The sequence below is a fragment of the Perca fluviatilis genome, chromosome 3 (assembly GCF_010015445.1).
Source record: "Perca fluviatilis chromosome 3, GENO_Pfluv_1.0, whole genome shotgun sequence".
NCBI classification, from domain to species: Eukaryota; Metazoa; Chordata; class Actinopteri; order Perciformes; family Percidae; genus Perca; species Perca fluviatilis.
The window spans coordinates 9,127,275-9,260,836 of record NC_053114.1 but is presented as its reverse complement, the minus strand read 5'-3'; the positions used below and the strand labels follow the sequence as shown (position 1 = coordinate 9,260,836).

Sequence of the window (133,562 nt, the reverse complement as noted above, 5' to 3'; positions counted from 1 at the left end):
TAAAACGCATGGATGCAAGAAATAGAACCAACGCCTATTTTTCACATGACACAAGGTGTTGGAAGTGTTTCCAGGCAAAATAGAATAAGATGTTTATATGTCGTTTAGACACAAATACATTTAATAAATGACATGTTGATATTTGAAAGTCTCTAGGTTTCGATATAAATGCAGATATAAATGTAATTAAAAATAAATAAATACTGCCGTCAATACTGCAGACGTCAAATCAAGTCAGTATATATTTATGTTTAACATCGTATTTCATTTTATCAATGGGAAACATACATGTGTACAGACAAGGCTAGCAGCAGGAGCGCCGCGTCAGTGTGTAACCGAGACAATAAAATAATAAAATGTTGGATTAAAACTCACCCTGCTTCAGCCTTTAGTTTTCATCCTCCTGGTCTGGTTCTGTCGGCTTAAAATGGAGTCTGAACTGACTGAACTCCTGTTGTTGTACCTGGATTACCTTTGTTGCTCCTCCCCTCCCCATTTACAGGAAATCAGCTGAGTAAAAAAAACATCTGCAGCAATAACACTGTTAACCACCTTTGCTCTTTTTCACCTCTTCAATCACACACTTTACCCCCTTTTTCCATACAGCATATCAGTAGAAAACTGGACTTTAAAATGTAGTCATTCTTTTTTAGTGCTGCCTTTTATATTCAATCTAATGTTCAAATGGTTCAATAAAAGAATGTTGGAAATTATTTCCTTTCATTTGTTTTAAATTCAACAAGCAGTTTGTTGTATTTTAGCAGAATACTGAAAGCAGCAGAAATGCCGAACTGAGTACAATTCAATATATGTTCATTTATGTTAAGTAATATCGTGTGTTACTTCCTTTTTTGTTAATCTTGCCTGTGACTCTTGTACAAACTTGTTTCCTTTAAATGTTGTCAGCTCACAGCAGAGGCATTGTTATGATCTTGAAACATTGGGGGCTCAGCCCAGGCCAGAAAGTCATCCAGAGGGGATCCTGGGTTTGCCCCCACGGGGAGAATTTTTTTTTATTTCTGGTGCAGAACAAAAGTTATAGTACGTATTTCAGTCCTCAAAACGCCTGCTGATTGGATGCAGACCGTTTGGTGTGTGTTTATTTTGTATTATTGAATTATATTAAATATTAGAGGCTATTTGGAATTTATTCATTAATAAAAGTCACCACCAATGATAATAATTACAAATTGGAAAGCTAACCATCAATTCCTAATATATCAACAACTTATGTATATGACCCCGATACACAGTATTGTGGTCCGTGTACTTTTTCGTTCATTCGATTTTCATTTCATAAACAGGTATTAAAAAACAAAAAAACGAATGGTTATTTGATTTTCGTTTTAAAACACGACATTTGAAATTGAAATACAATGCGTTTTTTCTTTTTCATTGTCGAAATGGGATGGGAGAAATTAAAAATATGCTGTGATTTTCATTTTCTATTTTATATAACAAAAATAAAATCACTCGAAAACAGAAACGAAAAAAGGCTTGTTTTTTCATATTCAGAGACCGGATGTTGTCATTTCCAAGGCAACAGGCAGCCAGCCCTAACCTACCAGTGTTCGCCCAGGCCAAAATTACTTTGGAAACCTAGCTATACTCTTGATAATCCTTGGGGGAATTTTATTTCATAATGTCACATGTATTTATTACCCTCTCTCCCTGCCTCCCTGTCTCTACCCGCCGCAGGCAACCAGCCGGAAGTCGAACCAAGCCGGAAGCAAATAGACTTTCAGTTCACGCGGCGCGTTACCGTTGCACGCACGATTACCGCCAACCAGCAACGTTCTGTTGCTGCCGTTACTTGCTGATCTGGCAGAGAGTCACCGGGGTTCCGGATCAGATCATGGGGATCAGACCTCCGGTGCTGGGTCTAATATTCTAATATTAGCTGCTGCTGCAGCTAGCTAGCAGGTAGCCACCAGCCCTGTGACCTCGGTCCTTGCGGTTCGCTCCCGGGACTGACTCTGCAGAGCTGGCGTTACCCGCTCTATGATCAATGAGCAATGATCAAGGATTACCAAATTTCTATCTCATATTGCTCCTCATAACCACTGAAAAACAAAAAAATCTAACCCAAAGTACAATTATTATGGACGTTAGCTGACATTAAGGGTTTCTGCTTCATTAAGGGAAATTGTAAAGAAAAAGCTTAACGTGGTTAACCATTAAGCTTTTTCACGTTAAGCGATTTTTTGACTTTTTTTGACTTTGGGTTAGATTTTTTGATCACTGTTTATAAACAGTGATCAAAAAATCTAACCCAAAGTCGTTATGGACGTTATCTGACTGATAACTGACTGATATTTGATTGATCATTGTTTAGGTACATTAAAGTTAAGCTTTTTCACGTTAAGCGTTTTAGAATGTCCCCCGCTGCTGCTGAGGGAATCTGTAGCCTAACTTCCGTTTTGCCTGCCCCCTGCAAAAAATACATATGGCTATGAAATAGATCATGAAATACAGGCTTTAGTCATAATAGTTCAATAGCCTAAATACATGTATGTTTTACTATGTATTTCGAGGGACTTTTATTTATTCCATCTATTTATATGCACGTTATATTTAAAGGAAGTTTGGTTATCTCACAGACTCAGACTAAAAGCAGCAGCAAGCCTGCCTGACATCAGTGCATCATAGCATATCACTATCTGCAAATAAAATAAAATATGAATAAATCACGCAGTAGCGGCAGATTCCCAGCTCAGCTAGAGCGGAATGCGTGCACTGCAAGACGGACCAGAGTCAGTCAGCACTGGGGGGGAACCAGCGGGGACCGAGGTCACAGGGCTGGTGGCTAGCTGCTAGCTAGCTGCAGCAGCAGCTAATATTAGAATAGACCCAGCACCGGAGGTCTGATCCACATGATCTGATCCAACCGCCCGGTGACTCTCTGCCAGATCAGCAACAGAACGTTTGGGATTGTTAACGGTGGCGTAACGGTAACGTTACAGCCGTGAACTGAAAGTCTGTTTCCTCAGCTGGTTCGACTCTCTTGGGGCGGGTTGCGCGGCAGGTAGAGACAGAGAGTCAGAGGGAGGCAGGAGAGGAGGGGAATAAATAAATGTGGCATTATGAAATAAAATCCCCCCCCAAGCATTATCAAGAGCACAGGTTTCCAAAGTAATTTTAGCCTGGGCTGAAAGCAACACTGGTAGGCTAGGCTGGCGCTGTTGCCTTGGAAATGACAACATCCGGTCTCTGAATATGAAAAAACAAACCTTTTTTCATTCCTATTTCCGAGTGATTTTATTTTTGTTATATGAAATAGAAAATGAAAATCACAGCATATTTTTAATTTCTCCCATCCCCTTTTGACCATGAAAAGGAAAAAAATGCCTTGTATTTCGATTTCAATTGTTGTATTTTAAAACGAAAATCAAATAACCATTCGTTTTTTGTTTTTTAAGTCTGATTATGAAATGAAAATCGAATGAACGAAAAAGTACACGGACCTATTGTTCTATGTAAAGTTTGTATTGGGATTTTTATAGTGCGTTTCCTGTTCTGCCGGAAGTTAGCAAAGACGCTAAGCCCATCATTAACAGTAAATTGACCGCCGAAAAGGAAGCTACAAAGACGTAACAGGAAAGTAGGGTTAGTAAGACCATTAGTCCTGGCTTTTCTTTTCGACTGGACTGCTACAACTTACCTGGCTGGGGTTGATTGCATCAATGTATTAGACTGATTTGGCTATGATTTCTCCGAAAACTACACCCTTCACAGCTTTCTTAGATACGGTTGCTAGGTGATAGCAACAAATACAACATGCTGGTCAAACCCCGAACGTAGCTGCCTGTTCTATTCGCCGAGAAAATAAACAGGACAAAGTTACAGTTCTACCATGAGTTCTAAAAAAAAAAATGTAAGAACTGCGAGTGCTTGGAAAATACATGTTTTCATAATTTTCATGTTCGGATATTCAGGGATTTTTTTTTTTCTATTATTCTTTTTTTTGTAAACAAAAAGAGAGAGAGAGAGAGAGATCCAGTGCTAGATCTGGTGTAGGTACCAGATGTGCTCGGGTGGTCAGAACTGGTCGGGGTACTGCGCCATACTGTCATACAGTATGGCAACTGTCATACAGTATGGCAACACCACTCATTCAAACTACATTGCGTCTGATTACAGATGTAGGTATCAGATGGGCTCAGGGTCTCTATTTACATTTGCTTTGGCAATATAAACTTCTCTACCCCATGCTAATAAAGCCCTTATCTTTATTTATGGTGTGCATAAATATCTTGCTGCAGTCTGGGACTATTATTTATTAGAACAAATATCAATCTAAAAATACATCTTCCCTAAAAGACATGGATGCAACATAACGGTGGGCAACACACACACACACACACACACACACACACGTTAGATTGATTTGATAGGCAGCTGACATTAGCATCGTAACATTAATTCACACTGTGACTTACTTTTAACCGTGTAGTTCTTTGACGCTTTTCTAATCGTGGCCTTTCGGTTTGTTGTCAGGCTGTGGTAAGTACCATTTTAATACATAGTGCTCTAATTATTTGTAAAAGTTCTCCATAGTTCTTCTTCTTGGTTATATTTGACCCAATCCGAAGATCCACAAAAACTACGCCTGCCGTAAACTCGACGTACAGTCATTCACAAACACAACGTACAGCCTTTTACAATCTGCTACATCATCAACGTACAGCCAATCATGTAGTGTGCCATCACCGACAGGTGTAAGACCGCAAGCAGTTCTGACCACCCAAGCAGGTACCTACACCGGCTCAATAAGACAGGAAGCTGAACGCAGCAGTGGCACACGAACAATCGCGTGAGGCAGATAGCTGCGGTAGTGCCGAATATTGTCATACTCAAATCTCTGTTTCTTTTACTATTCGAATATATATTCAAATTTAGAATATTCACTGACAGCGCTAATGTCGTTATCATGTTGTAGTGAATATAAAATAGAATACTATTGTATAACATAGCAAATTACATGTCTTTATCTGACGAATTCATGTGACGCTTCAGAGAAAAGGAGGAGGCAATTTAAGGGCTTTGGGACGTAACCCTAGTCTCCTTGGGTCATCTGGCCTTTGTGTTCTTCTTCTTGGGAGTCCCGTCGATGACCTTGACCGCTTCCAGACAATACGTTTCTGCAGTTCAGGGATGTACTAGCTGTAGTCTTTGGCTGTCTTCACTGTGTAACTCCATGTTTTAGTTATTGAATTGTCTTTTGTTCCTGTGACAATAGGGAATATGGCATTTCATGTTTATATATATAAATGATAAATAAGTAATAATGTAATATTAGTAGTTGTTTCACAAATGCATACCTGGAATGTGTCCTCTGTTGTAGCCTTTTTACAGCAGTACCAGAAATGGTTTCCACTATGTTTCATCCACTGAAGGATTTCAGGTTCAGGTTGTTTGATGGATCCAGGGTTTAAATGGGTTAAAAAGTATAAATACAGCCATTTTTTTGAAAGATTTGAAGTAGCCAGATATACTTTATTGTATCTTATTATCTGACTGTGTAATAATAATGCAATGTTTTATAAACAGCAATAAAGCATGCAATTTGTTGGCCAGTGTTTTTTCTGTGTGCCTTAGATGTGTGCTTACTGCCTAACGTCATGATTTGTAAAGTGTAATTCTACTAAACTCTGGGTCGGGCATCTTTGTGTTCATTCATCCTGGATAACAGTAGAAGACAGTAGAATTTATGTGACAGAATCTTATTTATGTGTATTATTTATTTATCAGTCTTATTTATTAAATGACATACCCCTTGGGGCACTACATAAGTGTATACATACCGAATAGCACACAGCAGTTTTGGGACCTTTAGTCAAAATCGACATCGACCCTCCAATTCCATTTGGAAAAAAGGCATGACCCTTCCCCAACTATTTATCGATACCTTCTGCAGTGGTTTGCGCTTGGGAAAGATAAACAGATTACCATTGTTTTTTTACAGCAATGACATACATGATTTAACCTATGCATTCTAATCTGATGCATCACACTCCTCTGTTATGGTGTGGTGGCCATTTCAGTAGCTTTACTCACTAACATTGTTGTGGAAACACAATAAGCATGGAAACTAAATGCACACTTCCTGAATTACAGCATTACTTCAAATACTAAGTTACTCCTCTAGTAAACTAATATTCACATGAAATAAAACAATAAAACATTGAGACCATTCAGCAAAGTACTCTGGGTAACATTCAACACACAAACTGGTTGCTATGGACTCGTCACTAGGCTTCCTCCACTTCGCCGTTTAAATAAAGTGGAATAAACGTAAGTCCAAATCTACACATCCACAATCAATTAGTAAGCTGACATCAAATGTGGCATTAGGAAACCTTTATTGCAACCTTGGCAGATAAGATGTCCAGACTAGCAACATTCATTTTCGTTTTTTACGTCCTGCTGCTCGCATTGTCAGCCAGGAAATATTTTTTTTTACTAAAGCAGTATATGAAATCAGATGTATTACCTACCACCATTTAGTTGTTTTGTGTTACAGTATTTAGCTAAGATATTTATAAAATATATCATGCCAGACGTAATTATTCTACTAATTTTTTAAACAATGCAATTATCCGTTTCAGCCACCAGGGGGACAGTGCTCCCCGTGCCCCACAGCCAAACTCATAGGTCAGACCCATCTGGTAGCGAAAGAGGGCTGAGACTAAGTGCTACATAAAAAATGTTGGATGACCCTCCCCTCAACAAAGAATAAAAAGACATGACCCTCCCCTATTTTCCTCCAGTGGTCCATTCCATAAATACCGAACGGTCCCTAACTGAAAATTATCCTGGTAATCGGTGGGGTTCTCTGCTTCTTCAGTAGCCTATATACTTAGGCCCCCCTGTTTGCGCAGGCTCTAAGTTAATGGCTGCTGTTAGCTGCTTTTGTTCCTCTTCCAAGTGGAGCCTTTCCCTTATTGGTTTTTAGAAGCCGCTGGCTTTGGCGAAAGATGCGTAGGCTTTCGGCCCAGCCTGATGTCAATGGGGAGCTCATTCCACCATTTAGGAGCCAGCACAGCAAACAGTCGGAACTACATTACATTATTGTACTTGTCCATATTGGCATTTTTTAATGGCAGGGATCGCCATGCTTCCCAGCATTGCATGTTAGTGGGCTTGCAACTAGCAGTTATAAGTGTCTCTTCAAAGACTATGTTGACATGCACACCAATATTCCACTATTATTCAGAATATGACAATTTTCCGAATTGAATAAGGGCCATGTAAACAGCTTATTCCGTTTGGATTTTCTGCAAAAGGCCTTTTTCCAAATTTAACATTTTCCAATTAAGACGTGATATGCCGGTATTCAGGTTTTACAGTGCGTATAGCGCATTCAGAACATGAGTCATAATCAGGGTTTTTACTGCAGATTTGCATTTTACACAAACAAATGTATGCTCAAAAGAAAAGCCCCAGTGTTCCCTCCTTATCAAGAATACCACCCAGTTCCTCAGAACCTCCACATGCACGCTCCTGTTGTGAACAATTCCACTTATAATCAAGTGCCACGGCAAAAAAGTGAATACTATGGAGGCCCGGAAGGATCACTGATAGAAAAAAATATATAAAAAATTATATTGAGGCCGCGAAATGCTATTGTGTATAAACTTAAAACAAAAAGTAAGGAAATTTGTGTTTGGTACATTATTTCTCTGTGGTAACAATGCTTTTTGGCAATAAATCTTATACCGTTGGAAAGCCTGTTTAGTTCCCTTTCAAATGGTGCCCCATTTGTAAGGAACATACATTTGTGGGATGAGAAACAGAGCTGAGTATGTGGGTTGCGCCCATGAAAAATTTGCCAAATCTTCTCTGCCAATGCCAAACAGGTTATTCTGCCATTGACTCGTTCTCTGTGCTCAAAACATACAATTACTCGCTCAGGAATGAGGCACATATATAACCAGGGACGTCGTTAGGCCCATTTTAGGGGGGCTGAAGCTACCCCAAAATGTTCCTAACAACAATAACAATTTGATTTATCCTCATTGATATTTAGACGCAACAAATAATATATATAGCTACAAAAAAAAGCCGAAAAGTCGGAAGTTAGACAGAAGTACAGAGAGTCATTGTGCTATCAAGATGATGCACCGCACCGTCTCGTTGCATTGGTGTGAACTGGCAGCTTTCAGAGCGTTGCAGACCGGCGCGTTGCAAGTAACTGGGGGATTCATCTCGTCTCGTCGCTACTCTTTGGTCTGAACTCGCTATGCACCCTCCCCCCCACACATACACACACCGATACACACGTTAATGGTGAAAGGAAGATTGATTACACCTAGTGTGATACAGAGTGAAATTGTAAGTTGTTTTTAATGACCTGCTTACCTTTAGCTACGTTTTCTTGAGGTAAAGGAAAGGGGGTATTTTGGTTTGCTATGGAAAACTATAGTCTAGCTAGAGTGAACGAGCGAAATACAAGAAATGGTTAACTTAGCAAGCTAATCACAACTCTTTATTCATTGCCAATAATATAGCCTATCTCTATAGTAGGCATATTCTAAAACAATATCAATCCCCATAGAATGTTGTTGTCACTGAAAACTAAAGTCATAGGGTCCCTGTTAATGCTATTGTATCGTTGTATCCTTCAATTCATTGAACAGATGAGATGGATATTGGAAGATATTTCAGCAGAGAGAAAGAGAAGCAGGAGATTGGCAGAGCAGTTGATTCTGAGGGAGCCAGCGTGATTGAGGTCAGTAGTGGGCTATAGGTCTAAGGATTGTTTTGTAACGATAAGCATTTGTTGGCAGGCCTAAGCACTATGCATAGCCTAAACTAAATTATTTAATTATATTTATTATATATGCTAGCTATATTCTAACCAATTTAACTTTCTGCATTCATTGGCTGTGATAAATTAAATAAATATGTAGATGTTGCCTAAATGTAGGCTAGGCTAAAGATGAGCACATGCCCACAGATATACATAAAATGAAAGTAATCCTACATATAGTATATACAGTAATTATTACTCCAAATCTTTTATTCCTTCTGCCATTAGGTTATTGTATTTAGACAGTAGCCACTTTAAATAGGATCCGTATTAATATCTTACATGATAAAGTATGCAGTGATGCCTATTTTTTTCTTTTTCTTGTAATGCTATTTGTCATATTTGTTTAACTTACCAACTTATTAGCTGTCTGGCCTCTGTTTGTCTGTTTTTGGACATTTTGGATGTTTCATGTGACCAATTTGCATTTCGAAGTCATGAAATTAGCATCAGGGTTTTGTTTAATCTTAAAGGATAAGACAGAAGGAACAGAGTAGAAATGGAAGAGGAAGAGGATATGTCACTTTTGACTTGTTAACATATTGGTTTCTTGACTGGTTGTTGACATAAGTGTAGCTCTAATACAGTAACGAAAGATGTGAGTGCAAAGATTTTGCAAACGCAAGTTACAAATACCCTGGGGCTAAGCCCCCCCCTGTCTTTCAATCCTAGTGACGTCCCTGTATATAATGCCATACCTTCTCACACAGCTTCTGTGCACGGCACTTTCTCAGCAAGCAGGGACGGCTGCAGGGTGCGCCAATTTGCCAATTCCCCACACAGTGAAATGATAGATAATAGAAAACCGCTTCACGGCGCAGAGATTCTTTTTAAAGTGCTCGTGCCGCCCCCATGTATCATGAAAAAATGCCGCCCCTAAAACTCAATCATTTTAGAATAAATAGCTGTATTCTTTAGATGTTTTACAAAGCTCTCTGCAGAGTGTCTTAGCATTTGGCCTTATTTGTGCCATTGGTAACATGTATATATAGGACCAGAAGAAACTGTAACGAATAGTCAAAACAGCCAGTAAGATCATTGGAGTTGATCAGGTATCTGTAGCTCAATTGTACAATGACTTTAGTTTAAAAAAGAATTTCTTAAGAAGCAACAGGTCAAGTGGCAGACTACTTCAAAGGAAAATTAGGAATACAAGGTACAGCAAGTCTTTTGTGCCTACAGCAATTAGACTGCACAACAATAGACTTAAAAACTCTCAGGCATTTTAAACTATGAGCATACTGTATATATCAGCACTCAACTGTTTTATTTATTCATGCATGCTTGTCATGTTTCTTCAATGTTCTTACTGCTTTGTCTGTCTTGTCCTTGTTTTTCTTTCTTTTAATGTTTTGTATTTATTTTTTAATGATATGCAGTAGGCTGTATAACAGTGGAGTGTGTAATGGTGACCACATGAATTTCCTACAAGTTTACCTTGACCTTGACTTATAATGAATACATGAATGGTTAAAAAAAAGCAAGTAAACAGTGTATTAAGTAAACAGACTGAAAGGTTGAATACACAGTATTGCACAGAGGAGTTATTGATATTGCACAGTTAGGTGTACATTGATGTTGCACATACAGTACGTGAGTTGTCAGTTATGGTGTGTTTGGTCAACTTGTGTTGCAGTGTTGATTATAAATTCTGCAGCAGGAAGAACTTGTGGTATCTCTAGACCAAGAATAAGAGACATTGGGTCCATCTGTAATTTTAGCCCAAGTATCTTTTCAATTTCCTTTCAAGACATTAGACCAGTATCTCTGCAGTTTATGGCATGACCAAAGGCAATGGGTGAGAGAACCAATCTCTGTATCTCTGACACATTGGTGACAAAGTAGGGTTAATGTCGGTTATGTCTGGGGGGTGCTGTTTTCTGTCAGATCGTTTATAGATTTCGACGTTTCTGACCGCACTTCGAGTTAGCTTTTTTTCACAGGAGAGAGAGAAAGAAGAGAGACATTCAGCTGTCACACAAAACTCCTCGGCATTTCAGTGATTGTCTTTCATTTTTTTTTTCCCTCTTAGTGTTTTAAAACTTTCTTGTGGCAGCAATAAAGGCAGTGATGTTTCTTGTACGGGACTCTCACATCGTCTCAAACCATAGCTTAAAACACACCGACAAGTCTGATTTCCGGTTACATGATTTGTTTACCGCAGCGTGACGTGGGGTAGCGTTTCTCCAAAGAGTGTTGAGTCGGTTTTTTTTTAGTGTCCCCCCTGCGGCAACCCCCGCATGGCCCCCATTCAAAATGAATGAAAGGACCTGGGTTTATGCCAGACCGTCGGTCAGCCGACAGGCTATCTTCAACGTGGCCTTAGGGGGCTAACTGTGATCGCTCTCAGACAAGAGGTTCCTAAGTCTGTAATACTATAATCTACTGTGCTGTTGCCAAGAGGAGAGCTGTGTGTGTAGTTAGTCTCACTTTGCCAGACCCTCTGTCAGTACCCGATCCGTTCCACCGGCACGATCCGTTCTGCGCATGTGCAAGATGGCACGTATGCCATGACGTATGCGCAGATTATAATACTGTTTTACGACCTGCCCAATCTGTTCCACGCTAGCCTCCACCGGGATAGCTAACAGCTAATTCAGCTAACCTCTAGCCGACAGCCTTCAGTCTAAAATAACGCATGCGCAGAACGGATCGTGCAGGCAGAACGGACAGCTAGATTCAGTCAAAAATAACGTTAAGTCAAACATAATGGGAAAAGCAGGCTACAGCTAAATTAAGACTTTACAGTAATAACAATAAAGACAAGTATTGAGTGATTGTATTTTAAATAAGCACAAGTAGAACTGACGTAACAGCTGTTATATATGTTAACGTTTATTTTCAAGTTTTATTTTGAGGGTCTTTTAAAGTTTACATGCTGTCCAAGCTAGCGGTTAGCCAAATTAGCTGTTAGCTAAACTAACCTTAGCTTAACTGTGGAGGCTAACGGCAGACCGCTACAATCAGCTAGCGGTTAGCCAAATTAACCGTTAGCTAAACTAACGTTAGCTTCCCGGTGGAGGCTAACGGCAGACCGCTATAATCACCTAGCGGTCCGCCGAATTAGCTATTCGCTAAACTAACGTTAGCTGGAGGCTAGCGTGGGAATAGATTGGGTAGTGTCGTAAATCCTCGTACCACAGCGCATGCGTGAACATCTTGCGCATGCGCAGAATGGATTGTGCAGGTGGAACGGATCGGGTACTGACACCCTCCTCCAAAGCACGCTGGAGGAGAGTCTGGCTACTCCACATAGCATTCGGGATGGGAGGAAAATGTGCTCTGGTTTATTGCCATTTCTTTAAACCAATCAGAATCTTCTTGGGTGGTGCTAAGCATAGACATAATATAGAGTAGACGCCGCATCGAACGCTACTGCCTACTGGCGCTGACGAGCCGTGGGGCCGCCATCTTGGACCATTCACCCGCTCCACTCAGTATAATCTGTTTGGCAGGTGCAACGAGTTGTCAGCGCATTTAAATAATCATACCTCAATGAATACCGAACTGATTTTCACGCGTTTTTTTTTGCTGCAAAGATCTTACACGTAGCTATGATACAAGACACATGGTTCGGCGTATTTTAATATTCATAGTGAACATAACTAATATAATATTCTGATATATGATATAAGGTGACCAGACGTCCGAGATCAAAACGGGGAACATAATCCCCGAAAAGGAAGAAAGACAGGGACATTTCCAGTTTGACTATCTGACTGAAAAACCTAATGTTGTGTCTTCAAAAACAAAACGGGGACAGAGGTGTTTTTTTCTGTATTTAGCCAGGGACAGGCAACCAAAAACAGGGACTGTTCCCTGAAATTATATGTGATGTAGGATATGATAGGTAGCCTATTTTGCAAATCACACACTATAAATATGATAGAAAAGCAGAAACAGATACTGGCAGTAAAGTCAGATATTTTAATAAGTTTAAGAAACAATATTTGATTATATTAGAGTTCACACACACACACACACACACACACACGCGGGTTGCACGATATTGACAAAATGTGATATTGTGATAGCGATTATGAATATTGTGATATCGATATGAATTAAGATATTTGACAGTTTTTATTCAAACTGCACGAAACTCCCTTGAAAAGTCTGCAAACTTTTTAAAACACCGTTACAAAGTGCTTTACAGAACCCGGAAAAAGAAAAGTATGTGAAGAGTTGTGTATGTGACAGTTAACAAACAATACAGAGAAATAATGTACAGATAAACTTCACTATACACAATCTCGAAAACCCAGTGTGAGGCAAAGGAGAGCAAAATTTGGATTCCTGGAGACACACACACGCCATGAGGCTAGAGTTCATGAAACACAAACAGAGGTATTTACAGACCCGCCAACACTTACAGCAGTATTCCCATATAATGGATGTATAGTGTTTCCAGGCGGTTGTAAGCCATTGCCAGTGCTTTCAGTTTCAGTGTTAATGTTGTCAGACTGATGACAGATACGACTTATTACTATATGTGTAGAGTAAGGTTACGGTACAGATATAAAGCTTAGAATTAGATCTGGGATGACAGAATTTAAGTCTTGAATTGTCGTGAAACTTTATCTGTTCACACACACACACACACACACATATTTTAACCATTTATTTATGTACACATGAAGAAAAATGGTACAGGGACAAAAATAATACAGATGCAGTACAATACATACACAAAATCATGGACCAGTGACACACAGCAGGTCTTCACAATATCACTTAACAAGCACAATACTCAGTTCTTAAGGGTAAAGGTAAAAGTAGCACAATACTCAGTTCTTAAGGGTAAAGGTAAAAGTAGCACAATACTCAGTTCTTAAGGGTAGAAGTAGCAACGTCTCCGCCATATGTGGATATAGCACAGTACTTTGCAAACCATATAGACTTAGTTCACTGGACCAATAACTATATAGTGATGTAGTTCACTGGACCAATAACTATATAGTGATGTAGGCTACTGTACATACATGACAACAGGGAGAGGACACCTCAATGGTTTTTGACCTTATATTTTGCTGGGGGGAAATAACTGATGAATATACTCTGTTCCATTCATGTTTACAGTGTGCATGGAATTTATCACTTAATTATCTTCATAGTTTCTAGATTTTAGAGTCCAATTTCTTCAGTGTCTTTATTTTCTATGTCCATACGAGGGAGCAAGGCATATAGGCCTAATATGTAGAGAAGGAAACTCGTCTGCTATAAAAAATAAAAAATGCGAGGCAGATAATAGCGGACAGATTATATAGTCTAAAAATATATGAACTACTGCTCTTAACTGAAACCATTCAATGAGTCACTGCCATTTGCAAAAACAAACAGTTGTACACTTTGCATTAAAAGCGAGCAGTGGAAGTTAATATAACTAAGGAAATTTATATTTTAGCCCATGAGAGAGAGGGAGGAACAGAATGAAAGAGATATTTACGCATCATATTCTAGCGTTGTAGAACATTGATCTTCATGGTAAATTTCCTGAGTAATGGTGAAGACACATATAGCCGACGGCCGACCGTTGACAGAAAACCCCGTCGATATGATCAGTCGCGTCCCCGAGGTCCAAAAAACTGCCACAGAACAGACCAAAAAGACGAGAGGAGATGAGACGTAATACATCTCTATAACAGCAGGCAGCGCTAATCTGTAATGTTGCCCAAGAAATGAAAAACCGGCAGCTGATTGGACGAACGCGTCACATGGGTTTGTTTTCTCCGGAAATTCAGACCTGGTCATGGCGGCCGTTCAGAATCCGATCTCATATTGTACTAAAATAGTTCACTGAAACGTGTTTCTGGAAACATTTTAAGCGAGAAATAGGCCGTGCAGCAGCTGAATCTGTCTTCATTTCAGATCAACAAAGGTCAGTTTAAAAGATTTTCATCAGATTTTGAGAGCCTCTAGTCACCTCATTGCGCTCGTCATTTCCGGGTGAGTCCCGACTGCCCTGCCGCCGACCGAACATGTCAGGTCGGACAAAATGAACGCCGACAGCCCCACAGACGGACGACGACACGGGACACACCGAACAGATTTGAGTCACTGACCTCGCCAGACTGTCCCACGGCCGATAATCGGCCTGATGTGTCCCGGCCCTAACATTATCTTCTGCTTACTTTTAAGGCAAAGAGTACAACTGTTAATTTGTGTAAATGGTGAGTAGCCTAATCCTTGGATGGTATGATTATGATGGTTTCAGTTCAGAGCCGTGGTCAGTTAATGTATATGTTTCGGCTACTTACGCATTCAGTCGTTCCGTGATCGTCTGCCTCGCTTTCTCTCACTGTTTTATTACAGCGGCCGTGTTTCTTTTCTTTTTATACAAATATTGTGTTTCTTTTTATACAAACAGACAAAAAGAACGCACCATACATACAGAGTGAGCAGCAGCTTGTGGAAGTATGATGATGTGAAAGTATGAACAATGCGTATTCTCCATTTCGGCATCAGTAAATCTGTTATCGACCTCGTGGTCTTTTGAGGAAAGCCGTGGACGCACATCTATCTGAATTAGTTCAGCCTGGCTCGACCTAGTCGCTCCTCCTCAGCCTGACTTGGCCTTCGTGAAACGCACCAAGCCAGGATGCACAGATTAGACTAGGTCAAAGCCTTGCTTTATCAGTTATCCTGGATTTATATATTCTGCTTTTGTGAAACAGGCCCCTGGTGCAAGAAAGTACTATGGCGCTTTTCCATTACATGGTACCAACTCGCCTCGCCTCGACTCGCCTTTTTTGGTTTTCCATTACGAAAAAAAGTACCTGGTACCTGCTAACAGGTACTTTTTTTAGTACCTCCTCAGTCGAGGTTCCAAGCGAGCTGAGGCGAGCCGAGAAGGTGACGTGAAAGCCCTGCAGGCTGCTGATTGGTCGGAAAGAATCGTCACTGATCACTGCATTGCTAGCGACAGACGGCATTTTTAAATAGTTTAGCCAACGGTGTTTTTTTGCTGCCGGAGGCTCCACGCAGAGCTTTCTCCGTAGCATATATACAAGTGTCCTGATGGTTATACTTGTGCGCTGGTGTGTGTGTGTCGAGTCGCCGTGTGTGTGTGTGTGTGTGTGTAGCTGGTGAGCGAGGGAGAAGTGAGAGAGTGCCGGCGATTAGCTCCGCAGCGAGTAGTGACTCTAGAGTCATATAGTGAGAGAAACAAAGAGTCTCCCCAGTTCTTTCTGACCACGGTGGGAAATATGGAGCAGTAAAAGTTTACTATCTTGTTGATTTCATGTTGTTTACGGAGAAGGAGAACCAGGAAATGAGTCAGGGGAAATCATTGGGGGAAATGCAACGCTACCAAGCCACGCCCACGGCAGTCGCTATTACGACCAGCCACGCTGAGGCGTTACTAACATCTGCAATGGAAAAGGGACGCACAGTGCGCCGAGTCGAGGCGAGTAGAGTCGAGTCGAGCAGGTACCATGTAATAGAAAAACACCATTAGAGTTACTACTGCAGTGCTGGAACATGGACACGCACGCACGCACGCACGCACACATACACACACACACACACACACACACACACACACACACACACACACACACACACACAGCAGTAAATCCTTCTCTTCTCAAAGCCACTTCCCACTTCTTCCTCACATCTTTGTTCTTGGGAAACCTTCAAAATGAAACAAAGAAGATTTGGGAGAGTCTACACAGAAATATTTCAAAAGGAGGTGAAGCTTATTTTCTTCCTTCACATTTCTTAGAACATTTCTTCAACAAAACTCCTATTTTGATGCATATCTGTTGATAATGAACCAAAGTTGCTTAATTTGTGAATAAGCTTGTTTTGCAAACCAACAGATGTTCTGTTGCCTTTATTTTAAGTAAGTGGGGTGGGTATGAGACATGAGAGGTATCTTACTTTTGGCGGGGTGAATTACATGTGAATAATATACAGTGTTGGGCAAGCTGCTTGGAAATTGTAGTGAGCTAAGCTACCAGTTACTCTGCCATGAATAAAGCTTCACTACACAGAAGTTACCACCCAGTCACATGTAGCAAGCTAAGTAACCCAAACACAGCAGTAGGCTGGTTCACTACATAGGAAGCTACTTTAAGTTGTGCTAATTTCACATGACAAGAAAAGTGTAGCTTACGTGCAATACTTGATAAATAAAGGAGTTAAGGTACTGAAAAGTTACTTGATTCAGGAAATAGTGAAGCTACCACCAAAATACTAAGTTATAGCTAAGCTACAAGTAGGGACTGCCCAACATTGATAATACAGTCACGACGCTGAAGTTCAGCAGGGACACACAATTTACAGTGCCTTGCGAAAGTATTCGGCCCCCTTGAACGTTTCGACCTTTTGCCACATTTCAGGCCTCAAACATAAAGATTTAAAACTGTAATTTTTTGTGAAGAATCAACAACAAGTGGGTCCCAATTATGAAGTGGAACGAAATTCATTGGCTATTTCAAACTTTTTTAACAAATAAAAAACTGAAAAAGTGGGCGTGCAAAATTATTCAGCCCCTTTACTTTCAGTGCAGCAAACTCTCTCCAGAAGTTCAGTGAGGATCTCTGAATGATCCAATGTTGACCTAAATGACTAATGATGATAAATAGAATCCAGCTGTGTGTAATCAAGTCTCCGTATAAATGCACCTGCTCTGTGATAGTCTCAGAGGTCCGTGTAAAGCGCAGAGAGCATCATGAAGAACAAGGAACACACCAGGCAGGTCCGAGATACTGTTGTGGAGAAGTTTAAAGCCGGATTTGGATACATAAAGATTTCCCAAGCTTTAAACATCCCAAGGAGCACTGTGCAAGCGATAATATTGAAATGGAAGGATTATCAGACCACTACAAATCTACGAAGACCCGGCCGTCCCTCTAAACTTTCAGCTCATACAATGAGAAGACTGATCAGAGATGCAGCCAAGAGGCCCATGATCACTCTGGATGAACTGCAGAGATCTACAGCTGAGGCGGGAGACTCTGTCCATAGGACAACAATCAGTCGTATACTGCACAAATCTGGCCTTTATGGAAGAGTGGCAAGAAGAAAGCCATTTCTTAAAGATATCCATAAAAAGTGTTGTTTAAAGTTTGCCAAAAGCCACCTGGGAGACACACCAAACATGTGGAAGAAGGTGCTGTGGTCAGATGAAACCAAAATCAAACTTTTTGGCAACAATGCAAAACTTTATGTTTGGCGTAAAAGCAACACAGCTCATCACCCTGAACACACCATCCCCACTGTCAAACATGGTGGTGGCAGCATCATGGTTTGGGCCTGCTTTTCTTCAGCAGGGACAGGGAAGATGGTTAAAATTGATGGGAAGATGGATGGAGCCAAATACAGGACCATTCTGGAAGAAAACCTGATGGAGTCTGCAAAAGACCTGAGACTGGGACGGAGATTTGTCTTCCAGAAAGACAATGATCCAAAACATAAAGCAAAATCTACAATGGAATGGTTCACAAATAAACATATCCAGGTGTTGGAATGGCCAAGTCAAAGTCCAGACCTGAATCCAATCGAGAATCTGTGGAAAGAACTGAAAACTGCTGTTCACAAACGCTCTCCATCCAACCTCACTGAGCTCGAGCTGTTTTGCAAGGAGGAATGGGCAAAAATGTCAGTCTCCCGATGTGCAAAACTGATAGAGACATACCCCAAGCGACTTACAGCTGTAATCGCAGCAAAAGGTGGCGCTACAAAGTATTAACTTAAGGGGGCTGAATAATTTTGCACGCCCAATATTTCAGTTTTTTATTTGTTTAAAAGGTTTGAAATATCCAATAAATTCCGTTCCACTTCATGATTGTGTCCCACTTGTTGTTGATTCTTCACAAAAAATTACAGTTTTATATCTTTATGTTTGAGGCCTGAAATGTGGCAAAAGGTCGAAAAGTTCAAGGGGGCCGAATACTTTCGCAAGGCACTGTAGATTGCTGATCCTCCGCACACTTTTAGATTTGTGAAAGCTTTATTGTCTTTATGAGAACACAACAAAGGTAGATTACACCGTTTTTTTTTCATATGTAGACCAGGTCCAGATCCAAAACCACAATACCTAGACTTGTCAAATCTGGACTACATTATCCCAGAGAGTGTAAGGAGTCTTAAAAACACAGTTTCATGGATCTGGACCTGGTCCAGTGTGGTCTATGTTTGAAAAAAAAAACAGTAAAATCTACCTTTATTGCATTTTCACAAATAATAGACAGAAAATAGAATAAAGCTTTCACAAATCTGAAACTGTGTTTTTAAGACCCCTTAGACTCTCTGGGATAGTTCAGTCCAGATTTAACAAGTCTAGGTATTGTGGTTTTGGATCTAGACCTGATCAAATGTGGTCTATATGTGATAAAAACAGTAAAATCTGCCTTTATTGTATTTTCACAAATAGAATAAAGCTTTCACAAATCTGAAACTGTGTTTTTAAGACTCCTTAGACTCTCTGGGATAATATAGTCCAGATTTGACAAGTCTAGGTATTGTGGTTTTGGATCTAGACCTGATCAAATGTGGTCTATATGTGAAAAAAACTGTAAAATCTGCCTTTATTGTATTTTCACAAATAGAATAAAGCTTTCACAAATCTGAAACTGTGTTTTTAAGACTCCTTAGACTCTCTGGGATAATTTAGTCTAGATTTGACAAGTCTAGGTATTGTGGTTTTGGATCTGGACCTGGTCCAATGTGGTCTACATATGAAAAAAACAGTAAAATCTGCCTTTATTGCATTTTCACAAATAGAATAAAGCTTTCACAAATCTAAAAGTGTGTTTTAGACATAATTAATAATTTACCTTAATGACTAACACTCATTCAATACAGTAAGAGGTTAAAAAAACGGAGGATCAGCAATCTAAATTGTGTGTCCCTGCTGAATCGGACAGTTTTAAGTTCCCAACTACTTGCCAACTTCAGCGTCGTAATACAGTCTGTGCCACTTGTGTAAAATTCGCCAATGTTATACCAGTAATATTTATTTTATTTCTACAATAGCATTCTTGTGTCCGTTGTAATCTAAGTCAGTGTTATGGAATATGACTGATTAAGTCTCAGTTCATAGTCGGGTGAACACCGGCCGGTGCAGTAAACATAGCCTAGCTAGCTAGCTGGCTACGATTTCAGTACAGTAATATCAAAGATCCTTGCTCCTTCTCAACGCTCTGGTAATATTATATTCACAAAATACAAACAATAGTACAGTAATGTTAAATCTTACTTGTGAAAAGTAATCCCCCAAGCCCTGTTTTCGATGGTCCGCCGATTTGAGCAGGAATATGCTGCACAGTGCTCTGAAATCTTGTTGCTTCTGTTGCTACGCAACTAGGAGTATGACCGGTCCAAGATGGCGGCCGCATTTCTTGCGCCCAGCAGCCGATGCGGCGTCTACTCTACATTATGTCTATGGTGCTAAGCACCGGAGAAAAGCTGCGGTGCTTCTGCAAAATAGGCTCAGAAGGAACTTGTTTTGGTGGAACATGTGTACGTTTAAAAGTTGTTTTAGTCTTGCAACAGAAAACTCAGATTGGGCAGATAGTCTAGCTAGCTGTCTGGATTTACCCTGAAGAAAAAAGGTTAACCATAGTCCTCAGAGTTTTATTTCAGTTAGCCTAATAGCTGGTTTGATTTGCATTGAGAGATGATTTTATGGAAAGTACCCCATGCCAATCTCTAGGTATGGTGAAGGGTACGTGATGATGTGGTAGCTATTTTAATTCCAAAGGCCAAGGGAACTTTATCAGGATGCATAGTATCCTGGATCCATGAAATAACTGGCCTTTAAAAATAAAAATCTGCCTGCCTCTATGAGAATTTAACATAGGGGTGTACTTACTTATGACCCCTGTATTTTAAGGAAGAACATTTATTTATTTACGATACATTATTCATTCACAAAGAAAATTGGTGTCCTTAAAGACTGGATTTTTCCTCATTTTTTTGATTAAGGCATTAAGATCAATTTGCAAAAGAGGATTTTTTAGTCAACTTTAGCATGGGTGTCCTAATTTTTTCACGTTTCAGTTAAAATGAGACAAACTCCTAAATCTCTGTTTGGTAATAAAGATGTTGTTTTAGTGTCCGGGTGAAAATCGGCTCTACGTTTTTAAATAGATGGATATGGTTGTATTGACAGTTGATATCCAGGGTGGGGTGGTGGGCCAGATGGACGTTGGGCATCAGGATACAGTCTCTGGACATGCTGCTGTTGATCCTGTGGATGGTGTCAGGATGGATGTCTTTCCTTGGTAGCAGGGTTGATATGACCACTTTGCAGTTGGGGAAGGCAATTATTTCAGTGAAACAAATTATAAATCCTTTTTTAGGTTACAATGTATCTCTGATGTCACTCACTTGAGTCTTTGGCTCTATTCCTCCTCTTAGCTTGGTGTCAACTGGACAGTTAAGCTAACTGCCAGTTTGGGGAGGTAATTCCTCTTAACAATTGTTTCTTCTTCTAATAATTTCTTCTTCGAAGGCAGAGGCCGTTTTCGAAACTGCATACTTTATTTGCAGTGCGTACTGATTTGGCCAAAATGTAGCATTTAGTATGCAGTATGCAAACATAAGCAAAATCTGCAAGATGCCAAAAAATACTCGGCTGTCGCACTGATTCGGAGAAAATCTCCAGTATGCCTCGGCCCAGTCTATCTCGCCTACTGTATCCCACAATGAAAAGCGCCTGAACAATCACAATAACCAGGGCTTGCCGTTGTGGCAAACAACTAGAAACTTTTTACAATTTCCGTCTGCTATTTCATTACTAAATTCACTTCTGGGACTTTTTTTATGCGAGAACTGTGTAGAGCATATGGGCAGTTTTTAAATTGATGGCTAAGGAGACTTGCGGACAAGAGACATTTATTTCCACAATCGTTTGTTTAAATAACAACACACATATCCATTAGGAGATTAACGTGAACCTGTGGTTGTCCGCCTTTTCGGAGTTACGAAGCTCCATAATAGATTGCTGGCGCAACATTAACAAGTTCGCTGGCCGACTGTCACTCACTCACACACACCGGCCAATGTCCGTTTCCTTCAGCTTTCGCTGTTTTGGAATTTTAAACTGCGGTGGATTTATGACGACTATGGTTGACTGCTTCTCAGATCTTTGAAAGGTAAATTGAGACAGTTTGGTTTAGCGCCGCCCATGACGATTGTGGTTGGATAAAGAAATGGCAATAAACTTGAGCATGTTTTTCTCCCATCCCGGAATGGTGCGTGGACTAGCCAGACCTCACTCCGCTCCGCAACGTGTGGATGGTCTGGCAAAGCGAGACTAGTTTTAAACTCTTTTGATCGCGTAACTGAAAAAGTTTGCGCAAATGTTGTCGAGCAATGCTTTATATAACAGTCTCCCCTCATTGAATATCTTGCTTGTCTTGTGTCACCATGAGCTGTTACAAATAGTTTAAGGGGGGAGCTAAACCATGCAGCATCTTATAAAAGGAAAAAATTCAATAAGTTCTATTTTTTTCTTTTTATTGTTAATATAAAATCAAAGCAGTAAAAACGTAACACAACAAAACTACACAGTACAATATATACAATAAAAGAATAGCATTCTTATATGCTCTGGTCCTGCACTGAATGTTTAAACAGGCAGTTTTCCATCTTGTTCATTATATATGGCAGCCGATGTGGTAACAACTTCCGCGTGAGGGTTTCTATGTTTTTACAGTAATTGGTTATTACATCGTCTGTGGGTTGTGAGGCTATACTCTCCAGGGTCTTTGTGAGGGCGCGCATGAGGTTGGTTAAATCCTCACTCGCAGACATATCCACCATCCTCCTGCTTCTTTTCACCTGAGGCCCTGCAGTGCTCACTTGGCTGGAGTTGTTTTGGGAGTCCTCACCACAGGCCAGGGGTTTGCATCCAATTGCCGTAGCCTCGAAGAAGCTGGGTTCCTCCAGAGGGGTGGTCCCGGAATAACTGTCGCTGCCATCAGAGAATGAATCATAATCAGTCGTTGAAGGTTCCTTTGTTTAAAAAAAGAAAAAGCACAATGAGGGGAATTAAGTACCATGGATTCGTAAAACTGCACCAATCATTCATAACAAGAACAGGGGAATGTTATTGTTAGTTTAAACAACACCCTGACAGTTTTGGCCAGGGTGTGGTCAGGTGTGAAATGCCCAATCTTCCATCACCATGTAGACACATTTTGATTATAAGGCTATGGCTGTATTCAGATGTAAAAAGGCAGATTGTGGAAGACAGACAGGCAGAGGCAAGCTTCTTGCAAATCCAGATTTAAATTTGTGTCATGTAGTAGATGCTTTTACCCAAAACAACTTTCAAAAAGGGATTGAAAGAAGCAAGGAACAATGTTTTATTTTTACTCAGTGATAAATAAATGTAATTTACTTTGATGATATAATTCGATGTATAGGACAAAGCCACATACAATAATTTTTTTTTAAACAGCATATAAAACTTACAATTTACAACATGAACATTCCCCTCCCAACTGAACGAAAATTGAGAAGAGATGACATATTAACCACACTATTCAAGACAATACAATAAAATAACAACAAAATAGACAAACTGTAAACCACATGAACACACACACACACACATATTATATATATATATACACATATACACATATATATATATACACATACATACATACATACATACACACACACACACACACACATATATATATATATATATATATATAATATAGACACCACTAAGCACACTCCTGGATTGACGGCACACCTTCATTCTTCTGTCCTTTTAAAATAATCTGTCTAGCTATCATCAAACTATTCTGGACCCAGCTTCTGATATGCTTATCCATCCCGCTTAGGATTGATCCATGACAAAGCCACATTTTGAAGCATTGTGCCTGTGTTGAAATCATATGTCTACATCTACCTATATGCAGTGCCAACACATTTTCAGTGGTGATTTAACGTTACTCAGACATGTTACCTAAGTAAAAGTAGCAATTCCAAAATGGGTATATGACACATTAGTGTCCCAAATTCCCCATACAATGTCCTTAATTATGAACCTGCTAAACCACCCGTTTAACAGGTATTTGGATTATGGTTAGGGCAATCTGTCTCAAATAAGACCCTCATCATTTGGGACACTCAGTTTTTGGAAAATAATTTGGGACACTAAACTGCACGATTACCTCCTAAATGTGATACTGCATTCAGAATGTTTGCCTTAGTTAAAACTACAATTTAATATTAATGTAGAGGCAAAAATACCATAGGTCCCTCTTAGAATGTATTGTAGTATAACTGTAAAGTAGCAGTAACCTTATGCCTATACAAATCTGTAATTTGCACATAAACAAAACAAACCGATGTTGAAATATTAAACGTTAACTTATGTTATCTGCAGTTCCCTAGAGAACACGAACACTAACAAATGTGAAGGTTTTCGGCTAAAGAGCTCAATTACTACAAAGACTACCTTACCTGATATGGAGAGTTTTCGATCTCACCCCAGAGTTGTGTTTATATTGCTCGGTTGAAGTAGCGCTTCTCCGTGATGTCGTACAGAGGAAGCCTCTCCTGGATCATGGCGATCAGCCAGTCTTCTGCTACTTCAGTCCAGACGGACATGGTCCTGAAACTATGTTGTTATCGGATGGGATGATAATGAAAACAGAGAGAGGAGCAAGGCGTAAAGAGACAGGAGCCTGGAGGGATAGCTTCTTCTTTATTTAATGGCGGTCTACAAACCAACTTTTAGGTGTATGCCGCCACCTACTGTATCGGAGTATGCAAGAACATGACCCTGTTAAGTTCACGTTCTTATGGAGAGAGAAAAATAATAATTAAATGAAAAAGAAAAAAAAAATAAGAAAAAAAACCTACTAATATTGTATTTATTAATCTTCTTTCATGTAAAAAAAGACCTTTTAATCTCAGTTTGATTTTCTCCAATTTCTAAACTTCCCTTGATGCTCCATTCCCTTCTTATTTCCACATCAAACTTTTTACACCTAATTAACACATGTTCTACTGTTTCCCTACTTCTACATACTTCACAATTTTCTGAAGAACAGTGTAGCCTACTTTTTAACCCTGTGTGCCCTAACTTTAACTGAGTGACATTTTCTTTTCTTCTTTTTCCTTTATACATTATTCTCACCCTAACCTTTTGAATTTTGTAATACTTTCTTCTTCTAATTTTATGGCAGGTTGCAACCATTACTTATAAGGCGCATGCCGCCACCTACTCTACCGGAGTATGTAGAATGAGATTTTGTCCCTGGACTACTTTACATCATTAGATATATAAAGTAGTACTTAATTTAATAATCAGAACAAATCCAAACAGAACTCACTAAATTCTATTATATAATCCTATCTCCTTCAAATATTCCACAACCGCTTTCTGTCAGTGCGTTTACATGCACAGCAGTAACCGGGGTTAAGTGAATAACCGCGTTATGCTAGTTCTCCCATATACATGAGCGGGGAAGAATGGGAAGAATGACGGGAGTAACTCTACCTCCGGTAGAGGAGGTGGCGCTCTGCCAACGCACAACAAGCTTTTTCTTCCGGTTGACCTATGTCAAAATGACACAGACCGCTACTAAATTAGTCAAATGTAACTTAATGTTTCATTAACACACTCTTGTCACAGCGTAGGAAAGCACTGTGCTCTTGCCAGATGACAGACAACTTGTTCATTATATCTAGCTAACCAGTGTCAGATAGAATTGGCAAGATAGCTAACTTCGTTAGCATTAGCTAACTGACGATAGCCAGTTTAGCCATCTCCCAGTGTCTGTTGCTGCCTGGGCGCGGAGTAAAACAGATGGACCGAAGGCTCTTTGTAGTAGCTCTTAGTAGTTACCTGGATGTAACTCCAATTCTAAGAGTATGTGCGAAGCCCTCTAACGGGCTATTGGTTTACGTTCTCAAGGCTCGGCCTCGTCACAGGGTAGCATTTTATGACAAACGCACCTCATTCTGCCGATGAGGTCGCCTCAGACCGTGCCCCAAGCACAGAATGAGAAACAGAATTAGCCGTCATATCTCTAAGATATGACCGCACGAAAGTTGAAGTGGAAGTCCAGGAGGCAGCCAGGCAGATGTCCTCAACTGAAATGCCCCTGAGAAGCATCATTGAAGATGTAATGCCTCTCGTAAAATGTGCCCTCAAGCCTGCTGGGTGAGCATGATGCATTGCCTCATAGCTCCTTCGGATCGCGTCACAGATCCAATGAGCGAGACGTTGAGCAGACAAAGGAGCTCCCTAAGTCCGGCCGCCAGGGCAGACAAGCAATTGGTCAGACTTCCTGAAAGCTGCTGTGCGCTCAACATAACAGCACAGTGCACGCACAGGACATAAAGTATGAAGACGCTCCCCTTCTCTGTCCACGTTAGGAGGGGGAGAGAAAGCCCTCAACTGGATGATCCTGGACCTGAATGCTTAGGTAATGACATTCGGTCGGAAGGATGGGTTCGAACGCAGTTCCACCAAGCCCCTGTCATTGCTGACAGACATGCAAGAGGAGTGCACAGACAGGGCACAAAGTTCCCCTGCTCTCTTGGCTGAAGCCAAGCCCAAGAGGATAGCTGTCTTAATAGAGAGAGACTGATCCATAAGCTCAAAAGGTGGACCCGTCAAACCATCCAGTACTATTTGAAGGTCCCACTGTGGAACAGAGCGCCTAACAGAGGCTTCTGGCCGTGAAGCGGCCTAGCCCATCATGGCCAGCTGTAATTGCTGTTGCAAACACCCCCAAGGTGGATGCAGCACGACCGCTTTTGAACAAACTGCAGGAAATCCAGGATGCCCTGCAGAGGGCATGAGCTTGGGTCGAGTTCCCTGGCCTCGCACCAAACTGCAAACACCTGCCAACATGCTGTGTAGGCCCTAGAGGTGCTCTATTCAGAGCACGTGCGTGCATGCTGACTGCTGCTGCTGGCAATGGTGTGGCTGCTGCGGACGGAGATAAGAGCCCAGCTGCTCCCAGGTGGCTTCAAGTTTAGCCACGATCTCCCTTATGTTGGGACCGAACAGCGACTCCGTGGCAAGAGGGGTGTTCATCAGGAGGCGCTGTTCTTTCTCCTTCAGGGAGTAAAGACCGAGCAAGAGATACCTATGGCCCACCTGAGCACATTGACCGACCACAGTCGATGGCAAAGGCCTGTGACATGAGCAGAAGAGTAGCTGCCGTAGTCTGAACGTCAGTGATCTCGGCCGGTGACAGTTCATCCTCCTGTGGGTGAGCGAGTCCGGGGATCCCGACAGGATGGCCATGTTGCTCGCCAATGCAACTCCCTGGGCTGCGCCGGCGTAGCAGTGGTCACTTTGTCCCTCTCGGACGGAAGCGACGGCAGCCCTTCACCTGGCCTCAACGGTGGAGTACAACCAGTATGCCATCGCTGGTGGTCAATCAAAAATAGGTGGCATTCTGGGCAGCACCACGCAGGGGTGAGGCTTGTTCCATGGCTGGCCGCATGAAATAATGAAGAAATGGCTGGCCAATGAAATCCCTCATTGGATCCTTGGGTGGGGGTTGGGGGGGCAGAGATATCTGCATCCTCTTGGTGGCCAAGGGAAAAAGACCAGGAAGGTCATCGAGGGGGTAGCGGTGGTCCGACGGAACGATATCTTCCAGAAAGAGGGTGGTTGGGTCAACCTCCTTGTAACAACGCCTGTCCTCCTCATCGTAATCCGGCCAGGCCTTGGGCCGAGCCACCTTGTCCTCCTTCGCTAGCTCCGAGGGGACAGACGGTCCTGGCAAAATTGCTCCGTTGCAAAAGGAGCAGGCATCTGCCTCCAGTTGATGCTGCTGCCCGAGGCATAAAAAACAATCCTCATGGAGGTCAATCGACATCAGAGCAGAAGAGCAAGAAGCGCAATTCTTAGTCGAATCCATAAGTATGCGACACCCGATGGTGACATAAAATAATCGCAGATATAACTCAATGTGGCTGAGTAAAAAAGGGAGACGAGCAATGCATGTACTGAGGGGCCGGGTGCCTAAGGGTGCTACCCCCTGATTGGGCGGTGAGTGCAGAAATCTTTTTCAGGTTGCCGAAGCAGAGCCTCGAGAGGGTAAACCAATAGCGAAGCCCTTTAGAGGGCGGAGCACATACAAAATAGAACCACTAGTGAGTGGGAAAGGGCAGAGTGGGAAGGGGCAGTTGGTGCATGCACATACGCTAAACCCGATCACACTCCGGTTGATGCGTATACATGCAGGAATACCCCGGTTACTGAAGAAGTTCTCTAGGTCTGTTAAGCGGGTTATGAGAATTCCCAGAATACCCACAAGGTTCCATTCTCTTCCTGCTTTACCAATCTTTTGAGCTAATCTTGTACTCCCTTCCCTATACTTTCCACAGTGCGTGGGCATATGTTCCGCATTCTCTGTAATTTTACATTCAGAGCATTCATCTGATAAACTTTTCCATGACCAAAACAACGTTTTATTTAATCCCGTGTGGTCGAACTCTAGTCTAGTTAAAACTGTCTCCTCCCTTCTGTTTCCTCTAAACACACTCTGTGTATTACTGGTTTTCTGCACGCTATAATATTTTCTTCTACTGTTATCCCTGTCCCATCTGTCCTGCCATTTCTTCATTATTTCTTACTTGAGCATCGCCTTAGCTTCTCCTTTACCAATGAACTATGAAATCAGGAGGGAACTATAGCTTTTTCGTCTTCTTCTTCCTCTTTGTGGTTTATTGGTGGTTGGCAAACCAACTTATAGATGCATTATTGCCACCAACTGGACTGGAGTGTAAACGAGAAACAAATGCAGAAAAGAAAAATAAGAAAGAAAAAACTAGATTCTATTTACTAAATCAATTTCTCTTAGAAACTTAATAATGTTGTTATATGCCTTGTCTGCTGTTTTCCCAAAAGCCCTGACAGTGAAAAGTTGTTGTGGTTTGCCCTACGAAGTATCTCTCTGGGTATTCCTTGCAATGTATAGTATGTGTTCAACAGTTTCTGGCTGGTTACAACAGTGTTGTGACCAAGTCATCTTTACTCAAATCTCAAGAAAGTCTCAGGTCATTTGGTCCAAGTCTTAAACAAATCTTGAGTTTTTTGTCACGTCACAGGTTATGTCAAGCGAAGTCGAGTCCTTAGTAAAGGCAAGTCAAGTCCCAAATCAAGTCACTTCTGTTTTACACAGAAGACAAAGCACTCTTACCTGTAGTATCCAGTCTTTATTAAGAGAAAAGACAAGGTATTACTAGCCTATCTAATAAAAATGATTGGCTAGTTTGTATAACTAGTACAAAAAGTATGACAATGAATTTAATCTGTATTAAATTATTGCTATTCAGTGAAATAAATGGAATCAATGCAAAAACAAATGATTACTTTCCATCACTTTTAAAACAGTGAAATACTGACAGCCAGACTACAACATTAAACATTGATACATTATACAACTTGGTGCTTCTATATTTGTTTGACGTTATATATATATATATATATATATATATATATATATATATATATATATATATATATCCAAGTCATCAAGTCTCAAGTCCACATCTTACAGTGTGTACATTTTCCAGTATTTTATGTAATAAATAAGTGAGACCTGTATGACAAATTCTGAGACGAGTGATATTTTCTTCCCTACATTTGAAGCCCACCTTCCTCCCATCACCAACATGTCTGTGTATTATGATGCCTTCACGTTTCACTAATGCCCCAATACGCCATGTCGTTTGTACATGTGTCCTGATGGATGTTTTGACTTCAGCTTTGCTTAGTGAAACCTTTGTAATCTTGAGTGCTTGTTTGGCCAGAATATCCACCTGCTCATTTCCCTCCACACCAACATGAGCAGGAACCCAGATGAAACTTGTGAATATGCCCTTAATTTGCAATCTGTACATTATTTTTTGTTGATAATATCTGTTCTAAATGATCTATCTGATCTACTGCTGGATAGTGCTGAAAAACTGTCAGATTCAATAACAGTATTGTGTATTTCCTTCTCCTCTATCCAATGTAATGTCAATAACACTGCCAACAACTCTGTGGTGTATACTGATAAATGGTCCGATACCCTTTTTTTCATTGATGAATCACTCAACGGGATATATACTGCTGCACCTGCACACCCTTTGTCTGCCTTGAGCCATCTGTAAAAACGAAAACTGGGTCTGAGCAATGATTCTTAAAGTAATTCTGGACTATGAGCCATACTTGAAGATGTTCTGATTCTTTCCTTAATTCCTGATGTATATTGAGGTCTACACTTGACGTGGGGAGGAACCAGGGAGGAATGGAGGTGATTGAAAATGACTGGTGTAGTTGACCTAATCCAATGCTTGCTGCTTCAGCATCACCAATCCATCCAAAATTCATGAAATGTGACTCGTTGTGTTCCCAGCACGCTGTTAAAATGCTCTTTGCAGGATGAACATCACAATGCCCCTGAAGATTAACCCAGTATGCCAGCATTAACTTGACCCTAACAGCTAGTTGTGAGTTACTGTTCATATTAGTGTTTTACATTCAAAACACACGATCCACACAGTTATGGATTAAACCACCAAAAATTTTAAAATTAGCCGACAGCAGTGAAATAAAAAAGTTCTACATTAACCTGTTACATCATTAAAGCATGCTTACAAAACATGTTAATGCATCAATAATATATTCATATTTTTTTTAAATAATAATATAACACTGACAAGGGCCATTCTGCATAATGATTCATTTGCCCTATCAACATATTTGTTGACATTTTCAATTTACAACAATTGTGTCACCCAGCAGGAAAACTATCAAAAGATATGTAGATTATTGTCCAGCACTGAAATAAGTAATGTTATGATGAAAAAATATACTTAAAGCACCAAAAGTAAAAGTACTCATTATGCAAAATGGCCCATTTCAGAAAGAAATATATTATATTACTGGATTATAATCATTGATAGATTGCAGTTGTTAAAGGTGAAGCTCTTTTGAACATACTAACCATGATCTTACCTTATAATAATATATCATAGTGAATTTGTTGATAATAACTTTTACTAATAATCTGACTGGAAAAAGTACATTAAGTCCCTCTGAATTGTAGTGGAGTAAAAGTATAAAGTAAATTGGCCACACTTTAAACCGTGGCTTTGAAGAACATTATACCAAAAGGCTGGGGTATTCTTAAATGAACTCATGTTTGTGACTTTTGCTGGGCTGGTTTACACCGATGATGATGTTGAGTAATGAGCCAATCCGACCTGCGCAGCCGCGCTAGCAACGTACTACTCGTGGTAAAGACAGTGGTCTACAACTGCAGCTTTTGACATTTGGAAGAGTTCCGTGTAGTGGACTATAGAGGCTACACAGAGTGAAAATATCTTAACACACAAACAACTGTGTAACAACTGTGTGTAACACAATGTAGCATTACATTCAACACACCATGATACGTCTTTACCATGGTCTTTGGATTGCATTCATCACTGCAGCAGTCACAGTGTATAACATTAATTTATTCAAGCAACCCTAAAATCTCGCGGTGCTACCATTCAGACATCTTGCATTTCACTAAATCTGGTCTTGGAGAACATTTTCATTAAAAATACACTATATATACACCGCACAGAAACAGGCTGTTTTAGTCGTTTGAACGAGGATTAGTTTTTCTCCGGATGTGAGGCGGTTGGACCGAGCCTCGCGTGCTAATCCCGCGGAGTTTAGACGGTCTCTCACGGGGGCTCTTTAGCCGTATTGTGCGTCATCTCCATCGCTCGCTGCCGTTTTGTTATTTTTCTCCATTGAGGAAACATGGCAACTCCCGCCGCTGTCAACCCGTCCGGTAAGTCAGTATCCCAGTTTGTTGGTGGAGTCGAAACGGAATGTTTACTTATGTTATCTGGATATAGAAAAGGAAGCTGGCTTTTCGGAACACTGTTGCTGAAGGGGGCTGAAGCGCCTACAGGCCGCCGAAGCCTGGCTTCAGCATCCATCCCCCTTCCCCCACTGAACCGCCGTTCACAACACTGTTATTCTTCACAGCTTTGCCACCAATTTAGGTGTCAAAACGACAATTGGTTGTTGTGTATTTATATGCATTTATTCCCATACAGTATCGCATCTTTGCTCCTGTTTTTCTCCGTAAAGCTAGCCAAATGCATTCATTTTGCTTTCCTCATTCTGTGATACAAAAGGTTATTTTGCATATCGTTGCGCTACATCACTGCCCTTCATATGTTATGTTAGCCTACATCGGAGATATTTTAACATTTGTTGTCGTAAATAGGAGACAGGCTGACACTTTCTCTGTTGCTCGACTGTTGATTCATTATTACATTGAAAGGGTTTAGATGCCCTGGTAGGCTATGTAATGTTACCGCTTTCATGGACAGAGCGAAATGCTAAACCCAATATAAAAATCTGCTAATGCAATAACGTTATGGCATTTGGCTTGAGGTAGGCCTACGTACGAGAGACAACATTAACATTTCACGATTCCTTTAAAATCATTCTGCAATCCGGCATCTAGCCAGCAGACACCATGTACCGCGTATTTTAATAATATGTTAACTTTCAGAATCCGTGCCCCTGTTTTTGACTCAGTCCTTTCTCTCGGTGGGCAGCAGAGAATTGTGTGAACCGGTAACTTAGCCTAATAAAAGTTACAATTTTATTGAAATACGCGATCCTTGGTTGATCACACGTTTGCCGATTTATTGGAATTCGATGTTAATATATAACACATCTTAGTGTGAATGTCTGAGTGGTATGTTTGTTTCCGGATAAACAAAGAAGGTGTAAATTGATAAATGTTTAAATAGAGTCTGGCGTGATGTTCTCCCAGTTGCTGTGGTTTTACTAGTACAGGTAGGCTACAGCGAAAAGCACGGGTCTCAGTTAAATTTGAATATATGTATCCTAATAGATTTTTTTTATATGTTTCACCCCATATTAGACAGTAGTAGTACAATTAAAAAAAATACTGTAACATCTTGCTCTCATTACTTTGTTTCTAGTGAGCTTGATAATTACAAAGTGTTCAAATAAGGCAGATAATCACTTTAATATGGTCTGAGACAACTGCCATGGCAATACATTAACATAATTACAATTGAATGAAGTAGGCTAATTGTACAAATTGTACTGTAGCAATTACATGTTACTGTCTGTGTGGATATGCCTTGAAGTTATTATTATTCAGCATAATTAGAAAAGAAATGTGGTATAATGATTCCACATGGCATCTTTTGCTTTTAGCCTCCTCAAATAGGATTTAATAAGTATTCAAGTATAAGAAAATAACACAAAAGGATCTGTCCAAATCATGAAAGAGTGGCAATAAGTAATTAATCTTGTGTAAAGGACAGACTCTCTGAGCTTCTGAGACCTGCATATGAAAACATGTCAACCATACTCTACCTCACGCTCTGTGCCACTTCATTGGCAATGCAAATGAAAAGGGAATATAAATAAAGAATTGTCTGGTTATTAGCACCTTGGCTGCATACAGAGTGTTGAGAGGTGCTGTTAGAATGAACAATGAACAGATGAGAAAATAACCCTGTCAGATAAAAGAAGGGCACTGTGAAAAGACAAAGCAAAATTCCTCTTCTTTCTCTTGTTTAAAAAGATAGGGGACTGTCTGTCGTGGCAAATAAGAGTAATTTATCTTGTATGAAAGCAGCACAAACCCTCTAGGCCAGGGACAAACCTATTGCTTTAATTATTGTCCCCTGCATGTTGTGTTTGTTGTAATGTTATGATCCACTCAAATGTTTGAGGGAAGCGTGCAGTGAGAGCTACGTGCAGCTTCTCTATCCGCTGATGAGACCCAGTAAGAATAAGTCATGCTTAACTCTGCAGCTGTTGCTGCTGTAGCCAGAGGAGGGCAAAGTTAGCCTGCTGATCTGTGATCAGCCTTCTTGTGTCCCCTGGCGTGGCAGCACGGTCCGGTGTGTTGACCTCAGACCAGATGCCCAGGGATGTGGGAATGCTGTGTCACTGCAGGATTACCTCCAGCTGGCCGTCCGCCAGATCCAATTGGTGTAAGAGCATGTTAGACATAACAAGTGAATTTACCTAATGAGGGCTGTGTGTTTGGAGAGGACAACAGTGATTTCAGGACCATAAAATATACAGATCAAACTGCAGAATGTATAGAAAACTTTTTGTACTGCATGTACAAAATTTTCCATGAAAGGTCACTTTTCCGTGTTTTTTGTCATATCTACAATGTAATAATGTTGGATTTTTTCAGATATCTTTTCAAATAATGAGGTAAACGTATTTTAGACAAATCCCTGTGAGCTAAAACGTTAAGATTTCCAACTATTCTGAACACTCCGGTTTCAACAGTTTTTTCTAGTCTTACGCAACTCTAAGCCGGCTTTCTATGATTGGTCATCTGCTCCAAGTAGGAAGGACTGGAGTGTTTTTTTTAAGCCACTCCGCTGTTAACATTGTCCCATGTAACTACATGCTAACGGCAGTAAACAATGTCACCTTGGCTGCCAGTGTCGTTAAATTCTCCCCAATTCGGGTCACATTACTCCTGAAACATTTTCTGTTAGTAGTATTGGGTTTAAAATCCTTTATTTGCGACTTTTGACTGTAGAAATTGCTGCTATATTCTATAAGTGTCAACTGCTAACTAAAGTTGTTCCATGGCTAACGGCAGTAAACAATGTCATCTGGGCTGCCAATGTTGTTAAATTCTCCCAAATTCCAGGTTGCATTACTGCTGAAATATGTCCGATTGGGTAGTGTTTGGTCCAGAAACCTTTATCTGCGATTTCTGATGGTATGCAAGTATAATCCTGAAAATCCTATATAGTTGCCCTTTAATTGATTTGTCAATCAACAAAAAATGTATCCACAACTATTTGGATAATCATTCAGTTTTTCAAGTCATTTATCAGACAAAAGGCCTGACACGCAATGCTTTACTGAATATCTTTGAGTTGAGGACTGTTGATTGGGCAAAACAAGACATATAAACACGTGGGCATTTTTCACTATTTTCTGACATTTTACCCGACTTAACAATTGGAGAAATAATCAACAGATTTATCCCGAAGTTCACTGTGGCTTGAAGCACCAATTTTGTAAATTTCGTATTGTATTTCTTTTAGGCAAAGCTCTGGTACGTGCATTTTAGGAGTTTGGCTTATTTATCTAAATTACAAAAAGGATTTTGTATAACAAAGGCATTTACACTGAGGGATGTTTGGAATAAAAAAAAAGATTTGATACAGTACAGAAAGACAGGTATCCAGCAATTTCAAAAGAGTGGAGTGATTTCTTGCTACTTTATCTGCCAACATCTCTCTGTCTCTGTCCTGCCTCATATTGTGGTTGGATTAGCTTTCTACACTAACTATAGAAAGCACTGTGTTGTATTGAAGTGGTGTTTATGAAGTAGGTCCCTCTCGCCGGAGTGCTTTACCTTTCTGCCCATTTCACGTTAATGAGAAACACAGCGGTCTCTGGTGAGTGCTCTTTGCTGCATTATGTGTTTGCTGAATAACAGGACATGCTTGAACAAACTCAGAAAAGATGGTGAATATAATTGAATCGTTAAATTTGGTCCGTAATTAGAGCCGGTTGGTATTTTCCTTTTTTTTTCTTTAACAAAGTTCTGCTGATAGGGGGACTGTTCAGCCTGTAGTCTACATCGACGACGTTCCATTTCTGGGATTGTTCAGATGCTGCCGGAAATTCCGCCGGATGTCTGTTACCTTCCTCTTTCTTTGTGTTGGCGTTCTAAACTCCGGTGGATTTATGAGGACTATGGTTAACTGCTCCTCAGATCTCTGCAGGGTAAATCCAGGTAAAAAGTAAAGGTAAAAAGTAAAAAGTGTTTCACAATATCAGAACACAAGTGCAGAGCAGCAGCCTTGAAATTGGCATAGAAAATCCCCCGCCCGTTCTCCAAAGTTGACTCTGAGTTAACTTTTGCAGAGCAATAGTGGAAGAAAAAAGCTGCCTGTAAAACCCAGCGTTATAATGTTAGAGAGTACCATCGCTCTCTCACTCTCTCTCTCTCTCTCTCTCTCTCTCTCTCTCTCTCTCTCCCTCCCTCTCTCTCTCCCTCTCTTGGCTGAGACACACATGCGTCCACAGCGTGCAGTTCACTGTGGCTCTGTCTCATGCAGATCACTCTCTTTCTCTGTTAAAATGAGTCGGGAAGCAGACAGAAAAACCTAACTTTACTTTTAATGATATTAAACAAAGAGAAATGTTCTCCCTTCATCCTATATGGTCATACATCGATACTAGAGTAGCCTAGTTTCTTGTTTACTGCTGCAACGAATAAAATGCAGAGGAGAAAAGAGCATCCGTCTTCACAAAAACCATCTGTTAAGTGTTTGGTGGTAATTTATTTGTGCTTTAGAATAAGGCTTATTTTACTATTGTTTCACATTGATTACGTTCTCATTTCTCTCTGTGCACTGTAAAATGACAAATTCAAGTACAAAACATCAACGGTCTCAACTACCGCCAGAAAACGCGTGGTCTGTTCTCTGAGTGAAGAGACTATCTCTCCGACATACATGTGGAATAAGTAACAGTGTAATTGTCAGTTATACAGGAGAGAAGCCAGTCATTTGAGTTTGTTGTTAAACCTTTCAGTGCTCGTTTTTCATTTTGTGACTTTTGATTGAATAAAAAAGGACTATTTTCCAGTCGTATTTCCCAGAGGTGTTGAAATTAATCAAATAATTGATGCATTGAATTGTGGACATGGATGATGCTGCATCGATAATCGGCAGGCTCATAATCGATTATTTCGGTTTACAATTTAATGTGGCCTAACAACATTTCTGTTTACATATTCTGTTATGTTTTGCACATTCAGGAAGTGCCATGTGCTCAGTGCTGTAGTTTTATGTGTCCAATTTATTTAGTATTAGAGCACTGCAGAATGTTTTGTTTTTGAAGTTTGAAAAGCTATGAATTAAATATCCTACATGGCTTTAATAGAGGGGCGATCAGTGAAGATTCACACCTCTAGTATTTCCACAGCATTGTGGAGAAAGGGTGGCAATGCGAGACTATGCAGCTGGTAACTTTAATCTTCTTTTCAACTTTATTTGTTGACCTCATGCTTCTGGTTACTACTATCTAAATCCTGGGACCTGCAGTTTATTTATTGACCTCAGCAAATTTAAACCTGCCTGCTCCCCAAATCTAGTCCTTTAAAGCAGAGTGCTGCTCACAAACACTGTCCTGCTGTCACACATCAATGCAACTCATGGCTGTCATTAAAACTACAGATGTTCCTATAAAAAAAATGTCTTCCTGATACCAATACCGATGTCTGAACTTGTGTATCAGTCGATACCAGTGCATTAAAAATATATATTTGTTTAACAGCTGTATAGAGACAGAGCACTTCGTGCATACCCTAAAAGCCACACCCACTGGAGGGGAAAACAATCAATGCCACAATATGCAACTAATGGCTGAAACTGCCTGTAGGTAGCTAAAGATATCAGATTAAAGCATGTTAAAGGATTACCAAAGAGTACACGTTAGCTGTGGGTAAACGTACCCATTAAGCCCACCAAAATCTGAGTTCAGTTATTTTTTCTACATACTGACATAGTTTATTAACATAATCATTTCTTAAAATATAAGTAAATTTATTTATTTGTGTATTTTTTATCATATAAAATAAAGATATTTTATGAATAAAGTAAAAAGTCTGGCATGGGCTTAATTGGTACCGTGGCACCATTTAAGCCCACATGTGTTCCAAATAAGCCCACAACAAAAATGATTGACAAAATATAAGTAATTATTATTTTATAGTTAGTGAAAACACCAAATATTTATTCAATAATATGTCTTACATTAACAAGTATCTAAAAAAAACATTTCATGTTATGTTTGGCTTGCTTTAGCCAATTTGTCACTTGAACCAATAACGACCATCATCAAACCACAAACATGACTTGAAGAGCAGCTTGTGAAAAAAGATAAGACTACAATTATTATTCTGATAAGTTACATTCATAGGTTTTATTTATTTTTTTAATGTTCATAATATAACAATTTTAAAAGTAGTAAAAACCCTGACACTAAGTCATTAACCTTACATTAACATTTACGTTACATTATATTAAGTATTTAAAAAAAAGTTTGTTGGCATGCTTTTGCCAACTCATCATCACCTGCACTAATAACATTTTAACATCAGATATCAAACATGACTTGCAAAACAGCTCATAAAGTACAGCATTTTGATTTCTTGGTGGTTTGCCAGGTGAAAAGGGTCAGCACCCTGCAGGTTAGCCCGGCAAAGTATGAACCTCTGACATGCCTGATGATTTTAGGACAACTGCTGTAATTCTTCCTTTTTGATGTCATTTTTCTCACTGTAAACAAATGATTATGCAAATTAGGTTACATAACAATACTTCTGGCCAGTGTGTGATCTGTGATGTACTCTTGTTAATGACTTCAGTAAGGTAAAAGAACATCAGAGTCACAGGATTACAGTAAAAATGACAAAATTACAAATCTTTACATCGGAAATTCATATCAAACTCATAATTTCAGGAATTTCCTATTGAAACACATGAGATGGGCTTAAATGGAACATACTGGGCTTAAATGGTTCTACAGTGACTACCGGGGAAATAAAGATGATATGTTAACACCAAAATGAAATAAATTTATAAAGATATGCCTGGAGCCTAAATATGCTGTAAACTTCCCATCATAGTTGTCTCTCTGTTGCCAAACTTTCAGAATTATCAAGGTATTTTCATTCAAAGTCGGCTTGCACTACCTGCTTTTTAGCTCACTGTACCATTTAAGCCCACCTTGAAAAAAAGGCATTTGAAAAAAATATTTAGCCCACCCAAACCATTTATTTTGTCTTAATTTGTAGATTGATGTAAAATGAATAAGAAAACATTTAGTGTACATACTTAACATTTTTAATCCTTCGGCAGTGTATCTATCAGTATGGTTATATTTTGACCTTGTGATTAGCTCGCTACGCTAACTAGCAAAACCCATCTTTCCAAATGAAATCAAATAGTACAAATTGGCAAAAAACTACTTGATAATACACAACAATCAAATCATTAATCTCTCAATTTCCATAATATGAATGTACTTTAAACGCCAAATTAATTTTTGATGGCTTACCAATCCTTGAGACTGCATTGATGTAGGCTGGCATATCTCAGCATTGACAAATGTGATTGGTTCTCAACAAAAACTGATGTGTAAATAAGAACTTGTTAGATTAGATGAAATAATGAGTAGCGTAAGACAGCCACCTCTTTTTTTTTTTAAATTGACTTCAAAGTTGCAAGTGGGCTTAAATGGTGCCTGGGCTTAATGGGTACGTTTACCCTAAGTAAGCTAATGTTAGCTATGTGTTAGCAAGCTAAGGCACTTGCAAACATAATGCTGCATAGCTTTCTGATTTATCCACATTCCACTAACAACACAAGCTGCATACTCTCATTGTTTGACTATATTACAAATATAGTTAGCCTAATACTGACATATGACTTGGTAACACAATGTCTTCCCATTCCCACATGCTGATTCCTCATGTCTGTATCCACTTTTGTCTTCATAAAAGCAAAATTTTTCACCACACACCAGTTTTAGGCATTTTTTTGTTTGCTCTCAGATGGAATTCAAAGTGAGGCTCCTTCACGCAAACAAGTCAATGGAGAGCAAAGAGTTGTTTTCCCCTCCGGTGAGGGACTTAGATGCGCTCTGTCTCTGTGGATGTGATATAATTGCTATCATTGTATGGTCTGGCTCATCGAACAGACCCTGAGTCTGTGTGTGTGTGTGTGTGTGTATTCCCTTTTGGAGTATTAATTGTCCAGAATGGTAATTGCCCTGAGGCTGTTTGATAGACTCGGTGGTTTGGGAAAAGACATCTGTAGAAAGAAACAAAAGATGACATTGAAGAGAGAGAATAGAAACAACCTTGTCTGAGGGAGAGCAGTGATTGAAAAGGAGAAAGTATGCAACATTCCCCCTGGTCTCCCCACAGGCTCATTAATGCATTTGACCTCGGGGCTTTTTACATAAAACCAGACTTCTGATCGACTGTTGCTATGTGCCGTTAAGACACTGCACCAAAGAAACCTGGAAAACCTGGCATGCATTTAAAGGAATGCAGAGATTGTCAGCTTACCCAGTAATAGACAGCTGGGTAGGGCTGGGCACCGAACGTTGCTACTTTTATTGCACCGACCGAAATACTCCAATCCTATGAGTATCGAAAAATTATTTATCTTTCGGTGCAAAATTTTTGTTCCAAACGTGTATGTGAGAACGTAAGCGCAAGCTTATCTGTCCTTTCTGCATATAGACAGAGAGCTGAGCTCCGACCATAGACAGTATATAGTGGACCAACAGATCCCGTTGCTCTGGACGGGGATAGGGAAGTTTATTAGAAGCACTTTTCCGGTGAGCGCTGAGCGTTTCTGCGCAGCCTCCAACTGAGAGAGACAACGTGAGCAACCTGTCTGAAAGTTGTAAGTCTTCTGGTAGCTGTGCCAAGAGAAATCTCAATCATTCCGAATCTTGCAGAGACGGAGAGTGTAGGTATATGTAAGGAGATAACATGGGCACAGGCTAATTATTGCTAACTAAAATGCTAGTTAACATTAGTAACTAAACTTAAACAGATAACGTAAGTCGAAACTGCCTGCGAGCTTCTCCTGTACTATACGGTAATTCCTCTCCTATGCGACAGTAAGTCACGTGGTTATGACACAATCGTTAGCCTATTTTTACAAAAACGTCTGCCACGGAGCCATAACGTGAGGTACAAGGTAATGGAGCCTTTTATACATTGTCGTGTTTCTTTAGAAATAAACATTGGACAAATAGAGTCTTTAAACGCTTCAGATGTAAAGTTATTTGCTGTCAAGTGACGTCAAAATGAATGGCAGTCAATGGAATGCTAACGGGAGGTGATCACTTTGTAGCATCAAAATGGCGCCCGAGGAGGTTTGAGTTCTGAAGCGAAGCTTACCCCCTTGGCTCCGACACACACACACACACACACATGCAGAGGTGCGGACGGAGTAAACTCGAGCAAACTATGTCCGCTCTGCTGTTTTGTTGAAGTCACAGTGAGTCACAGCAACGCCGATAAAGTGGTTTCATGTGTGGTTACAGTTTTTCAAAACTTCACGCAGACAGCGTTTGCTGCGATATGATATTAATGGAGAGGCGAAAGCAGTCGCAGTGCTGTTGACGTTACACTTCCTCTGAGACAAGCAGGCACAACAGTGGTTTCTCTGCCCTGGTGACTGACTGACAGGCTGAGGTTGTAAGGCAAGGCAACTTTATTTCTACAGCACCTTTCAGCAACAAGGCAATTCAATTACATTCCTTTGCACTTAAGTTAGTTCTCCATTAGTTCAATGTTGACAACAGGGCAGTCACCAAGTTTATTGTTAAAGGTTTGTGTCATTATGCAGTTTGCACTAAAAAGTATTTGCTTGTTTACATTCCTTTGCATTTTAGTTAGTTCAATATTAGCCTGTACACAATGTCATTTGTTTATTCATTTATTATTTATAATATGTTCATGTTGTGGAAAAAAAGTTGATCTTTTTTTGTTAATTTTGGCCAAGTTCGGATTGATACCAATCCTGAGTATCTGACTGGCGCACCCCTATCCAAAAGCATAACCAGTTTTATCAATGTTACTCTGAGTGAGCAGTGTTACAAGAATTTTTTAATTTTAATACAACACTTTTTTATAACTGTTTGAATGATACCCAGCCCTACAGCTGGGAGACTGTTGGTTTTAGTGCTCCTTGCTATCACTTTAGCTACATTGTGCTGAGTGACAGTGACACTAGGAAGTGTTTCCCCCGGGTTGACTGCTTTAGCCTGGCGGGCCAGTGGGTTTTGTTCTCAGTATAACTCTAGGGTAACTATCGTTTTTTTTCAACCTGAACCCTATTTTTTTTATATTTTTTTGTGTCTAAGTGGCTGACGGGAACAACAATCTTTGACATTGGTCCAGTATTAAGCGAGATCGCTGCAGTTGGCAGCGGCGAAACAAGCTACAATGTAAGTTAATAGGGCAATTGTCCAGCTTGTATTTACCTTCACAAAAGTGCTTGTTTAGCCACTGACAGGCTCAGATTAATGTTGTGTCTGACAACATGATGGAAAGGATCAGAGATAGGTAATGTTGTCAGACATTTTGAATAATAATCTAAGCCTGTCAGTGGCAAAACGAGCATTTTTGTGAAGGTAAATACAAGCTGGACAATTGCCCTATTAACTTACATTGTAGCTTGTTTCCCTGCTGCCGACTGCAGCGATCTTGCCTAATACTGGACCAATGTCAAAGATTGTTGTTCCCATCAGTCACTTGGACAGAAAAACATAGGAAAATAGGGTTGAAAAAAACGGTAGTTAGCCTTTAAGTTAACCTTTCCAAGTGTAAAGTGGGACACTTAACACTACATTGTGTAATTATTACCTAGTAATGTTCCATTCAGGATAATGGCCCATCTGTTGTTGCTTGATGGGCTTGAGTTTACCATATTATGCTTTCAGCAGGTTTTGGAGTATGCAGTACCTTTGAGGTTATTCTGGAGAATGTTCTAGACAGTATTTGTCATTTTTATGGATGGTTGCAATAATAAGAAACATATGCATAAAGCAGGCATATTTGTCTCCACTCTCATTTTGATAGGAGCATTAACAACTTGAAAAATATCCTTTTTGCAACATCTAGAACAGATTAAAAAAAGTGTGATTAATTTGCGATTAATCACCAGTTAACTATAGACAATCATGCGATTAAATATTTTAATCGCTAAACTGCCGATCCTGTCTGTAACCGGTAGGCTACCGACAACGTTTTAACTGATTTCATAAAAAAATGATTTTTGTGGCCTGGCGGGGGTTCCCATTGGCCTGGCGGCCCGCCAGCTTGTATATTATAAGGGAAACTTTTTTGGTACTGACTGTAAGCACCAAGTGTCGGAAAGTCAAGAAAGGGTGTACCCTATTTCATCATTCATAATACCCAACGGTACCTTTTATCTGTACTTTTTCTCTATAATAACAGAACATTTAATAAGTTGTAAAAATAATTCCAAACCTATTTATTTAGAACATTTCGTTATTTATTTTAAACAATTTACACACCACTCCAAAAAAAACTCCCAACCACTGTATTGGCTTTTCCATGATTCACTGTGACTTGAACAAGCTGCAGAGGCGACGTAGTTTCGCCTCGTCGGCACCACACTGTCAGAGCTGAGATCCGCTCTCTGTCAACGTGCAGAGGGGACAGAGTAGCTTGCACTTACGTGCTCTCAAGTACTGAAATTGTGAAAACCGTGAATCAGTCCTCGGTAGTACCCACATAATTCGGTCGGTACTCGAAAAAGTACAGAGTTCGGTACCCAACTCTATTTTGCACACTTTCTTAGTAAAAGCTTTCCACCGGCCTTTCAGCACGCTATATTGATACTGATAGCTATTTCATTTGTATTTTTGTCTTCTTATTTTATTTAATTTTAATGTATCACTCAATCCTTTGCTTTTTTGACTCCTGAGCTGCTATAACAGCTTATTTCATATGAATGGTGAAGGCACAGCAAAAAGGGTTGCCGACATCGCCCAGGCCCCTGACGCAATGAGGACAGTATGCGCCGGCAGGCCACCAACTTAAAGCCGGCCATTGTGGAAACTGGGCAGGCCTAGACTTAAGTTAATTAACGGGAAACACTGGATTAGTCATGGAAAATGAGAACCGGGCTAGTTTTCCTTTTGTATGAAGCAGCAAAAAAGTTGTAGCATGACGTGTTTGAGTTCATTTACCTGACTTGCCATCGCAACGTCCTGCAATGTGACTATTGCGCTATGTCAAAGCTGAAACGATATATCGTGCAGCCCTAATGTATGTGTATTATGGCACAGGTGTAACACGTTGAATGGTAAAGTGCATGTAAAAGAGTCCCTATTCAGACTGGTAGCAGAAAGGCAGCAGTGTTTGCTGTGTTTCTGCCAGTCTGAATGACCGTCAGATGAAGTTGTTTTTTCATCAGATGATGCTAGTGTTACTCTCCCACTTCATGAATGAATGATGGAAGACTGTTCCTCGGAAGGCCCCGCACTGCAGTATCAGTGTATTTCTCTGGAAAAGACCTGGGGGGCGGGGAATACACACTGTATCAAATATTAACTATGTTACTTGGTGCACTGGGGCATGCAGAAGGGTTTGTTTGGCATATCTATTGCATCTGTCTAAATGAATGAGTGAGGGAATGGAGTGGAGAGACGGAGGGGGAAAAGCAAGGACAATAGAATGGATTAGTGTATGAGCAAGGAGCGAAATAATGCATTAAGAGAGAAAGAGAGGCAAATATGAGAGGAAGATGGAGGCTACAGTATAATTGCTCTCAGTATGACACACAGCACTGTGGCTTCACATAGAATGGAACAGCTAGTGTTGCACGGTATACCGATACTACAAAGGTATCGCTGTACCCTGTGGTTCCTGCTGTCTGGCGGTTACCTCCAGCACGGTAATCTCTGAGCGGCGAGCAGGATCTGTGGCACTCATTCACACGGGCGACAACCGCTTCATACCCTTACCACTGTGATCAAAACCGCTTACCCTCTGCCGCCTACTAGGGAGGCAACAATTATAGATTTTGTTGGTCTGATTATAGTCTGAAAAATAATAAGTTTCACGATTATCAGGATTATTATGCATTAATTAATTTCACTGCAAATGAATGACATTAAATAAACACAGGAACCAGGTGTTATTTATTGCTGCCTTTTGAAACAGAAATAACACATTCACAGTTTTGAATGTTTTGTAAATGATTATATGATCAACCTTTTTATTTAAATTCATCTGAAAAGATTAGAGACTAGAGGTGAATCAGTCACAACACAAACAAAGACCAAGTTGGCAACAACAAAGAAGTTGGTTTGCTAGCTGGTGTGCCTAAAAGTTGGAGGAGCTGCTAGATAAGATGCACCTGTCACAGGGAGATGCACAGCATGTTGCCAATGCGATGGAGAGATCTCTTTGCAGCCTTATGTCCCACAGGAGATGAAGAGGAGCAAGTAAGTAATATTAAGTAGTAACGTCAGTGACATGATCCAGCTGTTGCAGAGTTTTGACTCATACGAACGTAACGCTATCGTCAGCTCGCTCACTGTAAATGCAAACGTCAGATTCTGACTCGTTAACGTTAGCTGTTAATTGTAACGTTACCGTTAACATTAAACAGGCTAACGTTAGCTAACTGGTAACGTTAACAAGCTAAAAAACACTTAACAACCATGTTAACAAACAGTAAAGTCGCTAGCAAGCTTACCAACTTGGGTTGAATTCCTGAGGTCGGAGGCTGGCTCTGCTGTCTTTTCCTGGTGTTTGCTAACTTTATGCAACGTTAAAGCTATAGTGCGTAGTTTCTGCCGCCCCCATGAGGAATTCTAAGTAATGACAACAACACTGTCGGCGCGTCCACATAATACAGCCTTCCGTGAGTTGGAGTGTGGAGCTGATAGTCTTAATTAGCTTTGTAGCAACTCATTTGGCATTGGCTTGAATGTAACGGATGTTCTTTAATATCAAAAAGTTACGCACGTCAACGTCATCGAAATGATTGGAGGTGGCAAGTTACCGCGTGGTGGTGTAAAAGACCCTTAACCTATTCTACCACCGCACCAAATTCTTACCAAATACTTTGAAATCCACACTCTTCACAGTGGCATAACTTAACCGCACAGAAAATAAGTCACTTTAAAAACTGATTTGCCTGTTACTCCTGGTATTTCTTTCTCCCATAACAGTGGTGAAGAACAGCAGGAGCAATTGCCAGGAGTTGAGGTTTCATGAAAACAAAATTTTGTGCTGCCAAACTAATCAGAGCACACAATATATTAATGTTAGCAATATTTTTCTGTTGGCCTATATCCATTTTAGGGGCAAAACATAGTTATTAACATTAAAGGAAAGCTTTCATTGTATGTTTTTTTTTATATTGCATTGCAATAGTCTGTTTAAAGTGCTCATATACCAATCAACTAATACACACTTCTCCATGCTAATAGATGAAGGAGTGATGATACAGTGCTTTGAGGACCAGATGACATGCAGCAAATGATAGAACGCTCATTAAAACCATAAGAAACTTGGACTTGTGACCAAATACTTGAGTTTGACTTGGACTCTAGCTCACAGCCTTGAGACTTGACTTGGACAAAATGACTTGTGAGCATCTCTGGCTTGGGCATCCATCTGTGCCAGCAGAAGAAAAATACAAAAACAGTTACCTGCTGATCAAAATGTCGCTTCGTAGCCAAACAATGGTCAGAAATTCCACAGGGGACCTTTAAAATCTCACTGTGCACGATGATGTGAAAATGAAACCACAACGAAGACGATAGTGAAGTGAAATCATGATATGTCTAAACATAATTTTCTTTATTGATTGGCACTGGTGATGTTAAGTCTGCCTTTGTTAATTTTACAGCGCCTGTCAATATGGTTTATTGTGACCCATAATATGGGGACCCTTTTCTAATGTTTACTGAGTACAGCAGTATCAGCGAAGAATACATGTTGATAGAGCATAACTGCAATATTTGAAATGTCTTTTCATGTATTTCAGTATCTGTCTGTAGGGTTGTGTATTGTTCGCAATATTTGTTAAAGGCAAAATATGTGTCAAACCATTCAGAATTAAGTATTGTGGTGCTGCAGAGACGTCCCGGCCTACAAATCGTATCCTACAGACTAAAGAAAAAAACGTTTGTTCGGTACAGATCCTTGCAAAAATCCCACTTTTATCATTATTATTAGGGCCCGAGCGCCGACAGCGGCGAAGGCCCTATTGAAACTGAAGGAATTATTATTCTTCCTTCGTCCGGCAAATGAATCACCTTTTTGAGGGGCTTAACATACTCAAAAACTGACCACAATTGGCGGTCGCATCAATTCTTGTGAAAGTTTATGTTTTTTAAGGGTTTCGGGAATAGGCGCACAAAAATGGCTCGCTAGTGCCCCCTACAAAGTAAAAAAAAAAATGGAGCCCCTGCAGTACATGAATGTCAAGACGTACAAAAAGCGTCATTGGAGCCATACCCTAAACCCAACACGAAGTCCGCCATTTTGAATTGAAAGTTCGAAATTAGTGCTTTAACGAACTCCTCCTAGAGATTTCATCCGATCAACTTCAAATTTGGCCTCAACATCTTAAAGATGAAAAGTTATTAAAAGAAAAACTTTTCGTCAAACGGTGTGGGCAAGTGTTTAGCGATGAACGAGAAAGTGGCTGTAACTACAGTGTACATTGTCATATCTGCTTGAAATTTCCCACAATCAACAAGAGTCCAGGCCTGAGGACATCTACAGGTAGGGCTGCACGATTATGGCCAAAATGATAATCACGATTATTTTGATCAATATTGAGATCACGATTAATTATCACGATTATTTGTTGATTTTAGCCAAAACAAATTTTATTGTCACATAATTATATAATTATAACTGCTTTTACATCCATATTGTGCTACATTCCTACTAATACATCCATATTGTGCTGCATTCCTCCTTTATTGAAGGATACTTTGAAGGAGTATGCCATTTCAGCTGTTGTGCGACCGCTTTCCACACATGCAAGTTTGCCGTGAAAGATACAGGCAACGCAATTTTCTGTTCACGTTAACGGCGCATGTGGTGCCTGGTATCTACCAGACGGAATAGCTACGCAGATTTCTGTGGCTCATTACACTGCCACTTACATGTCTGCGTTACGCTCTGATGCTCCGAAACCCACGTTAGAGGCAACATAAACATCGCTGAATGTCACGCTAGTAAACACTAATAACACGTTACACAACAGGTAACGTTAGCCTACCGTTAGCCACAGTAGTAACTGGATTAAACACGGCTAAAATGCTGACTGCTAAACAGTGTAGTGTGTCTGTATTTCACTGTAGGATTCCAACAGTGGGACGTCCAACAGTCTGCTGCTAAAGCTATGAGCAAAAAGACACAAACTAGCACTGGTCACTGCTGTTGTCTGAAAAACAACACAGACGGGACAAAACGTTGCGTTTACTGGTAAACTGGTAAACATTGTGAGCGGCTTATGATGACCGACTCCTACCTGTTGTGGAATTTTCCTCACGTTACTCTGTCCTCTGTGACTGTCTACATCTAGAAACTAAGCTGCGCGGTGCAGGCAGGGAACAGCTCTGATTGGCTAATGGAGACATGTGATCAGACAGTGGTTTATGGAGCGCTAGATTGGCTTTGCAAAAACTGGTCTATGAAGGGAATGAAGCATTTTAAATATCGCTCGATCACACAAATTTGATCGTGGGAAGCCAAAATCGTGATCGTGATTAAAATTCGATTAATTGTGCAGCCCTATCTAGAGGCCAATACTGACTTTTGGTCATATTGCCCCCCGCTGGCAACAGGAAATCAGCCTTATATGACAAACATCATCCGATTTACATGAAACTTATAATGTGTTACCTTACCTCTAATAAACAATGAACTACTGCCCCAAGTGGCAGGAGGTTGAAATCAAATAAACACAAACACCAAAATGGCTCTTACACTAATAATTGGACAAATGGGAAAGCCTGTAAGTTAAATGGTAATCCCATCTATGTGACGGATACTTGTGCTAACCTTGTGCTGTTTTGCTGTTACTATTGTATCTTCCAGAGATGGGCAGTGAGTTGCCAGGGACAGTAGCCATGCCTGGGGCCGTTGGAGCCAGTCAGGTGAGGATGGGCGGGACTGTGCCAGGCCGCGGGGGCAAGAGGAGATCAGGAGGGTGAGTATCTTCACAGCTAAACTGCTGTGGAAATGAACCACTACAAATACTTCGGCAAGAGTTTAAAACGTTTTTATAGCAGGGTCTGAAATTAACAGCCAACAGTTCCCAGAAGCTGATGCATTTCTGCTTTGGTAAGGGGCGGCTGTGGCTAGGGCTGGGTATCGTTCAGAATCTTTCGATCCGATGCCAATTTCGATACCTCAGTTTTGATACCGATTCCTAACGATACTTTTTTCGATACCATATGTTTTAAAATCCATTTCAACATCAACAAAAATACATTAAACACAAAGCTTTTATTTTCCACCTTAATTGTGAATCAAAACAGTTATCAAAATTAAAAAAAATCTGGTAAAACTGCTCACTCAGACTAACGTCAGTCAGTCATCAGGGCAGAGAAACCACCGTTGTGGGTGCTTGTAAGAGGAAGTGTAACGTCAACAGCACAGCGACCGCTTTCACCTCGTCATTAATATCATATCACAGCAAACGCTGTCTGTGTGAAGTTTTAAAAAACTGTAACCACACTAGAAACCAACCGTGACTCTCTGTGACTTCAACAAAACTGCAGACAGTTTACTCCGTCCGCACCTCTCCGTGTGTGTGTGTGTGTGTGTGTGTGTGTGTGTGTGTGTGTGTGTGTGTGTGTGTGTGTGGTGTCGGTCGGAGCTCCGCTCTGTGTAATATGCAGTATGCAGAGAGGACAGATAAGCTTGCGCTTACGCGCTCAGACGCGATACGAATTTTTCGATACTCATAGGATTGGAGTATTTCGGTCGGTGCAATAAAAGTAGCAATGTTCGGTGCCCAGCCCTAGCTGTGGCTCAGGTGGTAGAGCGGTCGCCTACCAATAGGAAGGTTTGTGGTTCAATCCATGGCCCTGCAGTTCCATGTCAAAGTGTTCAGTGTCTTGCCCAAGGATCCCCAAATTGGTCCTGATGCTAGGGGGGGAGGGATAGGGCTGGGTGATATGGAGAAAATCAAATATCATGATGTTTTTTTCCAAATACCTCAATATTGATACCGCAACGATATTGTAGTGTTAACTATTGGTGCTTTCACAAAGTATTTACACAATGAGATTTTTTCTTTCTTTTTTTAAAGCTACATTGTGTAAGAATTACTCCCATCTAGCATTGAGATCATATATCGCAATCAATCTCTCTCTCGCCACGCAGTATTGCAGCTACGGTAGCCTTCACGCTTCAAAAAGCGAAGGTGTACAAAAGGCCGTCTATCAGCCGTCATTGTTGGAGTTCATGCGTTCTCTTAATACATCCATGGGTTCATGTCGGAGAGTAGCGCGGACACCACGATCGGGCACACGCTCCACCCGACGGAAAGGAGAGAGAAAGAAAAGGAGACTGCAGCGGTCCAGAGGATAATTAACTTGTTGGGATTTGGTGTGCCTCCAAAGCAGCTCCAATGTTCACTCTTTTTCAGAAAATGACATAACTTTACTGTATTGCAGGCAGCCTTTAAAACCAGGAAAAGACATAACTTATGCCATACTACGATATCCAAAATCTAAGTCGATATCTAGTCTCATATCACGATATCGATATAATATCGATATATTGCCCAGCTCTAGGGGGGAAGCGATGCGACCACTTGTGTCTTTCGGATGTTTCAAGTAGGATCTCAAAACTCTGTTATGAGTGGAACCCCATTTGACATGTGAATGGCATTTACAGGTTCTGCTTTAGTGTGGAAAGAGCAGGCTATGTACACAAGCTCAGTACCTTGAATATTCTAATCCTCAGGGGCCAAAGCAATGCATTTAACCCATGCACAGACATTATGGCTACATACACATGCATAAATAATACAAACTTGATCTAGGCAACATGCCAAGTAAACATGGCACAGGAAGACAACAGGGACTTGTTCTTGTCTATATCATTGTTGCTTTATTTATTAAGGTGTGTGTGTGTGTGTGTGTGTGTGTGTGTGTGTGTGTGTGTGTGTGTGTGTGTGTGTGTGTGTGTGCGTGCTTGTGTGCGTGCGTGCGTGTGTGGATGAGCCAGATTGTAGTTGAGGAATAGTATCCCAAGACAACAGCAGACACAATAATCCCCATCCTGTTGCTGACATGGTGCATAAAGCCGTCAGGTAGATCATGCATACAAACTGAGCCTTGACAGGCCGCTGCGAAGGCAGCAGAGTGGAGCGGCTCCTTTTATTCCCTATGAGGAGAGCGGTATGAGCCAAGTCCAATAAGACACCATAAGGCCAGCTAGAACAACAAAATAAGCTTTCTCAAGAAGCCATGCAGAGCAACAGGAAGCAGCAAGACATTAGTAAAGTTACACATCAACAGTATCCACATATATATAATACATAATATAATATAATATAATAGACATAACAGCTAAGAACAATGACCACATTCTGAACAGATTAAGATAAAGAATAGACAGGAATATTAGGTACACAAGTATATTAAAAAGTGTATATAAATAAATATAGTGTATACATCTGTATATTGCATATGTACGAATATCAATATTGGTAGATGGGCTAGACTAGAGACTAAATGCAGTTCACCACACCCATATAATAATAGAGTCAGTAGTCATTTAAATAGTTCAAATAACCACACAAGGATCTTTGATGTTTGGAAGTGATGGCCCGCTTGTTTGGTCTGCCAGTGTCCATGCATTCGATGCTGTCACTGTTTAGTTGTTTTAGCTGGAGCAGTGGTGATATTACTGCTGTAACATGGCTGATTATCAGTAGTTTGCAGATTATCTGTATCAGCGTCTTATTTGGTTGATAACCGATAAAGTTAATTTTTAAAAAGTGTGCTACTTTGGCTCGGCTACAGCTCTGTGTCTGTCCCTCTGCTTCGGTTTCACTCACCACGGAGTCTGACTTAATGTCCCGCCCACAACACTATCTGACTATCTTTTACTGGGCATTATGTTGAAAGTTTCTAATTTATTAAATAATTGCTTAAAGCATCTAAACAAAGGTTTGTGTCGGAGTTTGTAACATTCCAAAATCTTAATTTTGACTTAAAGATTTTCATTTTCACTGTAAATGCATATCGGTTCCAAATATCGGTAATCGGTTTCATTAACTGCTAATAATCGGTATCGGTATTGGCCTCGAAAAACTAGTATCGGCCGATCCTTAATCCCGTCAGTGAATTTCTCCATAAACCCCTCAACCTCTGCACAACAAGCGACTTCATAATAATAATCCAGCCTGATTGTTTCTCTGAGCAACTTTTTTCTATATTGATAGTGTCAGTTTGTTTAACAATGGGGACAATGTATGCAGAGGCACAAATACACCAATTCATGTTAAAGGGGCAGAAAGTGTGGATGGCTTGATGACACCTCAAACTGAATTCAAAGTTTTCTCTCAGTTCGACTCTGATTGCAGAAGTTGATGAAATACTTTTTTGGTTCAGGAGGAGTTTAGCATTTTTCACTGAAACTAAAACAATGGTGAAGAAGCAGGGCGTACGTCACAGCGCTCCATGTCACGCTGCTCTGCCTTTCATTCCCATCACCCTTTTCTGTTTCCATTATTTTGCAGTTAGGGTTTAGTACAAGACTACGTAGGTAATAGAGATGCACCGATTTCAATTTTCTAGGCCGATTCCGATTTCCAGTTTTTCATTGAGTTTGACCTGCCCATACCGATTTTAGCCGATTCCGATTTCATTTTTTCTAACCATTTTACAGCACACACAAATATTTATTTTCAATTTTTTCTTTAATAGAACATTTTACATTTTGCATAGAACATAGAACATGTTCGATCGCTATAAAATAGAACTATATGAATTACTCATGGTGTGGGAAATTCACACACATCTAAAGTGCAATGTTATGGAAGAACCATTTTCTTCTTTTCACATCCAATATCCAACTAAAAAAATTTGATCTATTTAGCAAACTAAACTTCTGTGATTGTTAGAGTGCGTGTCGGAGAATAGCGCGGACACGCGCTTCACACCGCGAGCGGGCATGCACGCCACCCGGCGGAAAAGGGAGAAAGGATAAAGAGACTTGAGTCGTGGAGGATAACTAGCCAGTTGAGACCGCGTGTGTGCGTCCTTGAGAACTGTAAGTTGTATAACTTATGTTGTCATTCATTGTTAGCTGGTGATTTTGTTGCTTGCGTTCTTCACCTGCTGGCTAGGTTGCACGTGGCTGTTGATTCAATATTATGGCGATTGTTGAATGCCCTTGCTCACGTTTGAATTTTATGTGCATTATTTACATGCTACAGTTTTTACACTGCATTAAGATAATGTAATTGATAGTGGGTTTATTGTTATTATTTGCTAGCCTATATATATAATTCCTATGCATTGTGTAGGGTAGCCTTTACAATGTTATTTATTTACAGCATTTGACCGGCATAAAATCGGCATATGTCAGACTGACTGGCTGGTCGCCGGTAACGGCTGATCACGTGAAAATCGGCCAATTCCGGTCACCAGCTGGTCAATCGGTGCATCTCTAGTGGGTAAGGGTTTGCAGTCTAGTTATACTGAGAAGCTCTTTATACAGGGTGGATAAGCTATCATCTGACACCCACAGCAAACGTTTGTCGCTTATGACTGCTTTCAAACTTTGTGTCAAAGTGATTTAATCCCAGTGTTTGGGCAATGACATGATCATAAGAGGAAAGCATCAGATGCTCTGGTTAATTTGTCAGCAGATATAACTGTATCACTTTGCAGCAGCAGAATCAAATGAGGAAGAACTTCAAACTCGCACACAGATACAGATACACAGGTCACAAACATGTAAGTGTGTCTGTGTGGCACGGAAAGGTGTGTCAGATGTTTGTTGGGTGACCATACAGATGTTTTTTTAATGTTATCTGTTGATCGTTGGAGCAGTGTGAGCAGACAATAACGTTTTTTCTTATCTTATTTTCAGCTTATGTCTGCTGTCTTCAGCTGTTTAAAGTGATTGTTGTGGATATACATATTAAATACCAGAAAACACAGGGAATTTAGTCATGACAGAGCGCGAGCTGCTCTACGTCTAACAGAAGTAGTAACTGTGTTTCCTGTGGTTGTTTCCCAGAATGGACTTTGACGACGAAGACGGAGAGGGACCTAGCAAATTTTCAAGGTGAGAACACCGAAGGCAGATAGCGCCGGTCCTGAAATGTTGTAGAACTATAGTTCACAACGACAACACAGGTCCTGTTTCAGGGTATCTGCGGGTATGATACATTAAAGTTGGTGGATGTCATTTTTTTTACTGCACTCAATTCAAAAAAGGTTTGTAGTACAAGTATGTATCAGTTTTCTTAGGTTTTTAAATTGATCTTAGCATGATTAATTAAAAATCTCTTAAAAGGTCTAAAATGTGCCTTTAAGAACCCTGCAGATACCCTGTGTTTGTAACATTGACTGCATTACTTCCCCCCCCCTTCCATCAAATATACAGTCTATGTTTTCCTTTTTTTTAAAGAGGGACTAAAGTCTTTCTCTGTCACTGCATCTCATGCGTCCTATCCCATTTAATTGACCTCAACTTGTTTTCCTTTTCTTTCTCATATTGTGTAGTGTGTACGTCTGTAGGATGGACAAGAAGTGCTTTATTTCAGTGGATCTGTTTCTGCTAAATTGAGTGGTGAGGAGGAGCTGCTCTCTGCTGAACACAGGAGTAACTGCACTCTTGATAAGGGACAGTAGCATCACGTGTAGGATTTATTTGGCCACAGGAAGGCTCCGTAGTCACACTGTGAAAGGGTTTGCCACTGTACATACACTTTGTACATACATGTACAGTGTTTTTCAATTAAAAAAATATGCAATTCGACATAATTTTAGACCATTATTATCACCATTGCTGCGTCTGAAACTTTGGAAAAGCTAGAGCAGATAATAAATAAATAACACTCAGAAAGCTTAAAGACAACGCTTGCTAAAGAAGTCCAACTACAGTCATTAGATCTGAGAAAAGTATTTTAGTTTTTCGCAGTCATTTCACATTCATTCAGCTTAGGTGCTGACAAAAACGGCTTGGGTGCTGCACCTAAGACATAATGGCAGGGAAAACCCTGCATGCATGTTTTTCCCCATAAAATAGATCATCCAATGCTGCCTCCCATAGCCAGGAGTTTTAGTTCACTCTGCTTCTCAGAATGTGACTTACAGTAATGCACAGAGACCAAACTGGTAAAGAAGGAAGAGTTGACCCAATCCAAAGTGTGTTTGAGGGAACGGGTTGTGCTGAATGTTTTAGGCTGTAACATCAGCAAAGTATGAAGACAGCTGAGAGGGACAAGTTCAGTTGCACACAACAGGACAGGACCGTCCAAACACTGACAATGTGACTGAGTGGAAACACCAGTCTGAAATCAACAGAAGGATATCAGAGATTAGTTTCTCTAGATTCTAACTTTGGTTCAGTAGAGTTCATTCTACAATAAGGGCCGTTTGCCTTTACTTAATCTACTCTTTTTAAGTAAGGAGTGACTCCGGCCTTTTTTTAACTAGTGTTTCTGTATTTTAATGGACATTTTAAAGGAAATTAGAGCCTGGGTCTACTTTCTATACTTTAGTAATGATTACTTTTACTATAAATTCCCCATCTCACAGCCTTCATCAGAAGATGGGGTTTGCTGATTTGTCTTGTATATTAACAGTTGTACATGTATGAAACAAGTACTTTTTAAAAGTTAACTAATTCAAATTAAAGTGGCTATATGTAACTTTCAGTTTGTGTTGATTAATTACGGTTACCTGTATCGTGAGCTAAAACAGGTATCACTGTCACTGTGTCACGAGCCAAAGCATTAAGAGTTTGTTGTAGCAACCAAAAAAATAATACCTTAGATTAATATTTCATGAAACACAAGGACGCTTTACACAAGTACAGGGGGACAAGGGAAAAGAAAATAGTAGGCCAACAACATAAAGACGGAGTAAAAGGAATAAAACGTCTGCGCTAAATGGAAGGGAGAAATAATTTAATGTTGGCTACTGACATACAACCACATTGCACAATCTAAAGTTATTTTATGAATGAAATAGACTTATTACATACCTGAGGGCCAATTTGACGACGTTTTTGAATCATTTACTATCCCGGTTATTGTCTCCAGCTGTTGAAAGCCCGACAGAGATTGACTCCGTTTTCGCCAATCGTCTTTCACTTTCCTTTTTAGCTTTTAGTTGCTCTTCATTTAATTTCCTTCTTTCCTGTGATGGCCCTGCCCCAGTATCAGCCATAACTACCACAGATAACTTCTCAAATAACATTAAAATACAATTAGGCCTAGTGTAAATTAAGAAATCTCCTGTTGCCTTTTACCTGGCTTTTCTGGTGTTACAAAGAAATCTGTGACCCTTCAGAATGCGTTACTGTAGCGCCATCTACCTGCCGCAAATCATTCTGTGACTACGCGGGAAAAGTCAAACCGGAGCAACGGCACTGATACAAACTGTGTAAAAATAGCATTCTTTTCACTGTTAGTCTCGTTTGCTGTTACAGCTCATTTAAGATCATTGTATGAAAAAAATTTCAGAAACACCAAAAAGTTACATATAGTCAATTTAAGTAAAATATTTAAAAAATATATAACTATATAAGTTGCTCAAATTTAATTTGTCAAATTTGGATCTCATTCTAAATTAAATCCTGGCACTTAGGTAGTCAGTTGCTTATGAGCATTGCCACATGGAATCTTGGGACGCAGAATTTTCGGCAGAATCTTTCACAGAATTTCCGCAGATTTTAACTGAATTAAAAAATATTTTATCAGATTATCAGACCTGAGTTTACCTTGAGTTTCTTGATTGTCTGACCCCCCGTATGGTACTGTCAGCATTTTGGGAGTTAATATAAGGCCACAACTCTGAAAATAAAACCCAGAATGTAAGAAAGACCTAGTTTTGTAATTGGCCTTTTCTCAGAATAGAGCAAAGTATTTATATAATATAGTTTTGTTCAGTTTTGCCCATGTTCTATTCATCCTTCTTTGAATCATCTACTCTGCATTGATATGTGACAATCATTGGATGTGAGGAATACAGATAATGAATCTGCTGCCTGATGCTTTCTACCTCTATATGTACAGTGTGTTACATGCTGCATCCTCTCCCCTCTGTAGGTATGATGATGATGATCAGATTCCTGGTGGGGGAAAGGAGAGATACGCCAGGTAGGCTGAGCCAGCTGAGGCCACAGAGGATTATCCATTCAGGGCTCAGCAAACTGTTTAACCTGCACACTATACACCCGTTCTGACTTGAAGAAACCAAATACTTACAACTGGGCCCATATTTATCAAGCCTCTGGGAATGACTCACAAAGAATTGACATAAGACTACAAAAAATCTTGCGTTTAAAAGTTAGTTACCAGGCATCTCAGTCGTAATTTAAGTGAAGTGTAGGACTATATCTTAAAGTGTCAGTGTTAGAGATGATTCACAACACTTTGTCACTTTGACACTTTGTTGGATGACAACGTAGTCATGGACCAATCACTGAATAGATTTCCTTATTTAAGAATATTCTCAGATACATTCACATTGAATGGTGAAATAATTCCTAAGAGAATTTTGCATTCAACACATATATTTGACAATAAATAATTTTCAAGAGAATACATTATGATATACACATTGAAAATAAAAGATAAACACATTTTCCACCATGTCTTAATTACAAATTTGAAACCAGTGTGCTGTTAACTGACCTGCCTATTTATAGCCTAGATTTCATATGTTGTGCCTTGCTGTCCAAAATTATAAAGTTTGCTCGTCGTCAAACATTTCAAAAACATTCTTCCTCTCCTGAAAGATTGGCGCATGTCTCTGTCATCATAAACCCCTACTGGCTACTGATGCTTAGCTTTTAGAAATTTGATAACTTGCTTTTATACTTAAGTTTAATAGTAGGAGTACATTTCATGAATTCTCAGCACTTCAGACTAAAATGGCACTTTGAGAAGCTTGATAAATACAGGCCCTGGTGCCAAAAGAGTCAGGATAGGGTAAAAATTCAAGTAGTAATAATAAAAAAAAGATACAGTATATAAAACAAATATACAGTATATATGTGTGTGTGTGTGTGTATATATATATATATATATATATATATATATATACACACACACACACACAAGTTAATACACAATTACCCTCATTTATCAACCTAACGTAGAAACCAGCGCAGATATAAGCACAGAAATCCTCTTACAACAGGCTTCACGTGTGATTCATGAAATGTTCGTATCACACCAATCAGAGCGTAAGAATGGTCGTACATTGATAAATGCAGCGGCTGGAAACGATCGTAATTTAAATATCATGCCCCAATATATTCTCGGTTTTGAGCCCCTGCAATTTACGACATGGCGAGACGTAATCCGGCTGAGAAGCGGCACTTTTCAGAGGTGGAGACTGAAACCCTGATATCTCAGGTTCATTTGCACTAACGTGTGTACTTTTTGGCAGCCTGAAAACTGGTCAACAGTGTTGCCGTAGTAAATCGGACTCCAGCTGAAGTTTATTTAATTTATACATGCTTGACATATGTATTCTATGGTCCTAATAGTATTATAGGCTTATATTGCAATCTCTTAGGCCTACATGTAGGTGTACTTATATTTAAATAAACACACAGTAGCGGTCCGGAGTTTATGCAGTGTCTTTTATTTTACTTTTTTTTTTTTTTTTATGAGTCAGAACGAGGCAACAGCTGAGAGAGAGCGCGTGTCCTCCGCCACCCGTGCTGGACCACCACCTCGACCCTGTCTCCTGACAGCACAGGGGCTGGAAAAACAAGCCGAAATAACTCGGTCAATGGCAGAAATAAATCATTCACTTGAAAGAGAAACAAAAACCTGAAGAATAAATAAAAATGTTGTGCATCGTCATGTTTCCTGTATGGAATAATATCCTGTCTCCTTCGTATAGCCCCGGTTGGGGCTGTGCTGGACACTGCTCTCTGGGCATCGGGGCATAGAGGTCTTCTAAAAGAGCCAGATCTGCCATTGCTGATAAGTGATCAACTGATGACTTCTCCTTCTCCTGTTAAACTGATTATATGCTGCACTGCAAGTCCACACGGACTCCAAAACTTGGGTACACGAGTTCAGACCAGACGTGAGATTTTTTCGCAGCCTACGCTCACGTTCAAATTGATAAATGCCGAGCTTTGCGTAGGAATCGGTGTACGCCCGTCCTACGCCTGTTATAGGTCGTACACACGTTTCATAAATGAGGGCCAATATGTTTGCATACATCCCAAATGTGCTGTTATTTACAGTAGATGCACAAACAGGAGCCAACACATTAAGCAGGACAAAAGTAAGAAACCATGAGAGGAAAAAAGGATTGTGTCATGTCAAGTTAGAAGCAAGAGCAGGTTGATTGTAGATAATTAAAGACAGATGCCTTAAAAAAAAAAAAGAAGGTGTAATCGATCTAAGTGAGGTGAGCAAGGTGTTCCAATCAGATGGCGCTTTAAATTTAAAGGCACGCCGTCCAATTTCTTTGGACATTCTGGGAACAAAGAAAAAGGGGTACTCAGTATGTCTCAGACTGTATGTTGATCTATATGGGACAAGATGTTGTTTTAAATAAGTAGGATAGTTAAAGAAAATTGATTTAAAAATAAACTGCAGCCAGTGAAAATTCCTTCTGGATTTAGGTGTTAACCAATTAAGTGACTCAACTATCCATATGAAAGTCCTTATCAGACCAGAATGTGTTGTTTTTGGTCAGTTTGTTTTATATCAGATGTCTGGCCAAAGAAGCCATTCCACTGTGGTGGGGGGAGGAGTTTACTCAGCAGGTGTGCAGTCAGTTGGGCTGGGTGATAGAAACACCGAGCGACACATTGGTTGAAAATGTACTAACAACAAATGACATCACAGAAATGAATCCATCCAAGAAAAACTAAACTAAAAACACCCACAGTGTCAAACACCAGAAAGTAGACAAATCCCTTTGGAACAAACAATGAAGCACTGAGCAACAAACTGCAACATTACTATCTGCTTTCTTAGCTTTGTTCCATATATCCTGGACATGCTTTTTCTCTTTTTAAATAGTAAAATACATGGTGAAACGGACGTTCAGAAATGAGGGATTCAAACTTAAAGCCTCAGTGCGTAACTTTTTGATATTAATGAATGTCCGTTACATTCAAGCCATTGGCACATGAGTTGCTACAAAGCTAATTAAGACTATAAGTTCCAACTCTCTCTGTATTTCTCAGTATGACTATGTTCAGAAGATTGTCTCTTACAGTGACTCTGCCGCGCAGAAACTCAAGTGAAGATAATTACCTCTTCTGAAGAGTCCATGTTTTTTTAACCCTCCTTGTCCTCCTCGGCTACTAGCATCTGTGTGGAGGAAGTGTGGGGGGGGTGCGCGTTTATGGAAGGCTGTATCATGTGGACGCACCGACAGTGTTGTTGTCATTACTTAGAATTCCTCATGGGGGAGACAGAAACTACGCACTATAGCTTTATTGAGCCATAATTGACCATCCCTGGCTGTGAGCAGTGATGTACAGATTTTCCGTTTGCCACACACTTCTTGATACTGTGTTGAATACCAGAGAAATATAAGCTCAAGGAAATCTTAAAGCTCAACAGAAATATTGACGTTATATCATCATTATATCATGATACCATATATATTGATATAAACTGATATAAAAACACTAAACCTGTTACATGCTGCCTGATGGAGATGCTCACACAACTAGTAGAGTGTCCAGACTTTCCAGAAGAGAATCCTGTTCCCTCGATTGTTCTACTAGAAGAGTAGAGAATAACATTTAAGAAGAAAACATACTTTTTAGGCTTTTCATTTATTTAGTTTTGGCAAGAGAATTGTCCAAAATATTTGATATTGGGAATCGAACCCGCGGCCGCTACGTTGAGGACTGAGCCTCTGTATATAGGCAAGCACGCTACCATGTGAGCGCCTTCCCGAGGCTATTTTGCAGAGGCCCCGTGGCTTTTCCCGGTGCGTAGCGCCACCCATGACGATTGTGATTGGTTTAACTCTCTGAGGTCTAAGGCCATTTTCACACATCTTCTTAAATTTACCATTTTAAGGTATTTGCATATAACTGATCCCCATGTTTTCATATCAAAATGTTCAGAACAAACTCGGCTTTCTGTTGAATGACGTCCACTTTTTTTTATAGATTTTTGGAGCTAAAACTGAAACTTTGATGTTGGCTTTTTGAAATTCCTCAAATCTCTTTTGAAAACAAACAATTATCCATACCGTGCCCTGGCCCGCCAGGTGGGACCGGCCAGGTGGGACTCTGGCATGGTAGGCATCACTGTGATCGCTAAACGTGCTCGGGTCAGGTTCTTAATTTACAGATGAACGGGAACTGTAGTCTGTGAGTCCCGCAATGTAAGGATATAATTGTATAATCTGTCCCTGAATGTTGTATTGCAGTGTGAGTGCAGGCCAGCGGGGGAGTGGGGAGGGGGGACAATCGTGGTCAGGCACAGTTCAAGAGCCTGAGTGTGGTTAGGGCTGCACGTTTCGGGGGGAAAAATGTAATTGCGATTCTTCTGCCAGATATTGCGATTATTTTTTAAAAGTTTAGCTAAAGTTCAATTTTCACTGTGTAACAGATAAAACATGTCAGGGAGCATTGTAACATGAGACGCCATCAAAACTGCTCTATATTCCTATGCAATGATGAAAACATTGATACAAATGCCCAGCAATTGCAAGTGTTTCTTTTAATAAGCATGGAACATTGAATCTGTGATATGTAACATTATACCAGCATTTATCTTATGAAATAATAGTAAATATAATAATCAAAAGCTGAATGAAAAATTTTAAACCAAATGTTACACCAAACATTCAACTAAATATTCACATTTGATTATTCGCGGTCTTCACGATTAGCTAATCGCATTCTTTCAAATCACGATTTAGATCGGAAAATGATTCATCGTTCAGCCCTAGTTGTGGTGAAGCACAGTGAAAAGTCTGGAGAGTTATTTTTTATTTTAAATCCGGATCAGATGCTTCAGCTGTTGTTCATTTGTTGGCTGGCTGGTGGTTCTCAGTGTGTGCTCTCCAAACGTCTGACTGCGCTCTCCTCTGTTTCAGAGAGAACCACAGTGAGATTGAGCGACGCCGGCGCAACAAAATGACCCAGTACATCACCGAGCTGTCGGACATGGTCCCTACCTGCAGCGCGCTGGCCCGGAAACCGGATAAACTGACCATCCTGCGTATGGCTGTCTCCCATATGAAATCCATGAGGGGCACCGGCAACACGTCCACCGATGGCGCCTACAAGCCCTCCTTTCTCACTGAACAGGTACTGTTCTGTCAGAGAGCCACAGATCTGTCATACGGGACAGATTCAGATCAAACATATTCACCTTCCTCACATTGTTTCTTGTTATATTTTATAACCACATTTAATTTCATTTAATTGAAGTGGTTTGGGCAGTGAACATGCTTTAATATCAAAGTAAGAATCAGAATCAGAAGACTTTATTGATCCCTTCAGGGAAATTGTAAAGTTGCAGTTGCTTAGTCAGATTTAAGGTTAAAAAAAAAGTAGAGTAAGAAAAATATATATATATATGTATAAAGTAACATAGCTTAAGTGCAAGAAATAGAAGATAGAATGAAGTAGTACTTCATAAAGTAAGATTATTTTAAAATGATTATGTTGTACAATGGATTGTACAAATGCTATTGGAGTCCAGTGTGAACATAGGTAGCTGCAGTGAACAAGTGGCTGGAACATGTCAGACTACAATGGTATCAAGTATTGCACTATTGTAACTAATACATTATTGCACATAATTGTCCAAAACAACATTATAGAGATGTGATATGGAAATAGTCCAGTTTTGACACTCCACAAGTAAAAAATCGGTTCTATAAATTCATCTTCACAAACTAATTGTGGAAATTCTCAGTTTGGACAGCCATCTGGTGAGCAAGATGAACATTTTCAGACAAGTCCAAAAACAACTGGGACTCCCTTCATGAATGCTTATCTAGGTTTTTGAAACCAAGATATAAAGTTAGTAATCTTCAAACCTGATCATAACGGGAATAACAGTGTGCATGTAGAAATATTCTGTGCATCAGAATAAGAGCTCACTCAACGTAGAAATTGTAATTGTTTGTAATCGTTACAAACCTCATTCAAAACTAGTGGATTAAACCTTTTCCCATCTTGCTCAATGTATGATGCAAATCTTCTCCCCGGCTACTTTCGTTTTTCAAAATACGTTTTCTCTTTTTGCACATTAGGTCCAAAATGTTCCTCTGTGAAGAAGCATTGTTTGTCATGTACAAGAGTATGTAACACTCAGGGGAACCAATGGGAGATGTCCTCCGCCTCCGCCGTTATTGCAGGATTGGTATATTCTGATAAAGCCATTGCTTCACAACAAAAGCACCATAGTAACAGGGCCACAAGCTCATAACAGGTCCATCCTTTTACAAAGGGTGAGCTGGATTCAGTGTCTTGCGTGTTGAAATTGGACTTTGCTTACCGTGGCCAAACATGCTCACTGTCTTTTTTAAGTGTGCATCCTGGAAATGTTCCAAGAAACTGGAAGAAATGTTAGGAAACCTTGAAAATGACTCCCTGGGCAGATCACTACCTACTAATCTGGAGAGTGGTTTGAGACACACCCTGAGACTGATGATTGTCATGATTATATACACGGACAATGGAAGGCTATAGCCAGTGTGTAACTGTCAAATGAAACACAGCTTGATTTGTCATTTAATAAGCTCAGTGGCTCCAACTCTGCTGTAACTTGCGCGTAACGCATGCGGAGCACACTACGCTTCCACTGTAATCAATGAAACTGGCTACACCGGGCACGAGAGCAGCGCGTAAGTGGTGCGTATGCACCGCAGATATCCGCTCTACAAGCCTAGAAGTAGGACAGTCTTGTATTTATATCTTTTACGTGAGGTGTGTGCGGCCCTTTTACACAGAAATGGATCAAGTGTCTATATTTCTTTTAAATGAAACTACAAATATACAGGAAAAACAACTTAATGACTGTCAGTGAGCGTATTGGCAGTTTGGTTTTGAGAGTTTCTGTTTCTTTCTGCTCCCTGTAGGAACTGAAGCATCTGATCCTGGAGGCGGCGGACGGCTTCCTGTTTGTGGTTGCTGCGGAGACGGGACGGGTGATCTACGTGTCGGACTCGGTGACGCCGGTGCTGAACCATCCCCAGTCGGAGTGGTTTGGCAGCACTCTTTATGAACAGGTCCACCCCGACGACGTGGACAAGCTGAGGGAACAGCTCAGTACTTCAGAAAACTCCATGACAGGTAGAGGCAGTACCGTCACTAAAAACTCTCTTCCAGCTGAAAGTTTTCCTTTTTTTTCCTGCTTTTGCTGATAAATAGTCGGCTTGTTAGCTAACGTAAGATCAGCGAATTGTGTTGTTAGCCTACAATGTTAGTTCAATGTGAAGGATTTTGGCAAGGCTATCTTGATATCAAATGCCTGCACTTCTCTCTGATGTCACCTTTTTCAGCCCTTCTGAGTTTGCAGGTATGTAGTTAGATTGTGTATTTGAATCAATGAGGTAATGATTAACTGCTGACTGGGAGGAGTGAAGTGGCTTTCCAGACCCTGGTCCGTCCGCAGCTGCTCCCTGGCTAGGTGCGCTGCTTCCTTGGCTGGGGCTCCACTCTGGTGCTGCCGGCTCCTTCCCTTGTCACTTGATGGAAACTTCACCGTTGTCACTCGGTTGACAGTTAATCTAGTATACATTGAAAAACATCGAGAAAACTTAATATACTAACTCAGGAAACGCTGGATTAACTCTACACGTGTCCTCCACTCTGTTTCCCTTCTGCTTTAAGCCTTATGACACATGCAGGCCACACCCACCCCAATCAGCCGTCAATGAACAATCAGAGTTGAATTATGACGTGACACTATGTTAACTTGATTAACCATGCTGCAGTGCCAGTAATCCTTTTTTCATCGTCATTCGTCAGAATGACCGACCGTAGTTTCAACTTGTCATAGCAGGAAAGGCAAAACAAATTTCAATGTGATGGCTCAGTTCCATGAAGTGTCCCATTAAGCCATGCCAGTGAGCCAGCAAGCACAATACCAGGTGTTGATTGTATGGGAAATGGTATTACTCTGACTTTGCTGTAAATCTACAACGGCAACGGATTTCACAAGTTCACCTGGAACTCCCAAACCACAAGTATGTCAGTTTCTCACTGCCATTGTTTTCACATAGAGCTTAGTGTTAGCTACGATTGCTGACATCAGCTAACGGTAGCGCTTGTTGCAGCGGACCTCTACATAACTTCAGTCAAGTTAAATTTAAAGCTATAGTGCATAGTTTTCTGTCTCCCCCATGAGGAATTCTAAGTAATGACAACATCCACGCAGTTGCTTGTAGCCAAGGACGACATGGAAGATTAAAAAAAATACATGATGGACTTAGGGCTGGGCGATATGGCTGAAAACAGTGTGAGCGATAATTATTGATATTGTTTATAACCTATTTAAAATAAGGACCAGGAGAAAAATATGTATATTATATAGGCTATATTAAATTTAAACAAATGGTAACCTGGCTTCTCGACAGCGCTCAGCATGTCTGCCTCCGTTATTTCTTTGTACCGTTTAGTAAGGCACTCATGCAGAGTACCTCTCCATGGTGGTCTGCTGCTTGTGCGGTGTTGCAGCTGCAGATGTTGGTCGTTGCTGGCGAATACGGCTGTGCTCCAAAGTGTGAGCGCGGCTAAGGTGGTAAAACAAGTTTGTGGTATTACCAGTGTTGGTGGGGACGACGGTCTTGCATAATTTGCTGACGACATTGGTCTGACTACGGTCAGACTTATAAAATCCTAAAAACTGCCATACTGACTTTTCCTGTTTTATCAACAATTTCCTCGCTCGCTGCGGCACTCACTTTCCACTTATCACTCCACGCCGCCGGTTCTGTTATTGAAGAATCCAACACAAGACAGCGATATGGCGCAACCAAACTTGATACTGTTACAGGATTGGCTGTTAGAGTGTCACTCCCAACGTTGCTAGGTTACCATGTTTTCATGCAACCAAACTTGCTTCGCAACCTCTGGTTTCTTCCGTTTCTTCCGTTTCTTCCGATGAAGAAAAACAAGTTATCGAACGTTTTATCGAACGCATTTTCTATTGATATTGATTACGCGTCTATTGCGAGACATATCATTATCGTTTTATCGCCCAGCCCTAGATGGACTTTTCAGAAGAGGTAATTATCTTTACTCGAGCATCTATGCGCGAAAGTCGCTGGGCGACTCCATTTAGTAAACATAGCCATACTGAGAAATACAGAGAGAGTTGTGTGGAGCCGATAGGCTCAATTAGCTTTGTGTCAACTCATCTTGCAATGGCTTGAATCTAACGGATGCCAAATAATATAAAATAGTGGCGCACTATAGCAGACAGTTCTATATATATATTTTTTTTTATATCAAATAATGGCAAAAAGAAACAGACTTAACATGCTTGCTGTCTGGTAGTTCCAGGTGAACTCATGGAAGACGTAGCGTATGCTAGCTGTGTGGCCAGGCTTCAGAGCGGGCTGTGGGTCCAGAAGACATTTCCAGACGTTTCCTTCAGATTACATGTACATCATGCTCTCCTTGTCCCCTCTGCTCAAGCCCCCCAGAAATTAAATCAAAAAAATGAAAAGAAAAGTTTGAAAAACACTGAATGCACTGAAAAAAGTGTGACATGAAGAAAAAAAATAAAAACAGAAGGCAAAAGAAAGAATTAAAACAATGTTAAAATCATAAATAAAGCTACCAGGACAGCGCTCCAATTTGATAGTTCATCATAGAGGTTTCGGGCAGCGGCAGAGTGTACTCGGGCAATTAGAAACGATACTCCACACACAGGTGGGTTTAATTACACAGCCAATGGCCTGAATCTGATTGACAGTAACTCCAGATCAGGTGAGCAGGAAAGGGATAGCATTTTAACATTCCTACTTTTAATATTCCTCTGTTCTGTCACATTATGTGTGTGTGTTATACAGTAAGACACTGAGGGTGAGAGTGACATTTAAAATGTAAAGCTGTCCAGCATGCTCAAAGTGCTCACTAGAGGGCAACATTGTCTTGTTAAATCTCTTCCTCTGCGTGATACTCTGGAGGCTCCACAGTCAACTCTCTGAGTTTGTATTTGTGTCTGTCAGTCGGTGCGTCTGACCCCGGAGGCCTTCTGAACTGTGTAATCCACATAACACAATCATCTTCATGTAGAGCTGTGACAGATGAAAACACACACACACACACACACACACACACACACACACACACACACACACACACACACACACACACACACACACACGAGCATGCACGCATACATGAGCTCATACACATCCTCTGAAGTCCGAACATTTCTCCGGGTTACATTTCATTCAGTGGAACCGAAGCAGTGTGTTTTGAAGTCTTCTGCTGCTCAGTGTTTGAAATGTTGCATGTTTTTCCAGTTTACTGACGTGGAGCCAGAACACCAGTTGTTGCTGTCTGTAGTTCATTGTGGGAATAATGATAATCCATTAACTGTTTTGGAATCTTTTCTTTCGGGGGTGGGTGGGGGGGAGGGGTAACAACATGTTACTCAGTAGGCTTTAGGCATGTTGGTGAACATTGGACAGAGTCCCATCGCAGGTTAGCTGCTCCCACTTCTTAGGCTAAGCTGGCAATGTCCTGAGTCCCGCTCTGGACTTACTACACAGACACAAGATTGATATCAATCTTCTCATCATACTCTCGGAAAGCAAGAAAATAACGTTGAACTATTTATTTAATGCTGTTGGTGGAGTCTCTTTCAGTCTCTGATCTGCAATGTGGAGAAAGATGGAGGAATTTTAATAGACAGTACAGCTGGGCGATGGAGAAAATCAAGTATCACGATATTTTTGACCAAATACATCAATGTCGATATTGTAGGGTTGACTATTGGTGCTTTCACAAAATATTAACAGAATGAGAGCTTTGATAAATAATCACCAATAATGCAGATTCAGTGATCAAGTGGGTAAAGGCAAATAATAAAACTAGTAAGTCTGGTAAGTTCAGACAATTACATCACTGTACTGTAATGCAGCCTTTTAAACCAGGAAAAGACAACATTTGTGTCATATCATGATGTTACCATATCCAAAATTTCAGACAATATATAGCCTCATATATAGATGTTGATATAATATCGATATATTGCGCAGCCCTAATATACAGTGTGTCATCTTAAACTTAGCTATTTGTCCTCTTAAGTGTTTCCTCTTGCTCCTGAAAGCAGGTTTTTCCCGATAGTGGAGATAGCGAGAGGGGAGGAACATCCAGCGCATCTCCCATGCGCCAGATGTCAGTCTTTATCCCAGCAATGTACATCCATTGAGCCAGACTAGCTCTCCCATGTACACTTATAAAAACGTCATCCTGGCAGCAAAACGTGTCATTGTTGCTGAGGAATGTTGAAGAAGATAGACACTTTATTATTTGTCAAATACAGTTGTACAGTACAATGTAGTGAAATTCAATCTCTGCATTTAACCGTAACAGTATTTTCCCTGGGTTTGTGGAAGACATATGTGCGCATATTTGGCGCAGGGGTTTAGGGGTCGTCCCTCAAGAACATGTGATGTTTTTGAATAAAAAAAATAAATAATGCAATTTCAGATCATTTTGGATCATTATGATAACCATATCTCTGTCTAAAACGTTAGCAAAGCTGGAGCAGATAATACATAAATAACTCTCAAAAAACTTAAGGACAAAACTGGCTAAAGAAGTTCAACTACAATCATTAGATCTGAGTATCTGAGTGTCATTTAGTTCTGAGTTTTGATGCTCACGTTGATTTTATTCGTCCGGGTGTTGTAGTTAGTCTGTCTAAATAATTGTTCAAATGGTTGTGCTCCGTGACATGCTTGAGTGGAAATAATCAGCATTCATGCTAACGTAGTTCCCCAGCGATTTAAGCAGTTATTTTTATTTATATTATAATCCTCCAACTAATGTGACCCTAAATAGTAGAATAGTCGATTGCTTGAACGAAGATGTCTTAGGTCATGTGACATGCCATTTTAGGCCATTAACAGGTGTGGAACATTTTTAAACTCCTTTTTTCTTTATCTGATGCAAGGGTCAAAAAACAGGGTTTGCTGCGCTGTATGGATTGTAAAGCCTTCTGAGGCAAATTTGTGATTTGTGGTATTGTGCTATAATAAAATTGAATTAAACACATACAACACCATTTGCTCCTCCTTCAGGTTTCCTACTAAGACCACAGGTTATAAGGAGTAACCAGTTTGTTGTAAATAAGTCTGTACTGGTCTACATGTTAATGGTATGTGTGGTTTGTGTGTTAACAGGACGGATTCTGGACCTGAAGACAGGAACAGTGAAGAAGGAGGGACAGCAGTCCTCCATGAGGATGTGCATGGGGTCCCGGCGCTCCTTCATCTGCCGCATGAGGTGTGTGTGCGACTGTGTGTGTGTTTGTGTGTGTGTGTGTGTGTGTGTGTGTGTGTGTGTGTGTGTCTGTGTGTCTGTTGACTTGGTGAAAAGTGTTGTTATTATTATTTTTAAACTCAGTGAGCAGTCAATCCAAAGCTAGGCTGTCTGCAGTCATGCACAAGTGTTACATTATCTTGTTTTATTTAAACATAATTCAATTTCAATTAAATTTCATTTATAGTGTCAATTACAGAAAGAGTAGGTCTAGACCACACTCTTTAATTTACAAAGACCCAACAATTTCCCAAGAGCAAGCATTTGGTGTGACAGTGGCAAGGAAAAACTTCAGATACAAATATACAGAGTCACAGAGACACTGATACAGATATACAGAGTCACAGAGACACTGATACAGGGCAAAGATTTGTCTGATACAGACAAATCTCAAGGCACTACATTTCCAAAACTTCTAAATGTTATAGTATTTTGTTATGTCAACCTTAATATTGTGATTTTTTCCAAAATAAATTGTGAAATATTTAGGTTAGGGATTAGTCCATTCACATATTTAAATTCTTATATTTTACTGTAAAACTGCAATTAGATGAACTGACGATGGAATTGTTGAGAATATAACTGATCTAACGATGTGTAGCATGTCCATATTGCCATAAAAAAAATAGAAAGCAAAATAGCACATTTTACACTGCTGAGTTCACTAGAGTTTTGTGTGGGTTCAAGCTGTTGGGTAAGCTGCCCGGCTGTGTGTAGTATGTGGGGGCTGTGTGTATCCTTGCTGCTATGTCATAAATAAGGGGTTTCTCACTCCTTGAGGCTCTGCAGTCCAGTTTTTTGACTCAGAGACCAGAGTTTGAGGATTTGAGATGAATTTAGGAATTGTGTCACGAATAGATTTAGATTAAAGACTCATTAAAATGAATAAGGTGTGGCTAAATCGAAGCCTATTGAAAACAAATGGAGCCTCTGATATAAGGTCACATCTGCTATGTAACAGTGATTGGGAATCAAATGACAAGAAGGCAAGCTGAAATGGTACTCGTGATAAATAGCGGAGGGCTATTGTAATGCTGCAGGCAGTCAGCAGTATGTAGCTCAAAAAGTGACAGCCATTCAACTTTGCATTAGACATATATATTTTCTTTCTTTCAGCTGCTGCCTAAACAGGACATTCAAGAGTCGTGTTGAGCAGTTTCTAATTAATCCCTCAAAACGCTTTTACAATAATGTTTGATTTGTGATTGTGGTGATCAGGCTATCATCCCCACAATTATTTATAAAAATAGAAAATGCAGTACCAAGGTGAGCTGAAAGCAGAGAAGGAAACTAGATGTAAGATACTAACAGGTAAAAAGTAGAGTGGAGCAATAATCAGGATTACAATAATAATAGTAGTTGAACATTAGTTTATGGAATAAATTCAAGGTATGAATGGGATTAAAACTCCTAATGTAGAGAATGGATTCTCATTTTTTCTCTCAATGTCACTCATTTGTTTCTCATTTTCACTCTCATTTTCTATGGAATGCTTTGGAGCCCAGCTGTCTTACACTGGCAACATCATTACTCACATTATTACTATCGCAGTTGTTACGGCCACAGCAAACAAACACAACTTAAATGTGACCGTCAACATATCAAAAAAGAACACCAAACCCGAATATTAGTTAAAGTAAATTAAAGTTTATTCACAACTTAACTATTATTGATTAAACCAAAACTATGGGAGTCTGGAAGTCTGGCCAAAAAGAACAAAAGAAGGGAAGAAGCCTGAGCCAACCCATCAAGGGCTGTCGAACCCAGAACTCCCCGCCCCCCCAAAAAACGAAAGAGTAGTGACTAACTAACAGAAACAAAGCCGCGGAAGCTAGACTACCAGACCTCCATCCTCAAAGCAATAAAACACAAAAGAAGACAAAAGAAGACAACAGTGATCAGAGCTGCTTCAGTCTCAGAGACCCTATCCCTGTCTCCTAGCCTTCCTTATATACAGGGGCGGGGCCACACTGACAATCAGGAATCAGGAACACCTGAGATGAACAGAGAGGAAGAAGAGAGCAGGGCGTGGAGCGCATAACAGAAGTTATTATGCATTATTATACACATTTCAAAATATTAGTATTAGTATTTTCCTCGATAATCAAGCAAGTAGACTGATGATACCATTATATCCCAATGGCAGCATTGTAAATCGCAATCGTAAAATGACTTTTTTTCTCCAAATCCAAATCTTCCTAGTTCCCAGATACTTACACTTTCCTACAAACTCAATGCCAGAGATGGTGGGAGAGAGATTTCTTCCTCAAATCAATGACCATGTCCTTGGTCTTTGTGGCATTTAATTGGAAAAAGGCCTCATCGCACCCCCGAGGTTGTTGATTAAATAACTGATGATTCCATGCGGCATAGATAATTAGACTTAGCAGGCTCCTTATCTATATGCTAATAATTATTGCCATGTGGCAGACACCACTCTATCTCCGCTCCAGAGCTGCTGACCCTGTACAAACCCAGTTTCTTGCTAAATATTTCTCTTTCCTTGTGTCAGGATATCACATTATCATAGCCCTCATGACTCATTGGCTACAAACTACATCAACGCAGCTTTTACTGCTTCAAGGGTTTTGAAGGGGCTCTTGTTTAGTTTAACAAAACAGCAGACCTTTTCCATTTTCCTTCTTTCTGTCCAGCGCGTGCTGGCTGTAGCCTTGTTTTGTCTGGATCCATCACAAAGGCCTGCGAGTCGCACGAGATCGGAAGTGTGTCATGTTGTTTAGAATTTGTTGGACTGGCATGTTCTCCTGTTCTGTTGCTATTCCAGGCTCTGCATAATTCAAACAGCATGCAGTCGGAAAGACATTGCAAGCAAACAGTGAAACTCAACCACTTCTGTGACACGTACGTTAACATGGTTTAGAGGAACACAGCACATTTCAGGGAAGCCATTATAGGTTCCAGGCAGGCTTATGTAATGTTCAGCCACAAAACTGGCCTTTCTACAGAAAACGACTGTTTACCACTGGCCTGAAAGAAATTCCACTGAAAGCAATGGCTGCCTCCAGGGTTCAAGCTCCAGTTTGTAACCCTTTTGACTTGGGGTTCATTCTATACACTGAGCAGGGATAACATGTAGTCAGGCCTCATTTTGGCAATGTTACAAAAACAACCTACTGCCATGGCCAGACAAGTGTAGTCACTCAGTCATGCTTCCTGCAAGCTGTGGAGCTTTAAGTCAGCCTGATTGTGCTGATTCAGACGAGGAATGCTTCATCTTTGTTCTATTTGTGTAATTGTTATCTAACTGTGTGTATTTTTCTTTTCATTTCTTCTTTTGAGCGAAGCTGCTCAAGAACGCAAAATTAATTTCAGTGTAAATTGACGATAAAGTTGTATTGTGTCGTATGTCAATGGAACTGTATGTACGAAAACTGATGTGAAATAGTATTTACATGATCAAAATGAATCCAAACACAAATCATATAACCCATCCAATAGGGATGTTAATGTTTAACCATTTACCCGTAACCGGCAAATAAGAATTTTGACCGATTATTATTACTATTAGTTAAACTGTTAAAACAATATTTATAAAAAAGTTATTAAAAAACGAAAAACAAAGAGGATATACTTATATACTTGTTTACCCCCCCATAAAAATTACAAATAAAATTGATTGGTTGATCATGATTGATTGAATAAAGAGATCATGTCAGCTGTGTCTGTACATGACATTGTTTGCCAAGCAGTGCTGCCTCCTACTGTGATTAGCAACCATGATTGCTGGTATCATGTACCACTGGAATGTAATTTGTGCTTTTTCTTTTCTTTTGTGTTTGTGTGCAGGTGCGGTAGTGCTCCTCTGGATCACATCTCCCTAAACCGTCTGTCTACCATGAGGAAGAGATACAGGTACATGGTTGTGACTCCTCTCTGCCTCACCCTCGTTCCCCGGTTTGACATGTTCTTGTCAGGCTTCAAAGTCCTGTTCCAGTCTCTGACTGGCTGTTGACAGTCAGCAGATAAAATCATATAGTGTGCGATATGTATAGATTCTAGTCCCGTCTTTGTAGATTTCAGCTAGTCTTTGGGTTTGTCACAAACTGTCCAGCTGCTAAAATCCAGATGAGAGATGAGAGGAGATAAAACAAATGTTGATTCTGTATGTCCATCTGGGTTGCTTTCAATTATTACCTACACTCACAGGCTTTGCAATCAACAGGAAGTGTTTTAAAGCTACATCGTGTAGCTGGCGAGTAATCTCCCCCTTGCATTCGTCACGGTGCCAATAGGTGTAAGAGGGCGAAATGCGGAGGTATATCTCTCTTTGGCTGATGTATTTTAAAGATGGAGGCGCTACATGGCTGCCGTCATTCGAGCAAGTCGCTCGTATGTATTCTGAATGATTCTGGGTTTTGTCTCTCAGGCGACAGCACAATGCCCTAATCGTTCGATTGCTGCAGAAGGGATGTGTGTATTGTTATACTTACTGCATTGTTGTTGAGTACCTAACATGTTGCTGTGTGTGTGTGTGTGTGTGTGTGTGTGTGTGTGTGTGTGTGTGTGTGTGTGTGTGTTGTGTGTGTGTGTGTGTGTGTGTGTGTGTGTGTGATGGACAGGAATGGCCTTGGACCCTCAAAAGAAGGAGAGGCTCAGTACTCTGTGGTGCATTGCACTGGCTACATCAAAGCATGGCCTCCTGCAGGTAAACACACACACACACACACACACACTTTAACCTCCTGAGTTATGTGATCACAAGTGGAGTAGACAATAACCTTATTTTTAGTTTCATAAAACGTACCTGGATTCATTAATATGTAGGATATTAGGCTAAAGACATTACTGTTTAGATAATGCAACTTCTGCTGTTGCTATTTAGAAGTCGGCAAGCCTGATTGGTCATGAGAATGTGTGTGTACTTCAGGCATGTGTGTAGTGTATAATAACAACAGAGTGTAAATTTGAATTTCCCCATTAGGGATCAATAAAGAGTATAAATTATAAATTATAATTATTTCACTATGTTAAACATTTCTCAAAGATGTGCGTTAGCTCTCCTGTCCAACTATTTTGCTGACCTGCAGACGGAAATAAAAAAGATAAAAAAACTCCCTAACCCATCCGAATATGTTTTTTCTGTTTACCACTCTCATCAAATTTAAGCCAAGTCACTTTGTTTGGAACCTCCTTGAAGACCCCCATTTAAATCATTAGTCTCCTGATATTCCATATTTGATTACCTGCGCGCTGGCGACAGTCGTGGCCAGAGGCACTATGTTTTTGTACCATTTGCATGAACGCTTTGAGAGAATTTCCTCAAATTTAGCACAAAGTCCACTTAGACTTAAGGATGAACTGATTAGATCTTGCATACCTCATAAGGCCTGCTCATAAGTATTCACAAACAAATACTTCAAATACTTATGAACTGTCATTTGGTAATTAATTTAATTTAGTTTAATGTTTAATTTACTTTAATTTATTTTAATAATTAATTTACACTTTTATGAAGTGTCATTTGAAAAGTTATGACACTTTTAATGCAAAGTTAGCATTGTTTGAGATGTTTGTGTTATGACAACTTGACATTAACCTAGACAACATAACCATAAACATGTCATAGCAGGCCTAATTATCAAACCCAAAGAAACTATTTAGCTTTATGTATTAACATTACATTAAACGTGGTAAAAGTTAACAGTTAAAGTGGTTGGTTATTAGACCTGGCATTAGAGGCTGGCATTAGACCAATATAATTGTGTCATGAATATTTTCCTTAACCTTAAGTCAAGTGAAACAATTTGGACTTGTCATAAAGATGTCATGAAATGGTAAACGGCCAGTTTGATGACAGCGAATACAGTACCGAGGTGATTTATGGAGTTTTGGACGGATAGCTTTAGGCCACTTGTTGCTAAAGTAAACACTAACTGCTGCTTACTGTAGTTAGCTGCCTTTAGCTTGGTTAGCGCGGTTAGCTATACAGCTGTCAGAGCTATGTTCTGTCCTCCACCGGACCCGTTCACTTTGTTCACTGGGAGCTCCCAGTCCAGGCAGAGGCAGCTAATCCTGCCAAGCATGGCAGGGGGAACATAACACACATACAGTGCTATTGGCTACTGTTAACAGTGTCTTCTTTGCATTAATTTTATAATTTAGTGAATTACACTTAATGACATTCATAAAGACTCCTTCATGTTCATGACAGTTGTCATGTCGTGCTATGACGTTGTCATGTCAGTCTTATGCACACCCCTTCAAATAAAGTGTTACCCAAATCACTCTGCAGTTATTTGTGCATTGCGTTTTCTGTTTTAACACCATAGAAGGAAAGTAGGAAAGTAGTTTTGACGGTAAGAAGAACTAAAATAACACAGAAAAAGGTAGAATTACTTACTGTACTGTCAACTGAAAACATTTGTCCAAAATCTGTTCTTAAGGTTAAGAAGATCAGATTATAAAAGAACAGGAGAATCTATTTATAAGAAGTCTTGGATTTAATTTTCAGATATATTTTTACCTGTCACGTGTGTGTGTGTGTGTGTGTGAATGGTTCTTATACTATGTAAAAGCGCTTTGAGGAGTTGTTAAGGCAATAAAAGCGCAATATAAATACAGTCCATATACTGTATGCTAATATAAGGCAATCTTAGCCTCATACTGTATAACTAGTTCAACACACACATACACACACACTGCTTACACTTGTATTGGATGCACCCCATTGGTCTTAAATGGCCTCTTAGAACTTTGACCTGACACTGGAATATTTCTCTTTAACACAAATACACACACACTCACCATATGTGTTTTGAAATCATTGACACATGGTTTACTTCCTTGCACTAAAAATACTCCTTGGAATGTTCTGGGCACAATGCTGCTTGCAAACAGTCATCACACGAGACACACACATACACACTCATAAGTGTCAGATGTATAACAGAGAGACATGCGCTGCAGACACAGATGCATTGCACATTGAGCAGCCGTACAGATGCTGCTGATTGAACTTTTCGAGGAGAGGAATTTATTTATCACGAATTAAGACAGAGTCATGGTTCTGTTTTTTGTTATGTGGAGAGGAGCTAATAGTAAACTGCCGTAGTTTAACTGGAAGGAACAAAAATGTCTGCTCTGTGATTACTACATATTCTCCAGCACCCAGTTCAATCTGGATGTGATTACACACCATTGATATGTTTTTTATAGACTTATTTATCTTCTTTGTGGCCTTTGGATCGGCTGTGGATGGTCCTTGGTAAATCTGGGATTATCCAGACAAGGATTAGAATATGGCTTTTGAAGGTCATTGTTAGGGCTGCACGATTATGGCCAAAATGATAATCACGATTATTTTGATCAATATTGAGATCACGATTAATTATCACGATTATTTGTTGATTTTAGCCAAAACAAAATGTTATTGTCACATAATTATATCCATATTGTGCTACATTCCTCTTCCTTTATTGAAGGATACTGTGAAGGAGTATGCCATTTCAGCTGTTGTGCGACCGCTTTCCACACATGCATGTTTGCCGTGAAAGATACAGGCAACGCAATTTTCTGCTCATCTTAACGGCGCATATGGTGCCCGGTATCTACCAGACAAAATAGCTACACGGATTTCTGTGGCTCATTACGCTGCCACTTACATGTCTGCATTGCGCTCTGATGCTCCGAAACCCACGTTAGAGGCAACATAAACATCTCTGAATGTCACGCTAGTAAACACTAGTAACACGTTACACAGCAGCTAACGTTAGCCTACCGTTAGCCACAGTAGTAACTGGATTAAACACGGCTAAAATGCTGACTGCTAAACAGTGTAGTGTGTCTGTATTTCACTGTAGGATTCCAACAGCGGGACGTCCAACAGTCTGCTGCTAAAGCTATGAGCTAAAAGACACAAACTAGCACTGGTCACTGCTGTTGTCTGAAAAACAACACAGATGGGACACAATGTTGCGTTTACTGGTAAACTGGTAAACATCGTGACCGGCTTATGATGACCGACTGCTACCTGTTGTGGAATATTCCTCACGTTACTCTGTCCTCTGTGACTGTCTACATCTAGAAACTAAGCTGCGCGGTGCAGGCAGGGAACAGCTCTGATTGGCTCATGGAGACATGTGATCAAACAGTGGTTTATGGAGCGCTAGATTGGCTTTGCAAAAACTGTTCTATGAATGGAATGACGCATTTTAAATATCGCTCGATCACGCAAATTTGATCGTGGGAAGCCAAAATCGTGATCGTGATTAAAATTCGATTAATTGTGCAGCCCTAGTCATTGTAAAATCAGTATGATCTGGATCTGATCAAATATTTTTCAGCCTGGAACCCATTGAGAGTTCTTTAAAGGTCCCATGACATGGTGCTCTTTGGTTGCTTTTATATAGGCCTTAGTGGTCCCCTAATACTGCATCTGAAGTCTCTTTCCAGAAATTCAGCCTTGGTGCAGAATTATAGCCACTAGAGCCAGTCCCACAATGAGCTTTCCTTAGTATGTGCCATTTCTGTGTCTGTAGCTATTGAGGAGGAAAGAGGGTAGGGGTGTGGCCTTGACCAACTGCCACTTTGCTCGTTTGAAAGCCATGATGTCTCTCTCTCATGGGTGGGCCAAATTCTCTGGGCGGGCAAAGCAGAGAAAGGGGAGGTAACCTTGCTCCTTATGACCTCATAAGGAGCAAAATTCGAGATCGGCCCATCTGAGCTTTAATTTTCTCAAAGGCAGAGCAGGATACCCAGGGCTCGGTTTACACCTATCGCCATTTCTAGCCACTGGGGGACCATAGGCAGGCTGGGGGAACGCATATTAATGTTAAAAACCCTCATAAAGTGACATTTTCATGCCATGGGACCTTTAATATTGGATATCTGCTTATACCAAGTCTGAGCCAAGACTTAGATTGTCTTTAATGTTGTCTAAATAGAGAGATGGCGTGCCACTCTGTTGAAGTTGTTAGAACTACAGAAACACTCTGATGTACAGTGGTGTTACTGAGTTGAGCCTCTTCTCTAACAAACCAAATTTGGCTAGTTAGTTAGTTAGTTGTAGGGATGTCCCACCGATGTTGCCACCGATCCCGATCCGAATTCATTTAATATTGAGTCGGCCCTTATCAAGTCCTGATCCTATACTTAGCACAGAGCACACTTCAAGTACATTGAAGTTACTAAAATCAATCCAATGTATATGCTTGACAATTGAATATCTCTGCAATGCATAAAGACAAAAATGCCTGCATCCAAAAATCCAAATCCATACAAAATGCCACATAAACAAACAAAAAATAATTTTATAAAGCCCTTATTACAATTCTGCTTTATTTATACATCTTGCGATGCGCCTGGACACATCTCAACACATGACAAGTTTTTATAGACGTGCTTGAAGATGTATTCTGCAGAACGGATCTGTAGCAACAGAAGATTGGTGCAGCTATGTGTTGTGAGCAGTTTGTTTAGGCAGCTATCTGCATTCTCAATATCACATCAACATTTTAAGTTTGATTTGTGGGGCCAGGCAGAGGAACATCTTGGATTTTGAAACCACTGTTTTTAATCAAAATGGAATTGATATGTCTGTTTGTGTCTTTGTCTGCTTCCCCCTTCTCTTTTACTGAATGATTTGTATTAGACAGAGAGGGACACTTTTGAATATTTGTTTCAATGAAATGTGAAATGCGAGCGGAGTTTGGTATTGTGGCTGAAATCTATCTTTCAGTTTGGTAGGCTTAATGGTGAAAACATGACTTATAAATCATTGTAGAGGAGCAGTGGCTGTGTCGGCCCTGTAGATTACCTCTCACTGCTTGCAAAGTTCAAGTAGCAAATGAAAAATTAAGTGGTAAGACTTAATGAGAAATGTCTGTTTGCCTCTCTGTTTCCCACCTCTCTATCTCTCTCAATTCAATTCAAAGGGGCTTTGTTGGCATTAAAGTTTCCATAACAATGTTGCCAAAGCTTCAACATACAATTTGTCCAAATATTCGGACAAAACACAATCAATCTCACTATCTCTGTCTCTCTTCCCCGCCCCCCCCAGGTATGACTATACCAGAAGAAGACACAGAGGCGGGTCAGACTGGAAAATACTGCCTGGTGGCCATTGGAAGACTGCAGGTGTGTGTGGTGCCACGGTCAATTGAACCACTTTGATTCCCCTGAAGGAAATATCATGAATATCATATCGTGTGTGTGTGTGTGTGTGTGTGTGTGTGTGTGTGTGTGTGTGTGTGTGTGTGTGTGTGTGTGTGTGTGTGTGTGTGTGTCCGACGGTCCGGCAAAAACACAGGTCTTTCCATTCATTTTCAATTGGGTTAGTGCATTCGGACTGAAACAGTGGGGGGCACAGAGAGACCGATTCAACTTTTGGAGAAACGCAACCCAACGTCACGCTGCAGTGGCCAATCATGTAACTGGAGATCAGACTTGTGTTGAGCTATGGTTTTTAGGCGATGTGAGAGTCCCGTACAGGAAACAGGAAACATCGCTGCCCTCTATCACTGCCACAAGAAAATTTTAAAACACCAAACACAAGAACTGAACTTCCCAGGAGTTTGTGGAACAGCTGACAGTTTCCTCAGTCCCTCCGTCTCTTTTCTTTCTCTCTTTCTCCAGGAAATGAAGCTGCCTTCAAGTGCGGTCGATAATGTCGAGATCTTAAAATGATCTGACGGAAAACGTCAAGTATTTGTGAAATATAAAGTCTACTTGTGCTACATTGGGGGGTTAAAGAACACGACAGGACGTCACAGAAGTGGGCCATTTAAGTGACACTCCACCGGTTCACTTTTGTTGCTCTTAATGGGCCCTTAGGCTACCTCCTGGGACACATTCCAGACAAAAGCTGTGTCCCCATTGGGAAAAGCTGATTTTTCGGTTGGCGGTTAAGGCTAGGGTTAGGTCAAGTCTCCAAGAACTGAATGCAAGTCTATGTAATGTTGGGACTTATGAAACTGTATGCAGTTTCCAGCTGAAGTATTTGTTCCTCAGACAAAAGAACAGCCAGCGAACTCAGCTCCACAGAATTCCACAATTCTCTTTCAGGTCTCTATAAAAAGGCAACAGCTGCCATTTAGTGATGGGCAATATCCACAAAAGCAAAAATGTATCATGGATGCTCCAGTTTCCACTATTAATGAATCATGGATGTTGTTAATCTCAAGTCTGTCACAGTCTACTAAAACTCTGCAACTTGCAGCTTCAGTGAGTTGGCACTGCGCCACTATTAGTAAAAATACCGGTTAGGGCTGTACAATATATTGTTTTTTTTATCGTCATCGCAATATCAATGGCTGCAATAAACACACCGCAAAAGAGAATTTTTTGTGTTAGTTAAAAGAAAGTATCAGTAGAAAACTGCACTTTAAAATGCAACTGTCAATCTTTTGTTAGTGCTGCCTTTTTACATTCATTTCAATGTTCAATTTGTTCAATAAAAGAATGTTCGAAATGATTTCCTTTCATTTGTTTTAAATCCAACAAGAAATTTATGTAATTTAGCAGAATACTGAAAGCATCAGAACGGAGTTCACTCGGTTTATTTATGGCAAGTAATATCGTTCAGCAATTCAACGTTATCGCATATTGCATATTTTCCTCATATCGTTCAGCCCTTATACTGGTGTCGTGTATTTGTGCTCCAATTCTCCATTTCCCTTACTAAATATCTTTGTCTCTATGACTAAATGATGTATGTTAAATATGTCTGCATCCTCCCTCAGGTGACCAGCTCTCCAGTCTCTATGGACATGAACGGTCTGTCAGTGCCTACAGAGTTCCTGTCACGTCACAACTCGGATGGTGTCATCACTTTCGTCGACCCGCGCTGCATCAACGTCATTGGTTACCAGCCTCAGGTTAGCTCCGAGGAGCAAAGGGACTCTGTACTGATAATGTTATAAACATTCATTTTAGAGATAGAACGTTATCTGTTTAAGTTGCATGCAAAGGGAAAATTTGCCTTTCAACATTCAATTTGTAAGTTGCCAACATTGACCTTTCATGAGCATGGAATAAATATTCGTCTTTGTGGTAAACCATTGATTTACTTCAGCTGCAGAGAACCAGTCCTTCATTGGAAACAGGCTTGCATTAAGATTAGATTAACGATCCAGAGGTCCGATTATGAAACATACAGTTAAAAACAATTTAGTCATTTTTCATAAAGTCAATTTATGGCAGCTTCTGGCAGACAACAACACTGGCATATGTGGGTCATTGACAGGCGACAAAATGTAACTGACTTTGTGCGCCTAGGTAGCTCAGTTGGTGGAGCGCGCGCCCATAGATAGAGGTTTACTCCTCGACGCAGCTGCAGCGGGTTTAACTCCGACCTGCGGCCCTTTGCTGCATGTCGTTCCCCTCTCTCTCCCCTTTCATGTCTTCAGCTGTCCTGTCAAAATAAAGGCCTAAAATGCCCAAAAAATAATCTTCAGGACACAACTCAACAAAATGTAGATCTAGTTGTTCTTAGAAATTTTTATGCAGAAATGTTACATATTATACAGTACATATAAAAAACTCTGCTGCCATGGGTTAGAATACATGAGGTAAAGACAAAACATAAGTAATAAGTGGGCCAAACCGTTGGGATTAAAGATATTAACAATTCATGTAAAAGTAATTTGTTTAGTGAGACAACACTAAAATGAGAGGATGGAATATAAGATCTTTTCGCTGCTGTGGGTACCCTATATCATCTTCCTAAAGGGAGTTTTACAAATTAATAAAACAAAGCATATGATGGGTCCTGAAATATAAATGTTGCTGTCCTCTTGGTTTGTGTGGTGTACAGCTCCACCAGCTGTCTCTGGGGGTTCCATATAATCTTGCTGGCAGTGTTAGCTATTTCTGTGAGCTTGCTTTATTTCCTAGTGGCCCTGATCCAAAGGTTATTTAGCATTTACTTTAAATCCGATATTTAGGGGGTCCTTGTTGTTACTGTAGGGGGGCTGCCAAATTATTGTTTGATTATTTTTTAACGTTTGTTTTTCTTCCAAAAATTAAAACATGTCTGAAAAAATTCACATATTTGAATCCAACATATTATTAGCAAAGGTAAAGCGGCCTATTCGTGATAATAATAATAAAAAAAAAAAAACACGACTGAACTGTTGTTGAATATCAGTTTATGTAATGGAAGAAAACAAATCCGTGGGCATCGCATTCCTGCTGTACAATACAATATGTAGTAGGAAATAGCTGTTGTTTTTTGTTGTGTAATGAAGACATATACCTGTTAACTGACTGTAATCCTGTCCTGTAGGACTTGCTGGGGAAAGATATCCTGGAGTTCTGCCATCCCGAGGACCAGAGTCACCTGAGGGAAAGTTTCCAACAGGTAGGTAGCTGTAGCCGAAGGGTTTCTTTTTTGAGTCAGGGTAAAATAACAGCAGAGATCATTGGCTTAAAACTTGAGAAATGGGAAGAATAGAATGTTAAAGAAAGGGGTGTTTCTAATGCCAGGGGGCCACATGGAGAAAAACAGTATATAATCTTGGGCCAGAACTCAGACAGTGGGAGCTGCTGGTGGCGACTTGAGAAAGTATCATCACGTTGCATTTCTGTACACATTTCTGTACGCTCCAACTGCACGTCCTCCTGCACGCCTTCGACATCAACAGAGAAAGGCTTTGAGAACAAGTGCATGTCCTTTTTAATGGCAGTGAAATGAAAGGGCTGGTTAAACCATGTGACCAGTGATGTGATCACTCGCATATTTCCCCATTTTCACAGAAATTTTGTTAATGGCTATTAGTTAATCTGTTGCGAAATTGTTCGCAAAAACAATACAAAATGTGACGCTGCTATCGCTCTGCCTCTCTCTCCTTCACCCTCACTTCATCCCTCGCTTCTCTCCGCTGGCAGTAACGTTACCTCTCTGCCTGTCCTCTCTGCCTGCGTCTTCTTGCGTTTGGCACCGCGGCCTCCTGAAGGAGTTGCGCTGTCCTTTTTCTGTCTGCGTTCTCATATTCCCCTCTTCCATTCTCCTCATCATCATCCTATTGTGTATTACCATCTTGACAGCAAGACTATCTTGAGTTATGAAATGATACGTTGCACTCTGCAAGCATCTTTCTGTGCTACGTTTCTGGATAGGCTCATACCCTCTCTTTGTCAAAACACATCAAAATGTTTGCTACGGATGCGGAAAAACGCAGAAAATCGAACCCGTTCCGATTTTGATTGACACAACGTGAGGTCGTTTTTCCGCACGTAAATTTCGGACTCAGTGTTCAAGGACCTTAACTGTCCGACAGGGACGCCGGTGTTATCAGTGGGTTATCTCCGTATTAGTCTATATCCTTGACGTTCCACTTCCGGAATTGCTCCGTTGCCGCCGGAAAATCCGCCGGATTTCACTAATTTAGGCCGGATATCCGTTGCCTTGGGCTTCCTTTGTGTTGGCATTTTAAACTGCGGTGGATTTATGAGGACTATGGTTAACTGCTCCTCAGATCTCTGCAGGGTAAATCCAGACAGCTAGCTAGACTATCTGTCCAATCTGAGTTTTCTGTTGCACAACCTAAACAACTTTTAAACGTAAACGTTCCACCAAAACAAGTTCCTTCCCGAGGCTATTTTGCAGAGGCACCGCAGCTTTTCTCTGGTGCTTAGCACTGCCCAAGACAATTGTGATTGGTTTAAAGAAATGCTAATAAACCAGAGCACGTTTTCCTCCCATCCCGGAATGCTATGTGGAGTAGCCAGACTTTCCTCCAGAGCGCTTTGGAGGAGGGTCTGGCAAAGCGAGACTACCTCCGTATGAGCACCAATCTCCAGCAGAAGCCCGGTCTGGACAGCAGGGTTCTTCCTGCCTGTCTTCTGCCATGGTTGTATGCTCTTAAGTCACGTTTATTGGCGCAACATTTCCGGTTTTGAGATTTGGGACTCTGTGTATGGTGTGCTGTTCTGGCAAAAGTATTGCTCTTCACACACTGTAGAAACAAATCTGTTACATGTATCATTACATGTTGTTATGTGTGGGGGTCTTTCACATTTATAACCTAATCTGTTAAGATTTGAAAAATCTTTAAGTGTGTGCCAGCCATAAATCATAGAGTTCAAACCCGCAGATATGTTAAAGTGCTTAGTACAAATTGATGTAACAATTTTCTCAGGGTGCCAGTGACAGTGAAATAGTGACAGAGAGACTGAACCATTTATAAACTAGAATGGCACTCAGAGAGCGCAGACCTCCGAGGCCAATGGTGCATTCACGTGCTCCTCAGATGGTCGCATTTGCAGAGTTGGGAAGCCATTCTTACAACTTCGGTGTGTTTATGAGCTTTAAGTCATAATGTTATAGTTAATGGGTTCTTCCTTGACCCATGCTACACGCTTCCATTAAGTCTGAATGAAAAACTGGCTTGTTTTGTAGTTTGTCTGTAAACCTGCTTACAGGCAGACAAAGAGCACATCCCTTATTGAATCTTATTAGGTTAAGCTTTCAACAAAAGTAGTGAAAGTTAAATATATATAAACTATATATAAAGATTCAGTTCAGATCGGTTGACACTTTTTGTTGGCTGAGAAGGCAGAAACACTACAGTTTTTAGTGTCAGCCTAATTAATGTTCACAACCTGTACATACTACTTGAAAATGTTATGAAAATGTTAATCAATTTACAAATTCAATATGTATCATACTGGATGTCAGAGCTAGGTTGATAAGCTTAAAGTATTTGAACGGTGAGCTCAGGGCAGGACGTTAGGGACTACAGTATTGGTAGTAGCAGCTTGCCACAGAGAGTAAATTATACAGCAGAAAACACTTCAAATAGCTGCTAATTACATTCTTTAAGAGTCTCTCTCCTCAGATTAAAGTGGTTTTGTTGACAAGTTGTAAAACGGAAATGGAAAACATGGGTTCACCCTCTGTTCTTGTCTCAGGGAAGCCTGCTCTGCTCAAAGGGTTTCATGTAGACAACTCTTCACTCTCAGGCAACCACATTGGAAATTGTTAATTACGAATGAAGAACATTGTAATGGTAATGAGATTGTAATAAGAAGTACAGAAGGCTGTTTCTCACCGTAGTTTCAATCATTGCTACTATTCACCTCTAGACAGCTGGATAATTAGGACGTATTAAAAACAGTGATATTGATCAGTGGTTCCCTTCCTCTGTAGGTGGTGAAGTTGAAGGGTCAGGTTCTGTCTGTGATGTACCGTTTCCGCATGAAGAACAGGGAATGGATGCTGATCCGAACCAGCAGCTTCACCTTCCAGAACCCATACTCTGATGAGATAGAGTACATCATCTGCACCAACACCAACGTCAAGTAGGTTCCCTTACACACACACACACACACACACACACACACACACACACACACACACACACACACACACACACACACAATCAGCTTTTGGGGGGGGGACTACGCACAATAGTAAGCATGATCGGTCCATGTACAGTAAAGGCAATGAGTCTGTGTTACCTTATTTGAAGGAAATCTATGCATTTGCCTGTTTTCTTCTGACATTTTTTTATAAACAAAAATGCCTATTATGCTTGAGTAAATGAAACCCCCAAAAACTGCTTAAAAAATAATATTAATATTTAAATACTACCGTTAAAATCATCGAGAGTCAGGTACAGGCTGACTGTGGACGGGAAAGGTGAGATTAGCTCTTATGTTTATGTTTAGGTTTAAGTTTATGTTCTGCTTCTTCAACAATTGTTAGGTAAATTGCTGATAAACACAATTAGAGAAGATTTCAGTTCCCATTTTTTCTCAATTCTTATCATTTTAGCACCGACGGTCCTTTGGTGCTTGCTAAAACCTCATTGGGGGGCGCCAAAGATTCCTCTATGCAGGAAAAACCCTGACAGACACACACACACACACACACACACACACACACACACACACACACACACACACACAGAGCTCGTCGAGGGCTACGCCTGTACTCATAGCATCTGGTGTTACAACATGTAACTATCGTTCTTCTCTAGCTGGGCTGTTTCTATTGGTGTCACACTTATCATTTACACGCATTATATGTTTTAATCAATGTTTATTTATCATGTTAGTTATCTTATTATGTAAAATTTTAAAGGAAGGTAGCTTCAATTCAACAACGTGCTGTATGTGTCAGGCCGAGGTGCTGATGGTGTATGTGGTGTGTTGTGTTTGGCAGGCAGCTACAACAGCAGCAGCAGGCAGAGCTGGAGGTTCACCAGAGGGATGGACTGACTGCCTACGATCTTTCCCAGGTAACCCTCTGCTTTAGAGACACTTCATGATCACACTCAATCGCTGCCATTCAAGTCATTGTCTGATCTCAGAAGCGTGCGTGAAGCGGCTCTCTGCTCCGCTAAAGATACGCGGCAGGTCTTTTTTCACGCGAGCCACGGGGCATTCGGACAGCCGGGCAGGAAGTGGAACAGCGACCGTATCCAGTCAATTTACCAAAATACACCCCACGATAGCCTACATGTCTCCTCTGCAACACCACGGATGACCAGAGATCCTCTTGGAGGTGAAAAAACATAATACACATCACAGATCCTTTTTATAAAGACAACGCCAGAAAAGAGAAGGCATGGAGTTTAACTGCAGGAGTGCTTGGACTGCACGACCACGCGCTGCGACAGCTTGCGGAGCCTTTGTGCTGGAAACGACAGCCGTGGTGACGTCATTTTATGGCGCGGCGACCATAAATTAAGCTTTGCACTCCGTGATGCATTTCATAGACAAACATAGCGACACACGTATGATACACAGACAAACAAACAGGCCAGGGTAGCAAACTAGCAGCAGCGTGCCGCCATGTTGGAGAAAGGGGATTAATCTGCTCAGTGCTGCCTCCGCTGACATCCGTTGTACTATGTGTCTCCTCCCCCCACCCTCAGGTGCCTGTGGCCAGCGTCAGCAGCGGAGTCCATGAGGCCGGGAAGAACATCGACAAGACAGAAATCCTGTTCTCCCAGGAGAGAGACCCACGCTTTGCTGAGATGTACACTGGCATCTCTGGCTGTACGACACACACACACACACACACACACACACACACACACACACACACACACACACACACACACACACACACACACACACACACAACGTCCTGATAGTGTTTAGCTTTACTGTATTTTTTTTATCACCTGCTATCTCTCCTCTGTTATTTCTAAAATGCTAACCCTGGTATGTGTGTGTGTTTGTGTGTGTAGCGGGAGATAAGAAGATGATGGTTCCCTCCTCTACAGCTGGAGGCCAGCAGCTCTACTCACAGAGCTCTCCCTTCCAGCAGGGACATGCTGGCAAAAGCTTCAGGTACATCATACACGTCAGCGATGTGTGTTAGGGCCCATTCAGACCAGAAAAAGCCATCCGGCGATTCGCTGCAGAGGTGTGCGGCAGTGGGAGTGTCACTTACAGATTTTTGCCGACTGCTTACACAGAATGCGGAATGTGGCTCATTGTGTCAAAACTCTTCACACAAGCCAAATAAGACACAACACTTGAAGATAAATATCTCACTTCTATGTCAATATGAAACTCTGCAATCAAATTGTAACAATCCTTTCTCAAAATGGCATTTTTGCAACAAAATGATAGGCGCATGCACCATTTGAATTACTCTTTCAAAGCAGAAACAACACACTGATGTACTTTATACAAAACACTGCTCTCTTTAGTACTTTGTATACCTATTTCCTCATACAGGCTTCTGTAAAAGATTGTTACAGTACAGAACATCTACGACATTTCAATGAATTGCAGATTTTTACAAAAACACAACGAAAAATAGAATTACAATACAGCAGTCAATACATGTTACTGTAAACAACAAAAAACAATAAAAAAAAAAATGCTTGCAAATAATTGAAATTAAAGTTGTTATGTGGTTTTGTGGTTTGTAAAGGATGGGGTGGATGGTTTATGGATCCCGCCTCATGTTAGGGTCTGGCCACATCACCTCATTCACATCACAAGCAATTCCATCTTCCATTGCTTGCAGAAGAGGCATGTGGGTATGTGTTTGGCGGTCGTAAACTTTCCAACGCCAAGCTGAAAAGAATTTCTCAAACGGATTGAGAAATGGTTAGTAAGAGGCCAAGTATACTGTGAAGTTACATCAGTGGTTGGTGAACCAGTCCCGGGCCAGAGCAGCACAGTGGAAACTAACATTATCCCAGATGACAACAAACCTGGGCTGCTGTGGTCCGTCCTGTACAACTAAATGATGTAGTGCATCCAGAAATGTTATTATGTGTGCAGTATTGTAGGGACCTAGAGTGGCATGGTGATGGAGAACTCCTTGCAGACTAATGGCGGCACAGAAGGTGATCATGTGTCTGAATGTGTTGCCAATAGTGTTTTGCATTTTGAAGAGAATTGTTTTCCCAGTGATTGCAAGAGTTTTCATTCTTGAACAAAGTTTCTAATGTAAGAAACAGTGTCTAGTGTTTTGCAAGAAGTGTGTTGCAGAATTGCAAACATAGTGCAAAGCAGAAATCGTGTTGGTACTTTTAGTGCCTTTGTTTAAAGGTCCCATGGCATAAAAGAGACGGAGGGACAGAGGAATTGGTTTAAAGAAATGCCAATAAACCAGAGCACGTTTTCCTCCCATCCCCGTATGCTACGTAGAGTAGACAGACGTTCCTTCAGTGCGCTTTGGAGGAGGGTCTGGCAAAGCGAGACTAGGCCTGTGGTGTGATAGTAGTGGGTCTATAAAGAAAAGTGAAGACTGACTGTGTGTGTGTGTGTGTGTCTCTCACAGTTCCTCTGTGATCCATGTCCCCGGTGTGAATGACATCCAGCCATCAGGCTCATCCAATCAGAATCTAGCTCAGATCTCCAGACAGCTCAATCCCGGCCAGGTGGCATGGTCAGGCAACCGACCCCCCTTCTCTGGACAGGTAACACACACACAAATGAAAGCAAACACACACAATTATCGCTGTATGTGAAACCATTGCTCTCTGTATCAATAATAAAGTCAGCCATGACTGCCAAACTAATTTTCTCTCCCCAGACTCCTATCTCTGGTCTCTGTTAACAGATGGACTTATCTGTTACCTGTTTGTGTGTGTGTGTGTGTGTGTGTGTGTGTGTGTGTGTGTGTGTGTGTGTGTGTGTGTGTGTGTGTGTGTGTGTGTGTGTGTGTGTGTGTGTGCGTGCATGTGTGTTTCATAATCTTGCTAATGGAATGTGCTGAGCATATGTTTCTTAACAGGCTCATCTGTCTTCCACACACACTGTTGCACTTGTCAGGTCATTCTATTGGACTGAATTCTGTGTTTTTCAGTAACCACTAAATGCATCACAATAACTAGAGCCAGATGATATGAGGGAAAAAGAGGGTTGTATGTTTTCACCATCTCTAAACACAGCAGACATTAAGACATCATAGGGTGATAGATGTGTCCTGCAGTACGTAGGTAAACCTGGAATTATTTAATGCAGTTGCCCAATGTTGGAAAACTCCATTTGCCTAAAACAATGACTTGTGTCTAAGGAATGAAAGAAGATTGTGCCACAAAGTCATCAAGTTGTTTTGGAACCACAACTAGCCCCCAACATGTATTTTGGGCTGACGTCCTTGCAACAGCTGGGTGTTTGAATTACAGGAGCAAAGTAAAGAAACATCAGTTTGTAGGGTTTTGGAATATTATGTCATAAATAGCAGCAGCCCTGTCAGTATATAATAGTATTGAAATCCTCAAAATTCAGTTAATTCCTATTGTCATTGTAAGCGGCTGTTGGTGTAAAATTTCTTAACACAGTTACGACCTGAACAATAACCCAAACTGAACATGCACATTTTCTTGAAGCACACAGAAATGCATTGTTTGTGTTTTTTGTGAATAATCAAAGTTACAGCAACAAATATTCATCATTTTCCGTACACGAGCTTGTACCTTCTGCTTTTTATCAAAGTTATTATTGTTAATGTTACTGACGATGATGATTAAACCAGGAGAGTCACATACTGTGAGTCACAAAATATTGTCTATGGAAACATTTACTAAGGACCTAACAACAGTTAAACAGTAAATAATAGTAAATAAGTTTTGCAGTACAATAATTGTTGTGTGTTTTGTGAACAAAGAGTACTGTAGAATGGCTTTTTAATAAAATGTTTTCTCTTACATCACGTTAAAGGCAAATGAAACTAACTAATGAAAACCACCACTAATTCCATTAATTTGTTTTGTTTTGTTCGTTCTGTTTGTGCGTTACTTGTTTTGCCTTCATGTAGAGCGTCCTTGGGTCCCTTGAAAGGCGCTCTAAAAATCCAAGCTATTATTATTATTATTATTTTTGGGGCATTTTTAGGCCATTATTTGACAGGACAGCCAAAGACATGAAAGGAGAGAGAGAGAGAGAGAGGGAGGGGAATGACATGCAAAGGGCTGCAGGTCAGAGTCGAACCCGGGCCTGCTGCGTCGAGGAGTAAACCTCTATATATGGGCGCCCGCTCCACACTGAGCTATCTGAGCGCCCGGTTATTATTATTATTATTATTATTATTATTATTATTATTAATAAATATGTGTAAATCATTTCAAATACTCTAACCAACAATAAACCCAGAATGACTCACCTGAGTTAGTTATTGTAGCTGCATTGGGATTGATTGACTTTTCTAACATGAAGCTTCTTTGACATTTCTTTGCAAACTTTTGCTGGTGCTTACTACCTGTTAGAAAATAATGTTACACAAATACAGCAGCTGGATCAGGTTCATTGGCAGAGCACATTTCTCAAATAGCAGATTTTCATTTTGTAGTTTGGCTAACTCATGGAAATAATGTTTACATGACACAGTGTCAGATATTTTTCATGCGTGTAAAAAATGGTTATTAACTCATTTAAATTAATTACAAAGCATGTTCAAATTCAAAAATAAAGCTTTTGCATATTTAATGCCTATGGTAGGCATTCATAAGTAATCATAGTGTGTTTTCAGGAAGCCTAATTAAAAATAGCTAGAGTGCAGTGAGCTGTGAACCCTGCTGTACATGGACATGCTGTATAGCTAACCAGTATCTGTGCTCCCCAGCCCAGTAAAGCCCAGTCCAGTCCCTTTGGTATTGGTTCTGGTCACAGCTACCAGACAGACCCGGCCTCATACAGTCCCCTGTCATCCCCGGCCACTTCCTCCCCCAGCGGCAACGCCTACTCAGGACTGACAAACCGCAGCACAGCTTTTGGTGAGCCTTCCTCTTCTTTTTTTTGTCCTCATTTATTACTGGGTGATGTATTGTAATGTCCCACCTGTGTGTTGTGGACTGTAGGACATTAATTTGCTGTTGAAGTCTCTGTGTGTCTGTATCTGTCGGTGTGCAAACATAATCTCATGAACACAGAAACTGAGGAACAACATGTGAATGAAACATATCTACAGCACAGGTTCTGTCCCATGAAAATCTTATTAAGTAGGGCTTATATACCACAATATAGCAAATACGAATAGCAATACAAAATTGCATTTAAAGTAATCAAATAAAGACCATTGTTCTACATTACATCAGACAAACCTTTGGACATCAAACATTTTTTAACAGCTACATTTAGGTTGGGCATCGTTTTGATTTTATACCATGGTCTGGGTGAATACTCGATTCTGATTGGCTGCAGGGTGTTCATAAAAAAGTTTCATAGGACACCTTCTAAAGGAGTTCCAGTGAAACTGACTGTTCTAAATGAATGCGCTACATTACAGTTTTTTTCAACTGCTTTAAGTGATGGTTCGGAGTAATTTACCCTAGGGTCCTTTGCACCATGACATCGAGCCAAACACCCCCCCAGAAGCTTTTTTCACCTGGGTCTAACATTGGGCGAGTTAGCGTAGAGTAGCGTTAGCCGCTGAATAGCTTAGCGCAGGGGCTAATGGACCCACGTTTGTATATCGTAAATGACCCCACTAATAATGCCCGAAATGATACCAAAGGTCTACACTAGTATATATAGGTTATGCACTCATAAAACGATGGATTGGAAAGTTTGTAAGTACACCAGAAGTTTATGAACACTCGCCTGCTCTCTTCTGCTCTCTGTTGCTGCTGCTGCTGCTGCTGCTACCTGCAGTTAGACGAGTGCTTAGGGCTGTCTACAAATTACTACACCGAAAAGAGATACAACAAAAATATGTATTAATTGAATGATTAAATAAGGTAATGTCTCCAAACTTACCTCAATTATTACTTGTCTCCTGCTAGTTATATTACAGCACTTACTTTAAAAAATAAGTTAAATTAAAAAATATTTTTGTTGCATCTCTTTTCGGTGTTGTAATTTGTAGACGTCCCTAAGCACTCGTCTCACAGCAGCAACAACAACAGCAGAGAGCAGAAGCCAGCAGGCAAGTGTTATTTACATAAACTTCTGGTGTACTTACAAACTTTCCAATCCATCGTTTTATGAGTGCATAACCTATATATACTAGTGTAGACCTTTGGTATCATTTTGGGCATTATTAGTGGGGTCATTTAAGAGATACAAACGTGGGTCCATTAGCCCCGCGCTAAGCTATTCAGCGGCTAACGCTACTCTACGCTAACTCGCCCAATGTTAGGCCCAGGTGAAAAAAGCTTCTGGGGGGGTGTTTGGCTCGAGGTCATGGTGCAAAGGACCCTAGGGTAAATTACTCCGAACCATCACTTTAAGCACAATTTTGAAAACCGGGTCCGTCTTTTTCAAAACACTACACACAATTAGCACAACCACACACCCAATTAGCAGAACACCTCAGACCCTTTGCAAAATGAAACACTCTTGCAAAAACTATAAACTAATTTATAAAAAACATATTTTGTTACCATATGAAACACACACGTTTCATTTGACTTAATTATGTTTGAACCAGATACACACTGCTGTTGCTAACCTAAAACACTTTTAGCAATTCTACTTCTCGGTGATTAGAGTACTGTTGATGAAGTACACAGAGAAAGTGCAAATTTACAATAAGTTCACCAAACACTACACAAGACCAATGCTGCAGACTGAGGAAAATATAATTTATTTCTCTCCATATACCCAAATCAGTCAACATGTCAACATGGAGAATCACAAGTTGTCATGCTACTACAGTAGTGTGCATAACACTGTTAGCTCCGCAAACAACAGACAAACATAAAATACGGTATCCAGTACAGGTTACAATCACAAAAAAAACAACAACAAACAAAAAAATGATCTGAAAAAGTACAGAAAATACTAGACATTATCTCTTCGCCTAGCTGGCTCTGGCCAGAGAATTTCATCAACATCACAGGCAATATCCTCATTGGCAAGACAACCGTCTTGAATGTTGAATCCATCCTTGCAAAGCCTCGCGTGGGCCGCTTGGTCACAGGCGTCCTCCATGGCCTGAATGAGGGGTACCTGAGCCTGGGGCCGGGGGGGGGCCCCGGGGTGAAAAAGGGGCCCCTTCCTCCTTGAATATTTTTCTTTTCGACTAGGGCTTTGACTTTTGTCCAAAAATCATATTCGAAGTTCGTTTGTATATTAATATTAATATTCAAATATATTCGAATATTTATTAATAATATTTTGACCATTAAATGCCTTCAGTTAAAAAAAAAAATGAAGTCAGACCCTGGATTAAACACAAACAGTGCCGCTGGGCAGGAAGTTCCGAGCTTTCACCGTAGCCTCCGTAAGTGGTCAATGGTTTTCTTTATTCTGGTGTTCGTGGAAGCCAGTGTGTGTGGTGGGTGTTGCCAACTTGCGAAAAACACTAGCGACGACAATCTGGCGACTTTCTGTAGAAAAGACGACAACGTACTTTCTGTAAAATAAAAAGAGATTGCCAGTATTGTCCAGCAAGCACGCAATGTATTTCTCTCCTGTGGCCACCGAAACAGTCACCTTTCTCTTCTGTTGTGTGAGTGATGAGCAGCCCCGCCCTCCCCTCGTGCTCTCTCCTCATGTGCAGCAGCACTGAGCAGGCAGGCTGAAAGAGGAGAAGGGACAGGGTGCGGCGCCGGTGTAGGTAGGAGAGACAGCGGAACGCGACGGGAGAAAGACCCCGCTGATCTGGCCTGGCCCTGGGCAAGCCAGCTTTCTTTGAGAATCAGGGAGGAATGCACCGCTACCGAGCCACGGCCAAGAGACGTGCGTCGCCGCGACGTGTAGTTACATTTTGAAATGCGTGAAAAAGCCTCGGAATCTGAACTTAAAACAACGTTTACAAGCAAACGCATTTACAAAAAATAATGCCCATAACAGGTTCGAATATTAAGGGCTGGCTAATATTCGTTCGAATATCATTCTTTTTTTTTATATTCGAATGATATTCGAATAACGAAGTTCGGAGTCAAAGCCCTATTCTCGACCCTCAATCCTCAAATTTCACAGGGAGGGGTATCAAAAGTGCTGATATGGTGCATACAATGAGCAGCTGATTACTGTAACTGTAGACTGATTTTCTTTTACCTGTTTCCTTGTCGAAATGTCCTTATGACAGATGCCGCTGTATATCTACTAAGATTTGGCTGAACTCTTAGTCCAGCCTCCCTCAGCGTCAATCCGTGGTTCACAACATGGTCCACTAGTGTTGACTTGTTGTTGCGTGACTTTCATTTGATAAATTTGGTCCTCTTCTTCTTTGAGCATATTCTCCGGCTTCAGGTCTTCCTCTCCCTCTTCCTCTACCTCCGCCTCAGCCATTACCTCTGGCTGGAACTCTTTCTCTACCTCCTTCTCCTCCTCTGTGGATTCCCCCTCTCACTCTCAGGGCCTAATTTACTAACACTAGCGCAGTTTGCGCTGCGTCTGTTAATGCGAGTTCGGTAATAGCGCACGCTATGCTTCCACATTTTGCGTAGTATTTATCAACCCTGACACCCATCAGGCAATCAGCGTCTTTCTCCGCCCACTATACCGTAAATTGCGCTGTAGCAAAGCGGTACTTGTGCTATGATATGGCTGAGTGCAGACTGCGATATTCCCACTGCTGATGCTATGACTGTTTGAAATGATCCTGATGCCAATATTTGTAATGTAGCGAGGAGTTTAACAACTGCTGGAATGGGATGTGAACGCTGAGTGGGAGATTCAATTTCATCTTTGATTTCTTCCAGTAACTCTAATATTGCACGGCTGCTTGATCTGTAACGCTAAATGATGTTGTGTTCACTGACAAAGTGTGATTCTTGTGTTAAAAATATTTTCAGCCTCGCCTATGTCTTCGTCTTGCTCAAATTACTGTTGCCATTTCACCAGCGGCATAAAGGTCTACGAGGAAACTCGATTGCGGCTGGTTTAGACCTGATTTAAAGAGGGCGGAGAATTTCCCCCGCAGAATAAGTAGCTCTTATTGACAGTCTTTGTAAATACCACGGAATATATAATTAGGTGCACTTGCGCGCTTATCCTCCCACCTTTTGGGTGGAACTCCCACTTTCCGACCCTCCCACGACGCCATATTGAAAAAACTTAACTTGTCTCTTCTCGCTCATGTGGCAGACAATCTGCGATTTTACCCAAGTGCGCCCTGTTTGTAAATAGCCCGCATCGGTTACGTCCGTCTTTGCGACCAATTAGCCCCTGGAAACAGGCGCAAACGGCTTGATAAATCTAGCCCTCAGTCTTCTTCTTCTGACTCCTTCCATTTTGGTTGAAGGCAGGTGAACTTACCTGCTGCATTTTATATAGTGCTTAAACCTTATTGGTGTGTCTACAATTAAGCAATCATGTGTTTGCATACCTGGTGGCTGTGTTTAACAACTTGGTTCATGGGTGTGTTCATTTGACAGCCTTTGCTTTGAAATTGCAAAGGGAATGACATCATGATAAATTTCTGTGTCAAATGCATACAAGTGTATTTAGTGTTTTGCAAATCACTGTGTGTGATGTTTTGCAAAAAGTGTGAAGCTGACAATGTGCTTACAGTTGTGCAAATCTAGGCCAGTGTTTTGCTCCTTGAGTGTAAAGTTTTGCTAATTGTGGGAAAGTTTTAATTTTAGTGTGTAAGCAATTGTAAAAAACGGAAATGTGAATTTGTTATTTCCAACACTGTGTTGTGCTTCAGTGCTTCGTCCTCTGAACACCACAAGATGGTGCTAACACACAAGCTGCAAGAAGTAAGTTACACTGCCCTTCTGGAATGACTTTGTTTCACAGCGAATAACGTTTCCTCACATCCCTTTCACTGTTCAGGTCGCTACTGCGGCCAACATTAACGTTACATATCGCGGATAAAATTTGTTCGTAAAAGTCGTTGTTTTGGGGACGGGGGACATGGCTGGATAGCTAGCTTGTCTTTTTGTTAAACATACTGTTAAATTATTTTTACTGATTGCCGACTGTACACAATGTTATTGACTTTGACTCTTGCTAGCATAGTGTTAGCTCTCTGGCTCATAGCTGAGCTGAAGGGTTCTACGGCGTACTGAATGGACTATAAATATCTCACGTTGCTAAGGGTGGCAAGTCGTATCTAAGGTCCGTTCTATTCCCTGAAGCAGTGAACAACGTTTGCGTTGCATAAAAAAACTTATGGGATGGGAATGATTGTTCCAGGTATTAGTCATAACCAGGGAAACAGAGTTATTGTTTGGGAAAACTTTAGAATTCGATTGTAAAATGTATTCAAATATGAATTAATTAAAAAAAAAACATATTTGGCAAGTGACCATGGTATAAGCAGGTTAATGCCCTTTGAGGTGTCCATTGTCAGGTATGAATGAACTTTGGTGTCGGACGGTTCACGCTTCGCCGACCTCGTCGGTCATTAACCCTTACTTAACAATTCTGATTCCAATCCGATTCCTCCTTCCTATTCCGGTTCTTATCGATTCTTGATTCCGATTCTTTGAGGGAAGGAGTTGAAACGGGTCACATGCTTATTTCACAGATAAGAGTATAATTTTTATTTTTATTCAATGGTGATTTACAGTTTTACCGGGATTTGTCAGCGTGAAATAAAGCCACACTTTGGAGCGCCGCTTACTGTGCTGGAAGAGCCTGGAAGTACGGCGGCCACTACGGAAACCAAAACTTGCATACTTGTGTTAAATTTGGAACTGATGATCGCGTTCAAAACCAAATTTTCCAAACGATTCGAATTAAAAACTTTTAAAACCATTCTAAGTTGGAACCGGTTCTCGATGCCCAATCCTAGCCATTGATTGTCACGATAAGTCTTTAAACTATATTGACACTGAACCAAATTATCACTGAACCCTTTTAATTATTCCTAGTTACATTTGTATATAAATCAGCAAACACTGGGCAGGACATAGTGCCACTGTTTTGGAAAGAAGAATGAACAATAGAGCTGAAATGTGTCACTCACCCCATGCTATCACCTTCTCCAGTGGACAGAAAGGAGTTGAAACTGAAAGGTGTTTGAATTATAACATACATATTTAAAAAATATCTGTGTGTCACAGGTTGTTTGCAAATGTTTCCACTTCTCGTGTCCATGTGAAGGCACCATTAATGCTCCATCAGTGAGTTAGATATGCAGCAGTGCTGAGGTGTGTTGGAGGGTACTTTTTACATCAAAAAGTTTAGATTCCAAATATATGCCACAAGTAATTACATCCCCTGTATCAACCCTCTGCTGAGCTCTGGAAGATCCTCTAATATTAGAGAAAAGAGAGAAAAAGAAGAGATTGTTGCCGTCTTCAGACCGTAACTGAAACCAGGTTACATGTATTCAATTCAAATAGGAAAGCCATTTCCTTGCTTTTAAGCCTTTCTGGCTTTTTTTTTCTTTCCCTTGTAGAGACGTAATTACACGGATGGGGAACCAAAGCAGACAGCAGCCACGCTGCGTTAACAGCTTATACACACCAGCCTTTTAACACAGCACGTTGCCTCTGATAAGTGCTTCTGAACACTACTTTGGAAAACGTCTTTTTCAACTGACAGACTGGCATAAATGAAGTTCAGTCAGAGAACTCACATTTGAAATATTTATTATAACAGCAGAACATTGTGTTTAGCGGCCAGACTCCGACCTCATCACTCCCCGCAGTTTGGGTTTCCATGAGATATTGGGGAGTGATGATAAAGTAGCTTCCCTCTGGCCGGAGTCTGCAGGTGGATGCTGGGGTAGTGGTGGGACTGAAACAGGCAGCGATACTGGTGCAGGGCAGCAGCAGCATTGGCAAGGCAGAGATGGGGAAATGTACAGCTTAAATAGACCGACAATTTGAGGAGGTGTGTTTGGTAAATGATACGGAGAGTGAGGCATGTCACGTGTGGCTGCCTAAACTAGCTCGCAGGCGTCGTCCCATTTGTGTCAGATTGCTTACATTGAGTTGTCAGCATCCTGGGATATTCTCACAAAATAGCAAAATACTGAACATCATTAAATTCCAATTCATACCCTGCATGTTTAGAAATCCAATAGCAGTGTTTGACAGTGGAGTGAACAAATATTTGTTGCGGTCGACCCTAAGCTGTGGGCATGTTAAAGGGGGGTTCATGTGCTGTCATGCTACAAGTAAACGTTCACAAACACATCACATACAATCTGATAATCTTTTATCAGACTCATGAATGTGCAGATTTCATGGAGACAGATGTCAGGGAAATCAATTGAATCAATCAATCAATCCAAATTTGTATTTGTCACATGAAATCGTCCGAGGTACAATTCCAGTGAAATGTAATCCCAATAGTTTAGCTCAGTATTCTACCTGATTGTATGAGCTCCTGAGCCTCCCAGTGAACTTCAATTCACACATTCATGTGACGTAATGATAAACGAAAGCTCCACAAAAGCCAGTAAGTTTCCATTTCCTTCCGCTTTCTTTGTGTTGGCATTCTAAACTCCGGTGGACTATTGTTGACTGCACCTCAGATTTCTGCAGGGTAAATCCAGACAGCTAGCTAAACTATCTGTCCAATCTGAGTTTTACTCGCAGAACTATTTTGCAGCGGCTCTGTGACGATTGTGATTGGTGAGCGAGACTACCAGGAGGTAGACCTTTGAGTTTAGATTTTTCCAAGGTCAAGATGATGCCATCAAATTGAGTTTAGTGGAATGTAAACGTAAAAAAACCATATCACAAATGACAAAAATAGTAATATAAAACTGGATATCGTATACACCAGGAGCGTCAAACTTATGGCCCGCGGCCTGTCTAAGAGTCCAATCAGGCCCACTGGATGACTTTGCAAAGTGTAAAAATTGTAGAGAAGTAATTAATTCCAATTCCAAATTTACCACTTTAATCTCAGCGAATATCCGAGTTATTTTTCCGTAAATTTACGACTTAGAATCTTAGAAATTCTGTGTTTTTTCTCTGAATATAATCCTTCTCTCCCGGGTCTGTAACATTATTTATTTTCCTACAATGGCCTTAGAACACTGTCGTAGCAGAAGCAACTTGTGTTTGCCAACATCAAGCTGTGAAGAAACTCTGTGGCAGATAAAGTTTCTGATCTTTCTTGCGTGGTTTGCTGGTCTGTCCCACTTATTTACAAGTAAGATCTCTAGCTTGGTGTATCTGGTAGCTTTTCTCTAACCTCACCAGGGAGAAAAGGCTGTTACCCGGGTAGTTTGGATCTTTAGTGATTTCCTAGCCTTTTTTCTTGCAACACCTGGTGTAAATAACCTGCATGCACAGTAGGACACCGCCTATTGTATTGTCAGCCAAACAAACGGCTCTCTGCAGGGCCTGGCGGTCCTGTTCGTTGCTGCTTCTGTACCAGGCAGATACCCGGAGGCGTCTGAGGTGAAACAGTCTCTGCATTATGTTTCTCAACGCTGAGTCAGTATTTAGCCTCCAGGTCAGACCCTCAGTGATGTGGACACCAAGGTACTTGAAGCTGTCCACCCTCTCCACCGAGGACCTATTTGACATCCACCCTCTGAGGCCGACAATGTTGTATACGACAACAAACTACACGTTTAATGTCACATTCAATATCTCCAGAACAATACAGTGTAGAGATTTACTGTTTTTTGTTAGGAGGAGAGTAGCCTATATCTACAACCTTCCACTTCTGGGATTGCTCCGTTGCTGCCGAAAATTCCGCCGGATGTCCCTCTTTTCGGCCAGATGTCCATCACTATCTTCCTGTGTGTTGGCATTCTAAACTCCGGTGGATTTATGAGTACTATGGTTAAAGGTACAATATGTGACATTTCTGCATTAAAATGTCTAAAAACGACCATACCTATGTTATATATTTTTATGAGTTTTGTTCTTACACTATCCCAAATGTTTCCACCAAATTTCGAACCCAGAGAAATCTGTTATTTTATTTTTTGACACGGGACGTTTCCTTTAGTCGCCTGTCAGTGGCGTCATATAACCTTTCACCCTCTAGTTACTCGTAACTTCCGTCATCACACGGTTACCCAGATGATACCTACGTCACAGAAAGAAACACACGTAATTGTATTACTGTTTTTTTTTTGCCACACAGCATTATTTTGTGATTAATTACATGCCACTTTGCAACACGCTAATACAACAGAGACCTTATTTATTGATAAATTTCAATATCTATCCAGCTTAATGTTACTGCACTGTGATGGTTGACAAGTTAATGTTAATGCTAATGCTTGGTGGGTAACATTATGAGGTTACAACATCGTTCAACACGCTCATAAAGTTATTTTTAGTATGATTGTTTTGACCATGGTTAAGAGCAATGGGCTAACCCACAAATAGTAACGTTAACGTTAGCTGACGTTTAATCTAATGCTAATTTAGCCAGCTAGCACACCCCGGTCGATTTGCCTCACTCCCCCGGCGAAGAGAGACCTTATTCGGGATGACAGCTGACAACAGCACCGCGACATATAGCTAGCTAGTTACCGTTAGCCCCCAGTCAGCTAGCAGCCAGCCACTATCATTACAGCAATCCGAACCCGGCCAGCACTTAACTCCAGTGCTGGGTGCTAACTACGCTAAAGGCAGTTTAATGAAGCGTCAGGAAACAGACCATATCAGACCCAGTGGCCATCCATAACGTTAGCTACATTAACGCTACCAGTGTTCGTGCCGAAAAACTCCTCCCTGCCGAATTTCTTCCCCCTTCGCGTTTAGCTGTCTTTACAGTTAACAGTTAAAGCTAAATTAACCCGAAAAAGGTGGGTTAAGCACCAACACGACTAGTTAAGATTACAGCCAAGTGAAGGTGGAGATAATTTTGGGTAGCTGGGAGATCTTCTGCTGCCAACAACGGCCATCGAACGTCCTTGCCGTCCCGGAGTCCACCCCCAGGAATCCCTGCCAACACCCGTCTCTCAGCCTCCTTGAGTAACGTTACAACAAACCCTGTCCGCCCCAGTGTTGAAAACATCCAAAAGGTGACACTGATATGTGAAATATATTGTGATAAAGTAGTTTTAGCTGCTGGCTAACGAGTTACTCTGTGCGATCATACAGCTTCAAGAAGCTTTGTAATCCAGCCAGAAACTGCAGTGTGTTTTTGGGGACCAAAAGTTTATCGGACAAAACAAACAAGATGAACAAACATCACCCTGGACTCTGGGAATTATTAACAGCATTTTTCCACTTTTTTAGACCAATAACCTGCAGATTAGTCAATTCTGAAAATAATTTCTACAAAAGTTTTAGCCCTAGTCAAGACATTTCACTCTGAATCAAAGTGGTTAACTGAGTGGGATCTTGTTTCCTTGAGCCACACACCATAGAACACAAAGAGAATGTTTGACTGTGTGTTCAGTCAGCGATGGCTCATCAGCCAGCTGCTCAGGCCTGCTGCTGTTTGTCGTCCACACTGCTGTAGGAATAAAGCCTGTCCAGCATGCAACGGCTACTTGATAGTCTTTTAATGGACACGCACATTAGCCAAATGGATTATCTCTCTCTCTGCTGCCTTATTCATCTATCCTTTATTTCTTCTCTTTTGTTCTTTTTCTCAGGCTGATTTTCAAGTTTGATTTTTACACTCCCTCCATTTCACGCACTCTGTCGTTCTCTCCCTGATTCGTTCTCTCTTTGCTGCCAGCCCATTACAAGGATGAAGTCAGTTACAGCCAGTGCCATTCATTTCCTCTGTTGTTGCCTGTGTTCATCGCTATTGAGTTATGATAAGCTCTGTATTTTTTTTTCCTTATCATGAATGCTTTCCACTTCATGTATACACAGCCAGCCTCCTATGTGTTTGGTTAATTATTTTTCCACTGTATTTTTATTTTTTTACATGTGCTCTCTTCCCTCTCTCCATCAGCGGCTGAGCCTCTCTCTTGTTTCTGCGTGAAGATGAGATGAGCATTTTGTTTATTATTGTGAAACAGCAAGAATGTTGCCCTGCAAAGGTGTGTGTGTGTGTGTGTGTGTGTGTGTGTGTGTGTACTAGAGCCCGACCGGCTGATATTAGGCATTTTTCAAACTGTCGGTATCTGCATTTATAATGGCCGATAAATGAATATATAAAAAATAAAATAAAAACGGACGAAACACCCTTCAACCATGTTATGAGTGTTGGTGTTGCATAGTTTGTCCACCAGAGGGCGCTCTACAACGTCCCTGTTGGCAACACTCGTGTTTAACCCTTTAAGTTTCATATCTTCAAGTTTGTATTTTTATACATTTTAGTTTTTTTCTTAAACTGCATTATCATATTATTTTAGTGAGGACTCATAAATTACTACAAATAACTAATGTTAGGGAAATCTGTTTATGTTTTGTTACACATTTCTGGATTAAAAAAATATATATATATATCGGCCGATATATCGGAATATCGGATTTTTAAATCACCAAATATTTGTATTGATATCGGCCTTAAAAATCCTTTATCGGTCGGGCTCTAGCTGTGTACATGTCTGTATATTTATGTTTAGAATTGCCATCCAGGCAATGTGTTTGTTTGTGTATGAGTGAGAGAGAGAGAGAGAGAGTTACAAAAAGAAAGTCCTCCGCCCCTGAGAGGGAATAAATAGAAAGAGTTGTTTGCAAGATCATTGGCTGTGGCCTTTCCTCTGTCTCCTTCTTATGTGCCACACGTATCAGACGCAAGGCACAGAAGGTGATAGCTGACTTCTCTAACCATGTAGCTCCTTCTTCAAAGGCGATTCCAGAGTTTAAGCTCGCCTGCGGATAAGCACATATCCCCAAGACTGTTGGATACTTGAACTCTGATGCACAAGCATTTGTTGTTATAGAGCAAGCATTAGCAAAATCACTTCAAAACTAATGTATTAGCACAAAGCACTTTGGACTCTGATCTTATCATATTTATGTATGTTTGGATGTATAAATGTGATAGCTATTTTTGCTGTCCTTATGTTACATATTTATATAGATTAGAAAAAATGTAAATGTGTACTGTTTTGCGTAGATGGTTTGCACATGCAAGGACTGCTATTAAAAAGGGTTCATTAAAACACATTTACATAAACACACACACAATAAAAGCTAATGTACATTAAAAGCAGGAGCAGGTGCTCCATGGTGAGGACTGGATCCATGGTAAATAAATAGATATGACGCACGGTGAGCTGAGGTAACAAGCTGGTTTCAAACTGTGGCAGTGCTTACTGATTAAGATATTTTTATGGCAAAGATGGTCTAAAGATGGACTATGTGCCTTTTCCCTGATCTGGATTCGTGATATTGGGTATCTCCCAATCTGATACTTATATTTACATTTACCATTACTTATACCATTACTATACTTACATTGACCACATTACCTTTAGCAACAGAAGGTATGCAATGTTGGTGAATTTATTTATTTATTTCATGTGTTCATGGTTTCTTGATCCAAATGCTGAAGTTCCTGGTTCAAAACTATTAAGTTGAACAAGATAAATTGTTGATATGATATGGATTCAATTTCATTTTTTATTTGGAAGACTGAGTCTTTAAATTGACTTGACACGATCACTCAATTGGAGTTGTTGGAACTACAGGTGCACTCAGGTCACTCTGACTGTACAGTGTCACAGTTAAGTGGAGTGTCTTCCGTCACACATGATCTTTAGCTAGTACAGACACCAGCTGGCAGAGAGCACACAAACCTGGCAACCACCAAGATTAATTTTCATCGAGTTACTCACAGAATTAGCATGAATTAGCAACAGATGATCTGACCTGCTGCCAGGGAGCTGTTCACTAAGGCTACATTTACATTGCTACGTATTGGTTTAAAAAAATATATATATTTTGCTACGTTTCCCCCCTCTCATTCCCCCTGCTCTGGTGTTTCCGAGCCCCTAAACCAGAGACATTTGGAAACACTTCTGACCCGTTTTGGTTTGGAATCTTGTGTTGCAAACAGAGACCTTTGGCAACACCGACACTGACTGACGTTTCTCCTCCTGATTGGGTCTTATCGGTCATGACGTCTCATTCTCTGACACTAAGCTAATAACGTTACCATGGCAACTAACAGCAACGGGTGGAGTATACATGCTGCCTCATGTTTATGCCCAGTATACGAGAATGTTGATGAGATATTTTGGTTTGAGCGTGTTAGTTTAAATAGGGATTAGTTCTTCTACTGGAGCTAAAAACACTCACACACTTGGCTCAAAACTCTGCTTAAAATCCAAAACATGTAAATGTAGCTTAACACACTATCATTTTTCTCAATAAGTGGGTTGGCATTCCATATCTGTGTACCAGGGAGTTATGATGGAGGGTAAAGATGTTTATGAGACTCAATTTAAGACTTAAGAGTGAAGAAGTTGCATTTACTAAATGATGAAGTGAATACATACTAAAGCAAGACAAAATGTCATTTGAAACACAGGATAATAGTAGCATTGTTAGTGTGAGCAGCACATAACAGTGCTAACAGCAGCCAGACAAAACAGTGTCACAGTACATACTCATCAGATCCAACTGTATTTAATAAATTGTGGTTAAATCAAATGCCTGTATGAATTGTAACCCTGCGTGTGATTCCAGATGTGTCGGGGGAGAGCAGTCAGAGTGGAGCCCAGTTCCAGGGGCGTCCCAGTGAGGTCTGGTCCCAGTGGCAGAACCAGCATCACTCACAGCAGGCCGGGGAACAGCACACACACCCCAACCCCAGCCAGACAGAAGTCTTCCAGGTAACACACACACACACACACATGCACACACACACACACACACACACACAAACACACACACTTAGACATTACAACCGCTTGAGATAGAAAATAAATGGCAAAGCAATTTTAAAACAGCCTAGGGCGAAATCTACTTTATATTTCACTCGTTTGACTTCAGACATCACTACGTCTTTTTGATGTGGGATTTGTTTGAAAATAGAATTATTGATTTTTTTATTCAATTTTTGTTGTTTAAGATAACATACAATTTTACTGTCACTTTTGATAAGAGGACACATATGTTGTTCTGCACAGTTTATACAAATAAAGGAATCGTATCATTACATCCCTATTAGACACCCTGCTGTGAAGTGTGAGAGTGTCTTCCAGCTGCTGGCTGCTGACCACTGTACACAGATATGTGATATGTCCTCCCCCCTCCCGTCCCTGTGTCTCTGCAGGACATGTTACCGATGGCTGGCGATCCTACCCAGGGAACAGCCAACTACAACATTGAGGACTTTGCCGACCTCGGCATGTTCCCACCCTTCTCTGAGTAAAGAAAAAAAACCTTTTCTCCATCACTCTCCCTCTCAGAACTGGACTGATGTTTGCATTCATCTGTCATGTTGTTTTCATTTTTCTAATATTGCTGGATCGCCAACACACAGCTGATGTGATGTCTGTCTACACGTGTCATACACAACACACAGTTCACTCACCGTTTGGGCTCCGCGGCCTGCAGTATTTATCTGTGAACTTACACATACCTCATCTTTGTAAAGAGGAACCCTGCTGACAGATGGAAGGCACACCAATCAACCTGGATCAGCTCTCTGACTGTCATTACAATGATACACACATCGTCTCGAGCTCTTAGAACAAACGGGACATTCAGGTTGCTGAAATTGTTCACTGCATTCAGCGCCAGCATGACCAGAGGAGGGCAGTCACGTGATTGTAGCTCTTTTGACTCTAATGAAACACTAGTCATCTAATAAAGTTTGTTGCCTCATGGCCGTGTGCTCCAGAATACATTGGACCAAATCTCTGAAGTCTTTCCTGACCAGATTGCCGTTCTCTGAGCGTACCGGACAGGTTTCTCTGTGAGGCGGTTGAAGTGTGTTAAACCTCTTCCTTCATGTGATTATAGCTGTATTTGTCAGAGACTAGTATCAGTATTATTATTCAAGATTTTACACTTCCTCTCTCTAAAAATGTCCACATGGTAGCGCTATGGCAATATGGAACAAATCAGATATCAAGATATTTTTTAACAAATAACCTCAAGGTCGATATTGCAGCGATATTATAGGGTTGACTATTGGTCACTATTGCAGCCTTTAAAACCAGGAAAAGACATCACTTGTGTCACGATATCCGAAATCTAAGATGATATCGAGTCTCATATATCGATGTCAATATAATATCGGCACCATTTGTGTCAGCGGTTCATGTCTGCAAGCATCAACGCAGATGACCAAAATTTAGGACTATGCCAATTGCACATACACTACACCCAATGTTCCGTATACGTACTGTCTTTCAGCGCACCTCAGCACTGCTCTGTTGTTGAATGCTAAACAAGCAAGTTTGTGTGCAAGCTCTCCGGGGGAATATCCATTGATTGGTTTTTTGGACCAATGGTTTTGGAGAAAAGTGGGGGAAAGTAACGCCTCCGCCTTTAACGCGAAGTCCAAAGGCACAATGGTGTTCCATACAAAGTGTATCAACGGCGCAAATTGTTTGATCTGTTAAATAATGAAAATTCAGTGTTAAAATAGTCCATCCATCCATCTACGTCCGCATCTTCGAGCAGAGGCAATGCTGCCGCATCTTTAATAATTAAGACCCGGGACTGTTTAATAATGGTTTACGGTAGGCCCACACAGAAATGTGCACAAAAAATATTAGGCTAATGGGTCTAGTAGTAGGCTATGCAAGATTAGCTGTGGACAGGCAATTGAGTTACTTAATTAATAAAATAATGCGTTAGACAACTAGTTACTGCCTAGTTGCTTTAACACGTTTGTCTCCACACTTATCAGTCATTCTGCTGTCAACAACAAAGGGACATTCTCTGTCAAGCTGGGTTAAAGCTAGGTTTATGGTCGCTGCGGTGTTCACAGCGCGAGGTGCGCAAGCCATGAAATGACGTCTCCGCAAGTTGTCGTGGCGCGTGGTCGTGCACCTCTGAACGTTTCAGGCAGTACGCTACAGGGTGACTGCTCCTCAACTGCTGCAGAGCATTAACAGTTAGTACAGTCCATGTCATCTTAAGGTAGTAGCCCAGAGAGTCTCTGCTGCAGCCGGTCTGTTCCGGATCAAGTTGTTTCATGCAGGCCTTTTTGATAGGATTAGTTAAGCTAATGTTGTTGGACAACTGAAACACGCTGCAGTAAATTTGACCTAAATTGTAATATCTTGATTTTACAGTAATATGTTATTATATCATTTAACATGTCACTCTTAAGCCCTATTCGCACGGGATAAGTATTACCTGGGGACCTCTTGTAGTTTATAAATTACCCCCACACGTCTGTATTTCGTCTGGCGCATTCACACGGGATAACTGAAGTCTGTATTTTACTCAAATTTACAGACATTATCCCCCGGAAATGATGTCAAAACTTTTCATTTATAATTGACAACGCAGCCAGTTAGACCCCAAATCACAGAGATGCCGATTCGCACGGGACTAATATTATCACAGGACCTCCGTTTTCGGCGAAATATGGTAGGTCATTTGCGGGGGAATTATTACTTTACAAATTACAGACATGACCGATTCGCACGGGATTAAGATCACAGACAACCTCCGCGATTATTACAAATGACTGGAGGTCACCAGGTAATACTTATCCCGTGCGAATAGGGCTTTAGTGATGGTGTTGGTGGAGAGCTGACACTGAGTTCAGCTGCACGATATCTTCACATTTGATTTAACAGTAAAAAGTTTCACCATGGTAATAAATCATGACTTATCTGTTGAGGAATTCAGACCTGTCCTACTCCAGAAAGGTTGGCCAAAGGTTTCAGAGTTCTGATTGTGACTGTGTGGAGGAAAAAAAGATTACAAAACATTGGCTTACTCTGTGCACATTAAAAACTGAAATAGCTTCTCTTTTTTTTTAAGATGTTGAAAATAGGTTTGTGTGAGAGTGAGCAGCTGTGATCTCATCACAGTCTCAACATCCCATAAAATAAAACGGTTTCTGTAAATATTTGGCAGCGCCAGTCCCTTTACTTCCCAGCATGATTATGTTGTAGTGTGAGCACACAGGGTAATACACAGTTGCCTGGTTCACAGCCAACGATGTGGCAATACAATCCAGTCTTACGGCAGTTCGCGAAATGGTCACGTAATTTAATCTATTGATTTGTGTACACAGACACATTTATCTAGTTTTTTTCGTGATGGTCAGCACGTTTTTTAAACTAATGTATTAAGAGCGACTACGGTAGCGAGTAGTATGAAAGGTGTGGTGGATGGGTCAAACAACACAGGACTTTCACCCCGGAGACCGGGGATCATGTCCGTTTCCTTTCCCCATTCTTCTTGTCCTGCGTCCCCCAGAGACCGGGGATTGTGTCCCGCGTGTCACGTTTCCTTGTTGTCACTAGATCAACGTGTCCGTTTACATGAATCAATAGACTGAAAAAATGACGTGACCATTTCACGAACTGCCGTGAGACTGTGTTGGACAATAACACGCACCGGCTCATACATTTCCCCTGCTGTCAGTAGCCGTGTCACCAGCACAGCTACGCTGACTACGTTGTTACCACAGCAACCCATGCAGATAGGTTGGTGATGTCTGGACACACAAATCCTGATCTGATCGCTTGTAAATAACAGCGCAGACAGTCTGTCTTAAAGATCAGATTATGGAAACAAATCGGATTTGCCTGCAGTCTGAACGTACCCATGGTGACATCCATTCAGGAATAAGTGTATCAGTTGACTTCAGCTGTCAGTCCAGACAGGATGCCACTCACTCACTTACTCACAGCACAGCAAGACCAATAAAGTTTAAAAAATAAATAATAGTAGGACCAGAGGCCTGTACTACGAAGCAGGATTTGGCGTTAACGAGCTAACTTAAGGCTCAACCCAGGATTTTCTGTACTACGAAGGTGGATCAGTTGTTATCGGGTTCAATCGCCGTGGTAACTCATGCTGAACACCTAACCTGGTTGGGAGCAGGTTAAGTTGGAGATCAGAGATCAACCGGTGTTAAAGCACCGCCCACTGACCAATCAATACTCGGTCGATAACGACGTCACTAGAAGATCAGGCGGAGCTCGGTGCAGAGAGAGAGAGAGAGAGAGAGAGAGGTGCACTCATAAAAATTTAATTATTTAGAGACTGACAACCCTGTTAACATTCCCTGATGGGTATTTTTATATATATTTTAATGGGAGGGAATTACATGTCGGCTTCTTGAGCTGTGTGTCGCCAATGCGCACATCGGTTTGAATTATGTTTTTATATGTTTTATTTGTTCTCACGATCACTTCCCACTGCCAGGGTTGCAACTGAAATAATAGGCTAAAGCAACGACAGTTTATGGAAAGCCCAAGCGTAATTATGGTCAGATATTGGTCCTGATTGATGGGGAAGTGATAGTGATTTTTTTTTTTTTCCTGGAAAACCGATTCTGTTAAAATGTGCTTTTCTTATAAATAACATGCGGCTCTGGTTTGCGATTGGTCGTGGTGCGCAAACATCGCCTCTTTTATGTGAACGCGCGCGCCGCTGGATTGGGAAACCCTGGGTTGATTGAACTAGTTGATAACCACCTTCGTGACACCGGTTATCCAGGATCGCGGTTGTTAGGTTAGGTGAAGCCGGATTACTGAAAGAAATCCAGGCCATGTTGATCTTGCTTCGTAGTACAGGCCTCAGTACTCGACCGATCGCCTCCTCTGGTTGTACCTGCAGTGACTGTAGACACACACACACACATATATTTCTGTGAGTGTTGAAGAAGTTCACCTCCATCTGCCTCTTGCACACCACCGCTGCCAAACCGCTGCAGGAGAGAAGCTGTCCGTCTCCGCCTGCTGCCGTTCCTCTCTCTTTCTCTCTCTCTCTCTCTCTCTCTCTCTCTCTGTCTCTCTCTCTCATCACCCTTACTGTGTAAACTTTGTGTAGTGATGTCCACACCTCTAGAGACAAAACCTGATGCGAGTGTAGAAGGATTCTATGTATAAATTCAAGATAAAAAATAATAAAAAAATAAATAAAAAATAACTCATTGCAGACAGTTGCTAAGCTAAGGCTTAAAGTGCACTTCATGAGGCTAACTGCTAATCTCACCAGCCTGCTTTAAAAAGGGAAAAACCGCCATACCGTCCAAGCAAAGCGCAGTATTTACTAGTGTATTGGTGTTCTTCAGCTCTGGCTACTTGACTTTATTACTTTATAACCTTTTGAACTATTAAGAGACTGAATAATACTTTCTAGCGGGGGAGCTTTTACACGATAGATTGTATAATGTCTCTGACAGACGGATGGGAGAACAGACATCAGAGTCCTTTTGCTAAAGATCTCAAATGGATGTTTTTTTTGTAAATAATGTGATTTTTATGTCGACTCGTGTTACTTTCACACAGTACATGTTTTTTGTGTAGGTTTTAATGATATTGTGTGCAATGTGAGTACATATTTAACTATTGGTATTTAGTTAGTCTATTAATTGTACATTGAGTTCTAGACCTGTATAAATTGTGTAAATGTGACCCATTATTTTTGTGTAACAAATTGTGCTTGTGACAATAAATTCTTATTGGTTACGTGGCTTCTAGTCACAGTGTTAGTCTTTTGTTATTCAGACATGTTTCACCTTCAGATTAGGGTCAAAATCCTTTTTGTGTTGAACTGTAACTGTACATAAAAAGACAGTATTCTCTGCCATAACCCATATAACCAATTAGGCCCGTCAGGTTTGGCCCGGGCCAGGCTGACATTTCTCAAACTTACCCCAGGCCGGGTAAGCGTTTCCCGCTGTGTGTTTTTATTATGCTAATGAAGACCTTATAGTCTGTGTAATGTCATGAATAATGTCATATGTATGTGGGCTTTGTGTGACCCCATCTTCTGGATATTTGTTCAACTTCATTTAATTTCATTTATTATACAGGAAAGTTAAAAGTAACATTAAGTTACAATATAAACGGACCTGACTCAGTTTAAAAACTGGTTTCCAGCAGGTTCCTGTTCTGCAGAAACATAAAATATTGAACACAGTTAGGGCACATGAGGACAGAAACAGGACATTAGCATGGGCTAGACAGATACAGACAACTTAAAACAACAATACAGACAGTGCAAACAAGACTTGGACAGTACATAAATAAATCAATGTGTGCAAGTGTAACTGTTGTGAAGGAACAGTTTGTATGCCTTTTTGAAATATGTGATGGATGGTAGTGTTCTGATGTGATGGGGAATATCATTCTAAACAGTTCTACTAACTGCTCTCCCCCAAAACCGTTTTTTGCCATTTGCACACTGGCCAAGTGGCCATAGGAACTGACCTTTTGTTATTATAACACAGCCATCTAACCACCACTATGCAGAAAAGGGAAAAGACCCTGCCCTGAAGTAGGAGCTGAAAGAGTTACAGGAACTGTGGCCAGAGGAACTTAATAATCCCCAAATTGGGGTTCTAGGTCCTGCAAAAATCTCTCCGGTCGGAAAGCGGCTTTAGACATTGCTGGAAATATAGCTATAGGTCTGTAGTTTCAGACAAGAGTATGATCATCACATTTAAAAATTTGAGTGATTTGTGCTGTTTTCCAGTCAGTAGGAAAGATAGAAAGCCTAATACAATGATCGATTAAATGCTGAAAGAGAGGTATGAGACTATCAGCATGAGTCTTTAAAAAGGAAGTGTTTCGACCATAAGTATCACGGGCATGAGAATTTTTTATTGAATGCAGTATTATATAATAGTCATTGAAAGCACATGCAATCTTTTCTCAATCTGAGATAAGAGTACCCTGCGGGGAAATTTGAATATTAACATTCTTTTTCTTCTCAGTTTCGCAAGTGATGACCTTAAGGGTCTGCTACAATGTCTTTGGGTTAGTAGCAGATTGTGTAATCTGCTGTTGAAAGTAGACCGCCTTAGCCTTGCACAGTTCAACTGTGCATTTATTTCTAATTTTAATGAAATTATTTTTGCTCTCTGGTGTTCAACTTAACCTATAAATTTTACACGCATGTATAAAAAAAGCAGTGGAAATTCAGGTTTTTAATCAGACTTGGGCCCAAAACTGCTGTCGTGGCTCAGGACTGGAAAGAGGGTCGGGCCTGAATTTTTGGGCTGAATCATAGCTCTAGTGCAGGGGTGTCAAACTTTAGTTCACTAAGGGCCACACTGGAAAATAAGAATTACATCAAGAGCCAGACATAGTTTATTAACATGCTTTTAGAGTTTTTTTCCAACTGCTTACACACAAAATCTTTTCATGTCACAAGATTTTTGAAACCTCTCACTCAAAGTGCAAAACTACACAGCAAATCTCCAAAACCATAAGCTATTTCTCAGCCTTTCACTCAGTTTTCAATTGCATAAAACACTTTTTTCAAAACATTACACACAAATCTCTACCTAAGACACAACAATCTAACAGGAAGTGATTTGCTTTCCTTTTCTAAACACAACCAATCAAAATGCTACACTTATTTACCAGGGCAAACACACACTCCTCACATTTGCACATGCATTATGTCATAACTGAACACTAACCAATCACTGCTTTAGTATAGGCCTATACATAGGTCAAAGGTCAGATTACCTGTTTTGAACAATGGATGCCAACAATAGACAGAGAGCAAGGGGAGTAGGAGGGAGAGACAGGGGACAACGAGGAGGGAGGAGGGAGGAGGAGGAGGAGGAGGAGGAGGAGGAGGAGGAGGAGGGAAGAAAGGGAAGAAGGAGAGCCATCTCTGATGAGATCAGAGCCACATTTATTCATCATGACCACGGATTGACCACGAGAGAAGCCCATCTTGAGTAGCTTTACAGTGGTGTCCATACTGCATGCAACTATCTAATGACTATTTCAGCATTACAAATCAATCACTTTGTTTCGCACAAAGTGCATACAATCCCCCCCCACCCCCATCACGACACACAAGCATGCACAAACAAAACAAACACACACACGCACACATATTCTTTATTCTAAAAATGATACCTTTGGTTTACATATGTTTGTACTTTTGTTTTCTTGTTTCATGCGACTGTATACAACACTGTGCTATTCTTACAAACGTAATGTTTTGCCCAATAAATATTTTCTGTTTTACTGTAACATTACATTGTTTTTTACAGTGCACTTTTCAACCACTTTCAGCAGATCACTTTCTCTCTAGAACACTGTAAATGTAGATATAAGCCTATGAAAGACAAAAAAGCTTTACATTTAGAACAACAGCATGTACATGGTATATCCAAAAATTTTCTATTATGAAAAAAGTGTTTGCCATTTGATGCAAATGCTTCATTTTGAGATGTGTTTATGGTATTTTGAATGCAGTGTTTAATTTTGAAGGAGATGTGAGGCATTTTGCATTTTGTGTGGGCAGTTTTGGGAATTGTGTGTAGAACTTTGAAAAAAGGAGAAGTTTTGAAAACAGTAGGAGTTGGAAAAAACTGTATTTAATCAGAAAAAAAGTAGATCTTATGACTATATTATCATGTCTCATATAGTCTTCTCACTTACAGTTTTGTCGACATAAAGCCCTAAAAAAGTCAGCAAAAAAGTTCCTTAGCCGTCATATAGTTTAGCAAAAAGACTCATAGCAACCTGTTTCACAGCCTGGATTTGAAAACTCTCTGCTTCTAGGGGAATTTCTACGTCTCAAAGTCAGCAAATCTGCCAAATTTTGTCTTGAGTGTCGCATACTTACAGTTTGAAAAACAGTTTTTGGTTTGGCGCACAACTAGGCGGGCCGACATCTATTGTGAACCTAAATTGATTGTGGCCCTTGAGTTTGACACAAATGCTCTAGTGTGTGTGTGTGTGTGTGTGTGTGTGTGTGTGTGTGTGTGTGTGTGTGTGTGTGTGTGTGTGTGTACCATCATAATGCAGTACCAACTCCGATGGACAGGACATGTCATCCCCAGCTAAAAGAAGGACAGCGAGCCCCTGGTGGGCCAAAGAAACGCTTTAAGGACAATATTAAGACCAGCCTGAAAAAGTTTAACATCACGTCCGGCGACTGGGAGAATCTAGTGTTGAACAGGGACTACTGGAAAAAAGCTGTGCAGGAAGGTGCAGCACACCATGAAGTGGAACTCCGCCGTGCCGCAGAAGCAAAGCGGCAACACCGCAAGGACAAACAGAGACAGGCTTCACCACCACCACCACACACCACTTCAATCTGTGGATCATCGATCGGCCTTTACAGCCACCTGAGTATCCACAAATAAGACAACCCTACAGAGAGGACAGTCATACTTGTTTCGAGTGACCGCTGAAGGAAAGGAAGGAATTAGCAGATTCATATTTTTTTATTATTTTACCAACAAAACATATTATCATCTTCTAAAATGTGATGCAACTAACAGCATGTAAAGTAGTAGGAATTAGCATCACCTTGACCAACTACAACAGTACAATTATTCCCCCACATTATTGCATGAGTAATAATAATAATATATGATAGTATAATATTCACAGAAGTCCTTTTTCTGGATCAGAATCAGTTTTAATGGCCAAGTAAGTGTAAACAGCTCTTAAAGAACAGACACAGAAATAGACATAGCCTACTGCTAAAAACCATGACAACACAGCTGAACAAGCTTTAGATCCTTTGAGTACATTTCGCTGATAATACTGAATGCACTCTTATGTAACAGGGAAGTGTGATGACTTTACAGGTACACGTTACAGGAGTGTTTACAGGTTTTGGAGTACTACTGCAATGTAAGAACTTTTAATGGAGTATTTTCACATCGTGGTATTGCTACTTTTACTTAAACCTGCAATAATTTCTATTTAAGGCATGCTGAAACAAATTGTGAACATAACAGAGACATATCACATGTTAAGTACACATCCAGCAGTTATGCAGAAACATCCTGCATTTAGAGTTGTGTGAATAAAAGTCCAATATTATTCTTTTAATACTGCTTAGGGAACTATGTAAATGGACTATTTATAAATCACTTTTCTAGTCTTAACGACTACTCAAAGCTCTTTAACATAGTACAGGAACCATTCACCTTTCACACACAAGCTGTCATACAAGTTGCACCCATAGAAAAAATTGGTTTCGCTCATGTGACCTGTAAAATTACTAGTCAAATGGGAAAAGTTCGGGTCAAATATTTTCCGTGTTTATTGCGCTTAAAAACAATTGATTGGCAGGCTATATAAATAATAATATCGTCAAGGGATGTAGATTTATACTATTTATATTGAAATGTAGGCTACTTGCTACAGGCAGAGAGGGCAAAATAATTAAATCAATGCATATAACATTGTGCCGATCTGAATTAACATAGGCCTATTTTCCATTTGCTTGGCAGAGGAAATAAAATAATACAAACTACGGTCTACAGTCATTTTTCTAAATGATAAAAGATTGTTCGTTGTTTTAATAGAACAAAAATCACTGTAACCTATTTGAACACAATTTAAATTGTGCAGACGGAATTCTCCGGTCATTCTGACCGGAGACTATTAGAATTTTCAATTAATAACAGAAACTCAGGTGTACAGAGGGATGTTAGAGTGGATTAGTTGAAACCAGCTGCCTGCTGCTGCTGAAAATGACGCTGTGAGAGCAGTAGAAGTGCACCAACACAGTAAAGTTACGGGCCGGACAGCTGAACAATGAACTGAAACTCACTTTAAATCTCATATCATTTACTGAGGCTGTGTAGATCAGTTATAACCCATTAATAGAACTTTTGGGTTGTAAGGTTGTGAACAATCCTTCTGGCTGCTGTTTGTCACTATGACAGCTGAAAAAAAAAACAAGATGCATAAACATGAAATCATAAGGACTGACCGGTAACTTATTGATTGGATTGGTTTTAGTGATGTCATTCTGCATCACCAGTGCTACGTGAAGAAATAAGTAGGGATGGGTACCGAAATTTATACCTTTTTAGGCACTGAGTGAATTGCCTCTAAAGTATCGAGTATCGAAAAATGCCTCGTCATTCAATACCCAATTTCAATACCTAGGGAGTAAACTCATCAGTGTCAGAGAGCCAATCAGGATTCAGCATGCTTCTACCAAGATCTAATAATGCGGCTGATTGGCTGTCTAACGTTACACGTCGCAGGAAAAACTCTACGTTACACAGAGATGGGACTCACGTAGTAGGAGCTGAAAAAAATAAAAAAGATTTGTGCCGTAATGTGTAATGTACTTTCTTTTTGTTAAAAAGTATCGTTAAGGAACCGGTATCAAAGTCACGGTATTGGTATTGGTATTGGTACCGGAAATCTTAGAATGATCATCAGCCCTTGAAATAAGAGAGTATGAACATTATGAGTCCAGATCTAAGCTGCACCTCATCTGTCATAAAAATAAATGAAGAAGAAATCACACACAGAGCCATCATGGGAGGATGTTTACTGTGTGCTCAACAAATGTCACTCAATCTCACTTCTTAATGAAGAACTGATCAAATACTGTCCACAACACACTGCTGTTTTAAATGCTTTTCATATTTTTTCAGGTTTCAACACTTAAGTACATTTCTACCAGAGTTTTGAGACAAAATCCATCCAATGACAACTTATTAACATTGAAAAGTGTAGACTTGGATTGATGTAACACGCCTTTTATGTAATTACATTTACAAACACACCCATAGATTGCACTTGACTATTATCTTTTTTTCCTTCTCTTTGATAAACTGAGTCTAATGGGAGTATATACCCATTTTGAAAACATAGAGTCTGACGCTATTGGATTTCGGCAACAGGATTCTTCAGGGGGATATTTTTTCTATTAGCAGACTGGCGGGAGTCGCGCCGTCTTAATGATTACAAAAATGTAAACAATAAACAGTTAATTTAGGGTGATACCTTACTTAACATAGTGTTGTGAACCTATTTCGTTCCATTCCATGAAAGCTCAACAAAGTCTCTCTCATCTGTTTTCATTTGTATCATTAATTGTTCCACAGTTTTCCTTCCTGGATATTTATCTGCTTGAATCAATCCTCCTTTTCCCTGGTGCCTCTTTATTTTCTATCTACTCATCGAAATGACTGGAGTGATTGTTACAAAATGTATTTCTTGTGTGTCTTATTAAACCTTCAGAACATTGTGAACCCATCTGAACCCTGCTTAGTGTCGCTCTGTCTACCAAACACAAAACAGTCCTGATTGGATGGTTTCACAACCCCAATCCATTGGGCTAGAGTGCTGTCAATCTGACAATTGTGATTTTCATTGGATCAGAGTGCTGTCACTTGGCTGCCTGTTCTGCCAATCTTCCCAGCCCTTGTCACATGACCAATTAATGTTTCCATAGTCTATATCCAAGACGTTCCACTTCCAGGATTGCTCTCGTTCTGCCAGAACTTCCGCCGGACTCTTTTCGGATGTCCGTTTTTGGATGTCGGGTACCTTCCTTTGTGTTGGAATTTTAAACTCCAGTGGATTTATGAGAACTATGGTTGACTGCTCCTATGATCTCTGCAGGGTAGATCCAGACAGCTAGTAGACTGTCTAATCAGAGTTTCCTGTTGTACGACTAAAACAACTTTTGAACGTACAAATGTTCCACCAAAACAAGTTCCTTCCCGAGGCTATTTTGCAGAGGCACCGTGGCTCTGTACGGCGCTTAGCACCACCCATGATGACTGTGACTGGTTAAAAGAAATGCCAATAAACAAGAGCATGTTTTTCTCCCATCCCAGAATGTTGTGTGGACTAGCCAGACCTTCCTCCGCAGCGCTGTGGAGGAAGGTAGCCAGTATTTATCATGTATTTTCAGTCTGGTTAAGTGTCCCATAGCGCATCCTCAGGATTCATCATGTTACCTTTTTTCAGTCCGATTAAGTGTCATCAAAAATATAGATTATAGACTGATCAGCCAGCATTCATCATTTCTTACAGTCTGATTAGATGTCCCTTCAATGGTTCCTTACACACAGCGTCCTCCAGTCGAACTCGGTACAGTACCGTTAGTCCACAGGTGATGAGTCATCCAGTCGCGGCCCGGGCATCGAACGCAAAGTCCCACCGCTGTCCTCCGGTTCCTCTCGGCGCGGGACGATCCTTGAATGTAGCGCATCCTCCTCCTCTACTAATTCTGGCCAGAAAACACCTGGGTCCGCGGTTTCCATCTTACTTTTATGCCAGTTTTTTAAAGGAACATTGGATTGGATCCAAATACCAAATTTCAGAATTACCAAATCCTGTTTACCAGAGCATTAAATGGAACCAACATTGTAGCCTACTGATTTAGCAAAGAACAACAGGTAGGCAAAATACCGGTGGCCACAAATAGCCATTGTTTGTTTTATTTTTAAGAAACAGAAAAACTGTAATAAACAGAAACATTTTACATTCTTTATTTTGTTATGTTTTTTAAATATTTTTTGCTTACCATATCTCATTAGATGTGACATGCTTAAAAAAAAACACTCTCTGATTTTATTTGGTACAAAAAATCCCAACTGAATCCACCCTTCTGATGGGATAATGCAGGTTTTTCGGATCAAATAGATCAAATTGTTTGGAATCCCTCTTTTTCTTTTGAAAAACCCATTTCCAAGATTTGATCCAATCCGTGATCCTACATCCTACTGGATTACTTTTGAAAAACTGGGCCCAGAAGATTGTGTCGTCCGGTGACTTTCCTCATTTCATCATGTTTTTTAATCCTCTGTGTCTCCTTGGCTACAAGCAACTGTGTGGAGGAGGGGTGGGGGTGATCATCGAAGGCTTGTATCATGTGGACTCGCCGACAGTGTTGTTGTCATTATTTAGAATTCTTTATGGGGGCGACAGAAACTACGCACTATAGCTTTAATGATTAATATTTTTATTTTTATTTATTTTAACAAAACACACAAAACATATACATTTTTATTTAAAGGAACACGCCGACTTATTGGGAATTTAGCTTATTCACCGTAACCCCCAGAGTAAGACAAGTCGATACATACCCTTCTCATCTCCGTGTGTGCTGTAAAGCTGTCTGACGTCTCCAGCGGCAACAGCCCATCACAGAACAGGCAGGTGAATGGTTCCAGTAATCCTACTGCTCCGAATTGTGACAAAATAACGCCAACATGTTCCGATTTACATGTTGTGATTTGTAGAGACACAGCGTGTACAAAAAACAACGTAACATGAGACACCGCCATCTTCTAACCGTAAACAAACTGGGAAATATATTCTCAGGTGGAAGAATATAGTACTTGGGCGGAGTGATATGCTCGCAGCAAGCCTGTCTGAGAATATAGTTCCTGGTTTGTTTACGGATAGAAGATGGCTGTGTGTCATGTTACGTTGTTTTTTGTACACGCTGTGACTCTACAAATCACAACATGTAAATAGGAACATGTTGGCGTTATTTTGTCACTTTCACGTTACCTGCAGGATCTGTGCATCTGTGCTAAACTAATGCTGGAGCCGTCAGACAGCGTTACAGCACGCACGGAGATGAGAAGGGTATGTATCGACTTGTCTTACTCTGGGGGTTACAGTGAATAAGCTAAATTCCCAATAAGTCTGCGTGTTCCTTTAAGCAAATGGAACCATCCATGTTATTTGCGGGAAATTTGATTGAAAGAAACACATTTTTATATATAGAACCTTTGAAAACGTCTAAAATTTGACCCGAGGACAAGAGGAGGGTTAGGTACTGTACCTGCAGGAAGATCTGAATGTTTTATTGATAGGCAAGGCGTGTGGTACACAGGGAGGGTGGGGTATGTACTTTAGTAGATGTTAAAGGGTAACTACCATTTTTTTTTCAACCTTCACAAAAGTGCTCGCTGACAGGCTCAGATTATTATTCTAAGTGTCTGACAACATTATGGAAAGGATTTCTAAGGAGGTCGACCTTTCCATAAAAGAGTAAGATCCTTTTTTAAACGTAAAAACATCCGCAAAATTGCATTCGCTAAACCCACCAGATTGCATTTAAATAAACAGTAATTTTAGCATCATAAAATACACTTCATTCAAAGTCATTCAGTCTTTCCACTTTTCCAACCGTCACAACTCTAGTTTTGTTTGAAATAAACACATAGTTTACCGATTTACATGTGAAAATATGTTGGCTCTATACACGCTAAAAGTATTGCTTTTTGAGCCTGGTGGGTTTAGCTATAGCAACTTCAGAGCAGTTTCTGGTTAAACAAAAAAGGTCTCAAAGAGGTTTTCAAGGTCTGTCTCTGAAAGGATCCTTTCCATAATGTTGTCAGACACTTAGAATATAATCTGAGCCTTTCAGTGGCAAAACGAGCACTTTTGTGAAGGTAAATACAAACTGGACAATTGCCCTATTAACTTACATTGTAGCTTGTTTCGCCGCTGCTGACTGCAGCGATCTTGCTTAATACTGGACCAATGTCAAAGATTGTTGTTCCCATCAGTCGCTTAGACACAAAAACATAGGAAAATAGGGTCCAGGTTGAAAAAAACGGTAGTTACCCTTTAAGAGTGGGTATTTTTGTCTATTTAATTAATGGAAATCATTTAAGCCTCCTTCACTGAAAATCCAATTTCTAACAACATAAACCTAACAGATATTGATATATATATTGATGATGTGAGATGATTTGAGCAGCTTTATTGATTCATACCTTTTGCATTGTTTGTACAGTTCGGCTTTTAATAACATGTAAAGTTACCGATGGATTGCCGAGGAATAATTTTTTTCTTCTCACAATATTTGTATAATTGTTTAATTCAATTCTGTTTATGATTATGCCCACGTTTTACTCATTCGTCTACTTGCTGAGGTTCACTATGTGCCAGTCTACAACACATTCTTTTATGTAACATATTTTGGGGATATATTTAAAATCTCTCTGCTACTACTCAGTCAAACCTTTCTGAAAATATATCAGCCAGACAATCGCCCTATACCAAACATGCTAACATATTGATTAGTAAATACCCTACCCCTCAAATACTTTAACAATAATTCAGTGTGCATTTTACTGGTTTCATTCCTGGATCGATAGCATTTATCTATTTAATTAAATCTATTTTTTTTCTTCTGTTGCAGGCATAATGTTGATTCAGTCTCTACAGAATTTTCACACAGTGCATATTTGGACAAATTATAATTATGGCTCTCTTATTTCTAGTGAAAAATAATATTGTTATGCTTGAAGTTAAAGAAACCACAATTCTCACAAATATTTGGGCTGTTCTCCAATAAGTACACCCATGTGTTTTTCATGCAGAGTTGCCTCTGTAAATTTAACACACAGCATTATAAAATGCCTACCTCATGGCTAATCCATACAGTCAAGACGTGTCAACATTTGTATGAGACACAAAAAACTAAGTTAATTATATGCAAAAACAACTATTTAATACTAAAGCAATCAAACTTCACAGACCTATTTGCAAAGGAGCTACAAAAGTGTATTAGACCACATTTGTTTGTGTTCTACAGAGTTGCTGTGAGGTCAAATTGTCAGTTTTTTGATATCACATGGATCTGGCCTCATATGCTTCAACCCACCAATGGCCACATGCAGGCTGCAGCTCTATTTCTTTTTTTCTTTTTTATAATATTTTTTTATTGATTTCACAGGAAATGTTATTATAAATATAAGGGCTTATTTTTTACATTTTCTCAACTCCAAGTCCCACATAGAGTTTGCAAGTATAACAGCAGAAATTATTTGTAAACTTATGAAATTACATGAATATGTTGGCCACATGTATGCACATATGTAAATATTTATGCACATATGTAAATATTTATGCAGGTACATACAGAAGAAAGAAGAAATAAAATAAGGAAAATAAATAAATAAAAGATGAAATCTTTTTTTTTTTTTTTTTAAAGGTACTATGACATGCTGCTTTTTGGATGCTTTTATGTAGGCTTTAGTGGTCCCCTAATACTGTATCTGAAGTCTCTTTCCAGAAATTCAGCCTTGGTGCAAAATTACAGCCACAATGTCCCACAATGAGCTTTCCTTAGGACGTGCCATTTCTGTGTCTGTAGCTTTAAATGCTAATGAGGAGGAGAGAGGCGGAGCAAGGTGGAGCGTGGGGGTGTGGCCTTGACCAGCTTGCACTTATGTTTACAGTGGATGTATCACAAAGGCTCGTAGACACGCAGTCATTCAAGCTTTCCAGTTTGACCCAGAATCTGATCCGGACGGAGAAGCACCTGAAGAAGTTGCAACTTAGCAGCTACAGCAGGATGTCTCCGAATGGTTATTTTAAAATATTGTGTCTGGATACGGTACTTTAGTTGTTTTTTTTATGTATGGTGTTACAGTTATTATCATGTAGTTAACGCTAGCCTATGTTGTTGGCTTTTCATGTTGCTCTGATTTGCTATCATTCTAAACCTGTATTAGCATCTATATCAGCCATATCAGTAATCTTTGTAGTTTAGAGAAGACTGTACTCTGGCTCATTTTTTAATGACAAAGTTCTCCATGGCCATGTATATTGAAGTCATGTTACACATAACCCATGATTTACTGCTGAAGATTTACCTCTACTCAACACCTGCTTGTCCACTCTGTCATATACAGTATTATATAAAAAAAAAAAAAACAAAAAAGGAACCCCTTTTTTTTTTATTTTTTTTTTTTTTTTTTCATGACTATTTGCATTGTAGATTCTCACTGAAGGCATCAAAACTATGAATGAACACATATGGAATTATGTACTTAACAAAAAAGTGTGAAATAACTGAAAACATGTCTTATATTTTAGATTCCTCAAAGTAGCCACCATTTGCTTTTTTGATAGCGCTGCAAACCCTTGGTGTTCTCTCAATGAGCTTCATGAGGTAGTCACCTGAAATGGTTTTCACTTCACAGGTGTGCCTTGTCAGGGTTAATTAGTGGAATTGTTTCCCTTATTAATGGGGTTGGGACCATCAGTTGTGTTGTGCAGAAGTCAGGTAGATACACAGTTAGAATTCATATCATGGCAAGAACCAATCAGCTAAGTTAAGAGAAACGAGTGGCCATCATTACTTTAACAAATGAAGGTCAGTTAGTCCGGAAAATTGCGAAAACTTTGAATGTGTCCCCAAGTGCAGTCGCAAAAGCCATCAAGCACTACAACGAAACTGGCTCACATGAGGACCGTGTCACGTTCCGCTCCTGTGTCACGCTTGTGTTTTGTTTTTTGTTTCAGGTCATGTTCACATTTCTGTTTTATTGTGAAGGTTCCCTGTTGTTTCTTGTGTTTTCTGTTTACTTCCTGTTGTCAGTGATTGTTCATCCCCGCCCTAATGTTCTGCACCTGTGTCTCATTATCCTTTCTGTTTAGTGTATTTAAGTTCAGTCTTCCCCTTACCCCAGTGTGAGATTGTCTGCTTCCCCTGAGTACAGCCTTCAAGCGTTATTCCCTAGTGTCCCTATCGTTTTGTGTATTCCTTGGATTTCGACTTTTTGCCTGTGTAGCAGTATGAGCTACGTCATAACTACCTGCGCACTTCTGGCCAAACATAACGTCGGAGCCACGTATAAAAGAGGCCAGTAGCCCGCCCACTGCATTTCTTGCTCGTTGGTGACGGAAGTACGTTGCACTTCCGGGTTGTGCTCACTGCTGTGATTTGTCTGTTCTGGCGTCAGGTAAGGTGGCGGTTGGCGCTGCCTCTGCACTCATTTGTCAATCATTCGGTCGCCGTTATTTTACTATGTATTAAATGTTTGTAGATCGTCGGCGGTAGGTCCATCCACCCTCCTTGCCGGAAGCACGCAGTAATAATGCAAAGAGAGTAGCACTGATAGCGCCCGTGCTTACGCTGTTTCGAGCGTTTTCTCCTCTGGATCGACTCAAACGCTGCCTGAATGGTATGTGGGCTAAATGCGGTAGGAATTATAGTTTAGGTTTATTCTGTGTTAATTTTTGTTCTTTTTGTAAATACTAGGGATCGGACTGAAGCTGCTGGAGAGTCTAGTTAGCCGGAGCATTTCAATCACCGGCTGCTGTTTGTTTTCACCTACACACGATTTTACTACAGACTATTTGAACTGTGGACTGTTTTGAGGCACACAATCCAAACATTCGCTGCCGCAGCTGAAGAGGCTTGCTGTGGGGCCACTGAGCAACTGTTGTTTGGCCACTGCTACGTGGGCCTGAGTTTTTAATGGGTTAGCCCTCCCTACATTAATGGAGTGAATTAAGTTGTTTATTTCTCTTTTTGTTATTTTTGTTTTCAACTTAGTTAAAAGTTACATGTGTTAGTTTTCTTTTTTACTATTGAGTTTATTTCTTTATTAGTAGTTTTTTTGAGTTTCTTTTGTTTTGTTTCAGTTTTGTTCTAATTATGATAATTATTATTGGTATTGTTTTGATTTGACAAGTGTCTTTTGTTGTTTGGAATTGATATCTTGTGTTAAGTTTCTTTTATTTTGCTCTTTTTATTTGTTTATTTTCAATATTGTTTTGACTCTAGGTTGGGGAGTGAACCCCTTTTAATTGTGTGTGTGTGTTTTCCATTTCTTTCCCCATTTTTTAGTTTCTGAGAGCTGAAGGTGGTGGTGTTGGTGTCCGGGTGGTGGTATCCCTTTTCCTGTGTGCTGTGCGTTTCCCCGTTTTCATTTGCTGTGTTCACTATTTTTGTTTGCGTGTTCACGGGTGACCTTCCTTGGGATCCTTTACTGTCTTCGTTCCCTTCTCCCCCTCCACTGGTAAGCCTCAGCCTTAATTATTTCTCCCTCTTGTTTTGGTGTGAATGTGTTTTAAATTGATTGTTGTTATTTATTGATTTTTTTTTTGGAATAAAAAAACTTATTGTTTTGAAGGTTGAACCTCGTCTATGGCGCCTTTTGTATGCTGACCTGTGTGACCTTAAATATATCAATTTTGCAATTGGAAGTAAAAAATCATTCATTAGTAAGTACTGGTTCTAGCTAATTCTCTGGGCGAAATTCCCAGGGTGGCGTTTGTTGGTGTTTGATTTTGTCGAGCTCGCGTCGCCACATTCTGGCGGCGTCGGCAGGATTTACAATTTAAAGCCAAGACGTGTGTTCAACTATATATATTTTTTTTTATTGCCGTTTTTGCGTTGGTCGTGTGCCCGTGTGTCTCTTTTTTTTTTTTTTTTTTGTTGTAGGCGAAACAGCAGCCGGTGCTCTATCTCCACCCCCTGTCTCCTAACGGTAGGGTTCCCCTCTATTGGGCAGGGTAAGTATGGAGGGAGAGTTACAGGAGTTGAGGGACTTAGTCGCCCATTTAAAAGCTGATAACGAGAGGCTGCGCCTGGAACAGGCTGCGGCCGTGCTTGGACCTAGTTCCGCCCCCCCTAGTGTGCCACCTACTGCCATTCCCGTGGCTAGAGCCCCTACCACTGAGAGACTAGTTTTTGTGCCCCGTGACCGAAAATGTCCTATGTTTAGGGGAAGATCAGGCATTGGATTAACAGAATGGGTTGAGGAAGTGCAGGCTTGTATGAGGGCGCGTCATTTGTCCACATCCGATCAGGCATTCTTTTTGTTTGATCATTTAGAGGGGGAGGCCCGCGATGAGATAAAGTTCCGTCCTGGTGTAGAACGTGAAGATCCAGCTAAGATAATTGCCGTTTTACAGGAACTTTACGGTTGTTGTGAGTCTTACGTAGCCTTGCAAGAAGCGTTTTTCTCCCGTCGGCAGCAGGAGGGCGAAACTTTGCTAGAGTTCTCCCTCGCGCTGATGAGTCTTATGACGTCAGTAAAACAGTGCGCCCCTAGTGATATACCAAACGCCGAAATTTTGCTACGCGATCAATTTGTTGAACATGTACTTGACGGCGCCCTTCATCGCGAGTTGAAACAGTGTGTGCGCAGGCAGCCGGCCGCTACCTTGCTGGAGGTAAGAGCAGAGGCTATCCGGTGGGAGCGAGAGGGTTTGCCAGGGGGCGCTAGGGGTCGAAAGCCACTCTGTCCCTTCAGCCCTTGGTTTTCAGTTTGGCGTTCAGAGTGACCCTCGGCTGGTTGTTAATTCACCTCCGGTGTCTGAGTTGGGTGAAATGCGGGAGATGTTAAAACTGCAGCAAGGGCAGCTTGACCAGCTCACTCAGAGTATTGCCCGCTTGCAGAGTTCTAACCAGCGTGGTCGTTCATCTTATAATGGCCCCATAATATGTAGGCGATGCCAGCAGCCTGGCCATTTTGCTAGGGAGTGCGAAGGAGAACGTGTTTCTGTTCGTGCACACTTCCCTTCATCTGCCCCTCCCCCTTTTAATAGGCAGCTTCGCCCTGCGCTGGCGTCGGAAAACTAGCGCCCGCCGAATTGCAGAGCCACAGTTCGGAGGGGGCAGCCGCTGGCTCAGTTGTTTTTAATGTTCGGGCTGAAGCTTCCAAGCTGATGTCATCTTGTTCCCATCTAGATGTGTTTGGTGTGTGGGTCGGGTCGGTCCCTTTCTTGGTGGACACCGGTTCAATGGTTCCCACAGTCACAGAGAGCTTTTTCCTTCAGCAGCGTTTGAGCCATGGGGGCCTGAGAGGCTCCAGTCTTGTCAATGGCGCAGCCTAGAGATGTTGGCTGCCTTTTACATGGGACTGTGGCGTCTCGTACGGGCTTTGTTATTTTGTGCAAGGTAATGCAGCGATGTGGTGTGCTGGTAGTTAGGGATCCCCCTGGTGGTGTGGCTTCTCAGGTCCCTGGTGTTTTGGGGATGAATGTGATCCGCAGGTGTTACCGAGAGCTTTTCAGTCGGCATGGCTTGGCCATGTTTGACTTACCCGTGGTTGCCAACGGTCCAGAATCTGTGGTGAAGGCATTACAAAAGTGTCAGCAGGCCAGTACTCGTTTTCCTGACGATGCGGCTGGTAAGATCAGGGTGCGAGGCAGGAAGGCTTGTCGGATTCCTGGCGGTACGATGAAGATCGTTCCCGCCACGTGTTCAGCGCAGTACTCTGATGCTACTGTGCTGTTTGAGCCTCCAAGCTCGGGCCTTCCAGCTGGACTTCTTGCATCTCCTGCATTGGTGCGTGTAGTAAGGGGTACTGCCTACATTCCAGTTGTCAATGTGGGTACTACTGATGTGTTGCTCTACCCACACACCATTGTAGGTACCCTGGATGAGGTTCGTGTCGTCAGCTTGCCCACCGGAGTCACAGACGTACCCGCCGGTGTGGCTACAGTGGCATCTCAGACTGCTGCTCTCACAGTGCAGGATCAGGTAGATGCCATGGACCTGTCATCCTTGTCTGCTGAGGAGCAGGGTCCGGTGAGGTCTCTTCTTGAGCGAAACAATTCCGTCTTTTCTGCCCATGACGGGGACCTTGGGTGCACTAACCTGATTACCCATGACATTCCTCTCGTAGACGACGTGCCTGTCCGGCAACGCTACAGGCGCATTCCGCCGTCAGAGTACGAGGTGGTTAAAGAGCATATTCATCAACTGCTCGAGTCACAGGTAATCAGGGAGAGTAGTAGTCCTTACGCTAGCCCCATTGTCCTCGTCAAGAAGAAGGATGGAACCCTACGAATGTGTGTTGACTATAGGCAGCTCAACTGTAAAACTCGGAAAGATGCTTTCCCTCTTCCTCGCATTGAGGAATCTTTGGATGCACTGACAGGTGCCCGCTGGTTCTCTACCTTGGACCTGGCCAGCGGGTATAATCAGGTCCCAGTTACTGAGGCAGATCGTTCCAAAACTGCATTTTGCACTCCATTTGGGCTTTTCGAATGGAATCGCATGCCCTTCGGGCTCTGTAACGCCCCCGGCACTTTTCAGCGGTTGATGCAACGGCTGTTTGGGGACCAACAAAATCAGTCGTTGCTGCTCTATCTTGATGATATTGTAGTCTTCTCCTCCACAATCCAGCAACACTTGGAGAGATTGGAAGTGGTGCTGAGTCGGCTGGAACAGGAGAATCTTAAGGCAAAGCTCACCAAATGTGCCTTTTTCCAGCAGGAGGTGCGTTACTTGGGGCATGTGATATCCAGTGAAGGGGTGGCCACAGACCCCAGCAAGGTGGAGGTGGTAGCTAACTGGCAGCCTCCCACAACAGTTTCAGAGCTGCGGTCGTTTCTTGGGTTTGCCAGCTATTACCGTCGCTTTGTGGAGGGTTTCGCTAAGTTGGCAGCCCCTCTACACAAGCTGGTGGCGCATCTGGCGCCAACCAAGTCCAAGAGGAGGGCAGAGCACGCATTTGTTGACAACTGGACGGAGGAGTGCCATCGCAGCTTTGAAGCATTGAAAACCAAGCTCACAAGTGCCCCGGTGCTTGCTTATGCCGACTTTTCCCTTCCCTTCATTTTGGAGGTGGATGCGAGTCATGGTGGCCTTGGGGCAGTGTTATCACAAGAACGAGATGGTAAAGTTAGGCCCATAGCCTATGCCAGTCGGGGCTTGAGGCCCACTGAGCGTAACATGGTGAACTACAGCTCCATGAGATTGGAGTTTGTGGCCCTCAAATGGGCCATGACCGAAAAGTTTCGGGAGTACCTGCTGGGCCATAAGTGTGTGGTTGTCAGTCACTTGTCATCCGCTAAGCTTGGTGCAACAGAGCAACGTTGGGCCGCCCAGCTTGCATCATTTGACTTTGAGGTCAAATACCGCTCCGGCCGGAGTAACAGGAATGCGGATGCTCTATCTCGTCAGTACCCCCCTGGCCCAGCCAATATGGAAGCTATGCTTCCCGGTACATCACTCCCCGAACCTTTACAGCAGGCCCTTCAGGGAACACGAGTTGAAGCAACCCAAACTGCCATGATGGCCCTGCCTCATCACACCACTTCTGATATCTGTGCCTTGCAAAAGGCTGATCCAGTTATCCAGGAGGCTCTTGTGTTTTGGAGACGTGAGCAGCGTCCCAATTTTGAAAAGCGTCAAAGGGCGTCTCGGCCCGTATTGGTGTTGCTTCAGCAATGGGATCGGTTGGTTGAGAGAGGTGGTGTCCTGTATCGCCAGGTGTTTCGGCCTGATGGTGGGGAAGTAGTGTTGCAGGTGGTAGTGCCTGTCTCCTTAAGGGAAGAGGTGCTGACTAAGGTCCATCAGGAGCATGGCCACCAGGGCGTAGAGAGGACATTGGAGCGTTCGCAACGCTTCGGACTGGTGTTGATTCATCGGACGTGTCTCTATGGTGTCAGTCCTGTGAGAGGTGCCAAGTCGCTAAGGACTCTTGACCTGCCAAGTCTAGTTTAATGGGGCACTTGTTGGCCTCGCGGCCTAACGAGATTGTAGCCATTGACTACACCATGTTAGAACCCACCCAGGGTGGTTTGGAGAATGTCCTGGTCATGACTGATGTGTTCAGTAAATACACACTTGCTGTCCCTACCCATGACCAACGAGCCCCCACTGTGGCTCAAGCTTTGGTGGTTGAGTGGTTTTCAAAGTTTGGTGTCCCAGCCCGCATTCACTCTGACCAGGGCCGCAACTTTGAGAGCTCCCTCATTCAACAGCTTTGTCGCCTTTATGGCATTGAAAAGTCTCGCACCACGCCATACCATCCGGCTGGTAATGGCCAGTGCGAACGGTTCAATAGGACGCTCCATAACTTGTTGCGCACTCTGCCAGTGTCTCGGAAGAGAGACTGGAGTTCCTGCTTACCACAGGTCCTCTTCTCCTATAACACTACTCCCCATCAGGCGACTGGCGAATCCCCATTTTTCTTAATGTTCGGACAGGAACCCAGATTACCGGTGGACTTCCTGTTGGGCAGAGTTCAGGATCCTGTGGGTGGTCACGTCCATGAGTGGATTCAGGAACATCAGACCCGCTTACAGCTGGCCTTTGAAGGTGCTACTGGGAGCTGGCGGTTGTGCTGCAGAGCGTCGCAAGAACAACTATGATCAGCGAGTGAGAGCTGTGCCTCTTAATTTAGGCCAGCTAGTGTGGCTTCGGGATTTTACTGCACGGGGGCGTCATAAGCTACGTGACCTTTACGGTCCTGTGCAGTATAGAATCCTTAAAGTGCCCAGAGAGGGAGGGTCAGTGTATACAATTGCACCAGTGGACAAACCGACAAAGGCCGGACAGGTCAATCGTGCACTGCTGAAGGCCGTGGTTGGAGCGTATCCTTTAAGTGGCTCTGCCTCACCTTGTTCACCTCTCGATGCCTCGCCTCAGTCAGAGGACGAGCTGTCCAGGGATGATTTGTTTGTTTTGAGGCATGAGGCTCCTCTGGTAACTCCCACTCAAGTGATTGCTGTCACTCAAACCACCCCTCGGTTGCAGCCCCCACCATCTGCCCTAGTACCTACTGGGCAAGGCCCTTTAGTGACCTCTACTACCAGGGCAGCAGGGAGACCTACTGTGTCCCCAGCCCCTCTGCGGACATCTTACCCTGCAGTCAGTGAAGTGGCCGTACGTCGGACAGCATGGTCAACTGCTGGCCAACATTCAAATGTCTATCACCTTCCAAGACCACTAGGGGCAGCGGACCATGCTACCAATCCTTTTGGTCCAGTGTCCAATGCAGTAGTAGCCCTCTTTCGACCTTGGAGCTAGTCTAGGGTATCGTTGGTTTTTTTCGTCCATCGTCGGGGCGACGATGAAAAGGTTGGGGTAGATTGTAGCAGTATGAGCTACGTCATAACTACCTGCGCACTTCTGGCCAATCATAACGTCGGAGCCACGTATAAAAGAGGCCAGTAGCCCGCCCACTGCATTTCTTGCTCGTTGGTGACGGAAGTACGTTGCACTTCCGGGTTGTGCTCACTGCTGTGATTTGTCTGTTCTGGCGTCAGGTAAGGTGGCGGTTGGGCTGCCTCTGCACTCATTTGTCAATCATTCGTGGCCGTTATTTTACTATGTATTAAATGTTTGTAGATCGTCGGCTGGCAGGTCCATCCCCCTCCTTGCCGAGGTAACGCAGTAATGCAAAGAGAGTAGCACTGATAGCTGTCTGTGCACGTTGCATGTTTCGAGCGTTTTCTCCTCTGGATCGACTCAAACGCTGCCTGAACGGTATGTGGGCTAAATGCGGTAGGAATTATAGTTTAGGTTTATTCTGTGTTAATTTTTGTTCTTTTTGTAAATACTAGGGAATCGGACTGAAGCTGCTGGAGAGTCTAGTTAGCCGGAGCATTTCAATCACCCTAGGGAGGTGTTCCAGGCACGTCCAGCTGGGAGGAGGCCTCGGGGAAGACCCAGGACTAGGTGGAGGGATTATATCTCCAACCTGGCCTGGGAACGCCTCGGGATCCCCCAGTCGGAGCTGGTTAATGTTGCTCGGGAAAGGGAAGTTTGGGGTCCCCTGCTGGAGCTGCTCCCCCCGCGACCCGACACCGGATAAGCGGACGAAGATGGATGGATGGATGGATTTCAATCACCGGCTGCTGTTTGTTTTCACCTACACACGATTTTACTACAGACTATTTGAACTGTGGACTGTTTTGAGGCACACGATCCAAACATTCGCTGCCGCAGCTGAAGAGGCTTGCTGTGGGGCCACTGAGCAACTGTTGTTTGGCCACTGCTACGTGGGCCTGAGTTTTTAATGGGTTAGCCCTCCCTACATTAATGGAGTGAATTAAGTTGTTTATTTCTCTTTTTGTTATTTTTGTTTTCAACTTAGTTAAAAGTTACGTGTGTTAGTTTTCTTTTTTACTATTGAGTTTATTTCTTTATTAGTAGTTTTTTTGAGTTTCTTTTGTTTCAGTTGTTTTGTTCTAATTATGATAATTATTATTGGTATTGTTTTGATTTGACAAGTGTCTTTTGTTGTTTGGAATTGATATCTTGTGTTAAGTTTCTTTTATTTTGCTCTTTTTATTTGTTTATTTTCAATATTGTTTTGACTCTAGGTTGGGGAGTGAACCCCTTTTAATTGTGTGTGTGTTTTCCATTTCTTTCCCCATTTTTTAGTTTCTGAGAGCTGAAGGTGGTGGTGTTGGTGTCCGGGTGGTGGTATCCCTTTTCCTGTGTGCTGTGCGTTTCCCCGTTTTCATTTGCTGTGTTCACTATTTTTATTTGCGTGTTCACGGGTGACCTTCCTTGGGATCCTTTACAGTCTTCGTTCCCTTCTCCCCCTCCACTGGTAAGCCTCAGCCTTAATTATTTCTCCCTCTTGTTTTGGTGTGAATGTGTTTTAAATTGATTGTTGTTAAATTTATTGATTTTTTTTTTGGAATAAAAAAACGTATTGTTTTGAAGGTTGAACCTCGTCTATGGCGCCTTTTGTATGCTGACCTGTGTGACCTTAAATATATCAATTTTGCAATCGGAAGTAAAAAATCATTCATTAGTAAGTACTGGTTCTAGCTAATTCTCTGGGCGAAATTCCCAGGGTGGCGTTGTCGGTGTTTGATTTTGTCAGCTCTCGTGCCGCCACACCTGTGTTTGGATTTACCCTTTTGCCTGCCACTTTTGGATACCTTTGCCTGTGAGTGTTGTCTGACTCTTGCAATAAACATTTTGCAACTGCGTACCTGAGTTGTGCATTGTGGGTCCATTTACCTGTGGTTGTCAGTACAATCTCGCCACAACATGGACCCCGCCCACTCCGACGAGGTACAGAACGCGCTACGAGCCCAAGGACAGCGGATTCATCAGTTTGAGGAAGTGCTGTCTGCTATCCAGCCGGAGTTGCGTGGGATGGCGGAGAGCCAGCAGGGCTTCCAGCGGGCCGTTGGCGATCAGGTTTCCCTTCTGTCAACACAGTTCCAGGCTATCCAGTCTGTGTCCACGCCGACCGTCGCTCAAGGCTCCTTGGACCCGGTTTCTGCCACTGGACTCTCGGGAGGTGTGGATCCTGCTGCTCCGCCCGTCCAGTCATCTGCTGGTTCTCCTGCCATGCCTCACCTGTCTCGTCCCGAGCGTTTCTCCGGTGAGTCTGGTGACTGTCGAGCATTCCTGACGCAGTGTGGTTTACACTTTGAGCTCCAGTCCATTATCCTATGGACAGAACTAAAATAGCCTACCTGATTTCTCATCTGACTGGACGGGCTGAGGCGTGGGCTACGGCTGAGTGGGCCAGGAATTCGCCTCTGTGCAACTCGTTTGCTCTCTTTTCTAAGACTTTTACCCAGATATTCCAGCACGTCACTCCGGGTAGAGAGGCGCCGGCCGATGCTGGTACATCTTCGTCAGGGGTTGGCGGAGAGTGGCTGATTACGCCATTGAATTCCGCAGCGGTGGCGCGAGAGCGGTTGGAATCAGACTGCTCTTATGGATGCTTTTCTGTGGGCTTGTCGCGGCTGAAAGATCACCTGGCCGCATTAGATCTTCTTGAGGACCTCGACGCTCTCATCGCGCTGGCCATAAAAATCGACAAACGGTTGTTTGAACGTGAGAAGGAGAGAGGTGCCGTCAAGACTTCATCACGGAATTACGACAGGGGGTTCTTTCCGAGTGGGCGTGGCATGCCCTCATTGTCTCCTCAACCTGTGGGTTCACCGTCGCAGGCTGCAAGGGGGGAGGAGCCTATGCAGCTGGGCAGAGCACGCCTCTCTCCCG

The 133,562-nt window shown here is 41.1% G+C and overlaps 1 protein-coding gene across 2 annotated transcripts; it reads left to right on the top strand.

The window, feature by feature from the left end:
- Positions 1-31,259: 31,259 nt before the first annotated feature.
- arnt2 (aryl-hydrocarbon receptor nuclear translocator 2) lies at positions 31,260-107,595 on the top strand. 2 transcript variants are annotated; one of them, XM_039794769.1, is made up of 20 exons: positions 31,264-31,587; positions 48,472-48,583; positions 53,641-53,688; positions 56,681-56,731; positions 61,674-61,887; positions 63,669-63,882; positions 68,955-69,057; positions 72,901-72,966; positions 73,674-73,759; positions 79,112-79,188; positions 80,793-80,927; positions 82,337-82,411; positions 85,202-85,353; positions 86,219-86,294; positions 86,934-87,057; positions 87,252-87,354; positions 88,805-88,943; positions 91,091-91,241; positions 104,889-105,034; positions 105,478-107,595. In XM_039794769.1, exons 1-20 carry the CDS (start codon positions 31,557-31,559, stop codon positions 105,574-105,576), a joined length of 2,202 nt encoding a protein of 733 aa, XP_039650703.1. In that variant the 5' UTR covers positions 31,264-31,556; the 3' UTR covers positions 105,577-107,595. The 2 variants fall into 2 exon arrangements, with proteins under 2 accessions (XP_039650705.1, XP_039650703.1); XM_039794771.1 differs by lacking the exon at positions 56,681-56,731 and having other exon boundaries at positions 31,260-31,587; positions 105,478-105,576.
- Positions 107,596-133,562: the final 25,967 nt, after the last annotated feature.

Bases quoted from the DNA above. Each gene is read 5' to 3' on its own strand.
- arnt2 (XM_039794769.1), top strand. From the start codon at position 31,557: ATGGCAACTCCCGCCGCTGTCAACCCGTCCG. The intron at 63,883-68,954 runs GTAGAGGCAGTA...GTGTGTTAACAG, and splicing joins TTCAGAAAACTCCATGACAG to GACGGATTCTGGACCTGAAG. The intron at 72,967-73,673 runs GTACATGGTTGT...TGTGATGGACAG, and splicing joins ACCATGAGGAAGAGATACAG to GAATGGCCTTGGACCCTCAA.